This window comes from Mesoplodon mirus (assembly GCF_964341445.2).
Source record: "Mesoplodon mirus genome assembly, chromosome: 4".
In the NCBI taxonomy this organism is placed as follows: Eukaryota; Metazoa; Chordata; class Mammalia; order Artiodactyla; family Ziphiidae; genus Mesoplodon; species Mesoplodon mirus.
Window position 1 is genome coordinate 56,893,391 of NC_138979.1, and position 142,264 is coordinate 57,035,654.

The window sequence follows — 142,264 nt, forward strand, 5'->3', positions numbered from 1 at the left end:
GGAGTGAGAGCACATACTGGTTTATGCCTCTCTGGTTTTAGTATCTTAGCAGTTTCAAGACTATCTTCATTTCAGTGGCAAATTAAATAAGTAAGTTCCTGTTCCTCAGTTTCCTCATCTGTGAAATGGAGGTAATAGTACTAATAGGATTGTTGTGAGAATGACTAAAATCTTTGTAATGCTTGCTTGTAATGCTTGCTTGGAACATGGCCTTGCCCATAGTAAGCACAAGCTATTGTAATCCACAGCCAAACCAGCAGATACCCTGATGAAAGAAAACACTTTACATCACATTAAGTTTCTCCTTGCATTTTAAGACGCATTCATTTCCCCAGGGGTCAGAAGTGACTGAAAAGGGGCCACAAGATCCGTTGTCCTCTAGGTGTTGCTTACACAGGTGTTTTGTTCACTTGTGAAAATTCACCCTGTTTGCTTACGATTTGTGCACTTAAAAGGCACTGTCTCCTAGGATCCTCATGTTTCTGTGAAGAACGCAGGGCAGGCATCATCATCTCCGTTTTTCAAACGGAGGCCAAGACATCTATTTTGATTGGGCCAAAGAAGAAGGGGATGAAGGATGGGAAGCTTCTAAGTCCGGCCCACCATTCGCGAGAGTAACCGCCTCTCCCAGAGGGAGCGGAGCGAACGGTACCTGGCTCCAGGTAAAGCTCAGCAAAGGGTTCTAAGTCCTTCCTGCAAACACCGGCCTTCCCCCAGCGTACACACAACTCGGGCCCGCCCGGGGACTAGCACCGCAGCACGCTCACAAGGCCAGTCCCACACGTGGGAACTCCCGAGGGAGACCCGCGCGCCTGCAACCCCTCGGCCCGGGCGGGCGGGGAATGGCGTCCAGCCCTGGGCCAATGAGAGTAGCGGAATTTCTTTCATTCAGTGCGGGTCTAGTTCTTGCCCGGAAAGGGGCGGGACACCACGCCGGGGGCGGGGCCGCCAAGCGCTGGGGAGAGGGCGGTGCCCGCTCAGTGGCCCGGCCAATCGGCGCCGCGCCCGGGGTGGGAGGGGGGACCAGGCCTTTTTTCCCTCCGCGCGGGGCCAATCCTGACTTTACAAGCTTGAACTTTTGCCACCCTCGGACTAGCAAGAGCGCCCGAGGAGGTACCCCGCCGCGCCGGCTCCAGGGGCAAGAGCGGCCTTAACCCTTACCTCGCCGGGCTGCTCGCTGCTGCCGCCGCGCTCCCACCAGCTCGCCCCGGATCAGGCGGGACCCGGCCCCCCAACCCACCCCCATTGCCATGGTGAAACGTCGCTGGGGAAATCACGAGCCCTACCCACATCCCTCTCCGTGGTGCAGAGAATAAACTGGGGAAGGGAAGGGGGTGGAGGAGTCGCCCAACCCCGGGACGGCTGGCGGCCCGCCTAGCTCCGAGGTAAAGAGACTTGGCGACCGAGAGGGGCCCGAGAGAAGACCTTCCCCGCCTGTACCCCACCCTCTGAAACTCCCCTACCTCGAGTAAGCCTAGAGTCCCGCTGCGCGAGGCATTCCACGCCCCCCGGTTGGCCCGGCGGCCAACCCCTGACTTTGCGCAGGGGGTGTGGAAACCTCGTGCTATCACGCTAGCTCCCGCTACTCCAACAAATCAGCCGCCCCCTGCTCCTAAGAGACGCAAGCCAGGAAAGCATACACGCACACCCATTTTTATTAGCCTTCCCTGGGATGGGGGTTTGTACCAATTCTAAAGTGCAATGTGTGTTTGTAAGTTTGTGCACAAGCCAGGGAGAGGCAAAGCGCCCCGTTTGCGTCCTAGTCTTAGTGAGTCCGCCGAGCCCTCGAGCAGCCCGCCCGTGGTTTGTGTAACCGCGTGTGTGTGTGTGTGTGTGTGCGAGCGCGCGCTCGCATCCGTGCCTGCGGCGCACGCGAGCCAGAGAGCAGGCCGTGGGCGCTGTCAGGCCCGGGGCGGGGGGGCTGGGGCAAGCGTGGGGCGGGGGCCGGGGCTCGGCCCGCCCCGGGAGCCGGCCCCTCGGAGCCTCGGGCCCTGCAATGGGACGTGTTCTCCTTTAAGAGTTAAGAAACTTGAAACCTTGTTTGCGCAACAATCAGCGCCGCGGAGCCGCCAAAGTGTCTAGACTGGCATATGATGGGAGGCAGCCAATGACTCCGCGGCGCTCCTCCGGGGGCCCTCAGTGTGCGTTTGAGGAGAACAAAAAAGAGAGAGCCGAGCGGGGGAGCGAGCGAGGGAGACGAGCCGAGAGAAAGAGCCGCCGGGCGCTGCCTCGCCAGACCTCGCCGGGACCACGGGGCCACCGGGAGGCACTTTTTGTGGAGGGGGGAGGGGGGCGACCTCTGCAGCCGCAGCGTCCGGGGCGTCCGAGCGCAGCGTGGGGCGGGCTACGACCTCTGCCTCGGTGGATTGCATTTTTAATTAAGGATTCCCAGCAGCTCTTTGGGATTTTTACAGTTTCCACTCATGTGTTGACACCCGCGTTCAGGAGAAATTCGCTCCAAGTGCATCTAGCGCCTGGGACCTGAGACGGAGTTGGCTTTTCGTGCATGCAATTACAGGGATTTTGGTTTTGTTTGGGGTTTCTTTTTCTTTCTTTCCTTTTTTTCTTTTTCTTTTTATCTTTCTGCAGGGAGTAAGAAGGAAGCCGAGGGTATCAACAAGCCTGCCTTTCGGATCCTGCAGGAAAAGCCCATGTAGTGAAGTGCTTGGGTTTTAAAGGCAGGGCTTCCCAGACACATTTGGGGGGTTCGGCGCGAGCGCTTTGTGCTCATGGACCAGCCCCATAACTTTTGAAGGCTCTCCGGCCCATGCGGGGTCTTGCTGGAGGCGCGCAGTCTGCAGTCCCTCTAAAGAGCCGGGGCTGGAGTTGCTGAGCTGCCCGGGCGCCGGGGTCCATGTAGTCGCGGGCCGAGCGCGGACTGCGGCTCGGCGTGCGCGCGTTCCCCGCCGTCCCGCCCTGGCGAGCTCCCTCATGTTGCAGCCCTGCGGCGCCCCTTCGACGACAGGCTGTGCGCGGTCTGCACGGCGCCCGGCGGCAGAGCTTCATGTGGGGCTGCGGCCCGCGCAGCCGGCGCCTCGCTGAGGAAACGGACCCCCGGTAACCGGAGACCGCCTCCCCCCCACCCCCGGCGCCAAAGGATATCGTATGTTCAGGTCCAAACGCTCGGGGCTGGTGCGGCGACTTTGGCGAAGTCGTGTGGTCCCCGACCGGGAGGAAGGCAGCGGCGGCGGCGGCGGCGGCGGCGACGAGGATGGGAGCGTGGGCAGCCGAGCTGAGCCGGCCCCGCGGGCACGAGAAGGCGGAGGCTGCGGCCGCCCCGAAGTCCGCCCGGTAGCCCTGAGGCGGCCCCGGGACGCGGTGGGACAGCGAGGCGCCCAGGGCGCTGGGAGGCGCCGGCGCGCAGGGGGCCCCCCGAGGCCCATGTCGGAGCCGGGGGCCGGCTCTGGGGGCTCCCCGCTGGACGTGGCGGAGCCGGGAGGCCGGGGCTGGCTGCCCGAAAGTGACTGCGAGACGGTGACCTGCTGTCTCTTCTCGGAGCGGGACGCCGCCGGCGCGCCCCGGGACGCCGGCGACCCCCTGGCCGGGGCGGCCCTGGAGCCGACGGGCGGCGGGCGGAGTCGCGAAGCCCGCTCGCGGCTGCTGCTGCTCGAGCAGGAGCTCAAGACGGTCACGTACTCGCTGCTGAAGCGGCTCAAGGAGCGCTCGCTGGACACGCTGCTGGAGGCGGTGGAGTCCCGCGGCGGCGTGCCGGGCGGCTGCGTGCTGGTGCCGCGCGCCGACCTCCGCCTGGGCGGCCAGCCCGCGCCGCCGCAGCTGCTGCTCGGCCGCCTCTTCCGCTGGCCCGACCTGCAGCACGCCGTGGAGCTCAAGCCCCTGTGCGGCTGCCATAGCTTCGCCGCCGCCGCCGACGGCCCCACCGTGTGCTGCAACCCCTACCACTTCAGCCGGCTCTGCGGGCCAGGTGAGCGCGCCGCGCCCGGCGGGCCCTCGGGGTTCACCTCCCGCCCCCTTCCGCGGCCTCCTGTCTCTCCTTGACACCTCTGGCGGGCGGGCGGAGCTGCGGGTGCTCCCCCGGGTGCCCCTGGAGCGTGGGAGCTCCCAGTGGAGGCGCCTCACGCTGGCAGGAGAGCCGGGGAGTGGGGATGTGGGCGCACACGGCAACTTCATCTTAAGGCTCTGGCAAACTGAGAAGGGTGCGCGTTGGAGTTTTCTCTGTGCAGCTTCAGGGACCTGAGGCAGGCTCCAGCTTTCCAGACGGTGGAAGAGGAGGGCAGGTCTAGGAAAGGCCAAAGACTTGAGTGCCACCCCCCCACCCCAAGCCCATTTACCCCCAGTCCGTGCCCCGGCCTGTAGCATTTGTGTGCATATGCCTATACCTACGGTATATTATGCTTTGTCGTATCCAGGTAGATATATGTCGTGAAATTGGGTGTAGGCAATTCATGACTAGAGTCCAAAGTGTTTGTAGACTGTCCCACTTGTTCCTGTCTATACTTTGGAGCAAAGCTTTTGCGGGGTAACCCTTCTCAGAGTGGAGATCACCCTCTTGCCCTTTTGCCTCTTGATTGTTGCCAGCATCCCTTGGGTGTCAAATGCCAGGACCTTCTGTCATCATCATTCTCAATCCTGTGCCCAGCTTTTTTAGAGAGCCGAGGGTCCTGGAGGTGTCTAGGTAGGGAAGGAAGCTGGATATTTTAGTACTTTTGAGAACTGCCCCCCTTCTTTGTCCTCTTGGGATTTTTCTGCACACACCATCTACCCAGTCCTGCTTACCTGAGCAGGCCCTGGGTGCTGTAGCAGAGGTGAGGACAGAAGGAGACTCCAGGCAGGCCAGAAGCTTGCATCCTCACCCCCCCACCCCCACCGCCCCCTTCCCTTGCACTGCAGGGATCACACATTTTTAGCCTGCAGCATCTTCTGGGTGTATGCATCTTAGGTGGTACTGGGGCTTCTGCAGGGATGGGACTCTCAGAGGGTTATAGACTGTTGGGTCTGGGCAGGCTCTGAGTTCCTCCGGCCTGGCTCCTCTGGAGAGAGGCAGCACCCAGCCTGGGGGCATTTAAGAAGGTCAGATCACACAGGTCTCCTGACTCCCAGCGTGGAAGGGGAGGGTGGGGCTAGAAGCCTGGATTTGTCCCAGGTGTCTTGTTGGTGTCTGGGGTGGTGCTGGAGGGGAAGGACGGGAAGGACGGTGCCTCAGTGGTGGTTCCTGAAGAGAGAGCACTGATGGGGGCTGGGGTGGGGAGAGGCAGCATTGATCTGGCTGCCCTGCGCCCCGCATGGTCAACTCCAGGCCTGATTCTCAGGGGCTTTGGGCAGTCGCTGGCCTGTGGCCCTCTGCGGGCTTTCTGTGCTCCTTGTTCCTTTTCTGACAGCTTTCCCTGGAAGTGGCTTTCTCCCCTCTTCCACCCTGGCTCCTCCCTGCCTCTGAGGAGGAGGGCCCTGTTTGTGGTTGCCCTGTCCCTGGTCCCGTTTTCAGGGGGAGAGAATTGGTGGGGGCCCCTCTGCTCTTCTGGAAGGCCCCGCTGGGCATTTTCTCTCTCACCACATCAGTCTGCTAGCGAATATTTGTTGAGTACTTACTCTGTGCCAGACAGCATGCTGGGTGCTGTAGTGGGGAGAGTGGAAATATGAGTAGGATCCATGCCCTTAAGAAACAGAATCTTCGGGTTGCGGCGGGGGGAGAGTTGGGACAGAGATGGGGGAAGCAGGGCCAGGCCAGAGGGTCTGAACTCTCAGAGCACTGTGGGGTGTGCATGTAACAGGAGCACCTCTAGGAGCCTCAGAGCTCTAACCTGGAGCGGGGCCTTGGCGGATGGATGGGTAAGGGGAGGTGGGTGTCGGGGAGGAGGAGAGGGCCCGCTGGGAGTCAGGGTACCAGGCAGGCTCAGGTGTGAGGGTGGGAAGGGGTGGGGTGAAGAAAACTGGAGACAGGCAGGACCCACCCTGCCCGTACTCCTTGGGTAAGTCAGCTTGGGTCTTGGTTTGAGTTCGGTGGCCTTGAGCAGTTTTAAGTTGATGGGCAAACTGCAGTGGAATGGTTCTGACCCATGGACCTGGTCCTAGGCTCTGCCCTGCCGGTATCGACAAGTTGACCTTTGAGGAGTAACCTCTTGGTCTCTCTGTGGGTCAGTGGGGGCGGCTCTAGAAACGTTCTCCACCTCAAATTCCAGACTAAGCATTGGCACTTGACTCCTCTTCTCCTCCCAGAAGGAGGCGCTGTTGCAGGGACTGAGCCTGTTCTCCTGCTACTTCGTTAGCCCAAGCCCCGCCCCCCACAGCCCGTTCAAGCCACGCCGGGGGCCGTAGGGAGGACTGGTGGTCTGGGAAGTTTCCGGTAGGCACCAGGCTGATCCTCTTGCTCCATCCCCTGCCTGATGGCTTGGGCCGCCAGGACTGAGGACTGGGGGAGCCCTTTGCTGTCCACCCCACCGCCGCCTCCTGGCCGCCAGCCTGGCTCCTGGAGCTGGGCGGGTGCATAGCTGGAGCTCAGCCGTGCGCGTCCTGATAAGGAGACTGCTCCTTCCCGGGCTCTGGGGGAGAGGGCTGGGGCACTGGGGCAGGTACACCCATAGAGAGTACGCTGGAACACCCAGTGGGCCAACTGAGGGACACCCACCGGCCCCCCAGTGCCCCCCTGACCCCCACAGGGATCCCTAGTGAGACGGCCCCTTTCTGGGCAGTGCGGCCCCCTGCTGTTCAGAGCAAACCCTGCTCCATCTTTCAACTTGCTTTGGGGCATTGGGGCCAATTCCCCTCTTTGGGCCTCTTTTCTCATCTGTAAAGCGAGGGAGTGGTGAACAGAATCTCTGAGGGTCTGCTGGGAGGATTCCAGGTGACACAGGCCTGCCTTCTCCCCCATGCTTGTCTCAGAAAGTGGGGTCCTGTGTGCCCAGCTCTGCCCTGGGCTTCCCGCTCCTGTGGGAGTCAGGCCCTAGCTTTCCCTCCCTCTGGTGTATCTTTCTGTCCCTGGAAAAGCCAGTTCACTGAGCTTGGTGCCTATGTGGACGGAAATGTGGAGAAATACTTTAATCACAGTTCTAACTTGTGTTTATAGAGCTCCTTTCTCTCGAAAGTATCCATTAACTTTGGAATAAATCTCCTGCTCTTTGCTTCACCACTTTTTTTTTTATGTAATTATATTCAGTAAATTACTATTATCCAAATTGCGCCAGGGAAAGAGAGAGAGCGAGAGAGAACTTCTAAACGACTGGAGGAGGCCGCCTAGGAAAACACAGGGTTCCCAGGCCAGGACTATAGGAATTAGAATGGGCTAGAAAGTTTTCCTTTTATTTGGCCTGGCATTATCCCTTTGAAATGAGATCAATTTCAAGTTGGGCTTCCAAGCCCCCGCCCCGCCCCTCTGGCGGCCCCTCTGGCGGCCCCTCGGCCCTGCCCGCCCTGCTCCTCCGAGCTCCTCCTTGGAGGTGAGGAAGGGGTGATAATGTGCAGTTTGCCTCTTGCTGGCGCCAGCCTGCCGCGCTGTTTATCTGGCTGCCGGGGGAATCTGGGCAATTAGGCTCTGCCGGCCTTAAAGCACCAGGAGCTTCTCTTCTGCGTCTCCCACCCTGGGGCTTGGGGTTGAGCCTTCAGGTCCTGGGGCTGGAGGGGACAGGCACCCAGGAGGGCACCCCTTGGGAGGGTGAAAGCTGGGAGGCACAGGGAGGCGCATGGACCTTTCCTAAGCAAGATGCTAGGCTGTACAGATAGGGGTGGAAGGTAATGTCTTCAACTGAAAGGTTACCAGGCAGTGGGAGAGGCTGTGGACTCTTCTGGCTTTAGAATTAGGGTCTAGATCCCGAAAGGCTAAGTACCCCCTGGGGGCTAACCAGAGCCTCGTCTCTGCTGAGCTAAGCTGAGCTGCATTGGGCTGAGAGCGCTAGCCTTCTGGTACACTCGGCCCCTGGCTGACTGCTCTCACTTATGAAGGAAGTTGGAGGAGATTCCTGAAGTTGATGCCTGAGGCTGGCTGTCTGGGGGGGCTGGAGTTTCTGATCTCTCTTTCCCTCCCTCCCTCCCGCCCGCCTATGATCATTTCTTTCTGAGGGGCCTGCAGGCTCTAAGAGTTCTCCCCTTAAAGTTTAGAGCACGTAAGTTATTATTTAGAAATCAACACAACTTTTCTAAGTACTAAGATAGCTTCTAAGACGGGAGTGTGGTGACAGAGGGCCTGGAGGCAGCCTACGCTTTCTCTTCTGACCTTTTGTCCTACCTGAGTTCATGTCCTGGGGCTCCATCCTCCCAGATCTGTGGAGGGAGGGTGGATGTGTTGGAGTGAGGCCGAGGTGCCAGTTAAGGGTTCCTCAGTATTGTTCATAGCAGCGTTATTCCTGAGAGCCAAAAGGTGGAAACGGTCTGAATGTCCATTAGCTGACAGATGGATAAACAAAATGTGTGATATAGCCACCCAGTGGAATATCATTCAGCCATAAACAAGAATGAAGTACGATAGAAGTGACAGCATGGAAGAGCCTGGAAACCAGTATGCTAAGTGAAAGAAGCCAGACACAAAAGGCCTTCTGTTGTAGGAATCCATTTGTGTGAAACGTCCAGAATAGGCAAACCCATGAGGATAGACAGTAGATTTGTGGTTGCCTGAGGTTTGGGAGTTGGGGGAATAGGGACTGACTGTGAATGGGGCAGGGTTCCTTTTGGGGTGATGAAAATGTTCTGAAATTAGTTGGTGGTATTGGTCTCACAACTCTGAATGTACTAAGAACCACTGCATTGTATATTTTAAAAGAGTAGATCTTAGGGTATGTGAATGATAACTCTGTTGTTTTTTTTAAAAAGTAACTTGATGTTGGTCCTGAACTGGCCTCCCCCTTTGTTCAGCTGAAGTAGAATAACATCTCCTGCCTCCCTGTGTGGTCTTGGGTGGGCCCTTTACCTGCCTCAACCCCACTTGCCCCATCAGTTAAAATAAGAAATTGAGTTGGGGGGACCTCTGACATTCTAAATCTCCGTGTCTTGGGGTGCAGTCTCTTTTTTACTTGCCTAGGATGGAAGTTGGTGATGTGCCTCCAATCTCTGTGCAGATCGTTTTGCTGGAACGAAGCGGGGTGTGGGTGCTGGTAAAGTCCCTCCTGAAGGCTTTGCAGTTCCTCACTGGCTGGTGTGTCTGATGTCCCAAGTCTGTAGATATGCTTTCTGTCTCACTCATGCATTAGAGCCCCCAGCCCAGGTGTGGGCATGGGTGGTGGGTGTCACTCAAGGCCCAGGCGGCTCCTGTGAGGGGGATCTTCATGAGCTCCCCCCGCCAACCCTTTACAGGCCCCAGGTAAGCAGCCCCAGGCAGAGATGCTGGGGTTGATTACAGTGGCTTGACTCCAGCTTCCGCAGCCCATTGCTGCCAGGTTTCACTTTGGGGGACAGATCTGGGGGCAGATGTCCAGAGCTCCCTACTATGTATGGCCTGGGCCTCAGCCAATTAGATGTTTGCAAGAGGAACCCGGACACAGGAGTTGCAGACCTTCTGATAAGTTAGTGGGGTAGTGGAAAGGACATGAGGCTGGGGGTCAGGATACCTAGCCTCCGGTTCTGCCTCTACACCAGCTCCCTGTCTGGCCCTCAAGGAGTCACTTCTACTCTTCAGGCCTCAGTCTTCTCCTCTGTACAGTGGGAGCACTGGCTTCAATTCTCTTTCCCTGTGGAGTGCTAGCCCTACCTGTATTTCGCCTCTTGTCCTGAGAGTCTGGTCTCTAGCCCCTCCAAGACTGGTGGATAAGGGGGCTCCTACTGAAGGCAAATAGCCCCCCTCCTTGAGTCTTATTTGAGGTCTCCTTTGGGTCACCCTTTTGGCCCCATAGGTCCTCTTTCTCCACACTTTTGTCCACTGATGCCCCCAACTTTACCATTATCCTTGTCACCATTGTCTTTGTCCACATCTGTTTACTGAACACTTTCTGTGCATATGATGTACCAGACCCAGCTGGGATGAAGGGGTAGAAGATAGGGTTCCTCTTGACTGCCTGTCTCATTGGGGTGTAGAGCAGAGTCAGGCCTGGGCTCAAATCCCAGCTCCACCATGATTGGCTGGGGAACAGTGGGCAAGTCAGTCTTCTCATCTGTGAAATGGGAATGATAATGGTCATCTTACTTATTTTTAAGAAAGGAGGAAATGAAAATAGGCACCCAATGAGCATGATTAACCACTCTGTACCTAAGGTCCAAAAGAATAAAATACAGTGAATGAAATGGAAAGGTCCCAGCACAGAGAGAGACAGAGGGTACACATTCAGCAAATGTTTGCTTCGCTCCCAGTGGCTAATCCATGATTCATTTTCCTTCTCCCTAACTCCAGTCCACAAAAGATTCCCTGTTTTTAGACTCCAGCGCCTTCACTTTGTTGAACTCATTTCTAGCTGGAAAAGCCGGGGTGGGGAAGAGGTGAAGCTGCCTGCTCCTGCGACTAATTGTGCCTTATTATAATTGTGAAAAACACTTATTACCCCTTGTGTCATTCCTGATACCTGCCTAATAATAGTTATTACCACTTTACTACCACTGAGAGTTTGTTTTAGTTTGCGATTTGATGGTCTTTAGTTTCTTTTAAGGAAAATGAAGGGTCATTTCATTCATGCAAATTGTTACTTAGTTAAGCAAATTGTTACTTCCCAGAAAGCAAGAGGCCTAAGGAATTCTTCTGAAGACAAAGTATATGTTTTTAAGGACAAGTATTTTAGGCAAATGAAAGGAAACCCAAAGAAAAATACCATAGACAATAAAGAATCGCAGAGGGTCTGAGCTGGAAGGCCACGGAGATTGTGTGTTCCACTCCTTCTCTTTACAGAGGGGGAGACTGAAGCCAAGAGCTGGCAGTGACTGGTTTAAGGTCTCCCATCCAGGGAGCTGGATTTGGCTTCCTGGGTTCCAACCAATCATGTCCTCCTCCTTGCCCTGAAGGTCATTTGCTCTAATGTAGTTTGTTTGAAAGGGATCTCCTATGTCTATGTGGGCCTCTGCAGTCAGTCAATTCTGACTAGAGTTGCCAAACTTAGCAAAGAAGATTACAGAATGCCCTGTTAAATTTGAATTTCAGATAAATAACACATAATATTTTAGTATAAGTATGTCCCAGATATTGCAAGGGACATACTTATGCTAAAAGTTTATGCCATGTATATCCAAAATTGAGCTTTAACTGAGCATCCTGTATTTTAACAGGCCACCTTAGCTTTGACTTTCCCTGTACCCCTGTTTCTCTCATTATAATAATAATAGTTACTGTTTGTGGAGGTATTTTCTGCAGTACCAAGAGCTGTCCTGAGCACTTTACATACATTATTTCCTTTTGCCCTCCTGGCAAACCTGGGAGGTCTCTGATTATTGTCCCCATTTTAGAGCCGAGGAAACAGGCTCAGAGAGGTGAGGTAACTTGCCTGCGGTCACACAGCCAGAGGTGACAGAGCAGGGATTGAGCCCAGGTCTGTACCCCAAGTTTGTGGCTTTCCCTGTTGGGCAGTGCTGTTCCAGGGGACTGGGGCAGCAGAGGTGCTGAGTTCCTGGGAGCTGGGTTTATTATTTGAGGAAACCAATAATCAAAAGCATGTAGGACCCCCATGTGTGAACTCTCCCATCCCAGCAGTGACACGTTGTCTCCTGTCTTCCAGAATCACCGCCACCCCCCTACTCTCGGCTGTCTCCCCGCGACGAGTACAAGCCACTGGGTAAGTGTGTCCTCCTTCTGACCTTTGAGGAGGTGCCTCCTTTCCAGGCTCCCACAGGGCCCTGCCTCAGTGCTGAAGGGCCAGAGAAGGAGGGGAGGGAGGGATCACCAGCCTGGTTGCCTTTGAAATGTGGTGGGTGAAGTTTTACAAACACACCCCCAGTTGGGCCAGAGCCGACCCAGCCTTTGCAGTGCCTTTGCAGCGGGCTATTTACGTCTTGAAATTCCTCGCTCATCATTAACCTCTCTGTGACCTTTAACCATGGGCCTGTGGGAGACGAATGGGTTTCAGCTTCAACATCTTGTTGATGCTGGTGGGTTGATGTTTCTGTCTCTTTTCCTCTCCTTCCCTCCCAGCCTTACGTGGTTCTCCTTTGGTGTGTATTAATTAGCACTATGACACATAGGCTGAGCACGATCACTGTTGAGACGAGCTGTATGTTCCCCCCCGCCCCCGCCCCCGGTCTTTTAAGCCAAGAAGTTCACCTGGGCAGAAACAACAGCTGGAATGTTTAGAAAGCAAGTGTCTTGGTACACCAAGCCCCTGGCATGGAGGGTACCCCTCAGTGGTAGTGTCTTTGTTGGCAGGGCCCATTCAGAGGTAGAACGTGTTTTCTGTAAAGCCTTGGGGCTAGATGAGCAGCCCGTACGCTGGGGTAGATCCATGTGGTTTTAAAAGTAGAAATGGCTCATTTCCTGGCCCTCCTGGTTCCTCCAGTGGAGAATCCAAGTGGTGGGGTGAGTATGGCCTGAATAGTACCGGGAGAGTGACTTTGTGACCGTGGGACTCGAGCTTTAGAAGTCAGACGGCGTGGGACTGATGCTAACACATTCCACCAGTGACCACAAAAAGTGGGTTTTGTTTTGTTTTTGGTAAAGGCCTCTTCCCGGTAGCGTGTGTCAGCATCATCTGGGAGGTCACTTCTAAGTGTCATAAACTCTGAGGCATCCAGTCCAGTCTTCCTTCCAGGTCCCCCTGTGGAGACAGGAGTGCCCACCGGGTCCCTTCAGGAGTTTGTCCTTCTCAGTCTAGGAGGACAGAGGCTGTCCCATGACGGTGTATGAGTCAGTGGCTTAACGGCGGCAACTTCCCGTTTTTTCTGAAGTACGGTCATACCGTGGATGGAGGAGCTTCATTTAGTTCTCTGGGGGACTGGAGCAGTCATCTGGTGGGACCCTGTCACTTGGTAGACAAGGAATCAGGCCGAAGGTCAGGGAGAACCGCCCAGCTGATGAGCAGTGGGGCTGAGGTGGAAACCCAGAGCAGCCCCTGTTCAGCTCCGCGGTTCCCCATCCTTCCCTCCCAGGCCCATCTCAGCCCTTTTTTTTGTTTGTTTTGTTTTGTGGTACGCGGGCCTCTCACTGTTGTGGCCTCTCCCGTTGCGGAGCACAGGCTCCGGACGCGCAGGCTCAGCAGCCATGGCTCACGGGCCCAGCCGCTCTGCGGCATGTGGGATCTTCCCGGACCCGGGCACGGACCCGTGTCCCCTGCATCGGCAGGTGAACTCTCAACCACTGCGCCACCAGGGAAGCCCAGCATTTTTTAAGTTAACATAATTGCACTAGTCGCTTAGAAGATCCCTCATTCTAGTAGAGGAAAAGGAAAACCCTCAAACATTCTTAGTAAATGTAGCACTTGAGCTTGAATGTCAAGGATCATTGCCCCAAGGAATCGTGGGTCAGCCGGTGATAAAGCCACAAAAATCAGGACTCCATCCAGTGGGGCAAAGTGACCATTTGGAAATCAGCAGGTGTCCCGGTTATTTTACAAATGGGACAACTGCGACGGAGAAAGAGGAAGTGACACTTGCTGGTGGTCATACAGCTCAAGGGTCCGAAAATGACAGCCCACCATTTGTTTTTGTGTGGCTCTTGAGCTAAGAATGGTTTTTACTTTTTAAAATGGTTAAGAAAAAAAAAAAAAAACCACCGAAAGCAGAAGCATGTCTGTTGTGACATGTGAAAACTATATGAAATGCAAATTTCAGAGTCCATAACAAAGTTCTTCTGGAACCCAGCTGTACTGTCTGTGGCCACTTCCTCAGGACAGCAGCAGAGGTGGATAGTTGCAATGGAGATTGTAGGGCTCACAAAGCTGAAAATATTCACTACGGGGCCCTTTGCAGGCAAAGCTGGTGACCCCTGATTTTGCTGAGTAAGAGTGGAGGTGGGACTCGAACCTGGGGCTCCAGCTTCCAGATGGGGTTCCTCCTTGGGGCTCGAGCAGTGACCAAGGTTGGGAGTGTTCTTTTTCTACAGCAGCCTCGTAGGGCCTCACTAGAAGCACTAGATGTGAACGTTTGGAGAGTGCATGGCAGAGACTTATAGGTGCGAAGGATGGAAAACACCCATCACCCCCACTCCTGGAACGTTCATAAAGCTGTCTGTGTTGGCTCTACAGCGGTTCACTAAGAAACAGGGTTCAGCCTGGGGTGTTGCTACTTCGAACAATAGTGGCAGCAAGACTTGGGGCCTGAACACTTTGGGAAGATTAGGTCTGAAAAGCAAAGAGGTTCCCACTTAGGCATTGAGGTTATTATCTTCTTTTAAAGAGATTTTCCATCTGTCCCTATTTTCCTCCAAACATATTTGACCAGCAGATAATTTTTTCAGGCCCCGATAAATAGTCCGAGTTATTTTTTGTATTATTTTCTTTTCCTTGCATTGTTAGTTTTTCATAAACAAAAAGTCAGTTCACTTCTAAGCCACTGTGATCACATGAAACCAAAAAAACAAAATAAAACCCAGAACACCCAGTCAGCATCTGGCAAGTGGGAAACGAGAAAAAAAAAAAAAAAAAAAAAGAAAGAAAAAGGCCAAATTGTTTAACGTTTCATCTTCCCGCTCCCCAAGCCACGTGGTAGAAAGAAAAAATTCCTACAGGATCAAATGGAATTCTAGCTAGCTAGGGCCTAGGCTAACGGTTTTTGTGCCAGGATTCCCCAGCTTGGAGTGACTCTCCTAAGCCAGGTGGGACCAGCCGAGCCACATCTGGGTTGTGCTGGGTGAGAAGATGAAAGATACTACAAGCCTCCCAGAAAGAACATGCCTTCCAACTCCTGGACAGACGTGTCCCTTAACGGGGACAACACCCCGTTGCTGGTAGCAGTGGCAGAGGCCCAGGAAGAACTTTCCAAGTCGGCCTGCCCCCCAAGGCATCCGCTTGTCCCGCTAATAGCTCAGCGTTCAAGAGAAAACGTGCAAAAGAATTTCCCTTCCCCATCTAAGTGCACTGCAGACAGGGGAAAACAAATAGCGCACGCCATGTGAGGTACTTAAAACTATTTAAACAACAATGAACGCCTTTAAAAAAAAAAAAGAAAAGAAAAAAATAGTCTAGACATTGAAAGTTGCTCTGGGAGTGGGTTTGGATGTGAGGGTGGGGGAGGGGAGAGAGAAAAAAGTTAATCTGGGAGCAAATGCTTGAGCCCTTAATTAGAGGGGTGTAAGCGGGACAGAGTGAGGATGGCTGGTAACTTGTTAAAACAGAGTTTCCCCAGCTCCAGAGGGAGGAAGGAAGGAAGGAAGGAAGCAAGAAGGAACAACTTCAAGAATTTTAATGGTTGTAATTAAGTACAGCAGCTATGAATTGTTTAGGGGCTTAATTTAACCTTACCCAAGAAGGCTCCAAGTTACTACTTGCTCGGTCCCCTGAACTTGGGTTATTTCTGTGGCCAGAGCAATTGAAACTTTTTCAGGTGCCAGGGCTGCAGCAGTCAGCATTTTCCAGAAGAGTTCCAGGGTTGGCTGGCCTGGTCTCATGCGATCGTGGGACGGGGAGTGGCGGAAGAAAGTTGTGAGGGTCATGCTGCCTTGAGAAAGAAGAGAGGAACACCCCATAGCCAACTTAAGTTCTCTTTCTCTTTCCTCCTGTAGATCTATCTGATTCCACATTGTCTTACACTGAAACGGAGGCCACCAACTCCCTCATCACGGCTCCGGGTGAATTCTCAGGTTGGCATTTCTTTCTTCCCTGCATGTTGCCATTGTGTTGAACTTTATAGGAGGGGGACCAGTGGCAGGGGCCTGACGGAGGTCTTGTTGATGTCCCCCCTCCTTTTCTTATCCCTGGGCCTCCCACCCCTCGAGGAGAAGACTGCCAGGGTCTTCATCACAGGTGTTCTTGGGGTTAAGAACAATCTGTATGAATGAGGCCTAAGGATGAGAACTTTTCAGGTGCCTGGCAATCCATGTTCTGACCAGTTTTCTCTTGTGGACATGATAAAAACCCAGCCCAGTTCTCCATCCTGATTTTGCAAGGGATCATCTCCCCAGGCTGCTGAGAGACAGCAAAATGGACGTGTTTGTTTACATTTGTCTTCTTGGGTTTCTCCTACTGTCCCTGCTCTGGGGAAGGACCGATGCGCAGGGTCAGAAGAGGGGGAAATGGAATGGGTAGAATGGTCATGGGGGAGAATCTAGCAAGCGAGGAGTTTTCCAGAGGCTGCTGCTTTCCGTGTCTCTCCCTGAGCACTGGGTGCTGGGCTAGAAAGCAGAGAGAACCCTGATTTGGAGCCTCCCCTACTTCCCACGTTTAAGACTTGGCCATAGGGACCCTCACATTCTGGGGAATACCTAAATCAAGCTTTCCTTGAGAAATGACATGTTGGTGGTGACCCGGGGGCTTCAAGGGCCAGGAGGGGCTCAAGTGCCGAGGTCTGTGGGGCCTTTTTTGAGCATGGCGGGCGGGTAGGGTGTGCTGTGAGGACAGCTGGGGCTTGTGGCCTGGCTCTGTGCTGCGTTGGGTGACAGCCCCTTGGGCGGGAGATGCTTCCCCAGCAGGCATGGCTGGATCTCTTTGAGAAGGCCTCTGTTTGCCTGCATCTGAGCTGTCCTCCCCATCCTATACTCGGGCCCCTTTAGAATCATCATCTCAGAACAGCGGTAAAATGACTTGCCCAGGATCACGTAGGAGCAGAGCCATTTGCCACCATGTCACTGTGCTTCTGACCACTGTTCTGTCCCCCACTTCTCTGCAAGGGCTGGATGTACCTCCAGTGAACTTACTTCGCATGAAGCTCTGTCATTCCTGCTGTACTCTCCCCACGACTCTACGGGTGTCCCAGTGTTGGCTGCTCAGGGCTGCCTGTCCAGTCCCCGTGTCCAGAGCCCTTCCCCATCCGTTCCATGTTCCATCACAGCCGTGGGAGATCACAAGAGTATGTCTGTTTCGAAGATAGAGAAACTAGAAACCAGAGCAGGAGGTGACTTGCCCAGGAGTACAGTAGAGCTTATGGCTCAGCTGGTACTGGGGTCTAGGTCTTTTGGGTCCCACTTGCCTTCTGGTCTCTGGTGGCCCCTCTCATTGGCCCACTTTGTTTTCATCCCTGCCTTTTGGCCCTACTTGTTAAAATGTCTTTCCCTGAAAGACCTAACCAGATGAACACAAGAAGTGGACGTTTTAATCCATTCTTCTTCCTCTGTGCCTGTGTGGTTGGAAGCCACATATAATTTTGAAGCAAGAGGCTTAAAAGTATTTCTGAATGCATGATTCCATGTCCCTGCCAACCGCCAGAGCGTATTTAATTTAGATGGATTGCGCTGGCATTGGTTGTATAGACAGATGGGTAGTTTTTCATCATCCCTTCCCCTCATTGTTAATGGCGGAAACTGCTGTGTGTGGAGGTGCCTTACAGGTTCATGGTGTGTTCTCAGATGTGATCTCTTTTGATCTCTGTCATCCCAGAGATGGCCTGGTGTGTGACACAGGCTGGAAAGAGCAGACCCCAGAGCACCTGCAGGAGGCCCCTCCCTACATCCGGTTCCCAGGAGAGAGCACCCTCTGGAGGCTGGAAGGTCTCCGGAGACCCTGAGGCCATTAGGTTGGGCTGCCTTTGGGGCCCAGTGGGCCTGTGTTTGGGATTCCCACCCAGCTATCTGGGTGATACTGACTGGTGAGAAGGCCCTGATGTGATGCTCTTTACCGTGGATGAGGATTGCATGGCTCTCATGAGAAAATCTGGCATCCATTGCCTTGGGATTCTAAGGGACTGAAGGAACTGGGGAGGAAGTTTGGGATTTCCTCTTGGGGGTTGATTGGTCTGGGTTGCAGGTGGTCTTGGTAGGCATTCCCCATTGTAGTCATCCAGGCCCCTCCCAGGGATGGCGTGGGTCTTCTCCCACTCTGCGGACTCACAGTTCAGCTTTTCTAGCTTACTTGTGCCGTGGGGATCCCAGGACCGATGGCTTGGCCCTGCCCCTGCCTCCTGGATGCATGTAGAGCTGGGGCTGTGTGTGGCTGTCACCTTGGAGGACAGGCCCAGGGAGGGAGGCCCTGCAGGGTGAGAAGAAGGCCCAGAGCTGTCTCAGTGGATGGTGAAGCAAGACTCATCCTGCAAAGATGGGAGGCAGGGCAGGAGGTGAGGTCAGAAAGGTGAGGAGCACAGTCAGGTAGAATGCATTGGGACAGACCAGGCGTTTGATGCTCAAGGACAGATCGTGAGGATGCTGATGCTGACATTTATTTATTTAACGTTGACATTCACTACTAAGCACTTTGCTGACTGCTGGTCATTCTTCATCTCGCTGACTCCTTATCACAACCCAGTGAGACACATTTGATTCCCCCTGTTTCAGAGGTGAGGAAACCGAGGCTCATGGCCAGGCCAGCTGCCCAAATTCCCAAACTGTAAGCGGCAGGCTTGGGGTGGGAGACTGAACGGTGTGACTGCGCAGCCTTCCACAGTGAGGATCCCCATCCTCCTCCCTGAGCCACACCTGGCAAGGTGGAGTGATCAAAAGGAGGCCAGGGACAGCCTGTCCTGATTGAAGTACTAGGGACAGGGCTGGGGCCTGGCAGGAGGCACAGGGCTCTGTGCTTCTCCGTGTCCCCACCGGGTGAACCTTGCCGACCACCTGGAGACCACCCGCAGCCCCCTCTGTCTCCCTGCATCCTGCGGGGGTGGGCAGCGCTGTCCCTGAGAGCCTGGCCTCTCTCAGCGTCTTGGGAGGGGGGTTGCTGGAGCAGGGTGTCTGCAGCTCTGGGACGGAGGCTGCCCTTATTTGTTTTGCACAATGACAATCCCAGCACCCCACCTGAGGCTGGCTATTTTTATCCAGCGCCAAGGTCTCTGTTTCACTTTCCCGTCCTGTTGCTGAGGCCACTGTAGGGGAAATGGGGGGATTTTGAGGCTTAGTCACAGCCAGGGCAGTTGAGGATGCATCGGTGGGCAGGGTGGAGGGCAGCAGGACAGGAGACTGTCTTGTTTCAGCCTTCTGCTGAATGCTTGACACCCTCTCATCTGACCTCTACGTCGGCTCCAAATGTCGATATGTGATCCCCACTAAACAGACATGAAAACTGAAGCTCAGGGGGGCAAGTGACTTCACCAAGATCACCCAGTAGGGGGCCAGAACATGGAGCTTCCACTAAGTAAAGACCCTTACACCTGGAGTCTTCAGTGGGATTTGGAAAAATTGAAAGCCTAGAAGTCCCTTTTTGGGGTGCCTTCACTTCAGGTCCTCGACACTCTGGTTTCCTGGCCTAACTGCTGCCCCTTGACTGTCTAAGGGGCATCCTCTTCCTCTCTGCAACATCTCCACCCCCACCCCCCATTCCCTTTATTTCGATTTAGTTTGCGGAGGAAAGCAAGATTAGCTGGTTAAATTCATACTAAGGTGTGAGTGGCTGGTGGGCAACTCTTCTTGGCAAATTAAAGGCAGGATATGTGATAATTCAAAGAAATTGCAGGATCAAGGGCCACATGGGAACAACCTCTCTGAGGGCTGGGTTCTCTTGGCTCCAGGCTAGAGGAACAGAATAAGCGTGACACAAGGAGCTTTTTGCCCTGGATGAGGTAGGAGGAGCTAGGCCAGGCTCAGTGCTGGGTGCTGAGTGAGCTCTGGGAGTTGACCAGGGCCCGAGGTGATGGGCTGCATTTAGAAGCCAGGCCTGCCTGACTCCAGTGCTGTGGGGCTGGAGCGTGGAGCACTGGGCGGACTTCTGTAGGAACCAGTATCTCCCCTCTAGTATCCTATTCTAGTGCCTATTGGATAATCATTCAAATGCTTTATTAAGCACCCACTGTATGCAAGACGTGGTGCAAGCTGCCTGTCATGGGGACCAGACAGTCCCTTTGTCTGACTTTGGTTGTGTGTACCAGTATCTCAGTCCTCAGAGCATGCTGGTTTCTTTAGAGTGTGAGTGAGGGCGAGCCCCTCACTTTGAAGAGAAGGCCCAGGAAGAAAAGGAGCTACTCAGGACAGTGTGGAGAGTTGGGGGCTCAGCTGGATGTAGGTATCTTTCCTCCACCAGCCAAACTCTAAGCTCCTCAAGGGCACAGATCATTCTCCAGGATTCGTGCATTCTGTAGATTGGCAGAGTTTGGGAACAGAGGCTCAGAGAGGTTAGGAGAGCCGCTGAGGGCCGCCCAGCAAGCATAGGAGGTGGAGCCAGGCCATAACCTAGATGGGTCCATGCTGCCCACCCACCTGCCACTTTTCCTCTCAGTGGTCCCTGAGGAGGTTCCCCTTTGTGGAACTGTGTGCTGTCTGATGTGTGTCAGTGCTCACAGAAGCCAGGAGAGGAGTGAGTTAGCGCAGTATCATTTCCTGCTGCTTCCCGGTTCTAGGGCCCAAGCTTGCTCGCCTCAGAGACCCTGGTCCAGAACGACCCTAGAGCTCCCTCATTCTCCGAGGTCCTCAATTCAGCTCCGTCAGTGTGTGCTGAGCCTCTCTAGCAAGGTGGGCTGAAGAGCATGGGCTGCGCACCATTGGGCCCTGGGTTCAAGTCCCGCCTCTGCCATTTCCTAGTTGTGGGGCTTTGGGGCAGCTGCTTAACCACTCCCACCCTTGGTTTTCTCACCTGTAAAATGAGGATGAAAATAACGTGTCACCTTATGGTGAGGGTGAAATGAGATGATGCCAAGTGAATCAGCCAAGGCTTGGCACACATGTGGTAGGTGTGGCCATTATGGTGTGCCAGGCACTGTGCTTGGGCTGGAAGCACAGAGATAAAAATTACATCATCTCTGCCCTCAAGGTACTCACAGACAGGTGAAGACACAAATAGTAATAATGAGAAGTAGAATAAGAGGCAGTAAAGAGAAAGAAGGGCTTAGTGATTGACTCTTGGTATGGTGGGGAGGTGACCCAGGAAGACTCCCTGGAGGAGGTGATATCCAAGTTGGGTATTATAGAATGAATAGGAATCTACCAAAGAGGCAAGGTTTGGGGGGTGGGAGATGTGGTCCAGGTAGAAGGAATATCAAGTGCAGAGGCCTGGAAGTGTGAAAACAGCCTGATATTGAGAAACCAAAGGAGGGTAGAGGGGTTGGGAAGCAAAGTACCTGACATTAGTGGGAGATGAGGCATGAGGAGGCCAAGGCCTGGGTAATATTTAAAAACAAAAACTTTCTGCTATAATATACAGAATACACAAGTGTCCAGCTTGGTGAATTTTTACCAACTGATCGCACCTGGGTGACAGGCAGGTCCCGGATAACGTTGCTGTCAGATGACTGTGCTCAGTCCCAACATGTGACAGTGCTCAGAGCCTGTGGGTCTAGGGGTGTCACGTGTTGAGTGAGTGGTTTAGAAGAGAGAGTGGGAGGGCCAGGGGATTGAGTTTTAGCTGAAAAGAGGGTTCCATTTGGCTTTGGAGAGCAGGAAGGACGTTTTACCTGGAGTTTGGGGCAGATGGTGCCCTGACGCTACTCGCCTTGAACCTAGGTAGGTCCCCATGGGTTAAGAAGTGGCCTTGGGTGTGGCCCACTCCTGCTCTGCCTACCCACTGGGTCAGGCTTCAGCTTGGAAATTTGTGGATGGGTTGCAGGACTAACGCTGGGCTCTTGGGACCAGCTTACCATTTCCAATTCCGAAATAGCCCCAGACTCCTTGCCTCCTCTTGGGGCGGGGGTGGGGAGAGGGCACACTCACCTCTGGTTCCTTGCATCATATCTCTGCCGTGTGTTTTTGTTTTTGTTGTAGCTTTGGTCAACAAAAGAAAAAAAAAAAACCTTCTTCCCCCCCTAAAACCTCCCATGTATCTCATAGGGGGACCTGTTCTTCCTGGGCTGGTTGTTTGGAGCTGGAGGAGAGGTGGTGAGGGAGTCAAGGGCAGGAATGACAGAGGACCAGGCATTTGTGGAGGAGGCCTGGCCAACTTGTTTTGCCAAGAAGCACGTAGGGTGGTGAGCAGTGCACCTACGTGGGTTCCAGGCTTGGCCTTGCCCTTTACCCTATGGTGTGACCTCAGGTAAGCACCTCACTCCCTAGTCTCAGTTTGCTCAGCTGTACATTGGGGCCATTGGGCCACTGATCTCAGGGGCCTCTTGATGTTTATGTGTTCCAGGCGGAGGGTACGAGCTCCTAGGCCTTGAGGGGTTGTACAGAGAGCTGGGGCTTCTGTCCTGCAGCATCTTAGCTTCTTATCATTGTCTCGAAGCCAAACTACAGCCTGGGACAAGGCCATGCAGAGGGAGGCGGGTTGGTGTACCGCCCCCTACCCCGGCAGCCCTGGTCCCAGAGTATGAAAACTTGGGGACTAGAGTGAGGGTACACTTAACCCATGACAAATCCAAGGCCCAGAGAAGGCGACTGATTCACCAGAGATCACACAGCTTTTGCATCCTCCGGGGTCCCTGACAAAGGATCCCAGGGCTGGTGTGTTTTCTGACCGTAGGCTTTGGGGTGACAAGTCAGTGTACTGAGCATGTATTACGAGCCTACTGCATGCCAGTGCAGCTGCTACAAAGTGAAGAAAGCCAGGACCTTCCCCTTTAGGAGCTGATAGTCTAGGAGGGAGAGGTAGACAACAAGCAAAGAATGGTGAATGATTTTGCTGAGTGCTGTGAAGATGTGGGCAAGCTTTAGCACCAGCACAGAAACAAGAGCAGGGGACTCTGTTGGGGTGGGAATGAGGTGTTCAGGGAAAACTTCAAGGAGAAAGTGATTCTGAGTTGGGTTTTGTAGGATGAGTAGGAGTTCACCAGGAGGCCAACAGGATATAGATGGCCTGTCAGATAGAAGGAATGAATAGCTTGTGCAGAAGCAGAGAGGTATGCAAATAGCACTGTGTGTTGTGAGTTTATTTGTGGCTAGAAGGTTAATACGTGAGAGATGGGGAATAGGGTAAGATGAATCCAGAGATGATGTCCTAAATCTGGAGGAATGGACTGGAACCGAGAGGTAGTGGGTACCGGGCCCACAGGACCTCTGGGATATACTTGGTACTGAAGGGGCTCTGGACCTCACCTAGCATCCAGCACAGGGCCTAGCCAATAGCCGGAGGTCAACGTGGGATAAATGAATGAATGAATGGATTTTTGCCTGGGACAAAGAAATCTAGAAAAGAGAGAGAACACATAAAAATAAAGACAGATCATAACACATTTAATAATCAGATTTATGAATCCTCCCAACAACTCTATGAAGTAGCCAATTTTATTAGCCAAATTAAAGGAGAAGTAACTGTGGCTCAGAGAGTTTAGGTAACTTCCTAAGGTCTCCCAGCTAGAAAGCAGTGAAACTGGGATCAGACCGAGGCAGTCTGGCCCCCGTTGGGTTCCCCAGGGTCTGGCGAGGTACTCTCTCTGCCCCCTGGAAGATACAGTACCCCAATGGCTCTTGCTCTTCCGGGGCTTTTGTGTTCCTGGGTACCCGAGATTCGGCATGAACAACTGTCACCGGGTCCTAGAGAGACTCTGCTCGTCGGATGGTTGCTGGATGAATACATGAGTAAATCAGTGAGATGGTGGGTGGATGGGCTTCTGAGTGGAGGCTGCTGGGCTGAGGGGGGAGCCCTGTGCCCGTCCAGGGCTGTGTGCCTCTGAGCTGGAGGCAGATGGCCCCTACCCCTCACTCTGCCTCGGGTGGCCTACATCACCGGGGGAACCGGCAGGTTTTCTGAGGAGACCTGAAATTCCAGAAAATGCACTTGGTTGCATCCAGCCTAATCACAACCATCTGTCTGCCGGGCCCCATGGCTCGCCCTCCTCCTGTCCCCACTGGCACGCTTTCCCTGGGTGTCTGTAACAATTGGGAACTGCGCTCGAAAGTTTCCTTGTCAGGGTAGAGCACCTGTTGCCAAGAGCTCCTTCTTTGATGCAGAAAATATATCCCGAAGGTACTTTGTCAGATGTTTTTATATTAAACATTCTCCCTCCGTGGCCCTTGGCTGCCAAGGGAAGCGGAGATGCATCGCTTTTCCAGTTGTCCTTTGTGGAAAGAATTCCTGGTGTTCACGGGCCCTTCCCTTAGGCCCTCCCCTCCTCCCTCCACCCCCTCTCCCCCAGTCAGGGCCTGGCACCCCCAGCCTGAGAGGGTAAGGCCTGGGGGGCTGGCACCTCTGCAAAGCAGGGGCCGCCCTGGCCCGAGGGAGGGACGCTACCCTCACCCCGTGGTAGAAGTCTCTGGAAAAACAGAGGTCTCACGTCTGGAGCAGACATCAAAGGCACTGTCCCAGACTGCAAAGGTGAATCATCGCCGAGGCTTTAATTGATCTTTAAAAGGAGAGGGGGAAACTCAGAGATAGGAGCCTGGAAGCCGTTTTAATCTGAGTCGTCCAGGGTAGCACCAGCTCTGGACAGAGCAGGGAGGAACTGGGCTGCCAGGCCTTCTGTGCCAGGTCGGGGGAGAAGGTGGAGAGGTGGGCTCCCGTCACACAGTCACACAGCCTGAAATCGGGAAGGAAAGGGGCAGAGCTGGGAGCTGCATGGCTCCTGAGCAGCCTGGGGAAGCAGCGAAGTTGGCGGGAGGAGGCTTTGCTGGGGCAGACGGGGTGTGTTGGGAGAGGGATGGGGGCAGAGTGCAGCTTCTCTGGCTCCAGCCTCTTGGGGTGAAATGGGGCACCCAGCAGGCTGTTCATGTCAGGGTGTGTGTGCCCAGTAAGTCCCAGACTGTGTCCCCCCCACCACATTCTACCCACATCCCCCAGCCCTCCTGTCCACCGCCTTACGTCCGGCACTGAGGGGACACGCTCCCCAGCCCCGTGTTAGGTCCCAGCCTTCCGCTCAGCAGCTGTGTGGTCTTCCGCAAACTGCACATCTGCTCTGGTCAGGTTCTGCCCTGCTGAGCCGAGGGATGTACAGGGTCACTCCCAGAGCTACCCGCAGGGTTACAGCAAAAGAGGCGATGGTGTTTCCAAGACAAGGCTGCTCTCAGAGGGCAGACGTTGGGAATGGGGTTTGTCGGGCTTGGCTGTGAGGGCAGGGCCTGGGTCATCCCCACCTAGCACCCAGCTCAGGGCCTGGCATGTGGTAGATGCTGGGATTGTTTTGTGATTCACAGAAGGCCCCCCACCCCCCAAAGAGTTTAAAACAAAATGGAACAGATTTCACAGAGTGGCTATGGCTTCTCCACATCCCTGGACCCTCGGCTCATGTTGTCTGTCTCAAGTCCAAGGAGACCCTATTTGGTCTGGGGAGAGCCTTGTTTCTGGGACCTCTGCTGCTGTTTGACCTGGGAGAGGAGCTGAGAAGGGCAGGAGAGGGTCCAGGTGCTTGGGGAGACAGACCCCGTCTCCTCCAACCTGGCTGTCCAGCTGTGTCTTAGCTCCCTGCCCTCTTCCTCACAGGGCAAAGCCAGACAGAGCCCTGGGGGCTTCCTCTGAGTTGAAAGTTAGTGACACAGCTGGCCCGGGGGCCCAGGAGACCCGGGTCCCAGTCCTGGCTCTGTCCCACATCTCTTGGTGGTCTCAACTTGCTTCCACTCAGCTTCTTTATCTGTAAAATGGGTCAGTTGGCCTCACTCATTGGTTTTCAACCCTCTTTGCATGTTAGAGTGCCCTGAAGAGTTTTTAAAAAGCTCAGGCCCCACTCTAGAAATGGTTGGGGAGAGACTGGGCATCAGGGTTTTAAAAATTCCCCAGGTGATTCTAATGTGCAACCATGGCTAAGAACGCAGATCCAAATGGACCTAGAAGGGATCTAGAGCATCTGGGCCATCTTCCCCTCAAGACAGGAGCCTTAACTTGATCACTTCTGGGATGGGCGTGCCCGACATCTTAAAGCAGCTGGATCCGTTTGTTGGCTGCCCGGCTCTAGGCCCATCAGCTACCACTCGTGTTCTGGGGGTTAGTGGTGGGAGAGCACCAGTGAGGTCACGTCTGACCCTCCCTCTGAAAGTCACCAGGTACCTACTCAGCCCAGCCTGGTGAAGTGGGAGTTGTGACCTCCAGTTTTCAGGGGAGAAAACTGAGTCTGGGAGGTGGTTAAAGTGATGCTCAGAGACACTCAGCTAAAGGCAAGCGTCTGACCAGTGCCTCCATGAGAAGATTGCCGTTTTCATCTTGTGCAGGAAAGTGGGCTCTCTGTGGTTGCTCACGAAAGCAGGGGACAGCCCCACCTGAGCCCTGAGTCCCTCTCCTTGCCCTGATGCCTCCCTTGGGTCTGAACAGCTTTGCAAAAAAAATAAAATAAGCCACTTAGCCCTGCCCAGGTCTGCTTCTAGACCTTGGAGTAGGATGTGGAGTGAGGAATATGAATGACAAGGGGATGCTCGTGAACTCAAGAGGGCAAGGGTGAAAAGCCCAGGCCTTGGAGCCAGACAGACCTGTGATTTAATTTTTTTTTTTTTTTTTAAGATGTTGGGGGTAGGAGGTTTTTTTTTTTTTTTTTAAGTAATTTATTTATTTATTTTTGCTGTGTTGGGTCTTCGTTTCTGTGCGAGGGCTTTCTCTAGTTGTGGCAAGCGGGGGCCACTCTTCATCGCGGTGCGCGGGCCTTTCACTATCGCGGCCTCTCGTTGCGGAGCACAGGCTCCAGACGCGCAGGCTCAGTAGCTGTGGCTCACGGGCCTAGTTGCTCCGTGGCATGTGGGATCCTCCCAGACCAGGGCTCGAACACGTGTCCCCTGCATTAGCAGGCAGATTCTCAACCACTGCGCCACCAGGGAAGCCCCCAGACCTGTGATTTAAATCACTTAGCCTCGGGCTTCCTGGTGGCTCAGTGATTAAGAATCCACCTGCCAATGCAGGGAACACAGGTTCGAGCCCTGGTCCGGGAAGATCCCATGTGCCGCGGAGCAACTAAGCCCGTGCGCCACAACTACTGACCCGTGTGCCACAGCTACTGAGCCCGCACGCCACAGCTACTGATGACTGCATGCCTAGAGTCTGTGCTCCACAACAAGAGAAGCCACCACAATGAGAAGCCCGCACACCGCAACGAAGAGTAGCCCCTGCTCGCCACAACTAGAGAAAGCCTGCACACAGCAACGAAGACCCAACACAGTCAAAAATAAATTAATTAATTAAAAAAAAAATCACTCAGCCTCCCTTTTGCAGCCTTGCCTCACTCCACTTCTGACAAGTGGGCTGGGTAGCACCTCATGGATGCCATGGAGATCCCATATGTACCAAAGGTAGCAAGGTAGCTGAGGCACATTTAATTTTCTGTAAGTGGTAATTAAGTGAATTGGTAACCACGTATTAGCATGAGGGATAGGATTGTGTGAAGCGGATACCCAAGGAAGGTCCTTCCCAAGAAACTTAGAATCTAACTGGGAAGATTGGGGGAAAAAAACACTTCCTAGAGAGGCAAGGAAAATGCTGTTTCCTAAGTGCATAGTGTGGGGCTGGGAGACAGCCGCTTTCCAGGGTGGCTGCAGGGCATGCTGGGAGGGGGGCTGGGTCAGGAGGCAGGGAGTGTGTCACCAGGAGGGGGAAAGGGCACCCCAGGCCCAGGGACATGCTGGGCAAAGGCAAGGCCATGTGATGATGCTTGCTCTGGGAAGGGGAGCAATCCTGGCAGGGCAGTAAGAAGTGAGGCCCAAGGGGAAGGCCTTGAATGCCACTTCAAGGAAGGCCACACTTTTCTCTATGGTGGGCCACGGCTGTACATCCCAGAAATACTTTTGATTGCTAGGTGCTTCAGAGAATAGGTTTGCATGGCTCTACCTTGACTTGGAACCCTGTTGACTAGTTTTCCTCTTTCTGGAGTTGGTGTAAACAGAAGCATACCCTGAGGGCTCTTCCTTTTTCTGTTTTCTTTTTTTTTATTGAGATATAATTGGCATATAGCATTGTATTAGTTTTAGGTGTACAAGGTAATGATTTGATATATGTGTGTGTATATATTGTGAAATGATTACCATATAAATTTAGTTACCATCCATCACCTCACATAGTGACAAATGTTTTTTTTCTCGTGATGAGAACTTCTAAGATTACTCTTAGGAACTTGCAAATACATAATACTGTAATGTTAACTGCAGTCACCAGGCTGTACATTACATCTCCAGGACTTGCTTATCTTATAGCTGGAAGTTTGGACCTTTTGCCCCGCTTCATCCACTCTTCCCCACCCCCACCTTTGACAACCACCAGTCCTGTGGGCTCTTCTTCAACATAGCAGGATGTTTGTGAGGCTCACCTGCACTATCGTGAACATCTGTGATCACGCATTCATTGCCGGGTAATACTCTGTGGGCACAACCATGGTTCTCCTAGGCTAATGTATCCATTTTACTCCTGACGGGCACTTGGGCAGTTCCCAGTTTCTGGCTCCTACTGGTGATGTTACTAAGAAATATTCTTGGACAAGCCTTTCTGTGGACATAAGGAGATGCTTCTCTTGGGTATATACCTGGAAGTGGCATTGCTGGGCTCTCCATCAAACATGTGGTCAGCTTTATTCCATGCTTTACTAGACTCTTGTCCAAGAGTATGACAGTCAGAAACCCTTTTAAGGGGGTTTTGGTTCGTCCCACCCATTTTACAGATGAGACCAGAGAGGGACAGTGCTGGTCCTGGGCCCCACAGCTCCTAGGTGGCAGAGCCTGGTCCAGACCTGGGGTCTCCCCACTCCATGTCCAGGCCTCTGCCCATATGGAGGTGGTGCTCAGCCCACCACTCAGACATCTGACTTCAGGTCCCATTCCCCACCTCCCCGCTTCCCCCCAGGCAGGATTCTAGGTCCATATCCTTTCTGAAGACCCTGGGCACTGCACTCTGGGAAAACAAAAAGGAGAAAAGAGTGAAAGGAAACCAAACATTGGAAAAGAAGTGTGTTTCCAATAAACTGGGCCTTTCACCAGTAGCCAAAACATTACATTCCTGTACCCCGGGAGCAGCCGGTCAGGTCTGCCTCTCCTGGCTGTATATCTTGTGGGCGCTGGGTTGGGACTTTCGCCTCGTCCGGGGACACACAGACAGGCAGTGTCCTTGGGGGCTTTGGATCCCTGGGCTGGAGAGTTGGGGGACATGTCGCTTTTTCAGTGGGCTGGCTTGGCCACTGCAGGGCCTCTGACAGCCGGGCAGCCGGGCCTTTCTGAGGGAGCAGTGTGTGAGTTACTGTAAGAGATTTTCCTCCCCTACCCGCCCCCTCCCTTACTTGGGTGCTTTGATGGGTTGGAGGTGTTTATAGGCTTGATTCATGACCGAGTTACCAGGGTTTTCCACGGAAATAACTTATTAAAGGGGCCGTGCACACAGCGACATTGAAGTCTGGAGAGGGGCGCGCATCAAAGGCGCCCGTGGCCCGGAGCTCCAGACTGCGCGCAGGCAAGGAGGGGCAGGGAGGGAGCGGACCTGGGCTGCGGGAAAAACACTTGGGCTAAAGCAAACACTCCCCAGACAAACCCAAATTCAGGTCCCTGGAAAAAAGTGGGGAGAAAGTAAAAGCCCAGCATCCCAGAGCAGCCCTTCATCAGACCCTTTGGCCCAGATGTGAGGACACATGTGGGTGCCCGGCTGACGCATGATACCCGGACTTTCTGCTGTCATGCCGGTACCTCCCCTTGGCTCAGGGCTGGTCCTTGGGAGGAAATGCCTTTTGCCAGGGATGGATGGGGGAGAAGTTAGGGGTAGAGGGATTTTCTGGTTCTTCCCCTTCCCGATGGCGATGGTACCTCTACTTTGATTTAATTATATCTGGTTTGTCCTTGAAGGCTCAGTAAAATCCTTCCTTTTCCAGGAAGCCTTCAGGGATTACGTAGTCCAGAGTGGCTTCTCTCTTTTCTGAACTTCCAGTAGTTTTCATCTGTACACCACCCTCTTGCTGTGGGTTGATTTTGCACTGAGTCTGTCTGCTGTCCCCAGCCAGACTGTGAATGCCTTCTGGGCAGGGCCTGGGCCTGCCTCTGCCCCTTAGGGAAACTGGTGGCCCTGGTGCCTGACATCACACGCCTCATGCAGGAGGATGTGGATTGAAGTCGTTCCCTGCAACCCAGTCCTTGCTCTTTGACAATAATAATAACAATAGCAGTAGGAGAAGTAATAATAATGGCTAAAATTTGAGTACTGCAAAAACGTGTGTTTTTATTCCTTAAGCTCATTCAGTCCCAATAAGGTAGGTTCTGTTATTACTTGCCCTCATTTTTCAGATGAGAAAACTGAGGCTCAGATGAGAGAAGCAATTTGCCCAGGGGCAACAAGCTAATAAGTGGCCGAGCTGAGGTCTGAACACACATCCACCTGACTGCAGAGCTTGTGTCCTTGGACAATTACTTTACCTCTCTGGGCCAGAATTACCTTCACGTTTATCTGACTGGTTGGAGAAACAAGATGAACCCTCGTGAGACTGCATGCGGTTTGTTTGGTTTGGTTTTTTTAAGATACCGTCTACATATAGTAAAACTGTTTGAAAGCGGACTGTCCTGTGAATTTTGACAGTTATGTAACATTATTACATAATCAAGATACAGAACATTTCCATCACCCACCAAAAGTTCCTTGGTGCCCCTTTGTGGTCAGCCCTTACCCCATTACCCAGCTGCTGGCACCCACCCATGTGTTTTCTCTCTCTCTAGTTTTGCCTTTTCCAGAACATCCTACAAATGTAATCATGTAGCAAGTAGCCTTTTGTATCTTTTTCTTTAACTCAGAATAATGCTTTGAGATTCATTCATGGTGTCGCATGGATGGACATTTGGGTTATTTCCGGTGTTTTTGGCTATAAACATTTGTGTTCAGGTTTTTGTGTGAACATAAGTTTTCAATTCACTTGAGTAAATACAGGAGTGGGATTATTGGGTGTAGGGCTGAAGGTATGTTTAACTTTATAAAAAATTGCCAAACTGTTTTCCAAAGTTTGTACCATTTAGCCATCTCACCAGCAGCGTATGAGAGTTCCAGTCACTCCACATCCTCACCAGCCCTTGGTATGGTCAGTTTGTTTTTGGGTTATTCTAATAGATGTGTAGTGGTATCTCATTGTGGTTTTAATTCACATTTTCCTAATGACTAGTGATGTTGAACTTCTTTTCATGTGCTTATTTGCCATCTGTATCTGTCGTGAAGTATCTGTTCAGATCTTTGCACATTTTTTATATTGGGTTGATTGCTTTTATATTGAGTTTTGAGAGTTCTTTATATATTGGTTATAAATCCTTTAAAAGATATGTGTTTTGTAAATGTTTTCTCCCAGTCTGTGGCTTGTCTTTTCCTTTTCATAATGGAGTCTTTTGAAGAAGAGAAGTTTTTATTTTTGCTGAAGTCCAGTCAGTCATTTGTTTCTTTTCATGTTTTTGTGCCATATGAAGAACCTGCCAGACCTAAGGTAACAAAGATTTTCTTCTATGTTTTCTTCTAAAAGTTGTATAGTTTTTGGTTTTACATTTAGGTTTATAGTCCATGTTGAGTTAATTTTTGTTCAAGGTGTGGGATAAGGGCCTAGTTTCTTTTTTCTTTCCTTTTTTTTTTTTTCACCTGTGGAGGTACAATTATTCTAGTAACATTTGTTGAAAAGACTACCCTTTCTCTTTACCCAAATTATGTTGGCCCCTTTGTCAAAAACCAATCGATCATTTATGTGTGTTCTCTTTCTGGACCCTGTTCTGTTTTATTGTCTGTCCTTTTACCAATACTGCACTGTCTTAACTATTGTAGCTTCATAGTAAGTTTTGAAATTGTGTAGCATGAGTCCTCCAGCTTCATTCTTTTTTTAGAGTTGTTTTGGCTATTCCAAGTATTTGCATTTCCATATTAATTTTAGAATCAGCTGTTGATTTCTACAAAATCCTGCTGGGATTTTGATTGGGATTGCATTGAATCTATAGATCAGTTTGGGCAGAATTGACATCTTGAAAATATTGTCTTCCAGTCAATGAATAGGGTATATCTCTCCACGTATTTGGGTATTTGATTTGTCTCATTGGTGTTTTGTAGTTTTCGGAATACGGGTCATGCACTGATTGTTAAATTTATACCAACGTAGTTCACGTTTCTTGGTACTGTTATAAATTGTAAAACATTTTCCAGTTATTCATTACTAGTATCTAGAAATACAATTAACTTTTATATATTGACCTGGTATGCATAAGATTTGAATGGCTTTGGTGTTTGGTGCCATGTTTCAGAGGAAGAGTTGCAAAGTGGAGAATTTTTTTCTCCTGGACTCTCAGCAACATCACCTCTGCCCCCATGACAGTTCCTCAGGGAACTGAGGTAGTCAAGTGTGAATTTATCCTACCAAGACAGATGTGACATTTTGGGCGAGTTGCCTCAGACTTCGGGTGTCAGCTTCCTGTCTGTAAAATGGAAGGCAGTGGAGACAGCTGGATCGGATGACCTGGTGAGATCCTTTCCAGCTTTGAGCCTGCTGTTCACAGAAACCACAGGGTGGGAGCTTGGCAAGAGAGCTGAGTCCTTACCTCAGGGAACCCTCTCCTGATTTCGCAGAACGGAGGGGGCAGGGGACTTGCCTGGGGTTGCCCAGTAGCTGATGAGAGGACAGGTCTCCTCTTCCCAGACCCAGGCCCTCATCCCTGATTTGGACAGGGAAAGAAAGCCCAGTGTGGTGACGGGAAGGTGACTCCACCTTCGGGAAGGAAGGAGAGGCTGGCGAGGCAGCTATCAGTGCCAGCCGCCAAGAGGCTGCTGGGAGCTGTGACCCTCAGAAGGGGCCAGTTCACGTTTGGCTGTTTTCAACGTTTAAAAGCACGGTGCTTGGAAATGCGGGTTTTGGCTGACCTCGCCCTGAGTGTGCAATTTAAAGGCCTTTGTAACTCTTTGGTTTGGAACCGGGTCCGGGCATGGCGAAGGGAAAACACTGGAGCCCGTGAGTACTCGTTCCAGTTGCCCTGCCTCTGGGAGAGGAAAGCAGCCTCCTTCCCTTCATCACTGCACACAGCCCAGGAGCCTAAAGGGTACAAGCAGGGAGGAGAGGACAATGGAGGGGAAGAGCATCCTTGGCCATAGAGGCCCTAGCCTGGCCTGGCTGTAACGGTGCTAGGAGCAGCTCAGCACCTTATCCCCATCAGCTTTGATTTTCATGGCACCTCCCTTGAGTTCTCGTCCCTTTTTTTTTTTAAATTAATTAATGGCTGTGTTGGGTCTTCGTTTCTGTGCGAGGGCTCTCTCTAGTTGCGGCAAGTGGAGGCCACTCTTCATCGCTGTGCGCGGGCCTCTCACTGTCGCGGCCTCTCTTGTTGCGGAGCACAGGCTCCAGACGCGTAGGCTCAGTAGTTGTGGCTCACGGGCCTAGTTGCTCCGCGGCATGTGGGATCTTCCCAGACCAGGGCTCGAACCCATGTTTCCTGCATTGGCAGGCAGATTCTCAACCACTGCGCCACCAGGGAAGCCCCTCATCCCATTTTTACAGATGAAGAAACTGAGGCTCAGAGAGGTTTCAGAACTTACCTGCCAGGGTCACACAGGGAGCGAGTGAAGGAGCTGTGACTTGAACCCAAGTTTTCTCTGAACTCAGAAGCTGGTGTGAGGCGAGGGGCTGCTAATGGGCACAAGGTTTCCTTTGGGGTGATGGAGAAGATCTAGAACTAGATAGTGGTGTTGGCTACACAGCATTGTGAGTGTTCTTAATGCCACTGAATTGTATGTTTAAGAATGGTTAAAATGGTTAACTTTTATTATGTGTATTTTACCACATTTAAAAAAAAACAAACCCTGGTGTGCCTTTCCCCCCATCCATGCTGCCTCCTGCATAGCAGACTCCTTGGCATGGCAGAGTGTGGACCCTTGCTGCTGTGCTTCCTGGTTGGTGGGACCGCCCAGGGTCCAGGTAGAAGGGGAGGTAGGGGCTTTGGCCAGCAGATAGCCATGGCTGGGTTGGCCTTTCCATGCCATCCCCTTCTTTAAGAACACAGAGATGCTTAAACCCTGGCAGCATCCCCAAGAGGATGCTGGGACACTGTCCCAGAGCTCTTGATCCACACAAAAGAGGTGGAACCTGGGATGACCGTGGTCTGCTGGCCACCAAATCCACGCCATAGTCCAGGGCTGGGCTGGAGCCAGAGTAGATGGCCTGGTGCCCGCCTGGTTGGCCTCTGGTCTCTGTCCCTTGGCACTGCTGGGAGTTATGACTCCCCCACAAGGGCCTTCCCCTTTGGGAGGGAAATCAGGGAAGGAAGTCAGAACCTTAACTGCTCACATTTTTTTAGAGATGCATAATGAAGGATGTAGGGGGAAATGATAGGAGTTACTTTAGCCAAAACAAACAAGCAAATAAGTAAAAGGGGCTAAATGTAGCAACTTAATAGTTGTTGAATCTGAGTGAGAGTTAGCTTAGGTTGGGGGGCTCTGAGAAACAGAGCCTGAGATGGGGATTTGGACACATGCAGCTTATGGGGGGGGGCCTTATTCTCGGGAGAAGGGAGTGAGGGAAGCAGGATGAGGCAGCAAGGATGTGGGCTTAGCTGGAGTCCAGCCTCAGCCTAGTCCACGGGGAGCTCTGGAGTGGGAACTGCACCCCAGAGTTGGTCACACCTTGAGGCAAGGGGTCAGCCTTTTGTTTCCGTGTCAGTTACGTATTGGCTGTGGGTGGGTGTGCGCACGCGCACACACACACACACACTGGGAGGGGGGACTATAATCGCCTGACTAGGACAATTCTCCCAGTAAGGGGCACCTGTGAACCATTAGCAGCCCAAACCTCCCAGTAGCTGGGGACAAAGGGGACCTGGGAGGGGCATGTAACATCATCCACTCCATGGGTATATAGGAGTTTATTGTTACTATTCTTTCTACTTTTGTTGTATGCTTGAAATTTTTCATAATGGGAAAAGAATCTCTACTGAGACAAGGTTCTGAGAAGAAAGGAAGAAAAGGGTAACTTTCACCCAGCGAGTGCTGGGTTTATGCTCAGCATATCACCACTTTCTTTCACCTGGGTTATTTCCCTGGTGCAGATGGAGGAGTTGATTTGGGACATACTTATACTAAAAGTTATTCGTGGTTTATCTGATACTCAGATTTTAAGTGGGCACCTTGTATTGTTATTTCACCTACCTAGGCACATATCTTGTAAGTGGTGGAGCTAAGATTCATACTCAAGTGGGGCAGACACCAAAGCTTAACATTTTTCATCCCGGACGGGTACAGCACTAACAAAAGATTTTTGGAGGCAGTATCGTGCTAGGGCCTCAAAAAGGTCTTGCCTGACAGCAGAGCCCAGTTAGAATCAGTCAGGACAGCTTTGAAAAATATTGGTGCCTCGGCCGCACCGCTTTCATTATTCACGAATGCAGAAAGGAATACCCGAGACCCAGAGGGAACCTTGGTCTGGTACCTGGAAAGTACCCAGGGTCCCTGCCCTGGCTGGGGCCCAGGAATGTGCTGGGGTGAGGCAGGGAGTCTGGGCCCCCATTCATCACCTCCCCAATTCAGCATCCTCCCACGGCTCCCTGCCACCTGCAGGCGGAAGTTCAGCCTGGCACACAGGCCCTACCCCAAACTACCAGCACGCTTTCACAGCCCCCAAGCCTTCGCTGCTCCCTCCGCTTGGAAGGCACTGCCAGGCTGTTTTTTGTCCACCTGGCCAACTCCTCCGATTCCTTGCAAAGGTCCAACTCATGTCACTTCCTCTCTGGAGCCTGCCTTGGCCACCATGGCAGAACTGGTCATCCCATCCTTCATCGACTCATGGCACAGACACAGTGATAGCAGTTCACGTCTCAGCAGGGACGAATGAGGGGTCTTCTGGTCCCTTTCACTGCTAGCTCGGTGCTTCTCCATGTCCAAGGGTAGTGCCTGGTATGGGGAGGAACTTGGTCAATGGGTATTGAATTGAAGGGAGAAGGAAGGATTTTGTAGAGGGAATGGGGTTCCAACTTTCTTCCTTACCCCGTTGTCCCCTTGGAGGGTCCCCCTTTCCTGCCCTTCCTCTTGGCTGGTACCTAAGTTCGTTTGTCTGGAGCCTGGGCCCCACGTAGCCCAAAGGTAAACAGGTTTAAATGACTTGAAGGAGGAAAAAAAAAAAATGCAAGCGAGCCAGGAAGTTGCGCAGTGCCAGCTCTGGACCTGGGTAGGTGGAAAAAGGCCCCTATGGCAAACCTGGAGCCTTGGAGCCAGGCCCCAGCCAGCCTGGGCTGAGCCTTCGCTTCCCAGAACTCCACTCTGGATAAACACGGAAGTGAGGGGCGCAGCCTCCCCACTTTTGAGATGGGCTGTGGCCCCGAAGGGGGCTAAGGAGCTGGGGAGGTGGACGGGGAGCCAGGACTCCACTTAGGAGAGGGATCCCTAAGGCACTTGCTTTTTGGCATTAAAAGAATGGTTTAAAAAAAGAAATGGTTGCAAAATACACAGAATAGAAAATTTACCATTTTAACCATTTTTAAGTGTCCCGTTCAGTGGCATCAAATACATTCACATTGTTATGCTACCATCCCCATCCCTTTGTCTCGCAAAAGGAGAATGGCTTTTTAAAGCCTTGTGTTAAATTCTGTTGAAAATACACACTGAGAGGCTATTTTCACATCACTGGCTGGGGACACATATAAATAAAACAGCCACTGGCCCTTAGGGAGCTCTCTTTCTTGTGGGACAGATAGGACCAAGTATCCAAGGGAGGTGGGCAAAAGAGAGTGGTGAGGGCACGGATGAACGTGTGTGGCAGGGCGGACATTGCTGGTCTCAGGCTCCGAATGGGAAACTGGGTGATGGTGCATATGGACCACTCATAAATATATCTGTTCATGTCATACCCATGAAATTTGGGGGTGGCGGTGCATGAAAACGAGCCTCACGATAATCCAGGAAGTTCAGAAATAGAAAAAAAAAATCACCCTCACACAATTGCCATGCTCCGTTTCCCCTCTGTCCTTCAGTGTCTTGTCTCCCGGGTATATTTTCACGCCATCTCGGTGCAGCGGCAAAGAAGAGAATATTTTCCTTTCTGCCCTTCTTACCCAATGTCATCTTAGAACCACTTTTCCAGTGTTGCACACACACACACACACACACACACACACACACCCGCCCAAGGCTTCGAAATGTTTGTGAACAACCCTGCTTTCTCCAGGGAGCAGTTCTGCCATTTTCCCCTCCAAGGGGTAGGGTGGGGTGAGGGTGCTGGCTCCATTTGGGACCAGAGAACAGGTTCAGGTGGAGGGGCTGAAGTGTAGAAGGAGTAGCCCAGGCACTTCAGCAGCTTGTGGGGCACCCACTTTTTGAGGAAGTTCGTGGACAGTGCACGCTGGGACTATTCATGCAGCATCTTTGAGTCCATGCATTGCACTCGCAGGCATCTCTCTCTTGGTCCTGTATCACCTGTGAGGGGGGCCAAGGCCCTCGCCTAGCTGCACACAGGACCCAGGTGTGGATTGCTCAACACGGCAGCCTTCCGGACACTAGAGGTGGCCGGAGAACATGCGGCATTATGTATCCATCTTCCCAGGGCGCGGATTCTCACACCCAGGGCCTCCAGGAGGAGAGAGCCTCAGCCAGGCCTGTCTGTCTCCCAGAGCAGCTCCCTCATTCTCTGCGCAGAGGGATGGGAGACAGGAGGTTGGGGGTCAGCAGTGGTGTTGTTTGGGTTCACTTAAAACACACCCATTTGCTTTTGTTTTTCAAAGAAGCATATGGCTCATTAATGGAAAATGTGGAAAGCATAGAAGAGCGCAAAGAGGTAATCCTCCCCCGCCAGAGATAACCACTGGGAACATTTTGGCTTATTCTGTTTAAATTGTTTTTCTGTTAAAAAAATACAACTTTGTATCCTGCCTTTCCCCCCTCAGCATTAGTAAATATTTCCCTGCCTAGTTAACACTTTTCGTAAACATTGTTTTTGATGACTGCCTTCTCTTCCAGCCTATGGATCTCCCAGGGCTGATTCACTCGATCGTAAGCTGGACACCCTGGCCTCCCAGGTGGGAAGATGAACCCCATGCGTGTGGAGGACTCTTGCTTCTTACCCACCACTCCTCTGGGTTGTGTTGCTCCCTGCCTGAGCCTGGCCCAGGGAGGTGGACACTCCGAGTGGGTGGTGCTGACCACCCCCTCCTTTGAGCTTCGGCAGCCCTGAGCACGAATAGTGTGGCTCTCCCAGGTCACCTTCTTGGAAGCCTTCTCAGGCCACCCCAGCTTGGGGTGACAAATGGGTGTTTGCCCTCCTCCGTCAACTCCCAGAAAGGAGGATACTTTGCACATCCTGCCTAGATTGTGTGTGCTTACAGGGTGGCCATCGCCCCTGCCACGTCTGCCCTCTTTTTTTTTGGATGCACCGCACAGCATGTGGGATCTTAGTTCCCTGACCAGGGATCGAACCCGTGCCCCCTGCAGTGGAAGCGCAGAGTTTTAACCACTGGACCACCAGGGAAGTCCCTTGGTCTCTTTTCTTGCTTGCTTCGCAAAGTACTGGCTTTAGAGGAGGCCTTAGTATTCACTAGCTGTGTACTTTGGGGCAAGTTCCTTAACCTCTCTGAGTCTTCGTTTCTTCATCTGTAAATGCGAGTGGTAATAAGGTCCTGTTTGCCTTGCTGTTGTGTAAATGAAAAGAGATCACATATGCCAGGTGCCTGCTGTTGTCCGGGGGCCTGCTGGGTGCTTGATAAGTGGTGGGGTTGTTTTGAGTGACACCTTGAGGTTGTACTGTCTTGCCCTCTCCCCACTAACCCGCAGGAGTGAGCAGCCCAGTGGGGAATGGTTGACCTCGACTGTGGTTGACTCGGCTACAGTTGAATGAACTACCTTTGTTCCCTTTTCTTCTGCCCACACTTTGGTTGGGGAAACTGAGGCCACCCTGAAATTCCGCCTACACTCCATGACTCTTGGCAGATCCCCTGAGGGTGGCTTAGGAAATGTCTTTGAAGATTCAGGAACACACTGGATATATCCGTTGGTGAGCCAGGGAAATTAGCAGTAACGAGCTCATTTTGATAGCAATGAGCTGAGTCTCCCTCCAGCTGCCAGACATTTACAAGGCTGGCTGGGTGCCAGCGGCCGGAGGCCTCCAGTGGCCCTCACCCCTCTGCCTTCCGGCTGGAAATAATTCGTATTTAAAAAATAACAAAAATAAATTAAAAAAATCTCCATCTCCTCTGGCCTTCTGGTTCCTTTGGGTCCAGGTGGGGAGATGGTAGATGCCTTTGCCCTGTGAACTCTCTATGGGACAGTCAGACAGGAAAGGATCCTGCACAGGGTCCTCTGCAGCCCCAGTGTCTGTGGTCTCAGCGCCCCACGGGGTGTCCAGCCAGCCCTTTGGGCAGTAATTGGTAGTCCCAAGAATGGGACTCGGCCATGATGCTCTTGCTGGTTGACCGTACCCCCGGGGGGAAGGAGTGACTGGTGGGCTCTTTGCCCCCTCCTTGATGCAGCTGGTGGTTCTCAGGTCGCACCTGGCATTTCTGATCCTGTCCACCGTTGGTGCCCCTTCCGGAGCCCCAGCCTTACTTAAGGAAGTCCAGTGGGTCGGTGGACATGGCCTTTCCTCTGGGCTGCCCACTCGGCTCTCTGGCCTGAGACCTGGCTCTGCTTCTGGCCTTGGGTGGGTGCGTTTACTGAGTTCTTGCCTGAGTCCTCAGCGCTGAAATTCTTTTCCCTGGAGCCCCCACACTTGGAAGTCCTGCATTCCAGAGCAGCTGCCCCTCCATGGTCAGCATGTGGTAGTCCACACCCTGACAGTGTGACTTTTCCTTCTGTGGGCCTCAGTTTCCACATCGGGACATAACCATGCCCTGCCCTTCCATGAGTCACTCCTGCCTTGGCTGTGGCAGCTGCCCAGAGAAGGCTGAGCGGGTGGATGGATGCACCCACCAGCCAGAGACCCTGCAGGGCCTATTCCTATGGGATTCTGCGAGTCCCCTGCAGTGTGCAGTGAGAATGTGGCAGCTGAGAGTTTGCTTTCTTAGAAGCGTTGGTGGCTCTGTGGTGGCTCAGGTTTTTCCCAGCTTCCCACCCAACCCCCTCCACTCCCAGCCAATCCCACAAGGTTGACGTGGGCTGCGTTCTCTTGGGGTGGCTGGCGGTGGGGCTTGGTGAGCAGAGGCCTCTGGGCTGGCATGGAGTCAGTTTCTGCATCTGTAAAGTGGGTATCTACCTGAAAGGGCTTTTGTGAGTGTGGAATGGGGAGGATGTACGACACCTGTGCAGGTATTGTCTTTCTAGCTATCAATGTCACTGATGTCCTTGTTAGATGAGCAAAGGAGGCTCCTACAGACATTAGATGGCCCAAGCCCCACCCCAATAGCATTTCCTCTTTCTTCCTTTTTTAAAGTAATACATGATTAATGCAGAACGTTTAGAAAACAAGAAAAGCACTAAGAAAAACAAATTACGCTTAAATCTACCACGCTGAAAGGAAATTATTATTATTATCTAACTAGCTTGGAATATTATTTTTCATGTCATCCTCTGTCTAAGCAAAAAATGGGAAGTAGAAATCTGCTGAATATATAGATATACATACTGCCAAATGAAAAGAAGGAGTTATTAAAAGTATATATAGCTGTTTGTAGTGCTCGGTTTTGCTCTTAGCAATATTGAGAACAGTTGCTTAATTCACCACATATTCAGTGTGCTTTTTAATGTCTGCTTAGCATTCCATTTCATGGATGTGCCATATTTACTTACCAATCTCCCGGGGCCTGGACATTTAGGTTGTTGCAGTGATTGTTTTTTTAAATTCAGGAACATTGCCTCCTGGTAAGCATCCTTGTACATACGTCTTTGTGCGCATCACTGGGTATTTCCTTAGGATAAATTCCTAGAAGTGGGACTGCTAGGTCAAAGGCCATGCACATTTAAGGTCAGAGTGCTCTCCGGAAAGGCTGTATCCGTTTTCTCTCCCAGCAGCGGTGGAGGAGAGGGCCCGGATCTTGTAACTCACAACCCTTTGCTATTTCCAAACCACGAGCCCAGAAAGAGTTGAAAAAAAAAAAAAAAAAAACCACCGTGCTGGGAGCGACTTCCTGCCAGAGGAAGGGAGGCATTTGGTAAATAGTCCACTCCCAGTTTTTGAGTGGATGCTCTGTGGCCTGCCTCTGGCCAGGCCATTTGGGAGCAGAGAAAAGAGCCAAGACCTGGTCCATGTCTCAGGTGGCTTCCCATCCACCTGGATGGGGAAGATGATGACTACCTGAAAGGCCACAGGAGCGTGAGCGCAGGACGTGTGACAAGTTCAGGCTAAGGGCAGGGCCACAGTGCCTTGGCCGCCCTTGGCGTCTGGTTTGGGGCTCACGTGGACTAGACCTACGGTGAATGTTTGTTGAATAACAAAAAGCAGCTTGTTACCAGCGGAAGCTGATATGAGCTCTTTGAAGTAGGGTTTGAGTCTTGTTCACAGCTGGCTACACCCCGAGCCTAGAACCATGTCTCTTCTCTGTGAACACCGGCTGGGTGAACCAAGGCTCCAGGGGACAGGCGAATCCAAGAACATGGTGGAGGATTGGTCCAGATCTCCACAAGAAAACGGATGAGCCATCCATCCCCCACCCCTCTCGTAGGTGCTGGAAAGTGCCGGACAGGGAGTCTGGGTGCCAGTTTCATGCCCCCGATCCTGTGTGACTGGGGGCAATTGCCTCACTGACTGAGCCTCAGTTTCTTGAGGGACTCGACTTTGTTCTCGGGGCCCCCTTCAGGCTCTCAGGCCAGGAATCTGGGTGCCCGTGGTCAGGATGGGGGCAAGGAGGGTGTTAGTTGGCAAGACTCTTGCCCCACATGTCCAGCAAGATGGGGGGTCCCCAGGTGACCTCTGGATGGATGGCAGCTGCTGCCCAACCCTGGTCCCTGCCGCTGCCTCCCACCCCACCGGTCTGAGGGCCCTCGAGGTAGCTGGTGGCACTCCCCTGGAGGGAGGGGATATGGAAATAAGGTGACCAGGTCCTTCCCCAGTGTGCCCCTCTGTTTTGAATAAGGTTGTGGATTGTTTATTTGGAGAGGAGAGGCCCCAGTCAAACATCCTGCTTTTCAAGTCCGGAGCTCCAGCCCCAGGCCGTCCAGCCCCACCACTGACCCGGGAGGCCCCTCTTGCAGCACCCAGGCTGGCATGCCCTCTGCCCCTCAACTTGACTCCCCCACCCCCTCCCCACCTCTCATCTCCCTTCCTGGGCCCCTGCAATAAAATAGATTTTGGTGACTCCCTTTTCCCTCCTGTTCTGTTCCCCTCCACTCCTTTCCCTAAACTTCCCCTTTACTCAGGCTAAGAGAAGGGCTTCCTACTCCAGGAGGGCACTTTTGTTTTGGCAAAACACTTTCCCATCTTGGACTTGAATCTTCAAGGTCTGAGTGCTGAATCCATTTTGTTAGTGAGGACACTAGGAAAAGCGAAGCCCCTTGCTCAGGGCACACGGCCTGTCAGCGGCCTAGCACAAGACAGAGAGTCAGGCTGGGAAAGCTGGGACTCCAGCCCAGCCTCTGCCTCCAGCTTGTTGTGTGACATTGGACAAGTCTCATTCCCTCTCTGGACCTCAGCTTGCTCATACACAGCGTGAGTGGATGGTCTCTTGAGTTCCTTTCCACCTCTGCTTCTCTGTCTCTAGGTGAGGATCATGTGACATCAGGTGGGGAGGCCCCTTGCAGTGCCTCCGGGGCCTTGTGGCACCCCTGCCCCTCCCTTGCGCCCCACTTCCTGCAGCCAGTTTGGAGCCAGAGACAAAGGCGTGCTCCAGGCGGAAGGTGCAGCCAGTGGGGATGTGTGCTGGTGCCTGGCTGGCGGGCCCTGATAAGAGGCCGAGGCTCCCGGTGAATCAGCTGGAGGTGCTGGAGGTGGGGGGAGATAGGGCAGGCTGGCACCGGTCTCGCCAGCCTCTACCCACACCCTCTGGGGCCTCAGACAGGTGAAGGTTTCAGGGCACATGCAGAGAGACAGGTACCCCAGCAGCTGTGCAACTGTGATGACTCTTGTCCTATTATGTGTTTGCAAGCCTGGGGGTTTTCTGGCCCCAACAAACCTGGGTTCTTCCAAAGGCCACGTGACCCTGGGGCTCTCTCCTGGTCGCGGGACGTGTGGGATGGGACGTGTGTGATTTCTGGAAGTTAAAGGTCTCCCTTTCCGGCGAGCCAGCTCTTTGTTCCACATCCTCAAGGACCCTGACTTCAGCCTATTGTTCCTGCTGCTGACACAGAGGCTCCAAGTTCCTCTCTGGACTTGTGCTGGGGTGGGGGGTTCCTGGTGTTGGCGGTGGGTGGCTGGGGGTTGGGATCTGCGCGTACCTGCTTATGAAAAGTCATCCGCTCGTTCAGGGAAAGCGTCATTTGGGGACAACCTCTGGCTGTGTGGGAGGCTGAGACAGCGACTGCCAGGCTTTTATGTCTTGAGTTTTGTCAAACTGAGGCTCGGCCACTTCTGGCTGTGGCTGATTTCATGCCCTTGGTGGGCGTGATAATTAAACTGCTCAGGTGGCCAGTCAAGGACGAGGTTCAGTTTGACGGTAGCTGACGGAGGCAGTGCAGAGAGGGCTCACTTCCAGGTGTGAACGGTTACGATGACCCGCTAGTGAATCCGGCAAGTCCCCCCAGTGTGCCTTCATGGGACATTGGAGTCAGACTTCAGTGTGAAGAACTGAATTCTCCAGAGTTGGGAGGATGATCTCAGAATGCAAAGACATTGGCTCTGTAGGGTTAATTTTGTTTTAACGCGTAAGGAAGGGAAAGGGGTATTTAAGCTACTTTTGGAGAATGCTGTGCAGTTGGCTGTTTATTATGTCAGTTATTTGTATAACAGGCCTAATACAAAATTCCTTCCTGATTTTCCACTTACAAAGAACAACCCAACTGATCCAGTAGATCTTGCACGAGAGGATCCAGCCAGGAAGACAGAGCTTCTTAGCTCCACTTGGCAGGTGGGGAGACTGAGGCTTGGCAGGAGTTGCACAGTTTGCTGTCGGGATGTGGATGGGCCCTGCGTCTCTGGCTGCCAAGGCCTGACCCTTGCCACCATACCTGCCCTTCACTTGAGAGCCTCATCTGCTCCTGCTAACAAGCTCATCCTTGATTTGGGCCCCTTTGGTCAGTGGGAAGTTCTGGCCAGACTCCTCAGCGCCCCCGTGGGGAACCCAGCCTGCCCCTCCCAGCTGGTCTTTGAGGGTCCCTGGCCCCATCCTCTTGGCTGTCCCTTGGGAATAGAGAGGTTTCATGGTCGGGGGCTGGAGATGCCCCCGTTGACAGAGCCCACTGGGCCAATGGTACCTCCTCATCTGTCCACCAGCATGGCTTCTTCACCTGAAGATTATTCACAGATACAGTAGATCTTAATTCCAGATTAGCTTTCCCTTGCCACCATGGTTTCCCCCATAGTCATGTATACTTAGTGAAAGTTGAAAAGTGAGCAGCGTAAATTTGATAGAGGTTGAACAAAACACCCCACCTGAGAATGCACGGCAAACAGAGGTGACCTGGGGATCATGAGACGTGGGGGATGTCTGTGGAGGTTACTTCTGCTCCAGCCACCATTTATTTCCTCAGAGGGCAGACCACAGCCACCTGTGCTGTGTAGGAGCCACCAACTCACCCTTTTCACCCCTGCAGAGATGGCCTAAAGTTTCCCCCTGAGAGCCCCTTGGTTCCCCCACCTCTCCCCTCCCACAAGGCGGTGTTGGGGAGGGGGCATACACAGCTGCCCCCATATCCTAACTTGCCCCGCTGCAGCCAGCTGCCCCCTGCCCGAATCATGAATCCTGCCTGGGCTCCATAAATCACCCTAAGAGCACATTCCTTGGGGGATTTGTAAAATAATCAAAATATTTGGGGAAAAGACCTTAAGATTACTTATGGCTATTAGTGGGATCCATATATTTTGGCACCAAGCATGGCCTAATTGAAAAAATATGTGTGCTTGGTGATTTCTTTCTTTCCATCTTTTTCTTTTTTTTTTTCTTTTCATAAGGAGTAGGCCCAGAGAGAAGAGTGGTTAGGGAAAAAAAACAGGGAGGAACTGAATATCAAAAAGGTTTGTGTGGAGGAGCTGTTTACAGAATTATGGAAAATATAATGCTAAATGGAAAGTAAGCCCTGCCTATATAGTCCGGGATTATTAATAGAACGGAGTTACCAGGCACATAATGAACCTTTTAAGAGACCTGGGACAACTTTCCCCGATGCAAAACAAGTTTCCTTCGAATAGCACCATTCACGCAGCTAAGGGCATTGGGTTACAACAATAAATAAAAATGAACAGTGCCCTGAGAAATTCAAGGAATGCACCAACGATTCAGTGATTTAGTATGAGAAAACACTACTTAAACATTTAATTGAATCGCATACTTTCATCTTTAAAACGCAAGCGTTTGAACTGCCACCTGAATCTCTCTTTGCTTCATTAGATGGCAAGGCTCCTTGGGGGAGGGGTCACGCTCCCACCCCCTCCCCAGGTTTTTCCGCTTCCCTGCTGCGCCCTAACTCACTCTTGCCTGAGATCATCATCGGGAAAAGGAGACAGGACAGGAGCTTCCTTGCAAAGCTATAGGGAGAGGCCTGTGTGGGATGTGCTTTTCCAAAAGCTTTACTTGCGGGGATTTGGTCTTAGCTTTGGAGCCCTGGGTCAGTCACCGCCCCTCCGGGAGACTCAGTTTCCCCTCTGTTTTTTTTTTTTAATTTATTTTTATTTTTTTATTTTTTGCTTTATAACAAATTTAATCAGTTATACATATACATATGTTCCCATATCCCCTCCCTTTTGCGCCTCCCTCCCACCCTCCCTATCCCACCCCTCCAGGCGGTCACAAAGCACCGAGCTAATCTCCCTGTGCTATGCGGCTGCTTCCCACTAGCTATCTACCTTACGTTTGGTAGTGTATATATGTCCATGCCGCTCTTTCACTTTGTCACAGCTTACCCTTCCCCCTCCCCATATCCTCAAGTCCATTCTCTAGTAGGTCTGTGTCTTTATTCCTGTCTTACTCCTATGTTCTTCATGACATTTTTTTTTCTTAAATTCCATATATATGTGTCAGCATACAGTATTTGTCTTTCTCTTTCTGACTTACTTCACTCTGTATGACAGACTCTAGGTCCATCCACCTCATTACAAATAGCTCAATTTCATTTCTTTTTATGGCTGAGTAATATTCCATTGTATATATGTGCCACATCTTCTTTATCCATTCATCCGATGATGGACACTTAGGTTGTTTCCATCTCCGGGCTATTGTAAATAGGGCTGCTATGAACATTTTGGTACATGTCTCTTTTTGAATTATGGTTTTCTCAGGGTATATGCCCAGTAGTGGGATTGCTGGGTCATATGGTAGTTCTATTTGTAGTTTTTTAAGGAACCTCCATACCGTTCTCCATAGTGGCTGTACCAATTCACATTCCCACCAGCAGTGCAAGAGTGTTCCTTTTTTTCCACACCCTCTCCAGCATTTATTGTTTCTAGATTTTTTGATGATGGCCATTCTGACTGGTGTGAGATGATATCTCATTGTAGTTTTGATTTGCATTTCTCTAATGAGCAAAGATGTTGAGCATCCTTTCATGTGTTTGTTGGCAGTCTGTATATCTTCTGTGGAGAAATGTCTATTTAGGTCTTCTGCCCATTTTTGGATTGGGTTGTTTGTTTTTTTGTTATTGAGCTGCATGAGCTGCTTATAAATTTTGGAGATTAATCCTTTGTCAGTTGCTTCATTTACAAATATTTTCTCCCATTCTGAGGGTTGTCTTTTGGTTTTGTTTATGGTTTCCTTTGCTGTGCAAAAGCTTTTAAGTTTCATTAGGTCCCATGTGTTTATTTTTGTCTTTATTTCCATTTCTTCCCCTCTGTTTAATGAGGGGCTTGGATTAGAGCCTCTGATTGGAGGTCTTTGTCACAGCACACGTGCCTGATGGCCAGTCTGATTCAGCGGGCTCCCTAGCTGCTCACTTCGTGCCTTCCTGGTTAAAAATTCCTGGAATAGGGGCTTCCCTGGTGGCGCAGTGGTTGAGAGTCCGCCTGCCGATGCAGGGGACACGGGTTCATGCCCCGGTCCAGGAAGATCCCGCATGCCGCGGAGTGGCTGGGCCCGTGAGCCATGGCCGCTGAGCCTGCACATCCGGAGCCTGTGCTCTGCAACGGGAGAGGCCACAGCAGTGAGAGGCCTGCGTACCGCAAAAAAAAAAAAAAAAAAAAAAAAAAAAAATATTCCTGGAATAGTAGCTCCTGAGGGCCCTTCCAGTTCTAGGAAATCAGAGGGCAGGGACGCAGTGACCACTGGGCACGTCTTGAGACCAGGCCTGCTGAACGCTGCCTCACTCAATCCTCCTGGGTCTAGAGACGTCACGATTTTAATGGTGGGAGGTGGGCTGGGCTGATACCTGTCGCAGGAGGCCTGGCCCCAGGCCGAGTCCTGGAGTCCAGTCTGTGTGTGTGGACAGTGGTTCTGAGATGCTGGGACAGCAGAACTGGCCAGGGCCTGCTGACAGATTGGGTTTGGCGTCCAAGAGAGTGAGGGGAGACCATGGGTCTGCAGCACATCTTCCAGACTTGGCTGGGTGCTGTCATCCGAGGTTAGTGTGTACACATGGGACACACATACGGGTACTTCCTCAAATGTTCACTGCGGCCGGGGCGCCTGGTCTTTCCGTAAAGATTAACCAGTGGCCCTTTACTGATTCCCTACCTCGTCCAGGGCACGCTCTGAGCTGCCGTGGCGGGGACACAGAGGGCTTCTCTCAACCCTGCCCTTGAGGAGCTTGTAATCTGTTTTCACACCAAGACAGAAGAGCCACGTGACCTTGGGTAAGTCAGCTCTCAGTAAGACTCGTGACCTTTATCTAGACACCTAGGAAACCCCCTGGTATCACACTCTTCTTTTTGTGTGAACAGCTTCACAAACTGTTTTATGTCTTATTTCCCAGCTAGACTGGGGCCTTCGCTGGACAAGGACGAGTGTTCCATGTGATGACCCAGTGAATGAGCCATCTCATGTTCATTTCGCTCTATTTATGGGCACCTCCCGGCAGCTCAGCTCATCCTGGGGCCTCCTGTAGGGGCACAAAGCAGAGGAGACCCAACTCTGGTTCCCACAGAACTTCCCGTCTCTCTAGGAACTTGGGCCTGGGAACAGCTACTGTAGCTACGATTTGTTTGGGGCCAAGGCAAGGTTTTCTCAGTTTGGGGGTTCCCAGAGCAGACCCTGAGACAGAAGTTCAATTGCACAGTTGATTGGGGCAGGGGGTTGACCCAGGAAACAGCAGTGGAGTGTGGAGAAGGGACAGGGGGTGGGGAGGCCAGGGCAGGGAGCGTTGTATGAAGCCAGTTACCTCTGTGGGTAGGAGCAGAATCCTGCCAGGGACTTTGGGAAACAATATGGAGCTCACCTCAGAGTTATCCCAGCCGAGGGGAGAGGGAGCTGGGGCACCAATCCACCACTCCTTGGGTGTTCATTCCTGGTGCTTCCAGCTCTCAAGCAGAGTAAGGCCCCAGCAACCTCTCGGGCACATCCTGGGACAAGAGCTGGTGCTGGCATTTAGAAGCTGGGTCGTGCCCTGAACTGGTGCAGGCTGAGGGGACGTGGGCAGAACACCAGCAGTGTTGGTTGGACACCCTCCATGGGTCAGGCCACCGGTGGCCCCGAGACCCCGCCCTTGGCCGAAGTTTGTTCTCAGCAAAGGCGAGCCCAACAAGCCCCCCTGCCCTTTGGGGAGGAAGCGCTGAGACAGGCCCTGTGTTTGAGATTCTCTGGGTGAAAGTACTCTGCACCTTGTTGAGTTCTGTTCTGCGGGGGGCGGGGGGGTGTCAGAGGAGGATGGTGGTGATCGGGTGATGGTGGTGATTGTAGCTCTGCATAGAGGGCTCAGACCATCTTACTCCAGAATCAGAAGGCAGGGCCAGTCGGTACCCTATGGCCTTGGGGAAGCCACTGAACCCACCTTGCCCACTTACCGTGAGCCTTAAATGGTAGCCAAGTACAGTGCTCAGCCTGCTGCCTGGCACAGAGATACTCAAGAAAAGGTCACTCCCACTCGCATCCTTCACAGGCTGTTAGCACGTGCCTTTGTGCAGCCCTTCCAACACGCTGTGCGGTGGCCGGCGGGAAGGGTTCTGTCACTGCCTCTTTCACAATAGGAAACTGAGGCTCATAAGAATTAAGACCGAACCCAGGACTTCTGAGCCCCCTGGGCCACACTGTTTTCCTGACATGACAGGTGTGTGTCGAGGTCAAAGCAAATCACAAAGCCAGCCTGGGAGCGGGGAGGAGATAGGCCGGGCACGTGCTCTGGCTGTACTCACCTGTCTCGAGCAGGTCTTGGCATCAGGATATTCAAGGCTCCCTGGGACTCGAGCCCCTGATTTGTGCATGCTGCATCCTCAGCGCCTTGATCGTGCTGGGCATAGAGCAGGTTATTAGTGCTAGAGGGGCTTTGGCGGTCAGCCAGCCCAAACCTTTGTTTTGTTGGGAAGAGGAAACGGTCCCAGAGACACCAGTGACTTCCCCGAGTCAGTGACTTCTTGACGACCAGACTGCAGCCAGGTCCCAGATGGCTAGCATGCTTTCTTCCTACTCCTTCCGTAGGAAGCTGCTATGTAAGGTATGTTTTATTATAGTTGCTTATAAACATAATAAATATCCCTTACATTTAATAGTGCCTTTAAAAAAATGCAGCTTACAACCCAGCTTTTCACTTGCTCCTTAGGAAACCCACTGAGGGGCAAACAGGCATTGCCCATTTTCAAGCTGCAGTAACTGAGGCTTGGGAAGCTTACTGGGGTCTTGAGATCCCCAGGGCAGTGATCTTTCAGCCATACACAGATTTTAGTGGGTCAGGACGGCCAGGGGCAGTGTCGGAAGTCTTGACTGTGAGGTGCCCTCCCTGCCTTCTGACAGACCATAGACATTTCGGGGCGGAGGGCTTCTGGGAGAGAGCCCCGGGCTGGTGCCCGGAAGGCTGGGCTTCAAGGCCACCTCTGGCTTGGCTTGCTGTATCACTACAGGGAGTCACATCACCTCTGCGCTTTGACTTCTTTCACTTGGCTAGATGGTCACATCACCCTGCCAGCTCTAGCCTCTTCCCTTAAGGCTCACAATTTGATGGAAGCAGACACCTAATTTAAAAATTACATACAGAAATCTTTTTTATAAAGATGTGAACAGATCGCTCTGGGATCCCAGTGGGGGTTGCCTAGGCAAGTTTTGGAAGGCTTCATGGTGGAGGTGACCTTTAGCCCTGGCAGGGGACAGTGAGGGACATTCCAGGGAGAAGGCGCAGGGGGACGACAGTAGCATTTGCCAAACATGTACCACATGCACTGAGCTTTACATGGATTGTCTTGTTGAATTCTCACAGCAGGCCGCCCTGGGAAGGTGGTTTAATTATTTTCATTTGGCAGATGAGGTCATTGGGTGACAGAGACGGGAGGTAGCTTATTTGGGGCCACGTGAAGCAGGTTTTAAAGCCCCTCGTCTTCCTTCCACCTCTCTGAAGCCTCCCATGTCACTGCCACAAAGGCCCCAAGGCCCAATCAGAGTTTCCCATCACTTTCAGGATCTGAGATCTGCAAAAGGTGCTGAGGCTGAGTGGTCCTGTAAGACAATGTGCCCAGGCTGGGAGTGGCGATGCCAGTGCCCACCTCAGTGCCAGCAGTTTCATCCCCCAGCCTGCCCATGTATCATCCCAGCTGCGGGATCTGGGCACAGTTGGGCCTTCTGTGAGTCAGGCGTCTCCAAGGAGCCCCCAGGGTTCCTCTCTGCTCCCAGACCCCTCAACACTGCCCCTCGGGCACCATCTCTCCACTTCTGCCCTCCTCCTGCCTCAGCTCCCTCAGGAGGCCTCCGACTTCCATCAGGGGCAAGCAAGTATGGCCACGGTGGCCTCCACATGCCTGCCCCACTCCCAGCTCTCTGGGTGGCCTTTTTTTTTTTTTTTTTTTTTTTGCGGTACGCGGGCCTCTCACTGTTGTGGCCTCTCCCGTTGTGGAGCACAGGCTCCAGACGCGCAGGCTCAGCGGCCATGGCTCATGGGCCCAGCCGCTCCACAGCATGTGGGATCCTCCCGGACCGGGGCACGAACCCGTGTCCCCTGCATTGGCAGGCGGACTCTCAACCACTGCACCGCCAGGGAAGCCCCTGGGTGGCCTTTTTTAAGGATCCTTCCTCATGGGTGTGAAACATCAGGGGTCACTCAGCTCAAGATTTCCTTGTGCAGATGGGGTAGCCGAGGCTCTGAGAAGGAAAGTGACTTGCTCAAAGTCACACTGCATTAGGGGCTGGGCCAGACCTCCTGGTGATCCCTGGTGGGGAGTGACTGTGGTGGACCCTGCAGCCCTCTGCCATGATAGGATGGCTAATGGGATCCAGTATGTGTTCCTCGCCTGACACAACTCAGGCCCCCCACCCCAGAGAGCCTCATGAACTTGAGAAGGAAACTTAGAATTCTTTTCTCCTCTTGCTGCAAGGGTCTCCTTAGTCTTTTGGAGAATTGTGGGGACGTGTCTTGCTGAGGGAAAGAGCCCCAGCCAGGTGATGCTGAGGCTCCATTTCCTCACCCAGCTTCGTGGCACTGCGTGCCTTCACCATCAGAGGGCCTGAAAGGCAGCATGTAGGGTGCTTGGGGATTGAAGCTCTGGGGTCAAATGTCAGCCCCACCACGCTCACCGTGGGTGGTCATGGGCTCATTTGTCCTCCTCTGTAAGAGTGGGGATAATGGGAGCCCTACCTCAGGGGCCTGAGTTAATAACAGGCATGTAGGAAGTGCTCCATGAATGGGCGATATTGTTATCTGGTCCTGGGAGACAAGGGGGCATTTCTCATCCTTCCTCTCTCTGCATCTGACTCTTGTGTTCTCCAGACTCGCTCAGTCACTCTTACACAGTGGCCTCTTGCTTGTGCTCTCTTTAAATCAAGGCAGGGGTCGCACTCAAACTCACACTTGCAAAAAGGTCAGCCCGGCTCCAGGTGACGCTGCCTGGGGAGTTGGCTCATTGCACTGCTGAGAGATGTGGCTGCAGTTTGCAATATGCAGGGGTTCATACTCACTTCTTCCCTATCTTCCACTGGCGCACAAACACACACACAGTTCACCCAAACCCTCGTGTGAAGTACAACCGGTGGTACTTGGTATGAGATCAGTAAATGCATGTGCCCGTTTTATTTTCTGTCCGTCAGTGATGATGTTAGCAGGTAGGTACCTTTTGTGCTAGGCATTATAGGGTTGTGCAGAGTAAGTGCCTACTAGCTGTTCAGCACGGAGTTGGGCATTTTAATAGAGTGTCTCCCATAATCCTTATAATCATTGGGTGTAGGAGGAGTATAGTTCATTATAATCCCCATTTTATAGGTGGGTTCACTGAGGCTTAGAGAAAAGGCACATGTGAACTTAAGGTAACAGCGCAGGGGTTAAAAGTCCATTTAATGATACAAATGCACTTTTTTACAGAATAGCAGTAGACCCAATTTATGGTTACCAAAGGTGAAGGGGTGGAGAGGGATAAATTGGGAATTTGGGATTAACAGATACACACTACTATATGTAAAACAGATAAACAACGACGACCTAATGTATAGCATTAGGGAAGTGTACTCAATATCTTGTAATAACCTATAATGGAAAAGAATCTGAAAAAGAGTATGTGTGTATATATGAGTCACTTTGCTGTACACCTGAAACACTGTAAATCAACTATACTTCAATTTAAAAAAACTCATGTTAAAAAAAATGATCTCTTTAAAAAAAAAAAGTCCATTTAAGACAAGAGGGCGCAAAGGACAAGATGAGCCTTATGGCTGCCTTCAGAGCAGCAGTGAGGAGCTGGGGGAGGGAAGGGGGAGCTCTGTGGTTTGGGGGTGCAGTGTGTCTCACCTCATCAAAGAGGTAAGACTTCACTTGGAGCTAGGGATAGGCTGCTTTGTTCTTGTCCCGAGTCCCCCCTCTGCTGTTTGCCTGCTGTGTGACCTTAGGCAAGTCCCTTTCCCTCTCTGGGCCTATAAGGACTGCACATTCATTCAGTCTGTCTTTGGATTTTCTGGAAGCTCTGGCAGCCAATCAAACGTATTCAGAAAGGGGCTGTCTCTGTTGGTTCCAGTGCTGTCCTTACTCTTCAAAAACTCCTTAGGACTGTGGAGGTCATGGCCCAGCTCTGAGGGTGACCTTCACGTTGAGGAGTCACAACCAGACTGGGAAGCTGTCAGAAATTTGTTTGCTCACAGGAAGGTCCCAAGCATGCCCTCATGGATTCATAGGCCTCGTCAGCATGCCTGCAGGGCCACACTTCCCAGAGGCCCCACCCTCCGTGAAATAACAAACCATGGTCACTGACTGTTGCTGAGCCTCAGTTCCCCTTTTTGTACCAGGAGAGGAGAGGAGACAGCTTGGATCTGTGCTTTTCAAACTTTTTCAGGTACTGCTCCAAAGCATGAGGAATGGAGTAGCTGTACCTTTACTATTTTAGATCCTGGGATTAACAGTAAGATTCTATATGGGGGGAAAAGGGCAGTGGGTATTCCATTGCTAAATAAGAAAACAAATGTTAAGAACCAAGTAGATGATTTCTTCTGGTTCAAGTCTCTTGTGATGAGAATATTATTATGCTAAGGTCATCCTTGGATGATGCTCCAGGGCCATGAAATTGCCACTGCAGCCTTCTGCTTACCTGTAGAAATGGCCCTACCTGGGCTCCAGGTGGAAGAGCCCATAGCATGTCCCTGGGCTTTGTGGGTTCTCTGTGGCTTACAAGGTGCTCACCACTGATCTCCCAGCACTAGCCTGGGCAGGGCAGCTGCTGTTACCACCCCATTTTAGGGATGAGGAACTGAGGCTCGGGGCAGGAGGAGTCTGCCCAAGGTGAGGGGCTGGGTGAGTGGCAGGGCCATCGCAGTGGGGTCCGGGTGGTAATCTCCCCCTCCCTGGGCAGGGCTGGGCTTGGCCCCCACCTCTGCATGGGCCTTCCAGCCAGGGGAACCCACAGTGGGGTTAAACAGAAAGGCCTCCTGGAGGAAGGAAAAGATTCCCAGAGTTCTGTGCTTCAAGCCATTTTGGTAAAAAAAAAAACCTAATTAGAGGTGACAATGGTGACTTTGTCTGTGTGCTCACTTTTTCCTCCCTCTTCCCCACACCTCCCCCTTCTCTCTGTCCCTCATTTGTTATATCCATGGGAAAACTAGGTAATGTTATAATTACTGAAAATATTGTGGGTCCTTGGAAGCTAGGGGGAGGGGCATGCCTGGGCGTGCAGGAGGCCCTTTTTTCCAAAAAAAAAAAAAAAATTTTTTTTTTTAGGCTTTATTTTATTTTTTTCCTTTCGTTTGGAAATGGAGCCCTTTGCAGTCATGCTGTCACAGTTAAAATAAGGTTTAAATTACAGGCCAGCCCGTGGCTTTTCCCCTTTCTTTCAGAATTTTTGCCAACTTGCAATTTACTTAATGAAATCCTGCTATTCCGTTTAACGGGGATATTTTTTGCAGATGTTGATTTAACTTAGCTTTGCAAAATATGTGAACTGTACCGTTTCTTTTCCTATTTTTAACGGTTTCAGGATTCTAGTTCAGCAACTCCACCGGCGCTGCCATGCCAGCAGTGGTGTTTACTCCCATCCTCGAAAATATTTGTTTTCCATTGCTCTGTTTGCCCTCCCCTCCATCCCACATACCCACAAAGGGGAGGGGTCCCATACACAGCAGATTCTTCCAGAGGAGGCTCAAGCAGGTTTAGTAATGGATGGAATTGGACTGAAGGGACATCAGAGTTTCTTATGGTCCAACCCCCTTGTTTTGAGGGAATGGAGGCTCAAAGTGGGGAAGTGACTTGCCTAAAGTCACACAGCAACTTAGGAGCATAGTGACTTGAGGCATCAGCTGGGTTCTCTGGACAGAGATGAGAGTGGGGAGCAGGGGGTTCTTGCCTTGTGGCTATTTTGGCTTCTCCCTAGGAAGAGACCCACCACCACCACCCCGGCCCCAGGAGCCTTGGGCTTGACCTTCACGTGCTGGGAGGCAAGTTCTGCTTCATGTCTCCCTGAGGCACTGTGGCTAGTGGAGAAGAACCCCACCAAGAGTTCTGAGACTTGGAGTTGTGGGGAAGGGCTTCTGCTGCTTGACTGTCTTCCGTGACCTGGGTAAATTGCTTCCTCTGCCCGAGCCTCAGTTTCCCCATCTGTACGGTGTAGGTGAGAGTCCTCGTCTCCTCTCCTGTTGTCAGGATCTAATGGAGGAGGTCGGTGTGAGAAGGTCTGGCCTGAAGCCCAGCAGGTGTTCAGCGAATGCTTTTATAACATCCTCACGCACTGCCAACTCTGGTCCCCATGGGAGGACACGGGAGGAGAGGTGTGACATGCGAGTGAACCTGGTGTCTTTGGGTACCAGGATCCGGGTCAGACATAGCAGGACACACCCCTTCCCTTCGATGGGGGACCTCCTCCAGCCACCCTTTCTTTAATGACAGGGACTCCCATGGAGTCAGGAGAGAGCAGGCAGAGGCCCAGACTGGCGTGGGACTTGCCAGGGGCAGAGTCTGAATCCGGGCCATCACTCCTGGTGGCTCCCAATGTACAGTCCAGCCCCCTGAGGATGGGTCTTTGCCTGAGTCCCCAGGTTGGGGGCTGGTGCATCTTGATCCCAGCCCCTTTCAGGACCTCGCCCCCAGTCTCTTGGAGGGTTCGCCTGCTTCTAGTGTTCTGGAGCATGCTGGAGGGGGCTAAAGGAAATTCTGGAGGTGGGGCCAGCTGGGAGCATGGGGTCGGGGGGTGGGGTCGGGGGAAGCAGTTCAGTGCTGGAGGGCGCTGGGCTGGGCCTTCCCCATCACTGCATTCCGCACACACGCCCTGGATGCTGGAATGGCCACTGGGCTGCGAAGGAAGTGCTGGCAGGACAACAGAGCCGAGGGCGGGCGGAACGCGATGGGCCCGGGCACTGGGGATCGGGCCCTCTGCAGACGTGGAGATGACAGGGCTGGGGCCAGGGAGGGAGGGACGGCCACCTTGGCAGGCCGGGTGACCTCAAGGAGCAGTTTCCCATGGCTCTGAGGGGCTGGTTTCTGGTTAAGCTGACGGAGAGGGCCAGGGACCCTCCTTGAAGCCTACTCCACATTATACAGACCCCGTTTATATAAAGTTGTTGTCTTTGTGTATGTCTGCGGGTGGAGGTGGTGGGAGGGAAGTGTATCTGGAACTTTTGTTGCCTGAAGAATTCATCACACGGATCCTTCTATATAGTCATGACCCTTGGTTCCTTAACACTCTCCTTTTTATTGCTAAATATAAAGTAGCATGTCATCACACAGTCAATATAGTTATAGTCTCTTTATATAACATTCGAAATACACTGGTAAAGCAGAAGTCTCCCTTTCTTCCCCATCCCACTTTCCTCCTGAGAGTTAACTACTCTTTTTTTTTTTTTTGCCACACTGGGTCCTCGTTGCTGCGCACAGGCTTTCTCTAGTCCCGGCGAGCGGGGGCTACTCTTCGTTGCAGTGCGTGGGCTTCTCACTGTGGTGGCTTCTCTTGTTGCGGAGCACCGGCTCTAGGCATGTGGGCTTCAGTAGTTACAGCACGCAGGCTCAGTAGTTGTGGCATGCGGGCCCCACAGTGCGCGAGCTTCAGTAGTTGCTGTGCGTAGGCTCAGTAGTTGTGGCCCGTGGGCTCTAGAGCACAGGCTCGGTAGTTGTGGCGCATGGGCTTAGTTGCTCCGCGGCATGTGGGATCTTCCCGGACCAGGGATCAAACCCGTGCCCCCTGCATTGGCAGGCGGATTCTTAACCACTGGACCACCAGGGAAGTCCAGTTAACTACTCTTAAGCTGAGCAGGATGAAAACAGCAACGGAACAGAGTAGATTACTTTTTAATCACGGCAAGTCTGAACGCTGGTGACAGTAAACTTCACAAAAGCTCTCAGACTGTTTTTATAAACCCAGCTACATGCTGGATTTTCAGGAGAGACACATCTAAACAAAATCGTATAGGCAGGTTGAATCTGAAGAGAACTGGTGGGGAAAGATACACTAAGTCAGTGCTAAACAGAGAGAAAGTAAGTGCAGCAGTATTAATATGAGGTAACATAATTCCAGACAAAAGGGCATTAGAAGGAACAAAGCGACAAATTTTACAAAGATCAAGGGTTGGCAGACTTTTCTGTAAAGGGCCAGATAAATATTTTCGGCTTTGCAGGCTGTTCAGTCTCTGTCCCACTGCTTAACTCTGCCGTTGTGGCATACACAGACAACATATAACACAATGCCTGTGATTGTGTTCCAGTAAAACTGTAGTGCCCAGAACAAGGGGCGGGCCACATTTGGCGTTTGCTGACGCCTGACATAGATCAAAGCTAAATTATTATATCTCACGGAGATATAATAATCAAGGATCTTTATACACCTTACAACATAGCTTTGAAATCTCTAAATGAAAAGACAGATAGAAATAAAAAGGGAATTTGACAAACCCCCAGGAGAATGGGACTTTAAAACACAGTGCTTTCAGAAGCTGACAGATCCAGTAGACAGAGAATTTTATGAACAACACTGCAAATATGTTGCAATATGTGTATTTGTGTATTTACAGGTGCTTGTCCCATGGTACCATGCCAGGTCCCTGTTCACCCCTTGGATTTTTTAAACTAGAGTGGTCTGTCTTGTCTGTAAACGGGCTGGACAAATCAAGATGAGGTAAAAAAAAAGCTCTGCATCTTCAGCATTGGGTGCTTCCTGTAGTCCTAGAATTCCCACTTACAATGTCCACCTGTCTCTCAGTATTAATCACACCCAGTTGTAGGCGGGGTCCCCACCCTGAATGAGCTGGTAGTCTGTGGGGTGTAGGGATGTACGCCCATGAAACAGTGGAGAACAGTCAGGCCGTGACCCTCCTCGCCCACCACCTTCCCGTGGCTACCCATGCCCACAGCACACCCCAGGTGCTCAGCCCTAGCCAACCCCTATAGACTCTCTTTTCTCCACGAGCCCTTCTGTGTTCTGTCATCTGGCCTTAGGAGACTGCTCTCACCTTGACTTCTGCCCGTGTGCCTTTGCCCAGGCCATCCCTCAGCCCTGGAGCGCCTGGCCATCCTCCCCACCCCTTCCACCCCTCCGGGGTACCAGTCAGCATCCTCCTTCCCTAGGAGGATTTGGTGGCCCGACCTTCTTTGCCTCGCTGCCCCTCATTTACGATGTTCTTGGTGGTCCTGTCCTCTCTTCCCCTGGCTTGGAGCTCCGAGGGCAGAGGTGTGCCTGGTCCCCTGGCCCCACAGGAGACCAGCGTTGTGCCCTGTGGGGGCTCTGGGCAGTGCTTGTGCGTGGAAGGGGGCCTCTGTGGAGAGAGCGCCTCCCTGCCTGCTGCACGCCCCCTGGGAGCAGAGGTTGGACTGCCTCTTTGTGAATCCCAGCACCACCCCTTACCCGTGGGTGACCTTGGATGGGTCAGGAGGCCTGTTTCCTCCTCGTCCATCAAATGGGCAATTAATAATATTTATACCCCAGGGTTATTGTGGGAAATAGGTGCCTGGCACATGGTGAGCTGGCAGGACATGTCAGCTCCTAGCACAGTCGTTCCCTGTCCGCCGAGTCTTTGTCTTGGCTGCTCTTGATCCCATTTCACATATGGGGAACCCAAGGCCCAGAGAGACTAAGGCCATTCGTCCCTAATACACAGCTAGGAAGTGGCAGAGCTGGGATTGGAGCCGAGGCCCTTGATGCTGGATCCCATGAGGAGGTGCACGCTGTCCCAAGGGCCTGTCCTCAGACACGCCCAGGTGCACTGAGTCAGGGCCATCCGCGGTGGCTCCAGAGTGTCGCCTTCCCTGCTGGTGTCCCGGCCTGGCGCTGGGACCGCCACGTCCGTGTAATGCTAGGAAGTCCATTTGGTTTGGTCTCCTTCCTGCCCCTGTCATCCCTCCCTCGGGGAAGCCAGCGCTCTCACTACTGTGCCAGGCTTCTGAACCCTCTGCTCGCGGGATAGTGACATATCAGCCAGAAAAGAGGCCTCTTAAATCTTGTGAAAAACATAGATTCCTGGGCTCCACCCAGGACCCATGAATCAGCATGTCCAGGGGCGGGGCCTGGGAATCTGGACATAAGGGCCCAAAGCAGGGGAAACACTGGCTCTTTTAACCCTTTTGTTTTTCGGTTGAAGAAGCCGGCCTTCGGAGAGGGGTCTGCGTTGCAGGGAGGCCCAGGGAGCCTGAAAAGCCCTCTCTGGACTCTAACCTGAGTCACAGCTGCTGCCCCTTCCCAGCACTGTCCCCCCGCCCCATCCTCCAGCCTCGGATCTCTAGGAACCCTGTACAATGGAAGTGGTTGCGAATGGGTGTGCAAAGACCTTCTGGAAACTCAGGCTCTGCTCGGAGACTTCCTGTGTCTTACAATGTTATCTTCAGAATAGGAAACTTTGCCCCATTTTTGCAACGCACATCCTTTGCCTGAGAGTCTGTGGTGGTGCCGGCCAGCCGGGGCGGGTCACTTCTCAGGCAGAGGCGGGGAGTTGTTCTGATAGCCATTCGAGGAAGGACTCTCTCCCTGCAACTCACAAGAACAAACAAACAGACCCTTTTGCAAAAATAATTCATGTTGGCCAGACTCATCAGGAGTATTTGTTCCTTGTGCCCAGTGGTATTGATAGAACCAAGTTATTCCTTAGAGACAAGAGCGCTAGCTGTGAGACCCGGCTCTGCTGCTGCCTAACCTCCAGCAAGTGATTGCTGCTCTCTGAGCCTCAGTTTCCTCTTCTGTAAAGGCAGGAGGTTGGGCTGAATAAGTTCTAACGCTGACAATGAGCAGCTCCCCAAGAATCCTTTAGATACCCCTGCTTCCTCCAAGTTTCTCTTTGAAATAAGCATGCTTTTGCTGTTAGACAGTATGTTCCAGAGCACCCTATAATTTTCCGAGTTTCCACCAATCCAAGACTGGTATGGCCTCCCCCACCCTCAACTCTCAGACATTCACATGACCCACCAGGGCGGTGGGTGGATTTCCCAAGTGACAGGTTCCATTTTGAATTGGGAGCAGGGAAATGCCCCTCAGAACTCACAGGGAGTGGGGCTTTTTCTGCAGGCTTGCAGTTAGTTACACGCCCGGGCTAGTGCGCACCTCCTGTGGGCCAGCTGCAAAGAATGTTTATGCTGTTTCTTTTATTCCCCTCAGACTGGAGTCTTAGGGAGGGCTCTTTTGGTTTGAGGGAAAAAACGTGTGTGTAGCCCACTAAATAGCTTGGAACTGACCAGAACGAGCGATGTTTACAGAAACAAGAGCCTCTCTGATTTCCTTTGACATCGCCATTATTCTCTCCTCCCTCCAGCCTCCAGCACGCCCCTTGCTGCAGAATTGATTATTCCTTCTTCCAGGGAGGCCGGGTTGGTGCACCCTCACACACAGTAGGCATTTAGTGAGCGTGAGAGAGGAGCCCTACCTCGTAAGCAAATGCTGCTCATGCCTCTCCGTGGCACTTCTGTTGGCTGGACCCCAAACCCGCAATGAGCGGTTCTTGAAAACATCCTTCCCACTCTTTCCCCTCAGGGAATTTGCTTTCAGGGTTTCAGGGTGGGGCCCTCCATGTTCCAGGCCTGGGCAGGGCAGCTCTCGTGGCTGGGTGGGAGCAGTCAGGAGGGGCACCTTGGGAAGGTAGAGATGGTCAGACGGGCGTGAGTGACCTACTAGGATGTGGTTCTTTAGTGGGTCTTTATAAGTAAGTGAGTCGGTCTGCCTGTTTTACGGTAAAGGCCATGAGGAGGGAGAGGGTTAAACCAAGTGGATGCCCAGATTCCAAACATATGGGTGAAGATCCTTCTGGTCAACCTGCGGGTCAACTACAGAACCCATGGTGTCTGTGGCAGGCCGTCCATCTGGGGGCAGATGCATGCGTATGGCAGGTCCCAGCCTTCATATTTTTGTTGGTCTTACCTGATAGCAGTATGTGAAGCCCAAGGAGGCGGGTGCAAAGGAATTGGTAGGGAGAGGAGAAAAAGCGTCCGCCAGCACACCTGGCTTCCCTGCCCCACAAGACACAAGATGAGTCTTCCCCACTCATCTTGTGTCATAGCATAGCAGAGAGGCATAGCAGAGAGGCCCCTGCTAGCCTAGGGAGCACCTCTGAGGCGGGCTCCATCACCCAGGGGGTCCCACAGGGTCTTGGTGATCCAGAAGATGTCTGGAATTCTCAGAGGGCAGGAGCCGCAGAGCGGTGGTCTCGGGGTGGGAGTGGGGCTCTGCTGGGCAGCTCTGAAACTAGGAGATGGAGGGTGCAGGGAGAAGGACCATCTTCCGACCTCGAAGCTGAACCTGAGGTCAGTGCCACTCTGAGGGGCTCTGCCTTCCTCTGGGCTCCACAGGCAGGTGGTCTCCGGGGTAGCGCCGGGACAGGGGCACCCGGGGAGGCTGGCGGCTCCGGGTCTCCTTGGCACAGCTCCAGCCCCCACGTGCCCAGAGACACAGGCGGCTGCTCCTGACTCGGTGGCCTTGCGGACCCGCCTGGCCGGAATCTGCCTTTTGCCTGTCAGTGCCGCCTCTCCAACTTGGCAGGGCCATCTCCTCGAAGTGGAGCAGCCCCCGGTGTTTCCAGCTTGGCCCTCTGCCCGCCTCTCTGGGGCCTCACAGTCTGTCCTCCCGGGCCAGGACCAACACACCCTCTCAGCTTGATGGCTTCCCGGCCTTGCCGGGCCTCTTCCTGCCACCCCAGACTCCCTGCACTGAATCTGCGGTCCCCTCACCTTGCCTGCTTCTCAGAAAACATCAGTGACCACCACAGCCGGCCCCCGGAGGTGAAATGCGCTTCCTCCCAGGGAGAAAACATGGGGCCTGGCTCATTAGACATCACCAAGGAGGCCGTAAACATCCCGAGTTCCCCTACTGCAGTTGACGCCTGAGGGGTTTCCACATGGGGTGGGGCCCCTCCCCACCCTCTCTCACGTGGAAACGCCCCAGTTGGCTGGGTCCCCTGGCCATACGCCCTAGGAAACGCTGCTTCTTTCAGATGGGCACGGAAATAACTGGCATGTTGGCCTGCGGGAGCCAAGGGCTACCTCTCCTTCCTGGACAGCCGCTGAGGGACCTGGGGGTGCTGGAGGTACAGTCGCCAAAGTGGCCTCCTTTCCAGTTGCACAGAAAGGGAACACTGACAACTCAGGGACTCACCAATTCAGGCGATTGGATGGTGGCTGATTGGAAAGGTTACTGTCTAGAAACCAAATTGTGTGATGTTCGAATACCATAGACGGTGATGCGAACCGGCTAATGTTTCCCGTTAGAGGTCATTCAGAGATCTGCTTTAGTGCACAGATAAGAGCGATTTGTAATTGGTATGCCAGTTGTTTATACAGTGCTGGTAGGATAAACAGTTCTCCTGAACCTTATTTATATTTTGCATTTGTTTATCAAAACTTTTTTTTTTTTAACTTCAACCCAGCTGCTTTCGGAATTATTACAAACTCTGGATTTATGGGTCCTAATGAATGATACTTTATGTATGTGCATCATAATTTGTCTTGCATGCTTTAACCAAGAGCCTCAGTGCTCAGGGTAAGGGAAGCCAAAAGTGTCCCTTCCTCCCCAGAATGTCAATGTTATAGGAAGGCTTGGGGGACAAATCATTTGTTTTATCTGGTCGGAAGCAGACATGTCATGGAGTAGAAAGCATGAGATCTCAAAGAGCTTTCCTAGACTACACCCTAAGGGATTAAGTCCCCGGAGCTTGACCGGGACACACTGGGACACTGCGGGTGAGTGAGGTTGACATACTGTGGGCTGTGTATGGGGCCAGTGGGGGATGGAGGAGAGGAGGTGACCAAAGGATACTTGACAGCAATTTCCAGCAACAACAGATGTTTATCCCTTTTTATGACCTGATATGTTCCCTCTATCATTTTTGTCTTTCACCGGTCTTACAGCTTACCTTTGACATTCATCCCAGTAGCATTGGCGTCAACTCTTCAGCATTACTTCTAATCAGGAATTAATGGTCCCACTTGGCCCAAGCCTTCGGCACTGATCTCAAGAGAGCCGTGATCTGATTTCATAATTGGACCTCACTGTCACAGGGGGCTACCTTTCACACCAAGGTTGGTCACCTTGCTCTGTTTGATCCCCACATTTCTTGGGGTGTTTGTCCATGCAGAGACCTCCCAAAGACTTGACCCAGACAAAGAGAGGCTCACACTTCCATCCTCTTCCTCACGCCCAAAGTCGCCTGAACCACTTGAATAAACCTCAACTCGGCTGTAGCCTCTCTTGCCCTCTGCTCACCCAGCTGCCTATCAGTTTTCTTCATCCAGTGAGGATAAAGCGAGCAGGTGAAGTCAGCAGCAGCACCTTCCCCTGCCCAGCCTCTGGATTGCCTCTTAGCTTGTTTTAAGTCTTGGTGTCTCTCTTTCTGGCTAGTGAGAATTCTCAGAGGGAAGGGCTCCCCAGCTACCCCCTTCCTACACACACACACACACATACGTGCACACGCACGCAGCGGCTTGCGTGTTATGGGAGGAGATGTGGTCCCATTTCACACCTGAGCAACTGAGGCACGCTTTGCTTTTGCACACAGGTAGGGCTGGCACTGTGGGATGGAGTTGGGAAAGGGGACTTCTGGGTGTTTGGGTTTTCTCCTGTTATTTTTAACTCTGGTTTTAAGCTTCCTTTCTTAGGCAGCTATGGCCACAAGATAGGGCTGGGATGTTGTGAGGTGCTTGATGTAACTAAAAGGCCTGGCCTGTGAGTTCCTGACCGAGGAGGAAGTGGTTAGGTGGCCAAGAATGCAACCTGCGCCTCCCAGATTAATTAATAATTGAGCGCTGGCCCCCGGCCAGGCAGAGCCAGCCGCGAGAGATACAGTGAACCAAGAGTGGTTAACTACAGTGGGGGAAGGAAGAGTTTGACTTGGCCTGTGGCTAAAAGGGAAATTCACAATGGCCATGATTTATGAGCTGAATTACTTCAGGTCCTCCTTAGTGGGCCCAACTTGGGCATGTGCTCCAGGAAAGCAGACGCTGGTGGCCTGCAGGGCCATTTGTGCCCACAGGGAAGGGAGGCAGTAGAGGTGCAGGGGGGCTGGGGGCGGGGCGCGGTGGTGGAGGAGGTACAGGTCTCAAGTGGAGGAGATGGCCGGGAGAGAGACTGCACTATCTGGTGGAACCAGTATAGGCTAGAAATTGAGTGCCCCTTGGGTCACACTCTGCAAGGAGGGATGGAAGGAAGAGTGGGTGTGGAGTCTGGCTCCCCTGGGTTCAAATTCTGGCTAATTGGCTTTGTGACCTTGGGCAGGGGACTTAACCTCCATTTCCTCCTCTGTAAGATTCTACCCACCTCCTAGGATTGTTCTCAGGGTTAAATGAGACGGGGTATGTGGACAGACAGTGGCCAATAGCAGTTGGATTCCCATAGGCTGACGGGAGACGAGGCCTTAGTAGCGACCCAGCGATGGCAGGATCATTACTTAGCAAAGCTCTGCTAATGTTTGCTGAGCCCATGCATGCCAGGTGTGTGCTGCTTGCTAAGGTAGACACGATTATTCAGTTCCCTTCCCCAAGAGCCCCTTCAGGCTTCCCCATGATTCAGGAAAGGCACTCCTTCCTAATCACACAGGTCCCTGTGGCTGCAAACAGCCCTCAGGAGGGGGAAGCAGTTCTAGAAGGCACTTGGGCATTGCCATCGGTTGGGTTCTGCCCATAGGTCTCCCTGGTCCCCTTGTCTTTCCTAGAAGACAATTAAGGATTATGAATTGGATCATGGCAAACAAGCCTTGTGCCCCTCTTGGCTGAAAAGTTAGCCTTGGGAATAGGAGACCAAACAGAAGCCCAGTTGACAGTTGTGACAATTGCGCTCACATTATTGCTGCATTGACTTGAGTCATGCAGCGTGTGCCCGTGTGTACCTGGACACAGACTAAAGAATTACTCTGAGAAACTGTTACTGAGCTGATGACTCATTTTCCCAAGATGCTTGGCGGGGGGTGAGCCGGGGTGGGGCACCACGAAGACAGTGGAAGGAGCACCTTTGGCCTCCGAAGACCTGGATGAGCCCTGGTCCTCCTTCCTCGTTAACCCCCTGTGGGCAGTCACCCAACCTGTCTGAGCTTTATATTCCATAACCTAAAATGGGCTTGGAGAATTGGAAGACCCTCCACAGTTAGAAACAGTATTCCACCATCACTATCAATGGGGGTAGATCCACCTTCTTGGCTTGAGCTACAGGGGCTGTGAGAACCAAGCTTGGCCTCCTTCTGCTTTGGAAACGGGTCCTGGACTTGGGGCTGAGGCATGGGGTGCAAGTCTGTGGGGCTGTGTCCACCCGCTGGCCTGATGTGATGGACGGACCGCCTGGCGCGCTCCCTTCTCTGCACCTCTAGCCCCATATCAAACAAGCCATCCCTTTCCAGGCAGCTTGGAGCTTGGGTACGGCTGCTGCCGAGCAGCTTCAGCTGCTTCAGTTTTACGCAGTAGCACAACCACAGACAGGAGGTCAGCTTGCAGGGGTGAGCTTCTGCCAAGCCCTAGGTCATCTTGCAACATTTTTGCAGGGAACCTTTAAAGCTCATGTTACTGTGCTCTTTACAGCAGATATTAGTATTTAATTAGGGCTTAATGGTCTCTCCAGTCAGTATTAGCTTTTTGCTTATTATAAAGCACTCTCGTTTGTTCCAGAAATGTATGTGATCCAGGCAACCCTCACTTTAAGAAAATCCAGTATGTAAGATGCTGTGTTCACTAAAGAGGTGTGGATCATGTACCTTTGTGTTACAAAAGGATATTTTTAAGGGAAGGATTTAATGCAAGGATTTAATTTGAATGCCCCCACCCCTGAACTTTAATTTGGGGGTGTTTATCCCAAAGTGCATCTTTAATGTAAATAAGGCAGGTGTATTTAACCTGCAAAGGTCACATGATACTGGCTCGTTGGTAAACAACACCAGGCTGGTGTTAGATGAGGCTTATTTTTGAGAACTTTGCAAATAAGAAAACCAGCTCCCCATCCTATTCTTTAGCTCTTCCATTGACAGCCATGCCCCCTGTTGCATTCACCGTCATAGACTTAGCAAGTCTGAGAAATTAAATCCACCCCCATTGCCAGACAACTGTAGGCTTTAGGCAATTTTTTTTTTTTTTTTTTTTTGAGCCACTGAAACAAGTGTGGCACATAGCGAGCTCATCTGGCATTCCATTGGTAGGGCTGCATCATGAGGATCAGCAAGTAGGGATGCTGCTTCTCCCTCCCCCGCTCAGTGTCCTGGCTTCTGAGCCTCAGTGGTGTCATCTGTTCAATGGGAATGGTACAGCTGCTGCATCTTTTTCAGACCTGGGGAAAACCCGATGATTTCCCAAGTGCCCTCCCAGCTCTTGGATGTGAAATTCCATTCAGCACCCATTGTTGACAGTGCCCTGGTCCAGTGGCAGGGTGCCACGTCTCAGGGGGAGGAGGGGCAGAGATGAGTGACGCCTCATGCCAGGCCAGCCAGCTTGCAGGTGGGTGCGGTGGAGACACACGCCCTCCTGATGATGGCATCAAAGAGTGTCATGGAGGAGGGGCCGTGCAGTTCAGACGCAGGGACTGAGGCAGGCTTTTCAAAGGAGGTGACATTGGGGTCTTGATGGTTGAATAAGAGTCTGACAAACTTTGGGGAAGGGAGGAGGAAACTCATGTTCATCAAGTGCCAGTTACTGTTGTTAGGCCCGTCATGAACCTGCCCCCCGCCCTTGACCCCTTTGAGTGAGTTATTATGCTGGCTTCATGCGTGTCCAGTGTGTGCCCTACTCAGGGCCCGTGCTCAGAAGGGGCCTCAGCTCAATTTAAGGCTATGCTTTCACCACTGAAATTCTGAATACTTTTTGAACAAGGATCCCTGCATTTTCACTTTGCACTGGGCCCCCCAAATTCTGTAGCTGGTCCCGGCCCTCAGAGACATAGTCGCCTGCCCACAGTAACCCAGCTGTTAAGATCTGCACTAGTTCACCTCTCTGCTGCCTGTGGTCTCAGGGAATCTTCCAGATCAAGAGAGAGTGGGATGGACAAAGTACACACAGAATGGGGTGTTCAAAGCACAGGAAACTAAGGGATCCCTGTAGCAGGGGTGCCTCCCCTGATTACCCCCTGGGATGTTTCTGCACCAGGGCAGGTTCCTGCCCCACAGAGCTGCTGAGACAGGCTGATTGAGGGCAGTTTTAAGGTACTTTACATTTATGGCTTTACATTGGGTCCAAGTAGAAGTTTAAGGCAGGAGTTTAGCCAATAAAACTCAAATTGTATTTGGGAAATAAAAGAGAGATGGAGGTGTCCTGAATTCCCCCAGCTCTGGTAGCCTGCAGGGCAGGAAAGTACCCCCAAATGGTCTTCCTTGAAGCACACCGCCAACTGCCACAGCTCGCGCCCTCCAACGCACCTCTGACACATGCCCAGGCTGTCCCCATCTGAACCCCCAAAGGGCCGATTTTCTTCAACAGGGAAGTCAAGGTTGGGCTGAGTCAGTGAACTTTGGCACTTGAAGCCTAAGGTGTGAAAACCCACACTCCGCCAAGACAGGAACCCAGAAGAGCAGCCAGGGGCCTGGTTCTTGTGTGAATTCAGGAGTTTGGCCATCGGCAGGGCAGACCCGCAGCCAGGGAGGATTGGGGGGCCCCTTCCCTTCTCACAACCGCCTTCTTTTTCCTGGGGACTGAGGTACCCAGCTTCATTATCGTGCATAGTGTGTTTTTAGAATCTTTCCAGGGGCAATATGAAAAGCCAGGCTTTCCCATCCCAGGGGGTCTCTGGCTAAGAAAACAAACAAACACACTCAGAGTCTGACTTTGTGATAAAACAAAAGAAGACCTGGAATGGGAGCAAAGTTCAGAGACTTTTGCTGCAGAAACTGGTTCCTTCTGGAAAATGTGGGGCTGATTTTATAAGCCGCTTATCGCCGGCTCTCCCCTCCCCTCGAAGACAGATGCTTTTCACCGTCCTTCCCTCCAGGGCACAGGAAACCAGAATTCTCCCACGTGGACTTGGTTCCCTGTTAGAAGTCTGAGTGGTTCCCCTGCCCTGCCTCCTTGGGGTCTTGTCTTTTCTGGCTTAGGGTGCTGGGCTTTCCTTTAGGAGTATCGGGCCAGGCCAGGCAGGCACACCAGTGTTTCTGGGGTAGAGTCTGAATGCTCAGCTCTGATTGAGAGTGATCTGATGGCGGCCTCAGTGTGGCTCTCAGAAGCTGGAGCTGCCTGCAGAGTGTTTTTAAGAAGGGAGCTTGGACCACAGAGCACTGAGGTCAGGGGAGAAAAGCCACTGCCCACTGGGCCCAGGGAATCTGGAACAATCTTGCCAGGGAGACAGGGCGAGAAGGATGCTGATGGAAGTCATAGGTCCTGGTAGGTGCCAGGGAAACTACCTGTGGAGGAGACTGAGCAGGCCTGTATGTATTAGGGCCCAGGTGAAAGCTTGTTTTATGTCAGGGTTGCAAGAGGAGTTGGTCTTTTCAGGATCTGTTTTGACTACTGCACAAGATAGATGAATGGAAACCTTCCCCACCTCAGCCCAGGCTGCCACTTTGTTCAACCAGAGACCTGGGGCCGAGCAGGCTGGGGTCAGGGCGCCAAGGCCAGAAGAAAGGCCTTCCTGCTGGGCCCCACAGGCCTCTCTCTAGAGAAGGCCAGTTACGATTCAGCTGGGCGGCCACTGACTATCCTCATACTCACATCCCTCTAAACCCCTCAGGGTGGGGGTTCCATGGACTCCCCAAAAGAGCAGAGGGAGCAGCTGAGGCAGCACAAAGGGCACAGCAGAGGGGAGCTGGGCTCCGAGGCCGTCGGTCAGGGTTCCCGAGCTGCATTGCTGTGTGGCCTCTGTCCCTGGGGTCTGTCCTCTGAGAATGGAGGTGATTCTGCTTCTTGGACTTGGTGCAGAGCACAGAGCACCCGGCAGCTCCCACACTCCAGTTACTCAGCCAGGGTCAGCAGCCCTTTCCCAAGGTCATCCTCCGTTATTGCAGTGCATTTAGAAAATGCTCGTTGTGTTGAGGAGGGGTGGTGGGAGTGCATGGGAGAAACTGTACTTAAAAACCAAAAAAGTGTATGTGTTTGCAGGGCTGCGTAGGAGACCATAGATAGCTGTTATATGGCATGGTTTCTGAAAACCCCCCGTCTTCCTAGAAGGTGGGCACCGTGTGGTGGGGTCCCCACATTGCCACATCCAAGGGCCACTTTTAACACCCAGTCTTTATAGAGTCTCCACGTGCCAGCTTGGAGTGGACACGGGTGGGTTATTACGGCACAGTCCCTGTGCCATTAACCCAGCAGGCCTCTGGAGGTTTGGAGCCCATAGGTTGCAACCATGAGAGAGTAATGCAAAGCCCCCTGCCTCTAGGTAGATGTGAGCTTGAATCCCAGCTTTGCAACTTCCTAGCTGAGGACTGTGGACACACTACCTGACACTCAGGCCTCAGCTGCATCTTAAAATGGGAATTACTGAGAGGACTGACAGTATGTTGAGATACTGCATTTAAAGTGCTTCATGCTCTGCTTGGCACTTGGTAAAGGTTCATTAAATGTTGGCCGGTAAATCATCATCATTACTATTACCACTACTACTGGCTGGCTTATTTTACTGTTTTCATTACTACTACTACTAGTACTCCTCCTCTTATTTCCCCTTGGTTCTCAATTCCATTGGCGCATTGCAGGTATTATTATTACCTAATATGAATACCCTTATGAACTGTACAGGCTGAGTCAACCTATTAAATAATTTATGCAAATAACATATAGAGATAAGATAGTGGTAATAATACTAGTAAAAAATAATAGCTGTTACTTATGGAGTGCTTATTGTGAACCAGGGATTATGCAATGCACTTGAAAGTAATCCCAGCAGCCTGAGGCAGTAAACTCTGATTGCATCCCCATTTTACAGATTAGGAAACTGAGGCCCAGGGGGTGAAGTCACTTACCCAAGATTTCACCACTAGTGAGTGGCAGAGCTGAGATTCACATGCAGGCAGCTTTGCTTCCGGGCCCTGTGCAGGAGACACACAACTGGTCCTAGCCACTGTATTGCGAATTTTCTTTTCTTTTTTTTTTTTTTTAAATTAAGGGTACTTTAATTAATTAATTAATTTATTTATTTATTTTTGGCTGTGTTGGGTCTTCGTTTCTGGGCGAGGGCTTTCTCTAGTTGTGGCAAGCGGGGGCCACTCTTCATCGCAGTGCGCGGGCCTCTCACTATCGCGGCCTCTCTTGTTGTGGAGCGCAGGCTCCAGACGCGCAGGCTCAGTAGTTGTGGCTCACGGGTCTAGTTGCTCCGTGGCATGTGGGATCTTCCCAGACCAGGGCTCAAACCCGTGTCCCCTGCATTAGCAGGCAGATTCTCAACCACTGCGCCACCAGGGAAGCCCCTGTATTGCGAATTTTCCCTGTAACCTTGGCAAGTTCCCTTCCCTCTTCGGGCCTCAGTTTTTGCATCTGCAGAATCATGAATTTTGGCCACATGGATCACGCATTTCCTGGCCTCCCTCCTCCCCTTGCTGTCATTCTCCTTTTGCACCACACACAACACGCGTGCACACGCACACAGAGCAGAGAGGCTGGTCAACTGTCTGGAAAGTGGTGGCAAAGCACAGTCCTTGGCCCCAGAGACCAGTGGCTGAAAGAGCCCCCAAGGTGGACCCCGTGCAGGCAGTGGCGGTGGCTAGACCGCCCGTGATGTAATGACCGATTAGGAACTTCCTCTTGGAAGCCTGGCTTCCTCCGGGGGCCAAAGGTGCTGGAGCTGAGGTGGGGGTGGGGAGGGGCGGGTGGGAGCGAATAAGAGGAAACTCCTGTCAGCTGGGCCCTGCTTTTGGAAAGCGTTCAGCGGAGAGGCTTGTTCTAAGCTGTTGACCATTAACATGGCCCTATGCACATTCCTTCTCTGCTTTTACTGCCGGATCCCAGTGGATAAAGGACTGGCCTCCCCCTCCCTTAACAAAGAAAAAAAAAAAAAAGAGCTTCTAATTAATGCTGTATCTCTGGACTTGTTTCAAAACCTGAAGCCATTTCTGTAGCTTAAAATGACAAAGGAAGGTTAAGTGGAAACTTCTTTTTCCCTCTTTAGTTTGATAACAAAAACTACTTATCTAATGGGCAAACAAGGCTTTTAAAGGGGTGTTAGGTTAACCAGATGCAGGGCCACGTAATTACTCCCAGGCCTGGGAGCCTCAGATGAAAAAGCTGCTGGTTGGATGGGAACTTAAAGCCACAGGCATGACATGGGACAGAAGAAAGGAGTTTTCCAGGAGGGTAGGAGGCCCCAGTGGGGCCCTGTGCAAAGGGGATTGGAAAAGCCAGCCCTAGGCTCCTCTCCGGCTCTGCCACCAACTTGCTCGGTGACCCTGGGCAAGTCACTTAACTTCTCTGAGTCTCTGAGTCTCCCTTCCCAGCTCTCGATGGGGTCTGCCCATGTTTCATCGCTCATTGAGGTGTGGCTGGGCCAGCCCCAGGAGAGGCAGGGAGGCTGCTAAGGCCCAAGGGGGTGTGAAGCAGCAGCAAAAGCTTTGAACGTGGAGGAGCATGAGCGGCCCAGCCAGGCCCTGGAGACCGGGGGACTCAGGGTCCAGCTTCCTGCAAATGCTCTGAGCCTCCACATCCAGCTTCCTTAGAGTCTAAGGGATCGGAGACTTTAATCTGGGCATGTCTCTGGTTTGCCTCCCAGGATGGGTGAGTCCAAGGCGGTCTGGCCCAGTGGAAAGGGGGGAATCACAAGGAAAACAAGCTGCATTGCGTATGCTCAGGCTTTTGGAGCGTGCGGCCCACGGGGGAGCACACAGGAACGTTCCTGCCCTTTGTTTTGACAGAAAACTGCTGATTCGAAGAAGCTAAAGGCTTGCTTGGGATTTCAGCTCTCCCCGCCTCCCCCAGACGCAGTTGGCCCCCTTGGTGCCCCAGCACTCCAACAGAATTACACGTTGCGCTCGAAGCACCCTTGCTGGGCAGAGAGGCCAAGAGGAAGGAACGCCAGCCGTCGGAGGGGCCGGCTTCAGTGCAGGGGACCTACTGTCAGGCCAGTCTCTTCCTGCCCGCCGCAGGCATCACCACCCTCTGGTGGCAGGAATGTGGGTGCCACCGGCCGGGAAACACAGGGCTTGTCCCTTGGACCACCTGGGAGCCCTGCTGGGACCACTCCAGGCTGGCCACAGAGGGCTGGCCTAGCAGCACATTTCCACTATCTTCGTTGTAATTCTTTCAAGGCACCATACGTACAATGAAATGCACAGCTCTCTAGTGCATAGGTTATGATTTTTGACAATGTCTGCACCTGAGTTCCCACTGTACCAATCAAGATATCAAACATTTCCAGCACCCAAGAAAGTTCCCTCATCCCCTCTCCCCAGAAGTAATCCCTGTTCTGATTTCTATCATTGTAGGTTAGTTTTATCTACTCAAGAATTTTGTATCAATGGAAACAAACAGCATGTCTTCTGTGTCTGGCTTCTTTCACTCAGCCGGATGCATCTGAGATTCACGCACATTGTGGTGTGTTTCAGTAGTTCGTTTGTTTTTATTGGTGAGTCGTATTCCACTGTATGGATGAGCCTTATTTTTGTCTATCCATTATCGTAGTCTGTTTGGGCTGCTATAATAACGATACCATAAATTGGTGGCTTAAATAATGCATATTTATTTCTCACAGTTTTGGAGTCTGGGAAGTCTAAGATCAAGGGGCCGGTAGATCTGGTGTCTAGTGAGAGCCATTTCCTGGTTCATAAATGGCTGTATTCTTGCTATGTCCTCACACGGTGGAATGAGGGAGTTCTCTGGGGTCTCTTTTTTTTTTTGCGGTACGCGGGCCTCTCACTGTCGTGGCCTCTCCCGTTGCAGAGCACAGGCTCCGGACGCGCAGGCTCAGCGGCCATGGCTCACGGGCCCAGCTGCTCCACGGCATGTGGGATCTTCCCGGACCGGGGCACGAACCCGCGTCCCCTGCATCGGCAGGCGGACTCTCAACCACTGCGCCACCAGGGAAGCCCTGGGGTCTCTTTTAAAGGGCACTAATCCCATTCATGACCTAATCACTTCCCAAAGACCCTACCTTCTAATGCTGTCACATTGGGGGTTAAGATTTCCAACATGAATTTGGGGCAGGGGGACACACACAAACATTTAGTCCATAACATCCATCCTCCTGTTGATGGACATCTGAGCTGCTTTCCAAGTTTGGGTGATTACGAGTAGAGCTGCTGTGAACATGCATGAAATCACAGAAATGTAGAGCTTATTATTCAGAAAGGAAGACTGAGGCCAGGAGAAGGGAGATGGCCTGCCTGATGAGGGCCAGGAGGCTGGACACCGGGCTGCAGGCCTCCTGACCCCCAGCCTTGTGCCGCTCCACCAGATCTGCCCCAGACATCGCGCCAGACCGCGCCTCTCCTCTCCCCCTCCCCCTGGAACCCTTCCAGCTGGGACCCAGAGTCTGGCTGGGAACTAGGCCAGGCCTTGAGCAGGGGGTAGCGGGCAGGAGTTTCGGTCAGAGCGCGGTCATCTTTGATGTTGTTCACTCGGGTCTGACTCCGCGGTATTTATTTGCAATTAAGGAGCTGGTTCCTAATTAGGCTGATGGCAGGACCACAGCCCTGGAGCCAGGAGAAGCAAAAGATCTTCTGCAAGAGACTGTCCCCTCGCGGCCTGAGTGGCAGCCCAGGCCGCAGACGGAGGTGTGGTGGGTCGGGTGGGGCTCTGCGTTTGTGAGGAGTGGAGAGGTGACCCTGGGTTTGGGGGTGCCTGCCTTCTCACAGAGGGCGGGTCAGCTTGTTCTGAACACACGGCATGAGATCTGAATACACGTGTGTGTGCGCGCGCGCACGTGTGTATGTAAATAGAACCCCAGGAGCACTCACCTGTGTCCCTCACGTTCAGTTATTCATTGCTTCACCCTTCATTCCTTCGCTTACTGAGCATCTCTTTGCATCTCAGGTACCGGGCTGGGAGCTAAACCTTAACATTTGTAAAGTGCTTTACCGTTTGCCAAGGGCATTGCCGTCCATTGTCCTATTGTAACTTCCCGTGCTGGTGACCCTGGGTCGTGACCCGCGACACCCCTAAGGAGCCCTGGCCTTGGAAGGGTTAGGCCAGCGCTGGGACAGATAAACAGACAGCTGCTTCTTTCTGCTCCCAATTGGTCTGCTGCCAGAGTTGCCAGAAAATCCAAAGATGGACTGTGCAAATGAGGTGCTCAGTTATGAATAAGTCCGTTTTACAAATGGGGAGACTGAGGGTTAGGGACATTCAGTGGCTTGTTCATGGCCACATATCCAGTCAGTGGTGAGAGCTTAGGTCTGTCTCACTAGGAAACCTTTTGGATCATGTGACAAGCATTAGGTTAGAATCTGGGGTCTCTAGTTCTGGTCCCACTTCTGCCACCCACTGCTGTGTGTCCTTGGGCAAGTCACCCGGTACCCCCGGGGGTGCCATCTTGGAGGCACAAGGACATTGGACTCAATTGATGGTTCCCACAGGCCAGCCTCAGGACTAAGTTTTCATTGGCCCATGGTGAAAGAAATAAGAAAATTTCTTATAATCTAAATGTATTAATTTAAAATTTTCTGATTTAGGTCCTACCTGTTTTGTATCAAATTACTTTCCTTTGTGCTAGTGGTAGTAGATGGTCTTGGGGTTTTTAATAAGTCTGTATGTGACAAAATAAAACCGTGGTAACCTTATGACATTCCCAACCCCTCCATTAAACAGTGTACTGGTTTGTGAAAGCCCAAAGCTTCGGGGCTCCCTGGATGAGATGATGCTGGGGGGACCCCCCAGCTCTGGAGCCCAGAGACCCTAAGAGCTAGGTGGGGACGGGGAGGCCCCAAGCATGGTGATGGGCTCACCTGCCGGGCTGCTCTCTCAGGATCAGACCTGAGACCCTAGTCCTTGCCCAGGACCCCCTTGGGCCTGAGGGCATCAGCCCCACCTGCTGGGCAGGATTCCTGTGGGGGGTAGGTAGGGGTGAGGGCAGTGTGCCAACACTTGGGATCTATTTTATTTCCTTCCTTCTTCCCTTGCAGGTGTTCCAAGAGCACCCTGGGGATACATGCAGACTTGGGACAGATGCAGAAAGGACTAAGACCCACCCCTTCCTCCTTGAGAGTTGAGGCCAGCCAGGGGCACAGACACCTGCTCAGGCCAAGGGAGGGACCACATTTAAGGCTCTAGGCGCACAGGAGGGAGAGGTCAGAGAGGGCTTCTCAGAGGCGGCAGTCCATCCCCTGGAATTTGGAGGACCTGGCCTGGAGCCCAGGCCTGATGAGTTGTTACCCAGTCTGCTCAACAAAAGAGGCCGCGGAAAGTGAGACCTGGCCCGGACAGTGTCCCTGAGCGCCACGGATGGGGCAGGCTGGGCCCTAGTGCAGCTCCGGGGCAGGGGGGTGAGGGGCTGGGGTTCATCCCCACTCACAGGGTCCCATCCCCCTGCGAGGAGTGCTGACTGGGGCAAGGCCAGGGACACAGGTGTTGATGAGATGGGGGTAGAGGGTTGAGGGTGCATTTGGCTCGGCTGGGGTGGGAGGTACTGAGAGGAGGGGGACAGGAAGGCCCACTTGGCCTTGAATTGAAAGCCTTTTAGGAGCTGGGAGGGAGGAGTTACCCCACCCCCTCAATCCCATTACCCCCACTCCCTGACTGTTAAACTGCTTCTTTGCCTTTTACAGCAGAGTGGCTCCCTCCTGGGATAGAGCTGCCACTTTATGACTAGGGTGGCCCTCTCTGAGCTTATCTGTAGAGGGGATGGCAGTACTCCCTCACTCAGTGGGACTGGGTGAGTCTTCAGGGAATGAAGACCTTTCGTTTCTGGGGCGGGCAGTGACTCACCGGCTTGTGGGTGAGCACCTTTAGGACTCACAGACCACGAGAGCAGTCATGGTTACAAACGGGGTGAGGTTTCGAGAAGGGGGGCATTTGCTTGGTGCATGGGTTTTGCGGGGTGTCTGCCCGGAGTATGGAGAAGAGCTCCCCTCGGGAGTGTGGCCTGGCACTGATGCTGGCTCCACCACTCACTAGTGTGTGCCCTTGACTGGTTATGGCACCTCCCTGGGCCTCAGTTACCACACCTGTGAACTGGGGTGATAACAGGTGCAACCAAGGCCGTTGTGCAGAAGGCGCCTGGCTCGTGCTAGGCACTCAGGGATGCCTGTTGTCTGTCTTGTCACCCGACGTTCTCCAGGCATAGCTTCTTTGCTTCCCCGCCTCTCTGTGCCTAGTGCACTAATGGAGTTCTTGTTGCTTGGTGAGAAGGTTGGTGTTGGAGGTTCATGGCCAGGCTGGGATGGTGCTGCTCTCCTGGCTCTTGGAAACTCTCAGACCAGTGCTGGATGGATGGATGGATCGATTGATGGAGAAAGGGGCAATGGCTTGGGGTGTTCCTAGCTGTCCACCTGCTGGGGCTGGCCTAGTGCCCACAGTTGTGTCACCTACCACGGGCTAGAGCTGCCTCTCTGCCCACTGGCTAAGGGGCAAGTCAGCTGAGGGCAGGGAGCAGGGCCTCTTTCCCCCATCCCGACCATCAGCTAGAACCACGAGGGGCCTGGATGGGGACTGTGAGACAAAATGATATGTCCTCAGGGGCTGGCCTGGGGACCTGTGGCTGGGATCTTAATGCCAGGCAGAGGGTAAGGGGCATGCCCTTTGGGACTGTGCCCAGCCCCAGGCCACAGCAGAGTAGGCAGCCCACAGGAGGCCCCTCAGGTGGACGTTTTCCTGCTAGGTGGGCCTCCCAGCACATAAGAGAATGTCAGGAGCCCTGTCACCTGGCTGCTCTGGGGCTTCTAGGCGGGGCTGGGCTGAAGGCAGACAGAGCTGACCTCACCCAGGCTCCTGACTGAAGTTGTTGGCAGTGCTTTCTCCCTCAGGTTTGATTGGACTTTGATCTGTTTCTTTTGGAGAAGCCGAGCCATAAAGGGCCTCAGTGTGTCCTCATCGGGCCTCCAGCAGACCTTCTCCCTCTGCAAAAGCCCCAGCCAGGGGCCTGTATGGGAACACATAACCCCACCGGGCAGTCATGGGTGCCCACCTGCTTGTCAGAGCCCTGAGCTCAAAGGAGAGACCAGATGTCAAAACGCTCCAGAATCTGAGAAGCCGGCCACACCCGAGAGCAGTGAGGAGGGGGCTGCCCTGCAAGATGGGTCCCTTGCCTATACCTGGTATTACGCCTGGTCTCAGAAAATTGTTAAATTCATGCAGACATGTAGAGATGCCCCAAGCTGGAGTGCGGAGGGATCCCAGTCATCATCCAGGCCACCCCTTTGCCGTCTATGGAGAAACTGAGGCCCGGAGAGGAGCCGCTGGCCAACTGGAGCCCTTGAGGAGCAATTTCCTTTTGCACTTAGAGACCCTGTGCTTCTCTGTCTCACAGAGGTGGCTACAGTTCTGGTGAAAAGCTGCACTTCCTGCCCAGAGAGTCAACTTGAGGGGCCGGGGGTGGGGGTTACTGGGAGACCCTGCGTAATGCTCCAGGCTGCGGCTGGGCGCTGTCGGGCAGCTGCGATTCCCATTCTGGGCCAGAAGAGATCCTGGGGGCCACATTCCCCACCGCACCACGCCTTCCTATGCCTGAGTCCCGTCCCCTCTGGGGGGCGGTTTATGCCCTCTGATAGCTTCACCCCGCTCTGTTCAGGTTGAGGCTTGGACTGACCGGGTTCAAATCCCGGTGGTGCCACTCGCCGGCTGAGTGGCCTTGGGCAGGCTGCTGGTGGCTGCCAAGTCTTGGACGCTCATCTGTAAAGTGAGAAGGTGGCCTCCGCACAGTTATGGGAGGACCCAGGGAGTCACGTACGGAGTGAGGAGTGCAGAGCACAGCACCCGGAACAATGTAGGTGCTCGCCAGTCAGTCCCTCCCTTGGGTGTGTGGGTGTGTGTCCCTCTCCTGCTGGCTTGTAAAGTTCTACAGGCAGGAGCCGGGTGTGGTTCGTGTTTGGGTACCCACGGGCGCTTGGCACAGTAGGTGCCTTGCCTTCGTGTGTGTCTGGGGGTGGGGTGGGAGGTGAGGTCCTGCTGTGGGTTAAATCTGAGGACGCCCTGGCCCGCAGTAGTGCTCCCCATGTCTGTTGGGCGCCAGAGGCCCCCCTCAAACCCCACCGGCCAGGCGGCAGTGCCACTTCCGCTGCCCTGGAATAACACCCGCGTGCCCTGTGCTTGCCCCGCAGACGCCAGCATGTCTCCGGATGCCACCAAGCCGAGCCACTGGTGCAGCGTGGCCTACTGGGAGCACCGGACACGGGTGGGCCGCCTCTACGCGGTGTATGACCAGGCCGTCAGCATCTTCTACGACCTACCTCAGGGCAGCGGCTTCTGCCTGGGCCAGCTCAACCTGGAGCAGCGCAGCGAGTCGGTGCGGCGCACGCGCAGCAAGATCGGCTTCGGCATCCTGCTCAGCAAGGAGCCGGACGGCGTGTGGGCCTACAACCGCGGCGAGCACCCCATCTTCGTCAACTCCCCCACGCTGGACGCGCCCGGTGGCCGCGCCCTGGTGGTCCGCAAGGTGCCCCCTGGCTACTCCATCAAGGTGTTTGACTTCGAGCGCTCCGGCCTGCTCCAGCACGGGCCCGAGCCCGATGCCGCCGACGGCCCCTACGACCCCAACAGCGTCCGCATCAGCTTCGCCAAGGGCTGGGGTCCCTGCTACTCCCGGCAGTTCATCACCTCCTGCCCCTGCTGGCTTGAGATCCTCCTCAACAACCACAGATAGCGGCCCGCCACCCGCCCCACCAACGGGGGCCCCGTGCCCAGAGACACAGCCCCCACGGACGACCCCCCCAGATATCATCTACCTAGATTTAATATAAAGTTTTATATATTATATGGAAATATATATTATACTTGTAATTATGGAGTCATTTTTACAATGTAATTATTTATGTATGGTGCAATGTGTGTATATGGACAAAACAAGAAAGACGCACTTTGGCTTATAATACAGATATATTTTCTTTCTTCTCCTCCTTCCTCTTCTTTATGGTTTTTTTTTGTTGTTGTTGTTTGTTTTTTTAAAGAAAATGATACAGCAGAGCTAGGTGGAAGAGCCTGGGTTTGGTGTATGGTTTTTGAAATATTAATGCCCAGACAAAAAGCTAATACCAGTCACTCATTGATAATAAAGTATTCGCATTATAGTTTTTTTTTTTTTTAACTGTCTTCTTTTTAACAAAGAGGAACATGCAGGGCTTCTGTGGGTTTCTGACCCATCAGGCATCCCGAAACTTGATTTCAGTCTTTTACCGGTTAAAGAGCAGAGGGGGGCTTCCCTGGTGGCGCAGTGGTTGGGAGTCCACCTGCCGATGCAGGGGACGCGGGTTTGTGCCCCGGTCCGGGGAGATCCCACATGCCTCAGAGCGGCTGGGCCCGTGAGCCATGGCCGCTGAGCTTGCGCGTCCGGAGCCTGTGCTCCGCAACGGGAGAGGCCACGGCAGTGAGAGGCCCGTGTACCGCAAAAAAAAAAAAAAAAAAAAAAAAAGAGGGAATTACATTGAAAAGGGAGGAAGGACATATGTTTGCTCTTAAGGCCAGAGAAGGTTCTGTTGTTCCTTCCCACCCATGACTGTAGTGTGTCCACAGGATTCAGGGGGAGGAGGGAGAGTACATGGGCCATCCATCCTAGGTAAGCTCTTCCAGTCTGATGGGGGAGGCTCATGCTCTGGCCTAGAGGAACTCTCAGCCGGATGGGGAAGACTTGGGTCCATGCCTCTCATATCTGAGCTGTCTGCAAGCTAGAAAACATTAATTCTCACCACTTTGGGGAAATGGCCTGTGGAAGAAAGACTGAGATGGTGGGTCTTGAACCCACCTACCACCTCACAGAAGCCACCTGAGCCCCAGGGTGAAACTCCTTTTAGGACCTAGATAAGCTACCCTCCCATCCCCCCACCAAGTAGCTCAGAACCTGCCCATCTGGAACTGTAGTCATGATTGATACAAAGGCAGGTGGTTTCTTTCTACTCTACAAAAGGGAAAAGTTAAGGTTCTGGAAGGGTAAATGACAAGCTCATGAGACAGATCAAGGTTAGAAGTTAACCAGAGCCGTATCAATTAAATCAGTTTCCTCTCTTGAGAAAACTCAAAAAAGAAGGCCTTGGCCAAATAACTAAGGGGAATGTTACATTGTATATCTTCTTTCTTGGAGATTTACATTAGCCTATTAAATGCTCTGAGAAGTCCTGTGTGTTATCTATTGCTGCATAATAAATGATCCTAAAACTTGGCAGCTTGAAACAACTCACATTTATTATCACACAGTTTCTGTGTTCAGGAATGCAGGAGCAGCTTAGCTGGGTGGATCTGGTTCAGGGTCTCGTGAGGCTGCAATCAAGCTGTCTGCCAGGGCTGTAGTCATCTGAGGCTTAACTGGGGCTGGAGGACCCACTTCCAAGCTCGCTCACGTGGCTGTTGGCTGGAGGCCTCAGTTCCTTGCCACGTAGGCCTCTCCATTGGACCACTCATGACGTGGCAACCGATCCAAAAGAGAGAGACCAAAGTGTGAAGCTGCTGTCTTTCCCAACCTTATCTCAAAAGCGTCCTGCCATCACTTCTGCCATATTCTGTTGATCACACAAACCATTCTTGCTACAGTGTGTGGGGGGCAGGGGTGGGGGGATCACACAAGAGTGTGACTGCCAGGAGGTGGGAATCATGGCCACCACATTCTCCAAGGACTACACTCTTTCACTTGGTTTCCCAAAGTTATATGCCAGTGGACTCTTTCCCCACCCCTGCTAATTCTGTCCCCATACCCAGGCCAGCCAGCCCAGACCCTTTCACTCCACTCTGCCACCCTCAGACCCGAGCTTCCCGGGAGGCCCTACTCTTTCTGCTGTCCCCACTATCCAGGCCTTGGTCCTCCTGGGGCGCAGTGAGCAGAGCTAGGCTGTGCTGTGTGAGGATGGGCTAGGAGTCACTGTATCTGTCTTGTTATCAAGTCAGTGACAACTGACACTAACTCACTGTTTGTGAGTCCGTCCTACTCGTGAAGTGACTTTGATGCATCCTGTCTTCACAAGAACCTCTGTGGGGGTGTTCTCTACCATTCTCCTTTTCCAGATGGAGGAATGGATGCTTACACAAATACTGTCATTTGCCCAAGCTCCCTGGGGGGGAAAGGAACAAACCTCTGTCTCAGATGTTGGCTGGGTGTCCTCTTATGTGCTGGTTATGATCGGCTTTGCTGGAGTGGGCCTGCCCCTTGGGGATGGTCTGTGAGCCTGAAGGGCTGAACTCTGGGGGCCCAGGGGCTTCAACCTTGCAGCAATCTTGCTCCAAGGCCTGCCGTGTCCTGAGGCTGAGGACCTCCCTAAGGTCCTTGGGTGGCCTCGAGTATTAGGGAGAAGGCCTGGTGGCTGCCTTTCTTTGTGGGGGTCTGAGACTCCACTTCTAGCCCCTCAGTTCACACAGGGAAACCAAGTCGCAGACAGAACAGGCTGAGTTGCTGAGGGGACAAGTGGCGCTAGGACCTGCTGTCCTCTCCCTTTCCCGGTTGTGGTGCTGGCAGAAACTCTGTGGTTCCCCCAGACCACCCAGGGATCCGGTGACTCAGGCTCCAAAGAAGATACTTTCTAAACAAGGCCCCGTCTCTGGAGAGCGTCTCTGGAGAGCGTCGTGGGAGCCTGGTCCCTGCAGGCCCTGGGAAGCGAGGTGGGTGGGGCTTACTGCTCCCAAACCCAAGCCCAGGCCTGGGGTGAGGGCGGAGAGGGAATGGATTTCCTTCTATTGACTAGGTTCTTTGAGAGGCCTTAGTGCCTCCATTGCTCCTTCCTCTCAGCTTCACAGCCCACCCCCATGTCCAGTCCCTTCCCTGCTTAGTCTCTGGGAATGTCTGGGGGTAGGGGCTGTGGAGGGATGGATCTACGAGTGAGGGAAGCACAGCTGGGAGAGGGAGTGCCTGGAGATCTTGTGTTCATGCTTCAGGTGAGAAAACCCAAGGCTCAGAGAGGACCATGAGGAGCCCAAGGTCACACAGCAAGTACAGGGCAGAGCTGAGCCTGACACCCATGTCTCGAGACTCCTGGTCTGGCTGCTTCTCTGTGTCTGGGCATAGATTCCCCCAGTGCTCTGGAGGGCATGCACACACCCCTGTTCACCTCTGTGAACTCCCCCCATCCCCCGCCACCTGTTCTGGAAGCTCCCGTCCCACACACTCATTTCAGGGGACTTCATTGTTCCGGCTGACTCTGGCTGCAGCTGCCTGTTCTAATCTAGACTCTGCTACTTACCAGATAGGTCATCTGAGGCAAGTTATATACTTAACCTCTCTGGGCCTGAGTTGCCTCATTGGAATAACAGTGAAGAGTATTTGGGACTTCCCTGGCAATCCAGTGGTTAAGACTTCACCTTGCAAAGCAGGGAGTACGGTTCGATCCCTGGTCAGGGAGCTAAGAACCCACAAGCCTTGCGGCCAAAAAACCAAAACATAAAAAACAGAAGCAATATTGTAACGAAGTCGATAAAGACTTTAAAAATGGTCCACATCAAAAAAAAAATCTTAAAAAAAACAAAACACAGTAAGAGTGTTTACATCCTAAGATTGTCAGGAGGATTAACTGAATTAATGCGTTAAGCACTCACAACTGGCAAGTATTAAGCTGTCAGCAAGTGCCCCGTAGTATTATCTTGGGGTCTGGAAGGTAGCTCAGGTTGGTGAAGAAAGCTTGGGTTGGGGTCTCAGCAGGTATGAGGACTCAAATCCAGATCTCCTAAGTCACTGTTGCCTTGGGCCATCAGCTGACCTGTGTGAACCTCAGTTTCCCCAGCAGGAATAGCGTCAGTGACCCACTGGGACATCCCTCGTTGGGGATGCCAGGGCCTCCCCCTGACAGCTGCTGTGGCCTCTTACTGGGCTTCCATCCCTCTCCCACCCCCTCCAATCCACTGTTCACCCAGAGTCATGGTCTGCACCCAGATCTAACAGTGTGGGTGTCACTGTCAAATCTGTCAGTCCTCCGAGTGACAGTGACCTCTCTGGTGACTGCCTGTGCTCTCAGGGTACAGAGAGCCTGCCCATGCTCCCTCCTGCCCAATCCAAGATCTGCCCACGCCGCTGTCCCCTCTCTCCTCCCTGGGAGTCTCCTAGGAGCCAGAGATGTCTTATGTCCCTTTGGCCCCCCTGGCCCTGGTCCAGCCCAGTGCCGGGCACAGAGGATAGGCTCCCTGGATGTTTGTGGAATGAAAGGGTCATGGAGGTAATAGATGTGGGTGTGTTTTATAAACTCTAAAGGAACGAGCAGTCATCCGGGGGGGGGGGGTGTTTATTAGTATCATGTGTCTCCATGACAACCCCAGCTGGCTTCTCCTTACAGGACCCTAAGAACCCTCATCTCCTCCCCTAGCCTCAGGCCCCAGGTCCTATAGTCTTATTCTACCCTCCTGGGGATGTGGTAGCAAGAATTCCTGATTTGGGAGGGGGCGTGTTCCTTTGATGATTTAGAACACAGACTCAGAGAACCACTAAGCTGGGAGGGCCCTTAGAGGACACCTAGTTCCATCACTGTCATAGAACTGAGGCTCAGAGAGGTCAGGGTGGTGACCAGGGTCACACACCAAGGCAGTGGCCAATGGGGGTCAAACCGTTGACTTGGGGCTCCTTCCAGAGCTGATTTCTCAGAGATGCTGCAAAGGCTTCTGTGAAGACAGGATCAGCCTGAGCAAAGCAGTCAAGAGGCAAGAAGTGTAGGGGCACAGATCATTTTTTGGTTTTGTTTGTTTTTAATTGTGGTAAAAAAAAATTATATATATATATATATGGCATAAAATTGACCAGTTGAATCATTTTTAAGGGTACAACTCAGTGGCATTAAGTACATTTGCATTGTTGTTTTTTTTTTTTTTTACTAACATACTATTTATTTTTAAAAAAATTTTTTGCCTTATAACAAATTAAATCAGTTATACATATACATATGTTTCCATATCCCCTCCCTTTTGCGTCTCCCTCCCACCCTCCCTATCCCACCCCTCCAGGCGGTCACAAAGCACCGAGCTGATCTCCCTGTGCTCTGCGGCTGCTTCCCACTATCTATCTACCTTACGTTTGGTAGTGTATATATGTCCATGCCGCTCTTTCACTTTGTCCCAGCTTACCCTTCCCCCTCCCCATATCCTCAAGTCCATTCTCAAGTAGGTCTGTGTCTGTATTCCTGTCTTACCCCTATGTTCTTCATGACATTTTTTTTCTTAAATTCCATATATATGTGTCAGCATACAGTATTTGTCTTTCTCTTTCTGACTTACTTCACTCTGTATGACGGACTCTAGGTCCATCCACCTCATTACAAGTAGCTCACTTTCGTTTCTTTTTATGGCTGAGTCCTAGTCCACTGTGTATAACATTTGCATTGTTGAACAGCTGTCACCACCATCCATCCCGAGACCTTTGTCATCTTCCCTATGCTTTTGTTGGTGATGGTGCTATTGTGGTAAAATACACATAACATAAAATTTGTCATTTTAACCATTTTTCAGTGTGCAGGTCTGTGGCATTAAGTGAATTCTCATTGTTGTGTATGCTTTTTAATAAAACGCATATGGAGGCAAAGTTTTACAATTCTTCACCCCGGGATCGTGAGGCCTTTGCTGACTTCTGGCAACCTGGATAACCCAGGGGAAGTTGTGTGTCACCTTGGCCTGGTCGGGGGTTTGGTGGAGAATGCTGGGGAAGGGGGTGTCCAGTCTAGGCTGACTGTCACCCGGGATAAAGGCTAGAACAGCCTCTCAGGCTTGCTGTTTTCAACGCAGGTCACAGCGAGGCTAGTGCAGTATAAATGAAATGCCTAGAATTTCTGCGGGTGAGACTGGGAGCTCATGTGATGAGTAGAGAACACAGGTGGTTTTTAATGTGACCTCCTCGGACTCCCTAGGGGCACCGTGGGAGACCTGGCTGAGTGATGCTGGGAGAGACCCCTCTTACTGGGCTTTAACTTCCCTTCAAAAATGAAAGGTCTAAACCAGATGGCTTGATAGTGCTTTTGGGGGAGCCTAGGGGCTCTAGAGAGCCCCTGATGCTCACTCCAAAATTTAGAGTGGGCTTTCCTATTAGATCTGCTGAGAGGAGCTGAGACAATTGCTAGTAACAGAACCCTTACTTTGTTTAGCAATAATCATAACAGTTATCATTTACTGAGGGACTTGTTATGTACTAGGCACTTTGTATCATCTCGTTTAATCCTTATTTCTGTTTTATAGGTGAGGCTCAGTGGAGTTAAGTAAGTTGCCCAAGGTCACACAGCTAGGAAGTATCAGATGGAGGATTCCCACCCAGATCTCTCTGGTTCCAGAGCTGGTGTTCCTACCCACCCTCACCCCCAATCCTGCTAATGAATGGCAGCAGTTCTGAACTTGACTTTCCATGGCTGCTGAGCACACAAGCTTTGGAGGCAACGCCCAGGGCTCCAGGCCCAGCTCTGCCTCCAGCTAAGTGACCTTGGGTAAGTTACCTAAGGTCTCTGAGCCTCAGTTTCCTTATTTGTTAGAATGGACACCTCCTAGGATAGTTTAGAAGATGAAATTAAATGGGTTTATATTTGTAAAGCAGTTAGAATAGGGCCTGCTTGTAGTCACATTTAGCATTTGTTGAATTTTTAAAATACTGTGTTTATTGCCAGCTTTTTGAGGTCCGTTTTGTTTGAACCAGCAAATTAATTGGAAATGTTTATTTGTAATAGTTTCACTTTCTATTTCTCATCTTTGAGCAGTGAATAAAATGGAGCTTTAGGAATGCCTAGAAAAACACACACATAAACAACACTGTGTACATGCATGCAGTCTAAGATGTGCTTTCCTTAACATTTCAACAGAAACACATCTATTCATAAGTCTTTGTAGAGAAGGGGGAAAAAATCTTCTCCATAGGCCATAGAATGTTGGCCAAGTTCCTTAAATGTCTAAAATGGGCAGCATATCGGTGCTTTCTAAGTGTGTGTATTGGAAGCAGACCCTTTGGCAATGGTGACCCCACTCCCACCCCTGCTCCCTCTTCCCTTTCCTCGTCCACCCATGGAGGGAGGATGGTTGCTCTTCCTGGACCTGACGAAAACTATTTTGACTCTTTAAGAGTCCCATGCTTTGTGTTGCTCAACATATAATGTCAATACATGTCAAAAACCACATCAGATCCCCAGAAAGCCGAGTGGCGCCTTGGTGACAGGCCTTGGCTGGCTCCTAGGCTCTCTTCACTCTGGGGCTCCAGGGGGTTGAGGTCTGACCCTTGGGGCCACTTGGCCCCATCCGGGCCCACAGCCAGGATCTCTGCCAGGCCCTGGCTTTGCTGAGGGGTGTCCCTGCCACGACTCACAGGGAAGAAGAACCAGCTTGAGCCACACAAGGTTTTAAATTGAGGAATTGTCAGTTTGTATACTTGGGATCCCATTCTGTCTGATTCTGAGCCTGGAGATTCCAGGGGTGCCCTGCTAGGGAGCAGGCAATGTCTTCTAACACCTTCTGTGACAGTTTCTAGGCTTCAGGGGTGGGCTCCCAAGTGACCGGGAGAAGCCAAAGGCCTTTGAGGTGAGTCTCTTCTGGAATGTGCCATGGCTGGGGAGAGAGGGGACACAGAACCACTGAAAATCATCTTTGAACAAGAGATTTTGCCACCTTCTCCATCAAGCCTTATGCCTGAGCTGCTGCTGCTGAGGATGCAGGGCCAGCTTTGGAGAAAAGTGAAAGCATGTGGATGTTTGAATCTTGGCTCCACCATTTTCCAGTCTCTGTGAACCTGGTCTTTTCATGTGTTTCCTCTGGGCTGTGATTTTGTCATACGTAAAATGCAGATGATATCCTCTACCACGTAGGGACCAGATGAGAAAGTTTGTAGTGTTGGGCGACAACTCTCCATGGGTCTCCCTGAGAATCTTGCAAGCAAAGGCACTGACTGCCTTCTAGACTCTCTTCAAGGATATATGATAGCCAACAGACTTAGAAGATAGAGATCGTGTCTCCCTCTTGTGCAAAGCACAACCATTTTACTGCCCATTATAAAAGATTTGGGTTCCCTGAGCTCAGGATTCCTCTCCTATAAAGCACCCCACTGAGTGTGAAGGCGTCACTCGTCTCTCTTTGCACCACAAGAAAACCAGTACTGCTCACATTGCCAGTGGTGCTGTGAGTAAGAAAAGTCTGTTGTCTCTGACCCAGGAGCCTCGTGTCTTCCACCAGCATCCAGGAAACAGGGCAAGCTAACCTATTGTCTTACAAATAGGCTAAAATCTCAGATCCTTCATAGATCTTGACAGTGATGAGAATAGGATGCTGAGAGAGACATGGCTCTCTGAAAGAGGAAAAAGGAGGGGCTTGCAAGCCAGTTAATGGGATTTTGAGGGAAGTCCATGGAAATCACTAGCAAATAGGTTGACCAAGTTGTATGGCCAAGCGGGCAATAGATGGCCCTCTATTTTATGGCCTTTGAATGAGGAGGAATTGCGGAGGTGGTTGCAGGCTGAGTACTAGGAAGGAGGTTCAAAGACAGCTACCAAAACACTGCCCTGGTCGTGGCTAACTCTCCGGGTGGTGGGACTTCCTTGTCAATCTAGTGCTCAGCCTCCATTCCTCCCCACTGAAAACAACCACCACTAGGATTTCTCCTGTGTGGGCTGAGGTCACTCTTGCCTTTCAGACAGCAGTTAGGGAGATGGGCACTTATGCCAAGAAAGGAGGGAAATTCACCACTGCTATGGGGAGAAACCAGTGGGATTCTTAGAACTTTGGCTCGTTCACTTGGAGACAAGAGGGTGGGACAGGTCACACTCGCTAGGGAAGAATGATGACTCAGCCCCTCATGCAGTCTGTCATACCAACTTTAGATCCAGGCAGAGATCACAGTCAAAGGTCTGTGAGTCCTAGCTGCTCTAAGGAAGTTTTGACCTTCTTGGGGAAATTCCCCTGAGACAGACAAACTCCCAGAGGAAACCATAGGTGGAGGATGGACTGGTATCCGGGCTCTTACCGCTGCAGGTTGGGTGTGTCCCAACTGGTGTCTACTGGGCGGCTGCAGCTCCTCTGCCTCAGTGGGCAGATCTCAAGACTGTTCTCACAGCTGCAGCCAGCACTGCTCTTGATGGAGCTTGCTGTAGTTTTACTGTCTCTTAGATTTAGCCAATGACCTAGCTGTTTCATCTACTGCTTGGAATACTACAAGCTGGCAGATTAAAGACACTTCTCTATAGGGTCACAAACTGTCACGACAAATTGAGGCTATTGATTGAACTTTGTGGGTCACTCCTGCAGACGCCTATGGGAAAGGTCTGTTCTCTGATGAGACCGACTGGCATGCCTGCCCTACCCAGCCTGCCCCCACTGCTGCCTGGACCTATCATCCTAGTAGACATGACTACCCACAGAGGCCTAAGCAAGTAAAGGATGCCATGTTCCTACACTGCACACCGACCTGTGACTGCTGCCCAAAGTTGACCTGGCTGTCTCACAGTGGGCACGGGTCCTGACTGCTTTTGGGAGATTGACTGCCCTGGACCTTTGACCCTGTCTTGGGGCTGTGGGTGGGTGCCTCCCTGCTGCTGACACATTTTCAGGTTATGGTGTTGCTGTTCCAGTCTGATCAGCCAATTCCGGTCACAACGTCGTGGCACCTGAAACTGATCTGGGTCATGTTTTCAGCTTTCGGGATCATTTACAGTTTAATAATGGTGCAACTATATTGCAGAAGGCACTTGACAGTGGGCTGATGGTCAAGGGGTTCATGACTGTCCCTGCTCCCTGCCATCCATAGGGATGGTCTTGTTGAGTCAACATTCCCAACTTTATGTCCCTCCCCTTCACTTGGTCCATACACCTGAGTAAGGCAGTTTGGTCTTTGATTGTGGCTGCCCCCAGAAAGGGATCATCCACTCTGGGCCACCTCCTGGGTGATAACCAGGATGAAAAGGGTGGGAGGTTATATCGAGATTCTGCCCTAACCATTCCTGGGCCGGCTACTTCTTACTTTCCCTGAAAGGCCAGCCTAGTTAATGCAACCTATGCTTGGTAGTCTGACCAAAGGGGATTCAAATGGAATTCCGTTAAAATTTTATTAAAATGCCCTGTCACTCGCGTACCTGGCCCTTATGGGAGAAAGGTCTGGGTACAAGTAGGAGAAGAGTGGGGAAAAGATGAAAGTATAGACACTGGGAGAGAACACGCAGCTTTCCTGGCAGTGGAGGAAGAGCAGCAACCCAGCACCTGGGAAGGGAACACCTTGGACATCAGGATCTTCTTCACGATGGACAGCACCCCGTACAACCCTCCCACACAGATGTGCATGCCTTAAATTTACTGCTTGGTTAGCCATCTGCCGCCAGATAGCTCTGACCATAATTTGATCGCCATTTCCCTTAACCTTCCCAAACCAAGAAGTTATAAGAAACAGCATGAGATAGCCCCAACTCCTGCACCTCCCATGCAGAACACCTGTCAGCACCTCTGAATGTCTGCTCCCATCAGTCAGGCATCTGGTCAGGCTGATAAATGCCATCTAACTGGTGGTCTTGACAAACGGGACAGGTTGGACTGACTAGCTCGGGGAGATAGTCTCTCTAAAAACAAGGCAATTTGTTACACAGCAGTAAATAACTAATACACCACCAGTTCTCTCATTTCATGCCCACGACAGTGCTTCAGCATCTGTGGGATGATGCCTGCTTTATAGATGAGAACCAAAAGCTCTGAGAGGTCAAGCGATCACCTAAAGGTCACACAGCCAACTGGTGGTGCTGGGTTGTTACTGGGTCTATCTGATTCTTGTTCCAGTGCTCACTAGCTTTCCCTCATCCAAGGCACTGGGATTCTTTCATGTGCCTCACAGACCCTGGATCATAGCATTTCATGCCTCTCAGCCTGTGCCCTGGCTCTGGACACCATGCTTGGGAGGCTAAGAAGACTAGGGGAGCATGGGGTAGTCAAGGGGCTCACTAACACTTACCCCCCATATGGGGATGGTCTCAGTTTCTTCATCTGTGAAATGGGTCTAAGGCCTGCTTTGACAGTGTGGTTGCAAGGAACCAATGAACTCACGAGCAGGAAAGTGCTTTGGAAAACTAGAGGTACTGATGGGAGCATTGATGTGGTCTGAGACGTGACTTAGGAGAGAATAAGGGCTTGATAGAGGGCTGGGATGGAAAGAAAGCAGAGTGGAAAGGGCTAGTCAGACACAGAAACTGGGCCAGTGTTCTTTTATAAGCTGTAGTTTGTCGGCTGCGATGCCACCTGCCTTCCTGTGCCTGAAATCCTGGACATTCCTTTGGGTTAAGCAGGGCCTTTTCTAAGCTCTCGTTTTAAAACACGTGTCTTCTTTAGGGCAGTGGTGTTGTACTGACATAAACTGAGCCTCTCCCACAGGCAAGGACCTTACATACACAGTCTAATGGAATACTCACACTGGACTCTCACACTACCACTTTTTATAGGTATGGCTGTCCCATTTTACATATATGGAAGAATGAGGCTAGGAAGAGCTCAGTACTTTGCCTAAGGTCTCACGGGAGGTAAGGGGTAGAGCTAGGGTTCGACTGAGATTGCTCTTGCTTCAGACTCTGGTTGCCTTTGGGCTCCGTGGTTTTATATCCTTGACCTTCACCCCCAGAGAAGCCAAGCACGCTGAGTCTGGGGCCTGGGCCAAGGGGGCCCAGCATCCTCCCTCATGGGTGGGATCTCATAGTGACTGAAGGCCTGGTGTGCACAGGCTGAACTTGTTCAAGGACAGACTTCCAGGCTGGAAGGGGCAGCCCCAGACCACCATGGCTCTGGCACATTGTAATCTTTCTGTGACATTGCCACAGCCACCTCAAAATGGGTCCCTCCACAGGCCTCCAGGAGCTCCTTTTGTTCCCCTCTCTACACTGCGGCCAGATGGATCTTCCTAAAATGCAGCTTGGCAAGTCATTCCTCTGCCTAAAGCCATCCATTGGCTGCCCATCAAAGTCCAAGCCCCTTATGGGATGTATCAGGCCCTTTTTGGTCCCCTCACGCTCCCAAGGCTGAACCAACAATTGTCCCTAAATAGGCCAAACTGATTTGTGACTCCAAGCCTTTGCTTATGCTGTTCCCTCTTCCTAGATACCCTTCACCTGCTCCAGTGCTTAATTGTCAAACTCCTTTCCTATCATTTAGAGTAGTAACCTTATGAGTGTTTAATATATGTATTAGGAGATACACACATGTGTTACAAATGGATGGTGGGAATCATCTTCTCCCACCCAGGCCCCCTTGGGTCACCTGTTTGTTGGGTGATTTTATGTCCTTTAATATGTTCACTTCTCAATGCTCCAGCTTACGGTCTGTTCCTCTGGGACCCATCCCTTAACAGCCATCCCTTCACCTGGCCCAGGTAAACCCTGCCTGCTGAGACTCACACAGCACCCAGATGTCCGTCCTTGTCTGTTGATTGGCCTGTTTTCTCTCTACTTGTGAGCTGCTTGAGGGTGGTAACGGTGCTGTGGTGGTTTCTGCGTCCCCAGTGGGGGACAGAGAGCCCTGGTGCCTGGTGTATATATGTTAAAGGTATTGCTAGAGGACTGGGAGTGTCTTCAGGTGGTGACGGCCCAGTGCCTAGGGCTGCTACACTTCACAGAGTCCCCTAGAAAGGAAGGTTTGCTTCCCAAGTGGTGCTGGGGAGAACAAGGAGATAGAGGAGGGGGGAGGGGAAGAGAGTGAATAGCTCCATTTTCACCTCACCCTATAGAGCAGAATAAATTCCAGGTGGATGAGACTGCAAAATGTGAAAACAATGAAACCATGAAATAGCTAGAATAAAATGTTTATGATTTTGATCTCTGGATGGGAAGGGTCTCTTTAAGCACAGCAGTAATGGAAGAAATAATAAAGAAAAAGATGTATATATTTGTGTGCTTAAAATTGGAAACTTCTGTACATCAAAACATCCCATAAATATAATTAAAATAACAACACATATGTAAAGAGCACTTGCAAATCAAAAAGAAAAAAAATTTAAGAACCTCAATAGAAAAAAAAGGGCAGCAGACACAAAAAGAAAATTAACAAAAGGAAAAACAGTGACTAAGTTTATGTTTATGTTTAAAAGTAAGTGACTAAGAATATGTTTAAACTCGTTAGAAAACAAAACCTCAATTAAAACTGCGAGATGTTCTTTTTCACTTATCACCTTGGCAGGACTATAAAAAACAAATAGTGCTCAATGGGGCTGAGAAGAAGTGAGATGAATAAGATGAATGTTCTCTTTCTATGCTGAAGGGCCTGCAAACAGGGGCAGTTTTCAGGAAATCAGTTTCTCAATATGGATCAAAAGGCTTAAAGATGTTTATGCCCTCTGTTCCAGCAGTTCTGCCTCTGGGGATCTTTCCTGAGAAATACTCATTTTTTATGGCAGCAAAATTTCTAAAACAGTCTAACTGTCCAAAAATAAGGAATGACAGAAATGATGGCACATCTGTGTGACAAAATGCTATGCAACCTTTAAAAATCATGTTTAATTGTTGATGACACTTGTGCCTGAGAAAATGGGAGGGGAGATCAAAGTGCATTTGGAGAGTTTTTTCTTTCCACTTTCTATTTTTCTGAATTATTTACCCTACCATAAGCATATTTTTTTTTGTTTTGTTTTGTTTTTTTGCGGTACGCGGGCCTCTCACTGTTGTGGCCTCTCCTGTTGCGGAGCACAGGCTCCAGACGTGCAGGCTCAGCAGCCATGGCTCACGGGCCCAGCCGCTCCGCGGCATGTGGGATCCTCCCGGACCGGGGCACGAACCCGCGTCCCCTGCATCGGCAGGCGGACTCTCAACCACTGCGCCACCAGGGAAGCCCCATATGTTATTTTTATAAAGAAAAATTATCATGTTTTAGAATATTTTCAATTATTTGGAAAAGTTATGATATAATGCCAAATGGAAAAAAGCAGGTGACACATCTACATATATGTAAAATACTTCATTTACATATATATACACATAAGTAATACAGTAAGCACTGAATTCGGTCCCTGGCACATATAAAGTGCTGACTATATACATACATATCAATATTGTGATATTAATGCATATGCATGTATATAAAATGTAACCAGTGAATATTTCTGGGTTGTGGACTTAGGGGTGATTTCTGCATTCTTTTTTTTTTTTTAATACTTTCTCACATTTTTAAAATTTTCTACAATAAGCATGCATTATCCTTATTATATTAAACTTTATTATAAATTATAATTATAAAAAAGACTCTCTACTATAAATGTTGAACCAAAGGGATTTGGTGTTAAGTCTTTTTTTTTTTTTTTTTTGCGGTACGCGGGCCTCTCACTGTTGTGGCCTCTTCCGTTGCGGAGCACAGGCTCTGGAAGCGCAGGCTCAGCGGCCATGGCTCACAGGCCCAGCCGCTCCGCGGCATGTGGGATCTTCCCAGACCGGGGCACAAACCCATGTCCCCTGCATTGGCAGGCGGACTCTCAACCACTGCGCCATCAGGGAAGCCCTGGTGTTAAGTCTTAATTAAACATTTCTATCTGCCAGTGTTCTGCTTAGTTGAAGTTTGACTGTATTAAATGACAATAAATGACCCTTACATTTGTATAGTGTACTTCCACTGTTTCAACTGGCTCCCTTGACCCCTGTAGCAACTCTGGAAGGTCCTGAGATTAAGGGAACTCGACAAGACATAATGGGAAATGTGGACACACATACACACACATGCACACAATCTTCTGTGACCTTGGGTGAGTCACAGTCTCAAGGGCTCCCATCTCATATAAGCCTCACGCTGTGGCTTTAGATGACCAGGCCACAGCATGGCTTTCTAACTGGGCTTCCTGGACTCGCTGCCATCTGGCAGGCACAGGTGGGAGCTGGCAGGGCAGGAGGGGAGGAGAGGAGCATGCCCACAGTTCCCAGAGGGGTGATGGGGTGCATCTCCCCTTTCACTTGACTTTCAGAGAAGACCTCCTGGCTACTGTTCCTGGGAGACCCCACCCTGACGAACAAGGCTCCTATCCCTCCGGATGCCCCACAGACCCACCCTTCTCAGCCCAACAGTGGGTTTGGCAAAGAGAGGATATTTCCTTGGAAGAACAGAAGACCATGTCCTGCAGATGCTTCCAGGGTAACTGCTTTCCGTTCTTTCAGTCATTGGATTCATGTGTGATTTGTTTCTGGTGTGCTCAGGATACAGAGGGTTCTCAGAGCCTCAGTGCAGAAATAGTTCACAGATAGACTAAGAAGTCTTTGGGGGAAAGGGGACACAGCTCAAGCAAGATTATGGGACAGCATTGCACTATACTTGTTGTTCCTACACGCTGGAGGCCATGCCATAGAAGAGAGTTTAGGAAGAGAATAATGATGATGATGATGAAATAACTATCATTTATTGAGCACCATCTATTATGTACCATCTATTATCTCATTTAATTATCCCATTATCCTGTGAAACAGGTAATGTTGTGTCCAATTTACAGATGGTGAAACTGAGACTCGGGGAGGTGAAATAACCTGTCCAGATACTCAGCAAGTAAATGGCAGAGCTGGAATTCAAAGCTAGGTGGTTCTCCCTCCTAAACTAATTTCCAAAACTTACCTGGCATATGGTATTCTCAGTGAGAATTGTTTGAAATAGAAGGATTTAAGGAGTATCTGCTGAATGCCAAGCCCTGGCTTAGGTGCTTTTTATATGGTATCTCCTTTAATCTCCAGAACGGCGTTTGTGGGGTATGTGTAATTATTCCCATTTTACAAATGAGAAAACTGAGGCTCAGATGTTTGTCCAAGGTCACACTGAGCCAGATAAAGGTCTTTATAGGGAAGCAGTCCCGGGGAGAATGAATCAGGAGCAACCTGGACCCAGGATCAGAGCCCAGGAGCCAGAAAGGAGTAGGGAATTGGGGTGGTGGGGGTGCAGCTAACTGGATGCTGTCTCCACCTGCAGAAGGCAGCAGAGGGTCCAGGGGTAACTGTGATTTTGGACAAGCCACCCCAACCTCAATTTCCTTATTTGAAAAATGGGGCCATCAATACCTTACTGTACAGGGTTGTCAAGAGGATTAAATGAGATAATGCACATGACATGCTCAGAGCAATGCCAAGCTGACAAATATGAGATCCCACTACTTCTACCCACTTTCCCTTCTCTACTGGTTTCTGTCAGTTGGTCAACATTCCTGGCATCTGTAAGACCGGCCCGGCATCCCACCCCTACCCGTCCCCATCCCGGACCCAGCACCAGTGTGTCATAAGGGTTTATGGAACGAGAGCCAGCTGAGCTACTCCCTGGCTATTTGAGCTTATGCAGCTCAGTTATCCTCTCTGGACTGCAAGGGTGGGCTGGGGACAGGGGGTGCCGACTGGATCATCTCTGGGGCCCCCATCGTACCCAGGTAAGCCCGTTACCCCCCGGCTCTCCCTCCCCTTCACCCGACCCTGCACACGAAGGCTCTGGGGGCCGAGCCAGCTCCCCACTCCCCAGGGACCATCCCTGCAGGCATCTCCAGAGAGTGATGCACGTGCCAGGTGACAGACATGTCACCTACACGTGCCAGGTGACAGACCCATCCTTCTTTCTCCCACAGCTCCTGGTGGGGCCCTGCCACTGCAGCAGGGGACAGGAAAGTAACTCAGCCTTCACAACCCCTCCTCAGACTCACACACTCGCAGCCTTGCTTTGGGAAAAGGGTGGTTTTTATTTCTTTCCCTTTTTTTTTTTTTTTTTTTTTTTTGTCTTCAAGCACTCTTACTCGTCTGTCCCTGGGCTGTCTCTCCCACAGGCCTCTGTGGTCTGGGCCAGGAGTCTGTGGCCAGCCCTTCTTCATCCTCTCCCGGTGGAAGGTCCCGCCATCAGGGCGGGCTGTGTGGCCCTACTGTGCGTGGTGGGAAAGAGGCTGGCCTCTGGAGGCCCCAGCTGGCCCCTTATTATATTGGCTTCTATTAAATTGAAACACATAGCACATCTATTACACAATAAACCACAGCTATTTCATGGATCAAATTAAGTTTTATTTGGGCAAATTACAACCTTTCCTACAGTCGTGCCTTTGTGAGGCCATTCCTTTTTAATAAAGGCAAGCATTTCTGGGGCTGGCCCTCCTGGACCAAAGCTCCATGGTGGGTTGGGGGCTCAGGCCAGGGCTGGCAAGAGAGTGTGTGTGTGTGTGTGTGTGAGTGAGTGTGAGTGAGAGATGGGAATTCTTGGGGCCCCTCTTGGGAATGGATTTATCCACCTTCTCCCCCTGCCTTCCCATCCTGAGGTTGCCATGGAAGTCTGCAGAGAACTTCTCATTAAGCAAGAAAAAAGCAGCAGCAGCAACAGGAGGAAAGCATTTCCCGGAATCTGGGAGGAAGTGTGAGTCACTGGGACTGCTAAGTGAGCCCTGCGTGGCCACTGCAGCGCCTGCCCAGGAGGCCTGGAGCGCAGGGCCAGCCATCAGGACTGTGCCAGGCCTGCCCGCATAGACATGCCCACTGCCCTGTCTGACGCAGGCTCCAGGAATGCAAACAAAGCCGGGTGGAGGGGCCTTCTGAGGGCTGGGGCGCTGGGCCAGGCAGGAGGGAATGGGTCTGGAGGAGAGGCCTGCGGAGGGGCCTTGGGCCTCAGATGAGCCCCTCTCTGGTGTCCTTGGAGCCCAGGCTGCCGGGAGGGCTCCTACCTCTCGGCGTGACCTGCCCTGGCACTGCCAGCTCTGGCCTGGCCTTTAGGCTTCCCGTCATGGGGCAGGGGCAGGAGTTCCCCTAGATCAGAGGGTCTCAAAATTGGTGCCTGGATCAGCATCACCTGGGGACTGGTCAGAAATGCAGGTTCTCAGGCCCCCCAGCCCTACTAAATCAGAAACTCTGGGGGGTGGAATCCAGAGATCTGTGGTTTAACAAGCCCTCCAGGTGATTCTGATGCACACTCAAGTTTGAGGACCGCTGCACTTCATTATCGGTAAGTCAACTTCAAACCCACATTTGCTGGTTATTTATTGACAAAATTCAGAGGTAATGCTTAAGGAGTGCCTCTTGTGTGCCAGATTCCAGGCTAACCGCTTTCCACGTGCTAACTCATTTAATCCCCACATCAACCCTGTGAGGTCAGGTTGTCATCATTTCTCCATCTTACAGGTGACATAAGCGCTGCTTTTCAGCCAGAAGCCAGTGTTCTGGGACCTCAGAGGTGATGGGAGATGCTGGGCCCAACTCACATTTGGCCCATGTTGATTAACTAGTTTACGAGGCTGACCTTTCCCTGGGTAGCTTTTTCATAAATGCCCTTCAGAGGCTGCCCTGCCTCATAAGAGGTGGCGGTGGGGAGAACCCTCACTCCAGAACTGGGAGTACAGGGGGAATCAGGCAGGTGGAGTGTGAGAAATAAGAATGATGAAAGAAGATGGGCCTGAGATGCTGGGTCCTGTAGAATCTCGTTTCTTCAGTTGTGGTCCCTGGAACAGCAGTATCAAACTTCCCCAGGAGACTGTTAGAAATTCAGAATCTAGGATCCTGCCCCAGACCTGCTGAATCCAAATCTGCATTTTTAACAAGATCCCTCTGGCTTTGTGTGCACATTCAGGTTGAAGAAGCACGGGGTGGGGCACACAGGCATGTGCCCCAGCCTCTTCCTGCCACATAGAGGGACAGGATAACAGGATCTGGGATCTGCACCAGCCTCAGCCCAGCTCCTGTGGGGCTCCGGCTCCCGTGTTAGCACAAGCATCCCCTGAGGACCCTGGAGGGAGCCTCCAGCCCTTAAAACTCACAGCCAAAGTATCAATAATACAGTGGAAGGGACTCTCCCTCTGATGAGCCCTCTTCTCAAGTTCCAGGATCTTCACTCCTTTCCCCTCTCTTCCTAGAATGTGCACTCTGGGTTCAAACCCAGGCTCCGCCACTTACTGGGATTATTGTTGTAAACTTCTCAGTGCCTTGATTTTCCTTTTCTGTAAAATAGGGTAACAATATTTCCTAGATCATACAATTTTGTATGTGCAGATTAAATCTGTGAATACACATAAAGTACTAGGAACAGTGCCTGGTACATAACTCCATGAACAGTAGCTACTTGCTTTCAGCCTGCCTTCTTTCCCTCCTCTGGCTGGCCCTTGGGCTGGAGTGGGATGGAGGGAAGGTGGGGCTGACCTGTGAGGTGTCAGTGCCAAGGCAGGGCTACTGGATTGGCTTCTGAAGGTGACAGAGGCTCCTGTCGGGGGGAAGAAGGAAATGTGTTTGTATGATACCTGTGATATACCAGGCTCAGTGCCAGGCATTTCTCTCCTCTCCACAGTTGTACCAGGGAAGTACGGTTATTAGCTTACAGAAAGGATTGAGGCCCCAGAAGTGCAGTGACCAACCCAAGGTCACAGTTAGTGAAGGATAGAGCTAGTGCCCGATGGGTTTGCCTGGCCAGCCTGACCTCAGTCCCATACCCACTTCACATGACCCCATGCTTCCACCTCCACTACAGCTCAAGCTGGTCCCTCAAGGAGATAGGGGGATCCAGCAGGTCAGAGCTGGCAGAGGGATGAGGAGGCAGATGGGTCCTGGGGATGTGGTTCATGACTCTTTCCCCAGAACCTCAGTTTCCCCTGGTGTTACCTCACTCTTGCAAGGAGCAGGGAGGGTCTTCTGAGTGGACCTGTAGTGAGGTTAGCTGCTCCAGGCTTTGCCCCCCACACTGCCCCCAAAACAGTTTGCCCTTCCTTCTGTTCCATGACTGGAAGGCAGGCTTTTGGCAAATCTGTTCAGACCCCAGGAGGGGAGACTTCTGGTTTCAGCGCCCACGTATAAAGCGCTTGGAAGTTGTCCCTCCCATCCTCACAACAAGAAAAAGCTGAACAAACTGGAAGTCAACAACTTTTAGATCCATCAGAGAATTAAGGTCCCAGGGCAGACTGCCACTCTGAAATCTGGAGAAGCAGGTGAATACAGAGAATCACAGCTAAGATCAGCCTTCTGAAAGCAAAAGCTACCAAAGCTAGTAACTGTTAGGAACACTTAAATTGTAAGTTTTTTAATTTAAAAAAATTTTTAATTGAAGTATAGTTGATTTACAGTGTTGTGTTAGTTGCTGGTATATAGCAAAGTGATTCAGTTATATCCATACATATATATGTATATATATTCTTTTTCATATTCTTTTTTTAGTTTTTTTTAATCTTTAAAATTTTATTGAAATACAGTTGATTTACAATGTTAAGTTCTGCTGTACAGCAAAGTGATTCAGTTATACATATGCTTTTTTTAATATTCTTTTCTTTAATGGTTTATCACAGGATATTGAATATATTGTAGTTCCCTGTGCTACACAGTAGGACCTTGTTGTCTATCCATTCTATATGGACAGTGTGCATCTGCTAGCCCCAACATTCTGCTCTACCCCTCTCCCAAACCCCTCCCCCTTAGCAACCACAAATCTGTTCCCTATGTCTGTGAGTCTGTTTCTGTTTTGTAGATAAGTTCATTTGTGTTATATTTTAGATTCCGCATTAAGTGATATTATCTGGTATTTGTTTTTCTTTGACTTACTTAGTGTGGTAATCTCTAGGTCCATCCATGTTGCTGCAGATGGCATTATTTCATTCTTTTTTTAAAATATTTATTTATTTATTTATTTATTTATGGCCGCCTTGGGTCTTCGTTGCTGCGCACGGGCTTTTCTCTAGTTGTGGCGAGTGGGGGCTACTCTTTGTTGCGGTGCGTGGGCTTCTCATTGCAGTGGCTTCTCTTGTTGTGGAGCATGGGCTCTAGGCGCGCAGGCTTCAGTAGTTGTGGCACGTGGGCTCAGTAGTTGTGGCTCGCGGGCTCTGGAGTGCAGGCTCAGTAGTTGTGGCGCACGGGCTTAGTTGCTCCGCGGCATGTGGGATCTTCCCGGACCAGGGCTCGAACCCGTGTCCCCTGCATTGTCAGGCAGATTCTTAACCACTGCACCACCAGGGAAGTCCCTATTTCATTCTTTTTTATGGCTGAGTAATATTCCATTATACATATGTACCACATCTTCTTTATCCCTTCCTTTGTCAGTGGACATTTAGGTTGCTTCCATGTCCTGGTTATTGTAAATAGTGCTGCAGTGAACACTGGGGTGCATGTATATTTTCGAATTATGGTTTTCTCCAGATATATGCCCATGAGCACGATTGCTGGATCATATGGTAGTTCTATTTTTAGTTTTTTAAGGAACCTCCATACTGTTCTCCATAGTGGCTGTACCAATTTACATTCCCACAAACAGTGTAGGAGGGTTCCCTTTTCTCCACACCCTCTCCAGCATTTATTGTTTGTAGACTTTTTAATAATGCTCTTTCTGACTGGTGTGAGGTAGTATCTCACTGTAGTTTTGATTTGCATTTCTCTAATAATCAGCGATATTGAGCATCTTTCATGATTTTTTGGCCATCTCTATGCCTTCTTTGGAAAATGTCTATTTAGATCATCTGCCCATTTTTCTTTCTTTTTTTAAAATTAATTTTTATTGGAGTATAGTTGCTTTACAATGTTGTATTAGTTTCTGCTCTACAGCAAAGTGAATCAGTTATAGGTATACATATATCCACTCTTTTTTAGATTTCCTTCCCATTTAGGTCACCACAGATCATTAAGTAGGGTTCCCTGTGCTAAACAGTAGGTTCTCATTAGTTATCTATTTTATACATAGTAGTGTATATATGTCAATTCCAATCTCCCAGTTCATCCCACCCCCCTTCCCCTTTTGGTAACCATAAGTTTGTTCTCTACATCTGTGACTCTGTTTCTGCTTTGCCAATAAGTTCATCTGTACCATTCTTATAGATTCCACATATAAGCGATATTAGACGATATTTGTTTTTCTCTTTCTGACTTACTTCACTCTGCATGACAATCTCTAGGTCCATCCGTGTCTCTGCAAATGGCACTATTTCATTCTTTTTATGGCTGAGTAATATTCCACTGTATATATGTACCACATCTTCTTTATCTATTCCTTTGCCGATGGACATTTAGGTTACTTCCATGTCCTGGCTATTGTAAATAGTGCTGCAGTGAACATCAACATGCATGCCCCCATTCAAATTATGGTTTTCTCCAGATATATCCCTAGGAGTGGAATTGCTGAGTCATATGGTGGTTCTATTTTTAGTTTTTTAAGGAACATCCATACTGTTCTCCACAGTGGCTGTACCAACTTACATTCCCACCAACAGTGTAGGAGGGTTCCCTTTTCTCCATACCCTCTCCAGCATTTATTGTTTGTAGATTTTTTGATGATGGCCATTCTGACCGGTGTGAGGTGATACCTCTTTGTAGTTTTGATTTGCATTTCTCTAATAATTAGTGATGTCAAGCATCTTTTCATGTGTTTGTTGGCCATCTGTATGTCTTCTCTGGAGAAATGTCTATTTAGATCTTCTGACCATTTTTTGATTGAGTTGTTTGGTTTTTTGTTGTTGAGTTGTATCAGCTGTTTGTATATTTTGGAGATTAAGTCCTTGTCGGTTACATTAAATGGTAATTTTTAAAACTGCTCTTTTGAGGTATGATTGACATACAAAAAGCTGTCCATATTTAATGTATACAACTTGATGAGTTTGTATATACATATACATCCATGAAAACATCACCACAATCTATGCCGTAAACATATCCATCACCTCCCAACGTTTCCTCCCTCCCTCTTTATTTTTTTATTATTTTTTAATTTTATTATTATTATCTTTATTTTTTTATTTTTCTTTATTTTTTAATTATTATTAAACAGTAATTTTGATGAACTGCTGGAAGCTGAGTGTGGACTAGCTTCAAAGTTAAAAACTAATAGGGAGGGGGGCTTCCCTGGTGGCGCAGTGGTTGAGAGTCTGCCTGCCGATGCAGGGGACGCGGGTTCGTGCCCCGGTCCGGGAGGATCCCACGTGCCGCGGAGCGGCTAGGCCCGTGAGCCATGGCCGCTGAGCCTGCGCGTCCAGAGCCTGTGCTCCACAATAGGAGAGGCCACAACAGTGAGAGGCCCACGTACCGCCAAAAAAAAAAAAAAAAACCCTAATAGGGGGGACCTCCCTGGTGGTCCAGTGGTTAAGAATCCGTCTTCCAATGCAGGGGACGTGGGTGTGATCCCTGGTTGGTGAACTAAGATCCCATATGCTGTGGGGCAACTAAGCCTGCACACGACAACTACTGAGCATGCGAGCCACAACTACGGAGCCCACTTGCTCTGGAGCCCATATGCTGCAACTACTTAGCCTGTGCACCACAACTAGAGAGAAGCCCGTGCACCGCAATGAAGGGCCTGTGTACCACAACTAAGACCCAACACAGCCAAAAATAAAAATAAATAAATATTAAAGACAAAACTAAAACAAACAAACAAAAAAACAAATAGAGGCCCAGTCTTAGGCCTACCATACATTCAGGAGTTTTACCCCCAGGAACCCTACCAGGTTCACATGGTAAACATCAGAGAAAAATCCCCTCTCTTTTGGGCAGGAGAAATAGACCTTTGAAATATGCCCAGAGCTTTTTCCATAACAAAGGCTTATCCCTCCGAGAAACTACTTTACCAGAGCCTTGTCTGACCTGGAGGAAGGGTAGTTAAACAACTGCAGCCCTCTTTAGCCATACTGTCTCATTTAAGGGGAGAAAAAAATAAGGACTAAGATATGCTTCTAAAGGTCACAGGCCAGGGACTCAGACCAACTAAAAATCTGAGATTTAATAATAAGAATATAGAATGTTTTCCCTCCCCAACATCTTACTGCTAATACAGCAGGTCTTCAGTATAATAACAGTGGATTACAGCTGAAAGAGCTGTAGGACACAGGCTCTTTCTAAGAAAGAGTTCTTAGGGAAACCCAAAGATAACAGGGGAGGAAAAAACAAACAAACAAGGCAATTCTAGGGAACTGAAGCCTCTGATACCTACAGCTACAGCAAACCTTAAACACAGATCAACTCCTAGCCAGATTAACATAAAACCTCACACTAAAAGTCTCATTACCTCAGTACCCATAACCTGATATATCATGTCTGGCTTTCAACAAAAAATTAAATGGAATGCTAAAAGACAAGAAAAAACTGTCTGAAGAGACAAAGCAAGTGTTAGAACCAGACTCAGCTATCACAAAGATTTATGGAATTAAACAGATAGAGGATTTAAAATAACTTTGGTTAGTATTCCAGTGGAAAAAGTAAATAACATGCAAGAATACATGGGGAATGTAAATAAAGTAATGGAAACTCTAAGAAAAGATCGAAAGGAAATGTGAGAAATCAAAAACATTGTACCGAAATGAAGAATGTCTTTAATGGGCTCATCAGTAGACTGGACATGGCCAGGCAAGAATCACTGAACATGAAGATATGTCATTAGAAACTTCCCAAACTGAAATGCAAAGAGAAAAAAGAATGGAAAAAAACAAAAAGAACTGTGGGACAATTACAAAAGGTGTAACATATGCATAATGGGAATACCAGAAGGAGAAGAAAGAGAAGAAGAAGTAGAAGAAATATTTGAAGTAATAATGGTTGGTAATTTTCCAAAATTAATGACAGACACCAAACTATAGGTCTAGGAAGCTTAGGGAATACCAAGTAGGCAAAAATATAAAAATATCTACACCTAAGCATATCCTGTTCAAACTGCAGAAAACCAAAGACAAAGAGAAAATCCTGAAAGAAGCCAGAGGAAAAATACACTTTACCCACAGAGGGATACACCGGGCTTCTCTTCAGAAGCCATGCAAACAAGAGGAGAATGAAGTGAAGATTTTAAAGTATTGAAAGAAAATAAAACCCCATCAACCTAGAATTCTGTATCCAGGAAAATTATACTTCAAAAGTGAAAGAGAAGTAAAAATTTCTCAAACAAAAACTGAGGGAATTTGTTACCAGTCGGCCTGCCCTCCAAGGTATATTAAAAGAAGTTCTTCAAAGAGAAGGAAAATTATGTAGGTCAGAAACTGAGATCTACATAAGCAAAGGAAGAATATCAGAGAAGGAGTAATGAAGATAAAATAAAATCTTTTATTTTTCTTATTCTTAATTGATCTAATAGACAACTGTTCAAAGTAAAAATAGCAAAAATAATAGCAAAAAACCAGCAACATAAGTATTGGGTGATTATAGTATATGGATAGGTGAAATGAATACCAGCTATGTTATAAGGGATGGGAAGAAAAATTGGGAATACTCCGCTATAAGGTACCATGAAGCAATATAGTTATTGAAAGTGGACTTAGATTAGTTGTAAATGTTTATTGTAAACTCTAGAGCAACAACTAAAAAAATTTTTAAAGAAGTTTAATTGATGTGCTAAAAGCAGGGAGAAAATGGAATCATATAAAACAAGATAAGGCAGGAGAAGAAGGGAAGATTTAAAAAAAGAAACAAATGCAACAAGTAGAAAACAATTATAAACATGGTAAATATTAATCCAACTATATTAGTAATTACCTTAAATATGAATGGTATAAATATACCAGTTAAAAAACAGAGACTATCAGAGACATAACAGAACAGGACTCAACTATCTTTTGTCTACAAGAAGCCCACTTTAAAAATAAACAGATGAAAAGTAAAGGCATAAAACAAGTAAAGGGATAGGGAAAGATGGACCATGCTAACACTACAGAGTTAGTTAACACTACAGCTAACGCTACACTGACATTACAGAGAAAGCTGCAATTTCAGACAAAGCAGACTTCAAAACAAGAAAAGTGGTCAGGGAGCATCACATAATGAGAAAAGGATGAATTCTCCAGGAAAGTGTAACAATCCTTAATGTATATGCACCTAACAAGAGAACATCAAAGTACATGAGGCCAAAAACTGATAGAACTGCAAGGAGAAACAGACAAAACCATTATTATATTTGGAGACTTCAACACCCCTCTATCATGGACAGATCCAGTAGGCAGAAAATCAGTAAGGATGTAGTTGAACTAAGCAGCACCAACCGGATCTAATTTATAGAATACATCATCCGACAACAGCAGACTACACAATCTTCTCAAGTTCACATGGAACATTCACCAAGACAGACCACATACTGGGCCACATAACCCACCTTAACAAATTGAAAAGAATGATATCTGGGGCATGGGCATTTGGTTCTGTTTCCCAAGAGACCAAGTTTGTTTAGGGAACAGGGCCTCTGAAGCCTGACAGACATGGGGAACAATCCTAGGTCCATCACTTACCTGCTGTGTGACCTTGGGCCAGTCATTTAATCTCTTTATCTGTAGAGTGAGGACAATAATAGTAACTACTTCTTGGGTAGATGTTACAAGCATGAAATAAGACACCCCATGAAAAGTGATTTAAACCCTCCCTGGCTCAAGGTAAGACCTCAATAAACTTTCCCTGCTCACTCATGGTGTTAGTAAGGGAGAAGGAACACAGTCTGAGCCCCTGTGCACAATCTATGCACCACCCCCTGCTGGTCATGGGAGACTCAGACCTCAAACTTGGGCTCCCCGTTAGTCCTGGAGGTACATCACCTTACCACCCTCAGGGAGCAGGTGCCACCAGCTCCTGGCAGGGGGGAGTACAATGTGAGGCGGGCTTAGCCCAACTGAATTCAGAGGCACAGGGTGGGAAGGGTTCCTGAGATGGAGCATTTGAGGAAGGTCTCAAAGATCGGAGTCCGTTCCAAACTGAGGACACAGCCTGACCGAGGCTTGGAGGGTGGCTAAAGCACAGTGCGTTCCAGGCCTGATGAACAGGCTGGAGTGGATCATGGACCCCAGAGATGGTCAGGGTGCAGAGGTCACTTGGCCCAGTCATCTTGCCTTGGAGATGAGGAAACTGAGGCCCAGAGAGGGAAGAAGAGTCCTCCCAGTTGTCACACTACTAGATTTGCTTCCATCCTGGGACCTCACTGAACTTGGAGAATGCAAATTTTGGTTAGAAAGAATGGTAATTTAGCAATGATGAGGGACTGATATTTATTGACTGGTGAATATGTGTCAGGCACTGCTGTAAGGGCTTTATAGGGGATATGTGATTTTATCCTCACAAGTAACCCTATGAGGTAGGAACTATTATTTCCATTTTATAGTTGAGGAAACTGAGGCACAGAGAGGTTACTAATGCTTCCTCAGTGCTTTTAGGATTTTAGCAGACACCACTCACTGCCTCGTCCACATCCACCCCGGCATTTCTCCCTTGCTGGCAGAGCAACCACACTGTTCCTCTGTCCCTGTATCCCACAACTGCAGCTTCAGGAGAGGCCTGCTCCAGGGGAGGCTCTTCACTGGCCTCAGCCACTTACGATGGTCCACTCCTCCTGTGAGAGATTGATTCAGGGACAGGCATGGGATGCTTTCTGTCCTGTTAGAAGTGGAGGGAAGTTAGGGGAATTCTGGAAGGAGATTTTTTTTTTTTTGCGGTACGCGGGGCTCTCACTGTTGTGGCCTCTCCCGTTGCGAAGCACAGGCTCCGGACGCACAGGCTCAGCGGCCATGGCTCACGGGCCTAGCTGCTCCGCAGCATGTGGGATCTTCCCAGACCGGGGCACAAACCCGTGTCCCCTGCATCGGCAGGTGGACTCTCAACCACTGCGCCACCAGGGAAGCCCTGGAAGGAGATTCTTGATTGTAAAAGGGAGAGAGAGAGACCCATGGAACATATAATGGCCTCTCTTCCATCTCTGGACATTGTGGTGTCTACATGTGATGTTGGAACTATGGCAGCCACATTAGGTCCATAAGGGGACAAGTCTGAGAATAATCTGACACACTGAAGATGGCAGAGTAGAGGCAGGTATTAATGGGGTTCTTGAAGAGGTGGATGAGCTGCTGAGTTAACTAAGCCAGGATGCCCTACCTCTCATCTCCTTGACACATGAGCGCTTACATCTCTTATTTGCTAAGCTGGTTGCATCAATGTTTTCTTCTCCTTGCAGCTGAAAGCATTTTTGTTGGTGCAAGGATGAACCCCAAACCTCTTTAAATGTCACTCAAGACTCAGAATCCCAGCAGCTTTGTTTCTCATCAGCATCTGCTGTTCTAGCCAGAGTCGAAGACTGGCTAATCCCAGGATGGGCCATGTTCTCCGGGGCCTCCAGGTCTTTGCCTTTGCCGTTTCCTCTGCTGGCGGTGCCCTACCATGTGTCGGACACACACACCCTCTCCTCTGCTGAACCAGTGGCTCTGTCACCTTCTGTGCAGCCCCACAGCACCGGTCTGTGTGGCCACCATCACTCTCGTCACCCAAGTTCTCCCCTGTCAGTTTATATATCTTCCCCCTTTCCTGGACTGAGCTCTGGACCAAGGGCAGACCCTGGTCACATTCATTTCTGTGCCCTTGTCACCCAGTACAGCACACACACCCTCTAAGGGGCTACGGAATAAATAAAGGTGTGGGAGCTCTCTGGGTCCACTGGAGCTCCCTAGGGAGACTGGGGAGGAAGAGCCCAGGACACCAGCAATAGTAACAGCCATCATCAGTGAGCCAATGGGTCTCCTGTGCTCTCCACGAGATCACCAGTCCTCTTTTTTTTGTTTTGTTTTGTTTTTTTGTGGTACGCGGGCCTCTCACTGCTGAGGCCTCTCCCGTTATGGAGCACATGCTCCGTACGCGCAGGCCCAGCGGCCATGGCTCATGGGCCCAGCCGCTCTGCGGCATGTGGGATCCTCCCTGACCAGGGCACGAACCCGTGTCCCCTGCATCGGCAGGCGGACTCCCAACCACTGCGCCACCAGGGAAGCCCCCAGTCTTCTTGTTTTATAGATGAGGAAACCGAGGCACAGAGGGCTAAAGTGACGTGCCCAGAGCTGGGATTTAAATGCGAGTCTGTTGGTCTTCAGCAAAGTGAAAAAAGATATATATTGAACTGTACATATATGATTGTGTATGGGAGCGTGTGTGTGTATAATGTGTGTTTAATTGCCTTATGATAGTAGGAATATTGGCAATTGACTTTTCCAATTTTCTCAATATTTCTAATTTTGTTTCAGAAGCGTAATGGGGAAAATTTTTAAATATACAGCCAAAGGTTTAGGGAATTAATGTTAGGTTGGGCTATGTGCCCTGAGGACTTCATTTTCTTAAAGATTCTGTGGTGGAACAGGAAACCCACATCATTCTGTGTTCCCCAGATGCTATCTGAACCATGTAATGTCAAGATTTCCTGATCCCCTATTCTCTAATCTGTGCACTTATGAATCTGGGGATGTTTTCATTTGTTTTTCCCTCCCTCCTTCCTTCCTCTTTCTTCCTTCCTTCCTCTTCCTCTTTCTTTTCTTTCTTTTCTTTTCTTCTTTTTTTTGGCCAGAAAGTGAGGATAAAGAATAAACACTGGGCTTCCCTGGTGGTGCAGTGGTTAAGAACCCACCTGCCAATGCAGGGGACACGGGTTCGAGCCCTGGTCCTGGAAGGTCCCACATGCCGCGGAGCAACTAAGCCCGTGCGCCACAACTAGAGAAAGCCTGCGTGCAGCAACGAAGACCCAACACAGCCAAAAATAAATAAAATAAATAAGTTTATATTTTAAAAAAAAGAATAAGCATTGTTGACATTTTTCTAGCCCAACTTAAATTTTTTGCACTTAGAAAAGTTTAAATCATTAGGTTGTTGGCCTGTGGATGGGGAGGTAGGAGAAAACTCATCTCTTTTCTTTCTTATTTATATGAAACTTTGTTCTGAAGGTTTCTCAGGGGCCAAAGAACAAGCACACAAACAAAATCAGGTCATCACCATTCTGCTCTCTGCCCCTCGCCCAGCTGGACCCAGCTGGACCCTGGGTGGAACCCCAGGACAAAGTTCTGGGGGGCACCAGGAAGCAGAGCCAGTGCACCCCAGGAGGGAGGCCCCGCATCCCCTGCTCAGCCTCAGAAGTGGAGATAAGCAGTTGGAATGAGCAGCCAGGCCCCACATCCCAGCAGAGGGTCCGTGCTCAGAGAGGGGAGGCCCCAGTTCCCGCCTCTATGAGATGCGACTGTTGTGAAAACCCAGTGGGATGAAACAGGCGCCCGGTGGGAGGGAGGACCAGGCTGAGCCGGGAGCTCAGGCAGTGTGGGCGGGAACCCAGTCTGTGAAGATGGCCTGGGTGGAGGGAGTTTTTGCAAGTCAAAAAGCATGTGTTTTGAGAACCCCTTGTTCTGTTCTCCACTTGGGGATCTCATGCCCCTGTGAATCACTTCATCTTGCGGCACTGGTGTTTTCCTCATCTCGCATCAAAGTCACATGAATCCTTAGCGCCCCTTTCTGCTTCCCGCTGGCTGGCCGCCAGTAGCTGCCTGTCTTTGCTGTCTTGAGGCCGCGTGAGGGTCAGTCGCGCAGGCTGCAGGGCAATGTCCCCATCCCGGGAGAAGGCCTTGCCCTGGACTTGCCAGGTGTTAAGCATCTAGCGTGGGGCAGTGGCAAGAACTCTTGATTTAATCAGATTTAATCCCTCTCGGTCCCGCCATGAAGCTGCCTGTGCCACCTCAGACCTCAGCTGCCACCCTCCGAAATGGGACGTCTGGCCTCAGCGTCGGGAAGGGCCTGCTCAGCTCTGTGGTCCTAAGGGAAGGGCTGGGATGGCTGGAGGGGAGGCTGGCAGGGAGCTGAGCCGTTTCTTGTGGGGCCCCCCTCTCCATCCAGCCCTGGTCCCCGACAGAGCTCGAGGCAGTGGCAGCTACTGGGTAACGCAGATCAGATGCAGCCCCTTCCTGGGCCATGCTCGGCGGCCTTCCTCCTCCAAGGCCTTGGGGATATTTGAAACTCCGTGGAGTTTGGCTTCAGAGCCTGGAGTGGAAACCACAGCTCCATTACGTGAGCACATGTGATCTCCCTGGGAGAGGAGAGGCAACCGGCCTCAGAAAATGAGAGACGAGCTGGAGGTCGCTGGCTCCGGAGGACACTTAGGACGGTGTCTGGGAGCCCCGGGGAGGGCAAGTCCAGTGCGCTTGGCCAGGCCACCCTGATGTGACCTTGGAGGTGGTGGGCTCCCTGATACCAGAGGATGGAGCAAAGGCCAGGGCCCCTTAGAGGGGAGACTTGAACCCTGAATGAGAGCTGGAAGTGCACCAAGGAATCATTCTATCTCCCCCACCCCAATCGCATATTTTGAAAGCCTTTATGTTTGCCAGACAAATTGTTGAGGAAGAAAAATTCCTTTGAAAGAGAATGACCTCCCTCTCCCCCTCCCCCTCGTCCAGGGCAGACCAAGCAACTAAGTTTACACAAATGAGTGGGAAATGATTCCAAAGTCACTGCCAGTTAAGATACCCCAGCTTCTACCACTGCCTGGTTGGGGTAACTTTGGGCCAATAATTTTTTTTCTTTTCTTTCTGGCTGCGCGGCACGCAGGGATCTTAATTCCCCAACCAGGGGTCAAACCCACGCCCCCTGCAGTGGAAGCGTGGCATCTTAACCATTGGATCGCCAGGGATGTCCCTGGGCCAATAATTTAATACCTCCAGCCTCAGATTCTCATCTGCCCAGTAGAAATACTGAGCCTTACCTCAGGGGGCTCTGAGATGTGCATGAAGGGTCCAAGCAGAGGCTCACAGAGACAGGTGGGTGTTACTCCCAAATGACATCGATTAACCCTCACTTCCCATTTCTCAGTAATCCGAGACCATCATAACTGCTCATCAGCACTGTGGTTGGCAAAAATAACTGAGACACCCCTTGACGGTGGTGGTGGTCCAGGCTGAGGCGGCCAGTCGGTGGCCTGAGAGTAGCACCTCCTGGCTGGAGTGATGGTTGGGGATGGGCACTTTGAACACTGCTGATGCTTGGCCATCATGACTCTTAAGGGTGGAAACCAAGGCTGAGACCATCTCTGCCGGCCCTTCCAGCCTGAGGTTCTTTCTCTCCAGGGGTGGAAGCTCAGGCAGGGTACTGGGTCCCCAGGCTTTGGTTCTGCTCAGCATCCGCTCACCTGGGGTGCTCTGGGCTGGTTACTTGGCTTTTTCTGTGTGGTACAGAACTGACTTGCTAGGTCACTTAGCAACCTCAGTTTCCTCCTCTGTGAAATGGGAATAGCAGTCATGACAGCTCCCTGGCAGGGTATTGTGAGGGGTAGGGAGAGCGGTCAGTGGGTTTGGTCGTGTGATCCTTTCCACCATGCAGGGGAGACCTCAACACTTCAGGGCACCAAGGAACCAGAATGCAGAGTGGGTGGCTCCCCTCAGGGATCAACTCCTAGGAGAAGGTATACTCCTGGCACAGGGTCTGGGAGTGGGTGGGGCAGGTTCTCAGTAAATCGAAGATTTTTGGAAGGAAAGAGATTGGACTTGGTAGTGGACTTTGAAACAGGCCACCCAGGCCTAATAATGCAGGCTTTTCTACCCCTGCCAAACTGTGCCTTTCCTCATCCTTGTCCTCATCCATCTCTTCATTCATGCAGCTACTCATTCCACAAATACTTCCAAGGCACTCTCTCTGTGTCCTGCCCTGGGATACAACACTGAGCATGGTGCCTGCCCTTATGGAGCTCCCACTCCACATGGGGGAGAAAGACCTTAAACAAATAGCTGCACACATCAGTACAAAGTTACAACACTTAACAGGAGCTAGGAAGGAAGAGAGGGGATATTGCAAGTGCATAGCAAAGACCAACTCCTCCTGAAGGCTAGTACTTGCTACCTGCCTGGCAGGGCCCTATTCCCTTGAGATTGACTCACTGAATCCTTGCCACGTCCCTGTGGGGTGGGAGCCATCATTACCTCCATTTACAGAAGCGGAAACTGGGCAGAGCCCAGATATCAATTGTTCCCCCTAATTCTGTGCCCTAGGAGGGCAGGCTTTCATCTTCCTTTTTCCACAAATGAGGAAACTGAGACTTTGGCCGGAGTCAAATAATTTTCTCAAGGTCACAGATAGGAATAGCCGAGTTCCCTGGTCCTTCTCCTCTTACCAAAGTCCAATCAACCCAGGACAGAATTTTTAGCCCAGTGAAGAGAAATCCTCCCTCGAGGAATGAACGCATGGTCTAGTAGGAAAGACGGACATTGTGGAAGATCAATTGTATTCATAGTCCCATAATTCTTCACCCCTCCCTGTATCTACATCCTTCACCCAGTAACTCCACAATGCCCTCTAACCCGGGATAGAATGTTCTGCCCAATCTTTGATGCTGGGCTCAGCTCTGTGACTTGCTTTGGCCAGCAGGATGTTAGCCCACTTGGTGCAGAGGCTTGACAAAGCACTCTCAAGTTTCCTCTTTTGCTCTTTCTCTTCTGCTGTGGTCATGAGAACATAACAGCTAACTTGCTGAGTGACTAAGACATGTGGCCCTGGGCCAAGTCACCCCATCATCCCAGCCGAGGCCATTGTAGGTCAGCAGCTGACCCCAGCTAGGATCAGCTGAGCTAAATGAATGAACCAACTCATGAGCTGAGAGAATGTTTGCCACTGAGGTTCTGGGTTGTTTGTTATGCAGCATTACTGTGGCAGTCAATGACAGATGCAGACGTGTATGCCACCAGTTCGACGGTAGATGCAGGTGCTAAGGGCTCTGCACAAAGCAGGGGAGGAACAAAAAATTCTGAGCTGAGAGGTCAGAAATGAGTCATAGAAGCGCAACACAAAGCTGAATCTTGAAGAAGTAAGAAAGTGTCGCAGGCAAATAAAGCAGGCACAGGCATGAGGTGTACAACTACAAGGCGTGTTTGGGGAAGGGCTGCTTGTGGCTGGTACATGTAGGGCAATGTGGGAAGTAAGCCTGGGCTGCTCCATCAAGGAGCCCGATGGTGGCAAACCCTGAATGCCAACATGGCAATGCTAAGTGGGCAACAGAGAGCTATGGAACGTTGACAAGCTGTGAGGGAGTGCAATGGACTGAATATTTGTGTCCCCTCAAAATCCATATGTTGAAATCCTAACCCCCCAATGTGATCATATTAGGAGGTGGAGCCTTGGGGAGGTGATTAGGTCATGATGGATGAACCCTCATGTATGGGATTAGTGCCTCATAAAAGAGGCCCCAGAGAACTCTCGCTCCCTTTCTGCCATATGGGGACACAACAAGAAGTAGGCCACCTGCAACCCTGAAGAAGGCTGTCACCAGAACCCAGTCATGCCAGCACCTTGATCTTCCACCCTCCAGAACTGTGAGATGTAAACTTCTGTTGTTTTTAAGTCACCCCGTCTATGATACTTTTTTATTTTTAAATAAATTTATTTATTTATTTTTGTTTTTTGGCTGCGTTGGGTCTTCGTTGCTGCGCGCGGGCTTTCTTTAGTTGCAGTGAGCAGGGGCTACTCTTCGTTGCGGTGTGCGGGCTTCTCATTGCGGTGGCTTCTCTTGTTGCGGAGCACGGGCTCTAGACACGTGGGCTCAGTAGTTGTGGCACGCGGGCTCAGTAGTTGTGGCACGTGAGCTCAGTAGTTGTGGCTCACGGGCTCTAGAGCGCAGGCTCGGTAGTTGTGGCGCACGGGCTTAGTTGCTCCGCAGCATGTGGGATCTTCCCAGACCAGGGCTTGAACCCGTGCCCCCTGCATTAGCAGGCGGATTCTTAACCACTGCACCACCAGGGAAGCCCTGTGATCCTTTGTTATAGCAGCTCTGACTCAGACAGGGAGGTTGACGCTTGTTTTGTTTTGCCCCTCTATTCAGGTGCCAAGCCCTGTCCTTCCCTAGAAAAAGGTTAATTAGAACTTCCATCTCACAAGAGCCTTTTCTAGCATTAAAGTCAAGGAATTCATTTTTGAAGCTCCTCTAGGACAGGCCTTTGCAGCTGGGAAGGCCGTGACCTTTGGAGTCTGAGACGACCTGGGTTCCAAGGCTATGTCACCATGTACTGAGGGCATGACCCTGGGGAGTCCCATCCCCTCTCAGAGCTCTCCTAGCCTTCACTGCCTTGAATCCTCACTATGCCCTGGAAGGCCAGTATCCCTGAAACTTAGAGGCTCAGAGAGGTGGGGTGATCTACCCAGGGTCACATAGCTAGAATGCAGCCCAGGCAGGATGGGACCTAGTCTTTGTGTCCAGGTGCCATGTCCTTCTGGGACTCCTTCCTGAAATCCTGTGAGGTAGGATGGTACATTTTCTCCAAAGGCAGTTGCCGAGAATTTCTCCCTACCTGAACACATAGGATGCTCCTCCCGGAAAGAGGAAGGCCTGTTCCCCCAACTCCCTCCCCCGCCACCCCTCCCCCACCCCACCCCACCCAACCCCCTCCTTGAATCTCGACTGGCCCTGTGACTCTCTTTGACAAAGAGAATATGGCAGAAGTGACTCTGCCAGTTCCAGGCCTAGCCTTAAATGGCCTAGGCCTTCTGCTTTCTCCCTATCTTTTGGAGGCCAGCTGCCATGCACAGCAGCCTGGGCAGACTAGAGTGATGGGAGCCATGTGAAAAGAAAGGCCATGTGGAGGGGAGCTGAGGCACCCCAGCACAGGCATGTGAGGGAGGCCTTGTAGACGTTTCAGCCCAGCCACGTTCCCAGCTGGACCCAGCCATGCTGACTCCACGTGGAGCAGGGGATCCACCCAGCTGGCCCACGGACTGTGAGAAGTAGTAAATCACCATTATTTCAAGCCATTAAGCTATGGGGTGGTTTGTTACACAGCAGAGATAACTGAAACACGTGGCCCGGTGGCTGCCTGGGTTCTATAAGTCCCCGGGGACCTCTAACCCCCTCCAGAGCCCTGAACCCTGGTTGCCATTGTTCCCAGGCAGATGGTGAGTGTTTCCTCCTGTTTTACTCTTTCTAAGGAAGGTGAGGGGAGTTGTGTGGTTCCCCCCACATCCCGTTTGAAGGCGTGCCTATGACAAGCTAATGGAGCTCCTATGACAAAAATGACAAGCTAAGAACTTGAACTCTGCGGTCAGACTCTTGAGATTTAAGTCCCAGATCTGCCACTTTCTAGCTGTGTGACCTCGGGCAATTTACTTACCCTCTCTGTGCCTTGGTTTTCTCATCTGGAAAATGAGGTTAATGCTCATGCCTATCTCATAGAGTTCCTATGAGGATTAAATGCGATAATATACACAAACTCAAAATAGTGCCTGACTCATTGTAAACCCTCAATAAATATTATCTGTTGTTTCACTTCTACTAGTATTACTAGGCTCCAGGGATTCTGAGCTGGATATTTCAGTATTCTGGTAACTGACACCTAAACAGGAAAGTTGTAATACAGAGGGATAAAAATAAAAATAGGAACATGGTCAAGTCTGGGAGGGATTTCTTCTACCTGGGAATTAGGAAGTCTTCCTGAGGGAGGTGACAATTGAGCTGGGTTTTATAGACTGACAAGGAGTTTGCTGGCTTTATCAGTTAGGTTTACACTTGGCTCTGAAGAAAAACATAAACACAAAATAACAGTGGCTTAAACAAGATGGAAGCTTATGTCTGACTCAAGTAGAAGTCTGGTGGTGGGAGGCCCAGGGCTCATAGGGTGCTCCACGGTGACAGGTACCCAGGTTCCTCCTATCTTCTTGTTCCATGTGCTTGGGCTCTAGCCCAGGCTCTCCTCCTGGTGCAAGGTGGCTGCTGGAGCTCCAGCAACCATGTCTCTTTAAGGACACTCCTGAAAGTTGTACACTGCACTTGGAAGCCATTGTCTAGGCTCTGTCCCATGGCCAATCTAACTGCAAGGGAGACTGAGAAACATATTCTTTATTTTGGGTGGCCATGTGCCCAGCTAGCTAAGACTTGGGGGTTCCATTGCTAAGGAAGACTTGGGGAACAGACATTGGAGGTCATGACTGGCCAAGTTTGCCACACAGAGGACAGATGATAGGAAAGGATTCCTACTAGAAGGAACGGCATATGCAGAGGCCTGTGTACATGAAGCACATGGCTGGTTCTGTCTCCACAGGGCCTTTGAGGATCTTCACTCCTTCTCTCCTAAGGCAGTCACTGCTTCAACGTGACTGCTTCCATGGACTTGCCTTTAGATCAGCTTCTTGTCAGTCAGACACGTCCCACTCCCAGCTCTCCTGTTACTCTGGAAACTCCCACCTACCCAGTGTGTCCACGGGAGAAACTGAGATGCCCGGAGGAGCTTATGGTCACTGGGGAGACAGAGCTGTGAGTGGAGGGGCCACAGGGAGAACGGCCCGAGCTCTCCTCGGCCTTCTGACCTAGGCCAGGACAGGGGCGGGCCCATTCCCAGGGCCTCCAGGCCAGGGGAATGATGTAAATGAAGGCCAGGAGGTGGCTCTTAAGGCACTAAGGGGGCCCTTGAAGGGAGCTCTCGGGGAAAAAAAGCCCACGTGCCTACAGGTCACATCACACGGATGTGCCGGTCAGTCATGGTGGGCTGGGACCATGGAGTCAGTGCTGTCGGAGGAGATTGGGAGGCACAAAGGACAGGATACTGAAGCGAGCAAAGGGAAGCACAGGCCTCACTCCCAGCCCCCTCTGGGGCTGGAGGCAAAGAGTGGGAGATCCACCTGGCACAGGTCTTTGTGTGGAACTCCAGTTCTGCCTTGGACATTCTGGGTGACTTGAAGCCTCAGTTTTCTCATCTGTAAAATGGCGCCTGCTTCGCAAGGGCATGATGAGGGTTCCAAATGATGGATAGGACAGGCCTGTGTGAGAGCTCAGGTGCTGTGCACAGTGCCAGTTACTGTGGAAACTTCCGAAAGAAGGGCTGGGCTTTCAATGAGGCAGGGTTGCCTGGCCTCCAGGACCTGGCTGGGGCCTTGGTTTCTCAGGCAGCCGCCCTTGACCTCCTGTGCACCCCTGCCCTCACCTCCTAACCTTTCATAGCCTCTGGCTCCAGGAGCTCCAAATGCAGACTCGAGCCTGCAGCCCAGTCCCCGCTAACAGGCCATCTTCCAAGAGCCTGGAGACTCAGGCAATGGTGGCCTGGTGGCTAGAAAACCCCAGTACTAAAGTGAATACTCACCCAGCGAGGACTCACTGCTCACACGCCACAGCGACTAGGCAGGCAACCCATGTGGAAAGAGGCTCAAGTGGGTGGCAGGCAGCCTCTTTCAGACTGGGGGAGGGTGTGCCCACCCAGCTCAGAGGAAGTGTCTTTATACACTGTACTCAAAGCACCAGCACTAAAAGGCAGAACTGCAGACTGGAAGCTTTGTGATCTGGATTCCCAGTCACAAATGTCTGCTCTGTATGTATTAGGGGGCAGGGAGGGCTTTTTTTTTTTTTTTTTTTAAAACAAACCAGTAAAATCAGCCAGCCTGGAAGAGAGCAGTACCCATTTGCTTTGCTTCTGTGATGGAGGTGGGGTGGGGGTCCTGGGTCTGACTGGGGGGTAGAGTCTGAAGCATGCAAGAGATGTCTATTGTTTTGTTTGCTGAGTGTTGCCCCCTTGCGGGAGCTGCTCTCCCTCATCATTGGCCACAGGTTTGCGGCGGGATTTGCCATATTGATTCTCCCCAGGTGGGGATCACCTGACCACACCGAGCCAATCACTGACTTCTGCAGAGAATTTGGAATCAGAACCAAAAGACTTCAGCTAAGGCCGGCTGTCTTCACATCTAGAGGCCCGGGGCTGTTGACAGCCGTGCTTTCTACTACTGGCTGGAGAGGTGGACGGAGCCAGGGTCTCTGAGGAGGATGAAGAGACAACAGCAAGGTAAGAGAAGTGGGGGAGCCCCGCTGGGCACCCGCAGGGCTCTTAGCCCTGGCTGCACCCTTTCCTGAGGCCGACTAGGTCCTGGTCTGCTGGTCTGGGGTTCCAGAAGGTACACCCCGGCTCCTTTCAACAACTTCCATGCCCCCATCCCACCCCTCACCCCCTGCCAGTATCTTCCTTCTCTTGCTGTAGCTAGTTTAGGTGAGTTTGTGCTTCTACTCAAATAATCCCACCGATATGAAGAAAAGCAGAATAAGCCCCGTTTTTCTATGACGGCCACTCACTGAGCCAGCTGCTTCACCTGCATTATTTCATTAAATCCTTATGATGACTCTGTGAGGTAGGTATTGTTCTTATTTCCATTTGGCAGTTGAGAACATTGAGGCCCAGAGAGGCTAAGCAACGTGTCCAGAGTCACACAGCAGACAGGAATGAGTCTGGGCCGGCTGATTCTAGAGGCTGAGTAGGAGTCTTCCTGTGCACTTACTCTCCCTGCTGGAGGGGGTTGCGTTTGAAAGTCACTGGCCTGGAGGGTTCTGTTGGGCCTCATGCAGAGCCTGTGATTCTCTGGGCTTGTTGGACTCTGTTTTCTTAAATAGGTTTGAACATCTTGAGAAAGAGCCAACCTGGTTGGGCTTTAAGTTTTCAGTACTGGGCTGGAGGTGGCCTCCTTGGGGAGCCCAGCCAGGGCCTGGCCGAGCCCCCAGACCAGGCTGCCTGTGGATGCTGACATCATGTCCTGCCACAGTTTTGAGGCCCACCTCTGAGCCACAGAGGTGGTCCTCCCCCAGACCCCAAACCTAAGTCACCCCCTCCAGGAGGCCTTTCAGGGCCCAGGTGGCCATGACCTTTCCTCTGTTCTCCCTGACACTCATTTTGCCGTGGTCCCGTCTCAGGACTCTGGAAGCTTTGGCTGGGTTCTCCTGCTGAAGAGTCGTGTTGGACAAAGCCGACACCTGGGATAAGCTTGGCCCCTGCCCCAACCTTGGGGGGCGGGGGCGCTGTTTGTCCTTGGAGGCAGAGAGAGAAGACCCAGCACTGGCTGGGCCATGGGAAGCCATGGGGTCCTGGAAGAAATACCAGGGGACCTGGCAGCTCCAGGAGGCTCAGGGGAGACTCTCAGGGGCCTGGCCGTGTGTAGACAGGGGGAGACAGAGACAAAGACCATCTGTCCCACCCTTTAAAAATCTTTAAAATTTGCTCACTTGAATTCTATGAATGTATAGTTTTCAAAGTAAATGGGATCATATGATATGTTTTATATCCATCCATCTATATCTATCTATCAGTAGATAACGGACATCCTTCCAAATGAACAGAGATCTATGTCATTCTCATTATGGAATGGGCAGCTCAAAGAAAACTCAGGACTGGTTTCATTGTGAATGTAGATAAAAGAATTCTAAGCAATATATTAGCAAAAGAAATCTAGCACTGTAGTCAATTAAAAGAATAATACCTCGTGACCCAATAGGAGTTGACTTCAGGGATGCCAAGATGGTCGTTCTTGGGAACTCCACCAGCAGTGTTCACGGCACTGACAGATAGTGGAGGGAAGCCATGTGATTCTCTCAGTAGATAGTAGAAAAGGTTTGCCTGCTGATTGGCAGCCCGTCCTGATAAAGCAGTGAGAAAGAATCCTAAACATAGCCAGAAGTATTTACTAAACCCTAACACCAAACAGAGGGGCAGGTGTATTAAAGGTATCCTTGTTTAAGCCCAGAGCAGACAAGGCTCAGGGTCCAGCCCATGATTGTTATTCCACGTTGTCCCAACTAGAGACCCAGGTAGAGTGGAGGTGAGTGGGGACCAAGGGCAGTGGTGGAGGAGCTGGTGCCAGTGGCCTCTGGGCTTTCCTCTCTCTGGAGTCCCTTTTGCCAGAGGTGAATGTACCCTGAAGCTAAAGCAGTTTCAACCTCAGGGCCCCTCACTTGCAGCAGCCCTTCCAAGGCTCTGTAACCAATTCTATATTCATAATTTAGTATTCTTGTTCTTAAAACAGCCCTTGAGCTGTTTCAAGCCTCAGACCCTCACACCTGGACCCTCTTCTGACTCCAGCTCAGCTCTTTCCCCCTGGATTTTAGTCACTGCGCCACCTTGAATCCCCAGCACCCAGCCCAGTCCTGGCCAGGTGTGTAGACAGGTTGTGGAGTGAATGAATGAGGAAAGCAGAGGAACATGACTTGTCCAAGGTCACTCTGCTGTCAGTGGCAGAGCCGAGACCAGAGCCCGGCTCTCTACCCACCCTGTGCAGGGACCCGCCCACCTCACCAGGTGGCAGCTTGGCTTGGGTTTTGCCCTCATGACGTCCAGGAGGTGCTGGAAGCGTAAAGAGGGTTGAGTTCTGACCTTGGGTAACCAGAGAGAGACCCAGCTGCGGGAAGATACCCAGGCCGCCCATTGCATGTGGCTGTGGGGCTGGCACCTGTGTTCCTGACCCTCCACCCGCCATCCCCTTAGGATCCCTGTAGCCAAGCATTCTGGGAGCCGCCCTCGAGACAAGCCTAATCCCTGAGTCCTCTCCCTCCCTGGGTCGTTCAAGCCATGTTGAGTTTCTGTCACTTCTGGGACAGCCTTGAGGAAGGGGTGAAAGAGAGAACAGACAATAAACATGGCCGTGTGCCTTCCCTACTCAGGCTGTACTGTATTAAATGAAAAAGCATCTTGGACAACAAGATGATCCCATTTTTGTGAAAATAAGTATATATTGATATGTGTGTATTCACATGGGGGGAAATCTAGAAAGACATACACCCAAAACTTTAACAAAAGTGATCTCCAGGTAATGGAATCCCAGTGGTTTCTTTTTTTTCTTTTAGCTTTTCTGTATTTTCCAATTTTTCTATCATTATTATGTATTACTTGTGGAGAGGCAGCGTAGTGCAGTGTTTAAGAGTCAGAATGGAGTTCACATCCGAGCCCTCCCTCATTCTAGCTGTCTGTGTGTGTGCGTGCAGGTCACTTGATGTCTCTGAGCTTCAGGCTGTTTGTCTACTAGATGAAGTGGAGGTGAACATTGAGCCTAACTTATTACAATGCAAAAACCTGCTGGACCCCACCCGGTGATGAAATTTAATACCACTAGTAATGGGACAAACCCACCCGAGAAGCATACAGCACCCAGGTTCCTGCTGGAAATCATGACCCTGGATCTAGTCTTGAGGAAACGTCAGACAAATCAAATAGGGTAACACGATGTGAGGCATCTGGCCTGGACTTTTCAAAAAAAAAAGTCTGGAGAACTATTCGAGGTTAAAGGAGATGCAAAAGGTGATGCTTGATTGGATCCTGAGTAGGATGGGGAGGCTACGAAGGGCATTATTGAGACAATTGGACAAATTTGCATATGGAGTGTACATTAGATAATAGTATGACAATGTTAAATTTCCTAAGTGTCATCGCCGTATAGGAACGGTGTAGGGAAATGTCCTCATTCTGAAGAGATATTTGCTGAAATACTTAGGGAAGAGTACAGTGATGTCGGCAGCTAACTCTCCAATGGTTCAGAGATAAAGTAAATGTAGCAAAATTGAATCGAACAGAATGCCCAGCACAGGGCAGATCTCAATCCTGGCGAGCCACTACTCCACCCGGCCTAGAGCTGCCTCCGCCCTGTCTCCTTTTCCTTCCACCCCCTCCCCCGAGCCCAGAGGAGGTGGCCACAGGGGACACTGGGAGAACGGCAGGGTGCAGGCCACAAGCCATCTCCCTGATATTCAAGGCTTCCCCAGACTCATGCTCCAAACAGCCTCATTCCACCTCTGCCCACACGCCCTGGACCCTCATTCATTACAGACACACGTGGGCCATTCCCCTCCTCCAGTCTGCTCACACAGTTCCCTTAGCCTAGAAAGCCACCCTTCCCTTTCCTGTCAGTAAAATCCAACTTACCCTTCAAAGAAAGCCCACTTATGTGCTCAAAGGGCTACCTCTTTCCCAACCCAAGGAAGAAGCATGCTTTCCTGGAATGGCCCCCCTTGGGCTGTTATCCCACGCTGCGATGCCCAAGTTGATTGGTCACCTCCACGAGCCTGGGAGCTCCAGTTCACAGGGACCAGGTTGCAACCACCCCTGTGTCTCTAGGACATATCGAGAGCCTGAGCCATAGGAGACACTCTCCATGTGTTTACTGCCAAAGGGTTAGGTGCCAGTACGAATCCACTGCCATTTTGGAGACTAGTTAAATACACGTTGGTATGTTCATATAATAGAATTACTATGCCGGTATCAAAAGAATGACTTGGATTGGTATGGAATAATCCAAGATATAACAATAAGTGAATGCAGTGAGCTACTTACTATTTGTGTAAGAAAAAAAGCACGTATACTTGTAGTAGCAAAGGTTGCCTCAGGAGAGAGGCAGCGGGGGCTGGGGGGACGGGGAGGGAGTGAGAGTTTTTGAGTTTGTGTTTTGCATATGTGAACCTATTTAACAAATCTACATGATTTAGATTTATAATAGAGCACCCACTCTTTGGGGGAGGTTCAGGGAACCCCAGAAGTCGGGTGCTGAGGAAAGAGGGGAGAAGCAGGTGAGCATTGCCCCCAGTGGAGGAGGAGTCTGGGCTGCTTGCCTGCGGCTCTTGCTGGAGGACCCTGACCTTGAGCCCCGAGGCAGCAGAGGCGGGCAGCAGCCTCCCAGAATCCTCAGCGCCATAGACATTTCTCACTTATTCGAGTCCCATCCTCTGGGCCCTGCAGCATCTTATGCCATGACTTCACTGGAAATGTCCTGCCTCCATTTTCATGTGTGGAGTCCTACACCCACCCAGTTCCTGCCTCTGGCCCAGTGTTCCCCTAAGGCCCCCGTCAGGGTCCTCCCTCTCGCCATCTTGCTCCGCGACGTCCTCAGTGTTTGCTCCGAAGTCCTCAGAGCTGAGCGGGCCCAACTGAGAAGGAAAAGGAGGGAAGGCCATCTAGAGATTTTGGCCCTGCTGGGCTTTCTCAGGCCCAAGGCTTCCTGCAGCCCAAGCCCTTTGCTTGTTCGTGTGTTGGGACAAAGGACTGCCCACCCCAAGCCCACACTCCCCTTTCAGTACCGGGAAGCAGTGGAAATTTCATGCCTCCCGGGACCCCTTTGCACGGGGAAGGGACTGGAACGTGTATATAATAGGATGCATGGTTAAAGGAAAGTTATTCTGCCATTTGTTAAAATGCTTAAAACATGTAAGGAAGACTTTATTCAGGACTATTGCTATAGGTGTCAAGACTATCACAATAGCGGGGAGAGATGAGGCTCGACACTGGGTACAGGAAAGACAGCCAGGGTTTATAGCCAACAAGCAGAACGAGGGGTCAGTGGATGGAAAATTACTAAGAGGAGACATCAAGGGGAGGGGCGATTCTTACTAAACCAACTTGACAGGATTCTTGCTGAAGGCAGGCCAGGGTGATCAGATACCAAGTGTGGAGGATTCTCAGTAAACTGATTTAGCAGGATTCTTGCTAAAATTGGGCGAGGTAGGCCAAAGACAAGGCCCAAGGACAAGGCCTAGTTGAAAAGAGGGCTCAGAGGAGCCCGTCTGAAGTTTGGTCAAGGAGAGAGTCTTTGTCACATATTGTAGGATCTGGGGGAAATTCCCCTTTTTACAGCTGAGGAATGGAGGCCCAGAGCAGTCATTTGCCTGGGGTCTGCTTTAATCCCCCTCACCCCCAGGAAGCTCAGCACCAAGACTCCTGCTGCATCTGCCCCTGGCCCACAAGCTGTGGGTAAAAGGGCCTGAGCTCCAGCCCCGCTGTGGCTGCCAACTCATTGCTGTGTGACCCTGGTTTAGTCTGGCCCATCTCTGGGCCTCGCAATGGGACCCAAGAACAAAGCCACCAGAGTACTCTGGCCAAGCCATGGGAGCTCAGGGGAGCCAGGTGGTCCAGGCCTAGGACGGGCAAGGCAATAATTAGCTGAGAGCTCCTCTGGAATGTTAAGTACCCAGCCCTGGAATGCAGCTCCTGCTGGCTGCAAATACCCCCCACCATCAGACAGGCCCTGCAGTGAAGATAAAAATCAGGGTGGGCAGGCACTGGGGACCCTGTCTTGGGAGCCCTCCCCTACATTTCTCTGGCCTCTCCCAGGATCTCCTCCATTTGGAATTCCCTCCATCTTAGGGTTCGCTTGGAACAAGCCTTTGCAGATGTGGTAGGGGCTTCTAAGATGACCCCTACCTCCTGGATCAGTATAATCCCCTCTCCTTCAGTGTGGGCTAGACCTAGTGACCGCTCCTGACAAACGAGGACAGCAAAGTGATGGAATGTCACTTCTGATATTAGGTTACAAAAGGACCACGCCTTTCATCTGGGGCATGCTTTTGCTCTCTCTGAGGGAAGCCAGCTGCCAAGCTGTGAGCTGCCCAACAGAGAGGCCCATGCAGCAGGGCTCCGGCCAACAGCCAGCGGGACCAGCGAGGCCAGCAAGGAACTGAGGTCTGCAGTCCAGCAACCCACGAGGCACCAAATCCTGCCAATAAGCACGTGAGTGAGCTTGGATGTGGAGCCATCCCCAGATGAGCTCAGATGACTGCAGGCCTGGCTGACAGCTTGACTGCAGCCTGTAAGAGACCACGAGGCAGAGAGCCAGCTAGGCTCTGCCCAGACTCCTGACCCACAGAAACTGACTTGCCCAAGGTCACAGAGCCTGGGACTGCCAGGTCCAGGATTGGAACCAAGGTTTTCCAACTCTCAGCCCAGTGTGCAGGGCCCTAGGCCAGTGGTTCTCAAACTTTAGTTTACATCAGAATCATCTGGAGGACTTGTGAAAACCAAGAGCTGGGCCCCATCCTTGGGGTTTCTGATTCTGTAGGCCTGGGTGGGGCCTGAGAATTTGCATTTCTGACAAGTTTCAGGTGGTGCTGATGTGGCTGGCAGAGGACCACACTTTGAGAACCAGCGCTCTAGACTCTCTGTCTCCCACATCACTCTCCTGATGGACCCCCAAAGCACAGACCAAGGGCAATTTGCCACGTTCCAAATACCTGTCTAGGCACCATTTCCTCTGAGGGAGTGGGGTGTGGTTGAAAGAACCACAGAGGGCAGTGCCCTGTCTTGTTCACCTTTGCAACTGTTTCTGACCCATAAAACCCGCAGATACATGTGACATTCCACAATTTTATAAGGTTACATTTTGGGAAAAAACTAATTTCTTTTTATCAAAACCATACCCAAAATATTTTATTTTGTTCAGATGATCAAGTATTATATGCAGGAATAGTTTTTTTAAGGAAACTACCAATAGGACATCAATAGGAAGTGAAATAATTCTCTCTCTGCTGTAATGTTTTCCATGTTTTGCCACTAGGGGCTGGCTTTATCCATCATTGTATTTTACCTTTTAGGCACTAAACCTTCTTAAAGCTGTTGCTTTGGATACTAGCTAATTGGTAGATCTGTTGATATAGATATAGATTCATATGTGGAGGTGGATTCAAATACAGATACAGATGAAGATGTAGCAGTGATGTTCCCTAAGGAGAAAGGACATGCTCCCTCCCTCTGCTTCCCTCTGCCCAGAATGGGGATGGGGGGGCAGCCAACTTGGACACATCAAGATGGCAGAGCAATAAGGTGGAAGGGGCCTGGATGCCTGGACAAGCTCATGGAGTAGGATCACCATTCCCATCCTAGACAATCTACCCCTAGGTCATCATAGGAGAGAGAAGTAAACTCCACTCTGCCATGGCTCTAATACATCACACACATGTGTCCCCCCAGCAGACCACAAGCTCCTTGAGAGTAGGGCTAGAGCCTCCATCTTTCTTCCTACGGCTCTCAGAACAGGGCCTATCACAGTTCAGTTCTGGTTCTGCCCCTTAGTAGCAGGCAACCTGGCGCAAGTGACCTCCCTGGCCTCTTCTACAAAATGGGGCTAAAAAACATTCTCATAAGAGTCTCATCAAGCTTAGTGAGATGATGTGCATAAAACACTTAGCCCTGTACACCCAATAGGAGCTAAATAAGTGGTGGATATTATCAGCTACAAGTTTTCAGAAATCGGATCCTGTCCCCTCCCACCCTGCTTTAAACCCCGACTTCCCTTAAAATAACATCTAACCTCCCTACCATGGCCCTAAGACCTTTTATGCTTCAATCCTGACCACCTCCCTAGTCTTATCACTCATACCGTGAACTCTACAGCCAGATAGAGTTGCTCTGGCATCCCGTCTTTTCCAGGGACTTGTCCTAAGTTCACAGTAAAAGGTCAGAAATGGAAAGGAAAAAAAAAAAAAAAGTGAGAAACGTACCAAGTCTAAATGACCCTTGAAAATCCCTTAAACTGCACAATAGGTACAGTATCCAGACGTAGTACCTCTCAGCGAGGCAAGTCCAAAACAGGTTTCCTCCAGTGTAGAAACGGGGGCTATATCTTCAGTTGAGCCCCAGATGAAGTAGCTGGCTTGTGTTTAGGGGCCTCATGAGACCAAAAGTATGTCTTTCATCAGTATCACATTCAGAATGAAGCGTTCGTTGATTCTTCTCTCCTGTACTCCCAGTCCTTGTAACGTGCACCGCCTCCTACGTCCAAGCCTTTGCACATGCTGTTCCTTTTGCCACCAACCCCCCAACCTCCCTGCCTCCCCCTCCACTTGGCCTGGCCAATCCTCATTCCTCTTTCAGGCCTCTGTGCAGGTGCCACTTCCTCAGGGAAGCTTTTCCTAACTTCCATCCCCTGAAGCTCCTCTGTCCTGTGCCTCCCACTATACAGTCAGCCCTCCCTCATCCATGGCGTCTGCCTCTGCAATTCAATCAACCCTGGATGGAAAATATTCGGAAAAAAACTCCGGAAAGCTCTAAAAAGCAAAACTTGAATTTGCTGTTGGCCCGGCAACTATTTACCTAGCATTTACATTGTATTTACAACTGTTTACATGGCGCTGTATTAGGTATTATAAGTAGTCTAGAGATGATTTAAAGTACACTGGAGGACGTGCGTTTGTTATTTTGGAACTACTACCCCATCTTATATAAGGGACTTGAGCACCCCTGGATTTCGGTATCAACAGGGGTCCTGGAACTAACCCCCCCAGCCCTCACACGGGAGCGATGACTGTATATTTCTGTGTGGCTGCCCGTGGGTCTTTTCTAAGCAGTCTTTCCTTCTCTTTTGTTCAGTGCTCGGTCCCCAGCGCCTAGCACAGAATTTGGCGCACAGGCGATGCCCGATAAATGCTCACGGAATGAATGGGCCCATGAGGAAACGGGTGGCAGTAATCCGGGATGCCTTTGCCGCCACCGGCCAGCATCCTGGGGAGGGCAGGAAGGGGGAAGGGAGCACTGCGGGGGCCTCTCCTTCCCCATCATCCTCCCAGACCCCTTCCCTGCCCAACAGGGCGCCACTGGCCTGTCCCACACCCTCTCTGCCGCCTGCCCAGTGACCTAATTATTGTTTTTTCTTCCAGCCCCGCGGAGGGGAAAACAGAAATTCCTGGTGGATGACACAGGCCCGGCGGCCGCCTGAGAGCCGAGCACGGGACCGGCTGGGCCGGCTTCGCCCGCCCTGAACCCACCGCCCGCCCCGCCACCAGGGCCGCGGGAACCCGTCATCAGCCTAAGTACAGAGCGGGCGGCCGGGCGGGCGGCCGGGAAATTGCCGGTTCCCGCTGACCCGCGGGGCCTGCGGGCGCCCCGAGTCTGGGGGCCCGGAGCGGGCGGGCCGGGGGACCCCAGGGGTCACGAGCGCCCGGGCTGGCTTGGCCCGTCCTCACTACCCGACGCCTGGCAGGCCCGCGGAAGGGGAAGGAGCGGGGGCTCGCAGGGGCGCGCTCGGGCAGCTGGGGTGGCAGGGGGCAGCGGGAGGCGCCAGCGCGGGGGTGGGAGGGGAGGAATTTGAGCGGCTCGGCCCAGGGTGCGGCCCCGGCGCGAGGCCAGGGCCCTGCGGCGCACAGCACAGCCCAGAGTGCTCTGCGAGGGCTGGGGGGCCTTCAGCACCCCTTCCCCCTTCTGGGCGCCGCCCCCACTCTTACAAGGAGCATTGGGCTCGGAGCCAGACTCGTGGGGTCGCGCATCCCCACCCCAACGGGCTGCTTCATCTGCCATGTGCCATCTTTCCGTCCGTGGGCCCTTGATGCTGGAGGGAGCCTCAGTTCCCCCATCTGTGAAATGGGCTAACATCTAGGGATGACTGAGAGGTGCGCGGGTTCACTCTCCTCTATGCCTAGCAGATAAGAGATGCTTCATTTTCTTTCAGTTATTAGGGGAAAAGGCACTCCATCTCTCATGCCCTCCCTCAACAAATACCCATTGAACACCTACTTGGTGCTGTGTTAGGCTTTGGGTTATAGTGATGAACAAGACAGATAAAATCTTACATTCTCAGAGGAGACAAACAACAAGCAAACAATAAATGAATATGCACATCAGATAAGATAGTGCTTCAGATGGTGATAGGTGTTACTCTAATGGGCTAAGGAGAGTGGGAGGAGTTGTTCAATTTAGACTCAGTGGTCCTAGAAGGAAGGTCTTCTTGGTCACGTGCCCTTTGAGCTGAGATCTGAGTGAAGTGTGGGAGTGAGCAAGGCAGTTATCTAGGGTAAGGCTTTTTGGATAAAGCAAACAGCAGGTGCAAAGGCCCTGGCTCCCCTACCCACCCCTTGTGGGGTAGATTCTACCTTGTTGGCAGAACCCATCTCTCAGGTTCCTGGGCTTCTGAAACACAAAATACTCCCCTTTCTACCTCAGTCCACGGGAAGGAAGCATGGAGAGCAGATGTGGAGTCAGACCTGGTTTTAAATCCTGGCCCTGCTACTCCAGCTTTGTGACCTTACATAAGTCACTTAACCTCTCTGAGTGGTAGTAGTTCTTCCATCTGTCAAATGGGGAGAATAATGGCATGTTTCTTACAGGCTTGTGTGCGGTGTCAGTGAGGTAACACTGACACGCGGCAAGCCCAGACTTGGGTGTATGTATGTGCTCAAATGAACGGTCTGTGGGATCCCTAGGAAGACCTCGGTTTTCTTCATCTGAAAATTAGGTCTCTGACTTGGAGTGAAAATTTTGGGCTAAACTTTTCCTGGTCTTGGTGGTGATGGGGAGACGTGGTAGAATTGTGAGCAGCTTGGGCAATCTCTCGGAGACAGTTCGTAGCTGTGGTCTGGTGTTGGTCACCCTCTGGGACTCAGAGCACTGTTTACAGAGAGAGAAGCAGGACACAGCTCCCCCACTCACCTGCCCAGATTATCCAAAGCCCAGCCAGGCATTCAGTGGAGTTCAGAGAGGAAACGTCTAGCAAGCCCAGGTCAGAGCAAAGGTGTAACACTGGCAAAGTTCATATTTTATGTCATCACCCTCTTCATTGGCTCCCTCTCCCTATATCCCTGGATAAACTTGTCCTTCCTTGGGAAAGAACAGGAGGTCAGTCATACCTGAGGGAGGATTTCAGTCTTTGGAGATAGTTCTGCCACAGTCCCGCATTTGACACATGGGAATCTGAAGCCCAGAGAGGGCAGGACTTTGCCAGAGAATACACAGCAGTCCTGAGGTGTGAGAATTCATGCCAGCAGTCCTTTGATCTAGGGCTGTTTCTTCACTGTACTTCATGGCCAAATTCCACCCATTTTATAGAAGGAAGAAATGAGGCCCAGGGTTGTAATGTGAATCAGCAAAGGCTTCCCAGACCAGCAAGTGGCGGTAGGGAATGAAAAATGTATTCTAGGCTAGGGTGGAAGGAGGTGGGAACCTTCCTGGACCCCTTAAATCATTCATTCCCAGGCCCGTCTTTTTTGAAGATGATCTCTAAGACCCCCTAAGGGAAAAGTCATTTGGGGAGATCTGTGGCCACTGGCTCCCTCTTCTTACCCAGGAATCCTAAATTCCCCCATCCTGAAGGGCCAGCCCGACAGGTACCCAAGTGCACATTGGTGCCCTTGTCCATCTGGCTCCACTGAGAGCCGGCCGTGATGGCTGAGTTGCCGCAGTGCCTGGAGGCCACCGGGGCACCGCCCCACCCCAGCCAATGGCTCTAGACCAGCGCCCTGGCCTGTGGGAGCTTTATCTCAGAACGTGAACATGGCAGCCGGATCTGGCACCAAAAACCCCTGCTGGCCTGTGACTTGCCACCAGCTGCTCCTGGGGGTTGCTTTTCTTTCATTCATTCATTCATTCATTCATTCATTCATTCAACACGTATTTCTGGAGGGCCTATCAGGTGCCAGGCACTGCGCCACATATTGAAGGTGGAGCGGGCACATAAGATAGTGAGGCCTGGCCCTCTGGAGGTCACATTCTAAGGTAGGGGGCAGGCAATAAACAAATATACACAAAATATTAGGTCAGATGGAGGGGACAGCGTGTGATAGGGGTGCTCTTTTCAACTGGGAAATGAAGCAGAGGCCCAAAGAAGTGGGGGAGAGGCCACGTGGCTGTCTGAGGCAGGAACAGTTCTGAAAGTGGGAGCTGAAGGTGGAAAGGCCAGTGAGGCGGGACCCCGGCTGGCACTTTCAGGGTGTAGCAAGGAAGGCAGTGTGGCTGGAATGAGTGGGAAGGGAGAGGGAGGGTATGAGACCTGAGAGTGGAGGGGCCAGACCCTGCATGTTCTTTACAGCTCAGAGTTGCTGTGCTTATTCTGTGTCTGCCTGGGAGTGGAGCTGTGCCCTCCCAAGGCGGCTTGGACATGCCAGGAGCCGATTACAGAGCAGGCTATCGGAGTCACCCCTTTGCTCCCCCTCTCTTTTGGCTCCCTCCACCCTTGCACCCCCTTCACCTGTTCTAAAAAGCAGGATTAGAAAGAATTTGGAGTCAGAAATCTCTGGATTCCAGACCAGGCTCCATGACTTAGTAATTGTGTGAGCTTGGTGAGTGATTTAAACTCTCTGACCCTTGGCCTCTATGTCTGTAAAATGGGGCTGAACATACCTACTGCCTAAGTAGCTATGAAAGCTAAGCATCCACCCACCCCTGACCCTGTGGGTGTGCTCCTAGGTACTTAACCGAGGGAGGTAAATGTGCATGTCCAAAAGGCACGGGCAGGGTGATCCTGGGGGTTGGTCACAATAGCCCCGAAATGGAATCAACTCTGGCGTCCATCAGCAGAAGAATGGCTAAATGAGGTGTGGTATCACCCTGCAACGGAATAATACACAACAACATAAAGAAACTGCGGAGAGACGGATGCAGCAACATGAATGAATCTGACATGCTGTTGAGTCAAAGAAGCCAGGCGCAAAGAATAGGTACGTGTTATTCCATTAATAAGAAGTTCAAGAACAGGTAAAGCTAATCTATGGTGAGAGAGGGTAAGATAGTGGTTGTTCTTAGGGGTTGTAGACTGGAAGGGGGCTTGAGAGAATCTTCTGGCATGTTGGAACTGTTTTTTGTCTTGATCTGGTTGTCACACAGGTTGATACGCGTGTCAAAGTTCATTGAACTTGAGCTCCATGAACGATTTGAGATTCACGTGCATCATGCTATGTATATTTCAATTAAAAGGTAAAAAGAAAAAAGTGCACTACCTGGAAAGCTGGTGAAGAGTAAATGAGATGGAGAATGTAGTTGTGTGTGTCTCAGAATCGGCACCTGCGGACATTCCCTGCTTCCCAGTGCCACTCTGAGGGGCAAGGACTGCCTTCCAGCACCCGTGTCCTGTCATGGACCAAGCATTAGCTAGGCTCAAATGACACCGTGCTGTTAGAATTGAGGGATGGAAGGGGACTGGGTCTTTTTTTTCTGTTGCTTTGCTTTGCGATGAGAAGATTATGGTCTTTATCATTAAATGTGGTAACTCGCTGGTGCTCAGGTCCCCAGGGCTGGTATGCAGTGGAGACCCTGAAGTGGGGAGCACTCGGCTTTCCTGGTTGGGGGCCGATGAGATGGCATTGAGAGCATCCCCTCTATTTGCAGATGGGCAAGATTCCCCAGAGAGAGCCTTGAGGAACCCAGGTTCACCCAGCAATGGAGTGGCAGAGCCCCACCCTCACCTCTCATTGGCCCACATCCAAAATGCCCTTAGGATCAACTGGCTGGGGACAACTGTACCACTTCCATCTTTCCACCCTGTCCCGAGGTCACTGTCCCAAGCCCAGGGAGGGGAGTGACATCCCCAAGGCCACACAGGAAGTGTGCAGCAGAGCCAGGCAAGGCCATGGGCAGAGGGGAGAGTGAGAGGCTGAAGACTTGGGCCACCAATCAAGCTTTTCCTTTATGCCCGTGGGGACATGGCCCCTCCTGAGCAGAGGCTGGGGGTGTGTTCCTTCTGCTCTGAAGAGGGAGTGCATCTATAGTATTAATGCGGGGAGTACTTGGCATGAGGGGGGCTTCTCTGCCAGGTACTGTGGAGGGTGAACCCCAGCCCCTCAGCCCTTCCTATCTTGGGGTCGCAATCCAGGATCCACTTCCCCTTGGTGCCACTCCTTTGCCTGCTTCCAGCAGAAATGTCACAGTCTGGCCCTGTTTTCAACCTGCATGAACTTGGTCTGACACAGGCACCACGGTAGGTATGAGGCGGGGGCAGCTGGAGGGAGATTCCAGAGAGATGAGTGACCCAGCCCAGGACCAGCCCGGGACTCATCTCTCACTTCTCACCTGCCTCCAAGTGTCAGTTTCAGTGTCACCTCCTCAGAAGGGCCTTCCCTCCCTGACCGTATGTCCCGCTTCCCACCCTCTCTCACAGCCCGTTCTGCTTCTTCACCACCCTTGTCACTCACCTGTAGTTCTCTCTTCAGAGGTCTGTTTCGCCCCACAGGACTGTAAGCTCGTCCAGGGCAGGAGCTGGGTCTGTCTCATTCACCGCTAGGCCCCTGTGCCTGGCAAATATGTGTAGCAGTAGATGTTTGAGGGAAGAATAAATGAATGCAGGAGGAAGAACTGCCATGGCAGGGATGTAGACACCAGGGGAGGGAGGGCCAGGGAAGGAAGGGTTTGTTCTGTGTGTGTGTGTGTGTGTGTGTGTGTGTGTGTGTGTGTTTGTGTTTGTGTTTGTGTGTGGTGGAGAGGGCCACTTGGGCTGAGCCTGTGTGACTGCAGGGGTTTCAGAGGGAGCTGCCATAGGTGGGGGAGGGCAGGAGGCCTCTCTTGCAACCTCTGGAACTCAGGTCCTTCCTTTATGAGCCAGAGGCCCCCTGCGAAGCTATGCGGAGTCCCTGCATCCGGGAGAGGCAGCGCCGGGGTCCACAGATGCAGGAAACCTGGGTCCCCTCCCTCCACAGCACTCCAAACAAGCGGAGCTGGAGAGACATTCCTCCTCCTGGGGGAGGGGAGGCAGCCCAGGCCTTCTCCCGCTGGACACACTGGCCCTTGGACAGGGACTCTCCCTTGGGGCTTCTCTCCCTGGGTGGCCTTAGAGGGCCCCTAGCCCAATCCTCAGAGAGGGCCAGAGGCCTGCCCTGGGTCACACAGGGAGGAGAAGTCGAGCTGAGACTCACTTCCGGCCTAGGATCTCCAGCTCCCACCCTCTATGTTGTGTAAGGGTCTCATTCCGCTTGGTCAGCACAGAGCAGGCAGCTCTCTGCAGTCAAACTGGGAGCCCAGTGTCCCCACGCAGTCTCGGGGAGCAGGGCCGCTGCCGTCGGGGGGCATCTTCTCTGGTAGTGCCCCAAGCCCATACCTGCTCACCTGCACCATGCTCAGGACGCAGTGAGGGCTGACTTCAGAAATGCCTGTGCTCTGGGCCTTGTCTTCTGACCCCCAGGGCGGGACCTGTGCCTCCTCCACCAGATCCAAGACTCAAGGTCCCAATTCTCTGGCCCTTTGGCAGTGAGTCTCACCCAAGACTGGCTAGGACCCCCTCACATACCTCCTACTCCAGGCCAGACCCCTCTATAGGCTGGGGGTGCAGGCCTGGGTCAGGTCAGGGTGGGGTAGATCTTCCAGCGCCCTCTTCCTGGAAGCTCCTATACTCGTGGACCATGTCGTATTTGTTCCTGTGGCCCCTGTATCCATCCTAGAGCCCGGCATAGAGTGGGCTCATGTGACATGAAAGAGGTGACTCGGGATATCATTTGAGGGGCTCTAGGAAGAGATTCCAGGCTCCCCCCAATCCCCCTCCCCCAACTCCCCAGGAGCCACAGTCTGGAATTCCACTGAGAGAGGCGCATGGCTTGACATTCTGTTCATGGGAGTAAATGAGAAGATTAGTTTATTCTGCTCCTGGGCCCAAAGGCCTCAGGAACTTCTGAGAGCCAGACTGAAGATACGGGTGGGGAGGGGTCTGCCAGCCTGGAAGAGAAGGGCTGAGACCCCAGGGAGGGGCGGACCTGTGGAGACAGGCCTGGGCGGCAGGGGCCCTTGGGGCTGGCGGGAACAGCAGGGCCCGTCTGGGAGGCAGCCTCTGACAGACGCTTTATCAGGCCCTGTCGCCGGCGTTATCTGTGGCTTCTCAGCAAAGAAGGAGCCACAGTCCTCAGCCACCCTCAGACCACTCCAGGCCTGGAACAAAGCAGCCGAGTCAGCTGGCAGCCCCATGGCTCCACTGTTAGACCGTGGGTTCTGCAGCCCTGGGGCCCACGTGGGGTGTTCAGGCAGGCGGCTGACCCGGCCTGGCGACGGCCCGTCTACTGGGACTCCCCCGCCAAGTACTGGCTGCCACAGGGACCCCCTCCCTGGAGCCTGTCTGCAGAATGGGGATAGGGCACCGGGTCACCCCAGCCCCTGCAGGGCCCGGCTGAAATGTCAGCCACAAAGGACAGGACACAGAGGGGCCTGTCCAGGAACAAGGGCCAAGTGTTGGCATGGGATGATGGCCGGGGCTGAGCTGGTCAAATGTTTACTTGGAACGGTTCAAGTGGACACCCTCCGGCCACGGGGGCAGCTGGCGTCTGGCACGGGGCCCTTCTACCCACCACCACAGGGCACTGCAAGAGTTCAGACCCATCCCAGATGGGCTTGACTCCCAAAGCACCCAGAGGGGGCTGCCAGTCTAGGCCTTGGCATTGTCACTCCCCCGCCCATCCCTACCCACTGTGGGGGGGAGAAAGAGCTGGGAGGGCAGGTTCAACCTCCCTCACTCTGCAAGCACCCGCTTCTCTGGCCTCCTGCAGGGCTGCCGTGAATGGTCGGGCAGGTTGTGCTCTGCAACAGGACACCTTTGCCACCGAAGCAAGTGGACCTGAAATCCTTGCAACTGGGCGAGGAGCTGCATCAGCCCAGGGGGTGCTTTTTTGCAACTGTCTGCTAGGAGGGGGCACCTTTGTGTGCCGAGCACTGTGGACTTTAAGATGACAACATGCTTCTTTTGGTAGGACTAGCTCATAGTCTGTTACAGATAGGGTCGCCTGATACAATACAGGATGCCCAGTTGCAATTGAATTTCAGGTACCAGCAAATACTTTTTAAAATGTATAATTGCGTCCCATGCCATATTGTAATGTCTGAATGTAATGGGTGAGTAAAGTCTGGTCAAATCAGACACCCCCCCAAATCCCCCTCAGCACATAGGGTTCTAGGGGTCATGAAGGAGACTGTGGGAGGCTGAAGAGAGGCCAGTGTGGCTGGAGAGGAGCCTGAGAGGTAGCAGGGGCGAGGTGGCGTGGACTTGGAGGCTGGGGTTCTCTGAGACGAGGACACAGGAGGGTTGGAGCAGGGGACTCACGTTGTAACAGGCTCCCTCTGGTGGTGGTGTTGAGAATCGTCTGGAGGGGCCCGGCCGATGCAGGCTGACCTGTGAGGTGATCGCAACCATCCAGGCCAAATGACCAGGGCAGTGATCGTGAAGCTGGACAGAAATGGCTGCTTCTGGACACAGGAACTTTTTGTTATGGAAAACAGCAAACATGTACAGAAGTAGTGAGAATAGTACAAGGAATAATACAAGGATGTCCCCATCCCCCACTTTAACCATCATCAGCTCACAGCCAATTTTGTTTCAGGCAAACCTTTCACCCCTCTTGACAACTGGATTATTTTGAAACAAATCCCAGATATCATATTATTTCATCCATAAATATGTCAGTGTATCTCACTGAAAGATAAGGCCTGGATATATTTTGAGGCAGGAGCCCCCAGGAATTTGCCCCAAGACCTCAAGCAGCTGTTAAGAGAGAAGAGGCCCCTGACCTCATGAAACCCATTGCTGTGCAGTTAGTTCCCCGGTCGTAAGACCACCTCTCCTAAAGCTTTCTCATGTTTTCCTCCTCAGGCACCCTGCCTCCCATCCTCCTGTCTGCGTGTACTCCTAGCATGATGCTCCTTAGGCTGGGGTCTTGGGACGCTGGCATGGACTCCCTGCTGAAAACTCCTGCCTTTTCCCCAGACCTCACAGCAGCCTGAAGCCTCTCCTCTTTCTGGTCTCTTGATAACAGGACTGTACAGTGTCTGGAACTGAGGCTCCCTACGAACTCAGGAAATGCAGGCACTCCGGGCGAATGCGAGGGAATCACTGGGAAGTCACAGAGTGAGGGACAAGGACAGAGATTCAGACATCAAGTAAGTTCAGGGAGGCTCTTTGCTTTCAGAAGGCCACCCCCCAGGAAGCAGCCTGGCTTTACCTGTAATTTACTTGGAGATTTTGCTTGGGTTCCTTCCCCTCTCTGGGCCTGGGCATGCAGGGCTTCTTTTCTTTTAAATTATTTTTATTTTTATTTTATTTTATTTTATCTACTTTTGGCTGCGTTGGGTCTTCGTTGCTGTGCGCAGGCTTTCTCTAGTTGTGGTGAGCGGTGGCTACTCTTCGTTGCGGTGCGGAGGCTTCCCATTGCAGTGGCTTCTCTTGTTACGGAGCATGGGCTCTAGGCGCACGGGCTTTAGTAGTTGTGGCACGTGGGCTCAGTAGTTGTGGCTCGCGGGCTTTAGAGAGCAGGCTCAGTAGTTGTGGCACATGGGCTTAGTTGTTCCGCGGCATGTGGGATCTTCCTGGACCAGGGCTCGAACGCATGTCCCCTGCATTGGCAGGCAGATTCCTAACCACTGCACCATGAGGGAAGCCCCCATGCAGGGCTTCTACCTTCTCCCCTCCTCTCAGGTTCTGCTCCCCAAAGTCCCTGGGATGGGAGGAGTTGAGGGGCAAAGCTGGACTTGGGGAGAGGATGCTGAGAACATGCTAACTTTGGACCCAGCCACACACACATTGAACCCTGTGATGCAGGCACAGTAGCCCCACTTTACAGAAGAGAAAAGTGAGGTGCAGAGAAGTAAAGACACTTGACTAGGATCCCCTAGTTTGTAGGCAGCACGACCGGGACTTGGGTCCAAGGCCAAATGCTCAGTGTTGGTGCCCAGGTGCCCCCATGTTTTTTGAGGCCCCAACCCCAGGGCAGGGCCCTCCTCAGTAGGCCTAGTTCCTCTAGTGCAATCCAGATTCTGGCCATTCTGCCACCTCTGAGCCTCCTGAAGCCTGGTGCTCCTCCCAGCCTCCTCATGGTGACACTGGGAGGCTGACCCACCTTCCTACTCCGATCATTTTCACTCACTGAGCCCTGCCGAGAGCTGTATTCCATGGACACCAGATACACCAACACGTTTCTCTCATTTCATCCTCACAGCAACTGAGTGGGGTGTTATGCCCATTTTACAGATGTGGAAACTGATACCCAGAGAGGAGCAGAGGCCTGCCCAAAGCCACACAGCCCCACTGTGGTAGAGCCAGGATTGAGACCAGAGTTCTCTGACTCCACGTGCTCCATCCACTGCATTGCAAGGAACTGGCTCAGAACAGTAACCCAGTGCCATTTTGTTGTCCTGGCTTCCGGCAGCCTTTTTTTTTCTTCCCCGAATAACTCCCCTTTCTTAGTTTCGCCTACGTAATCACACTCGATCTTTCTAATAATTGTGGGAGGCAGGTATGATGACTGGGTTTTATAGGTGAAGTGCCACACGTGTCTCCAGGGAGACTGTGTTCTGAAACTTCCTGAAATTTCCCCAAGGCTTGAGTTGCTCCCTTGAACTGCCCACGGATGCTTATGTTCTTCTAGCACCCCCTTCAGTTTTTCAACGACATTGACTCACCCTGCTGGGTCATTTAGAAAGCTTTTCCTGCAAAGTTATCTTTCCCCTTTTAAGTCAATACCTCCCACTGTTGCCACATCTGGGCCTTCCCCTCACAACTTTGGACCCACCTTGCCCCTCCTTGGTCCCCATATTCAGCAACAGTTAAAACACATGTGCCTTCTGTAACTCCATCTTCAAGAAACTAGGATATTAACAAAGGCTTAACAAACTACGGAGGTTGTCAAGCTTGAGAATCACAAAAGTGAATCTGCGTTTCCACCTACCTGAGAGCTCTTTGGGGTGAGATCTGTGTTCTCCCATCAGATGAGACTAATTGTCTTCCAGGGAAGGGACGGTGTCTCCCACAGGGTCCCCATGCCCTGGGTCGAGGCCCTGCAGAGCAATGACTCTGGCTGTGGGTGGAGAGAGGTGTCTCTGGGCTCTGCCCACCACCAAGCACGTGGGTGGCACTCCATGCCCAAAGCAGAAGGATGAGAGCCCTGTGTTTCCTGAGGCTCAGGCAGGACATAGGAAGGGCAGGAAAGACCTGGTGGGGAGCCACTTTTGGCCCCTCTCTGAGCACCTGCCTGCCTCAGAACTCAGAGGAACTTGAACTTGGGCAGCAGTGGGACTGAATCCTTCCACAAGTGAGCAGGTTTAGATTGAAGCTATTGTTCCTTTAGGTGGCAGCCAGGGACTGGGCATTCACTGTGGGGAAAGGACAGGGTCAGGAGAGGGGAGGAGGAAAAAGGTCAGCTGATGTCAAAGGCCCGTGGTCTTGGGGACTACATCCTGCATGTCCTGCTGCCCGTGGTCACCCCCACTCCGGGCTCCCATAGGTCCCCCAACCTCCATCTCAAACAGGCCCAGTCCCACTCTCACGTACTGCTCTTTCTGGGTTCTCTTTGTTCACTCATTCATCCGGCATTCAATCAGCATTTAATCCATCATCTACCAAGTGCCCGGTTTTTGTCTGTTTGGGGGATAGTTTATTGAGGTCTAATCCACATATTGTATATTCACCCCTTTTTAGTGTATGAGGTTTGGCAAATGTTTAACAGTAGTGTAAACACCACCATAATTAAGCTGTTGAATATATCCACCAATATTTCCTTCCTGCTCCTTTGTTGTCAACACCTGCTCCCACTCCTGGCCCCTGACAGCCTCTGATCTACTTTCTGTCCCTATAGTTTTGCCTTTTCCAGAATGCCACGTAAATGGAATCACACAGCAGGTAACCTTTTGCATCTGGCTTCTTGTACTCAGCATAAATGCTTTTGAGAGTCATTTGTGTTGTTCTGTGTATTCGTAGTTGGTTCCTTTTTTATTGCCCAGTGAGTTGTATTTCCATTGTATAGATGTACGCAGTGTATTTATCTGTTCACCCATTGATGAACATTTGGATTGTTTCCAGTGTTTGGCAATTATGCATAATGCCACTGTAAACACTCCATGTGTAGGTTTTTGTGCAGACATGAATTTTCATTTTGGGGGGGAAACTACCTAGAAGTGGGATTGCTGAGTCATATGTAAGTGTATGTTTTAACTTTAGAGGAATCTGCCCAACTGTTATCTGGAATGGCTGTACTATTTTCAAAGTAATAATAAACTTAAAGTCTAAACTCTAACTTGAGTTGTCAAGACTGACAAGCACCAGGAGGAATTCTATTCCTAACTGGAAGCATCCCTTTTGGGGCAAGTGTCAGTTTTCATTTCTCCAGGTAAATATCCAAGAGTGTGGTTGCTGGATCGTAGGTAAAGTGTATCATAAGACACGGCCAGACAGCTTTCCAAGAAGATGCCTGCACCATTCTGCGTTACCACCAGTAATGTATGAGTTTCAGTTTTTCCACTTCCTTACCAAGTGCCAGGTTTGGGTTTTTTTAAACATTTTATCATGAAAATTTCTAACATCTAAGAAAGTACAAAGAATAGTACTTTAATGACCCTCCACTTACTCACCAGCAGCCTTCAACTACCTCCTCATCAGCCTTAGATCTTGTTTCCTCACCCCTCCCCAACAATGACCAAATTATTTTTGAAGCAAATCCCAGATGTTATTTCATTTTATTCATAAATACTCAATAGTATCTTTCCTGGAGAAAAAGGAACACTCTCGCACTGTTGGTGGGAATGTAAATTGATACAGCCACTATGGAGAACAGTATGGAGCTTCCTTAAAAAACTAAAAATAGAACTACCATATGACCCAGCAATCCCACTACTGGGCGTATACCCTGAGAAAACCATAATTCAAAAAGAGTCATGTACCACAGTGTTCATTGCAGCTCTATTTACAATAGCCAGGACATGGAAGCAACCTAAGTGTCCATCGACAGATGAATGGATAAAGAAGATGTGGCACATATATACAATGGAATATTACTCAGCCGTAAAAAGAAATGACATTGAGTTATTTGTAGTGAGGTGGATGGACCTAGAGTCTGTCATACAGAGTGAAGTAAGTCAGAAAGAGAAAAACAAATACCGTATGATAACACATATATATGGAATCTAAAAAAACAAAAAGGTTCTGAAAAACCTAAGGGCAGGACAGGAATAAAGACTCAGACGTAGAGAATGGACTTGAGGACACGGGGAGGGGGAAGGGTAAGCTGAGAAGAAGTGAGAGAGTGGCATGGACTTATAAATACTACCAAATGTAAAATAGATAGCTAGTGGGAAGAAGCCACATAGCACATGGAGATCAGCTCGGTGCTTTGTGACCATCTAGAGGGGTGGGGTAGGGAGGGTGGGAGGGAGATTCAAGAGGGAGGAGATATGGGGATATATGTATATGTATAGCTGATTCACTTTGTTATAAAGCAGAAACTAACACACCATTGTAAAGCAATTATACTCCAATAAAGATATTAAAAAAAACACATTAACGATGTCCCACCTAGCCAATCATTTTTTAAAATAAATTTATTTATTTATTTAAAAAAATATTATCTTTCCATGGTACTGTTATCACACCTAAAATGTGTGCCATTATCCCAGTTAAAATCATCATATGTCTAGTCAGGTCTCCCATTTTCCTGATTGTCTCCTGAATGTCATCATTTTTCTTTTTTTTTTTATAACTTGGGTGTTTGAATCAGGATGCAGATAAGGTTCAGACACTGTGATTGGTTCATGTGTCTTTTTTTTAATTTTTTTTAAAAAATTATTATTTTTTAATATTTTTTTAGGTTCATGTGTCTTTAAGTTACTTTGCTTGGAAGTCATTTGGAATAGTTCTTCTCTTTGTGGTTATATCACTAACTTAATGTATAGACTTGGTTGCTTCATTTTACTTGCAGTTTTTATGAATTTATTTAAAAATTTTAAATTTTATCTATAGTTCCAAAGTCTATCATAGAGAATATATTTACAAAGGTCTAACTTTTATCTGTGCCCTCCTCAGTCAATCCCCCCTTCCTAGATCTATTAATTTTAAAAAATTATGCTTTATCCTTATATTGATTTTCATATATACACACACATATATGTGTGTTCCTTACATTGATTTATATATATATGTATACACACACGTGTGTGTGTATGTACATATAACATACACAGATGTCTACACATATATTTGTATCCCTCCCTCCTTTTCTTAGTTAAGTGTGGCACACTTTCCTCCACCTTGTTTGATTCATTGTACATCTCACCCTGCGATCTCACCCACAGTGGTCTGTTGAGATCTCCCCTGGTCTTTGCCGCCAGAATCTTCCTTTGTGCTGAAAACCACAGTCCCCTGCTGGGGGACATTTTCCTTCTTTCCAGTCCTTTGCTGTTACAAATAGAGTTGCAGTAAAAAGCCTCACGCTTCCATCTTTCGCTGTACTGGTTGGAGTCGATTCCCAGCAGTGGGATTCCCGAGTCCCAGCTTGAACACACATAGTGATTTTGCTAGCTTTTGCCCAATTCCTCTGCAAAGGGATCATACCATTTTGCATTCCCGTTAGCTGCACAGGGCTTGTTTCCCCATGGCCTCCCCAGAAGACTGTGTTGCCAAACTTTTGGATTTTTGCCCATCTGATAAGTGGGAAACAGTATCTCAGAGTGGTTTCAATTTGCATTTCTTTTATTTGATTGAGGTTGATCATCTTTTCATATGGCTATGGGCCATTTGCATTTCTTTTTCTGTGAACTGTCTGGTAATATTTTTAGCCCATTTTTTCTAGAAGGTTGTTGGTTTATTCCTTCTCTACTTTTATTTATTTATTTATATATTTTTTATACCTTCTAATTACTGTACCTTTTTTAAAATATACATTTATTTATTTTATTTTTGGCTACGTTGGGTTTTCGTTGGTGCGCACGGGCTTTCTCCAGTTGCGGCGAGTAGGGGCTACTCTTCGTTGCAGTGCGCGGGCTTCTCATTGCAGTGGCTTCTCTTGTTGTGGAGCATGGGCTCTAGGCGTGCGGGCTTCTGTAGTTGTGGTTCGCGGGCTCTAGAACACAGGCTCAGTAGTCGTGGCACACGGGCTTAGTTGCTCTGCGGCATGTGGGATCTTCCCGGACCAGGGATCGAACCCATATCCCCTGCATTGTCAGGCAGATTCTTAACCACTGAGCACCAGGAAAGCCCTCCTTCTCTACTTTTAGAAGCTGTTTATAAATTAGAGACATTAATCCCTTGTCTATGATAAAGGTTCAGGTACTTTCCCCACTTCATCATTGGTCTTATTTGTTCATTCATTCATTCATTCACCAATCTCAAGCCACCTGATGCTGGGGATGCAACAGCTGTGAACAGGGTGATCCTGAGGGACTCCACTGCCATGTGATGCCCAAGCCAGACCCTTGGACTGATCCTGGACAGTCCCTGTCCCTCCCCATGCTGTCCTTTCTGCCCCCTGACCCCTCTCCTGCCGCCCAGCGACCACCCTTCCTGAGTCCTGACCTGATCAGGCCCTCAGCACCTTGTAGTCTGTGCTCAGTGGGGGCCAGAAAGGGAACTGAGTATCTCTCTATCTCCCCCAACATGCCTGGCACCTGATGAGTGAGGGTGTGAAGAAAGAGCAAGTCAGTGAATGAATGACTCTTAGGAGGATGAAACAGCCTCTCAGCCCAGGAAGCCAAGTCAGAGGGAAGCTTGGAAGAGCACCTTTAGGGTCAAGGTTTCTTAACCCCTCACATTCTCTTCAGACCTAATTCAGATCAGAATTGCTACTCTCAAATTGCTCTCAGCCAATATATAATACTGCTGCATTTCATGATTTAAAAACATGTCTGCTTATTGTAGAAAATGTGGAAAATACAGAGAGGTACAACAAAGAAAATAGAAATCACCCATTACCCAGAGTAAACCACTGTGGACATTTCATTCAACTATCTTTTTTTACGTATTTTATTTTTACATCTCTATATTTACATGTTTTACATATTATGTTTTTTACTTTTTTTTTTTTTTTTTTTTTTATGGTACGCGGGCCTCTCACTGTTGTGGCCTCTCCCGTTGCGGAGCACAGGCTCCGGATGCGCAGGCCCAGCGGCCATGGCTTACGGGCCCAGCCACTCCACAGCATGTGGGATCTTTCCGGACCAGGGCACG

The 142,264-nt window shown here is 51.1% G+C and overlaps 1 protein-coding gene across 2 annotated transcripts; it reads left to right on the forward strand.

Moving 5' to 3' along the window:
• Window positions 1-2,965: 2,965 nt before the first annotated feature.
• On the forward strand, window positions 2,966-78,643 carry SMAD6 (SMAD family member 6). 2 transcript variants are annotated; one of them, XM_082619125.1, is made up of 4 exons: window positions 2,966-3,922; window positions 11,574-11,630; window positions 15,506-15,583; window positions 77,678-78,643. In XM_082619125.1, exons 1-4 carry the CDS (start codon window positions 3,106-3,108, stop codon window positions 78,217-78,219), a joined length of 1,494 nt encoding a protein of 497 aa, XP_082475251.1. In that variant the 5' UTR covers window positions 2,966-3,105; the 3' UTR covers window positions 78,220-78,643. The 2 variants fall into 2 exon arrangements, with proteins under 2 accessions (XP_082475251.1, XP_082475252.1); XM_082619126.1 differs by lacking the exon at window positions 15,506-15,583.
• The last annotated feature ends 63,621 nt before the right edge of the window (window positions 78,644-142,264 follow it).

Excerpts from the sequence above, each read along its gene's own strand:
- SMAD6 (XM_082619125.1), top strand. The coding sequence starts at position 3,106 with ATGTTCAGGTCCAAACGCTCGGGGCTGGTGCGGCGACTTTGGCGAAGT. Across the intron at positions 3,923-11,573 it reads CAGCCGGCTCTGCGGGCCAG|AATCACCGCCACCCCCCTAC; the intron begins GTGAGCGCGCCG and ends CCTGTCTTCCAG. Across the intron at positions 15,584-77,677 it reads GGCTCCGGGTGAATTCTCAG|ACGCCAGCATGTCTCCGGAT; the intron begins GTTGGCATTTCT and ends CTTGCCCCGCAG.